General features: G+C 37.9%; 3 protein-coding genes across 4 annotated transcripts in view; 2 read left to right on the forward strand and 1 right to left on the reverse strand.

The window, feature by feature from the left end:
• Nucleotides 1-6,163: 6,163 nt before the first annotated feature.
• Nucleotides 6,164-66,055, reverse strand: adamts18 (ADAM metallopeptidase with thrombospondin type 1 motif, 18). Of its 2 annotated transcripts, XM_058782025.1 has the most exons (23): nucleotides 65,843-66,055; nucleotides 65,672-65,744; nucleotides 64,491-64,810; nucleotides 47,917-48,172; nucleotides 47,354-47,553; nucleotides 47,135-47,218; nucleotides 44,218-44,377; nucleotides 43,505-43,610; nucleotides 42,655-42,792; nucleotides 42,194-42,347; nucleotides 41,044-41,139; nucleotides 39,954-40,102; nucleotides 30,969-31,141; nucleotides 28,575-28,705; nucleotides 28,305-28,428; nucleotides 27,356-27,603; nucleotides 22,185-22,305; nucleotides 21,412-21,538; nucleotides 15,272-15,476; nucleotides 13,439-13,633; nucleotides 11,774-12,022; nucleotides 11,500-11,677; nucleotides 6,164-7,534 (listed from the first exon to the last, which is right to left on the reverse strand). In XM_058782025.1, exons 1-23 carry the CDS (start codon nucleotides 65,954-65,956, stop codon nucleotides 7,416-7,418), a joined length of 3,720 nt encoding a protein of 1,239 aa, XP_058638008.1. In that variant the 5' UTR covers nucleotides 65,957-66,055; the 3' UTR covers nucleotides 6,164-7,415. The 2 variants fall into 2 exon arrangements, with proteins under 2 accessions (XP_058638008.1, XP_058638009.1); XM_058782026.1 differs by lacking the exons at nucleotides 65,672-65,744; nucleotides 65,843-66,055 and having other exon boundaries at nucleotides 47,913-48,172; nucleotides 64,491-64,613.
• Nucleotides 66,056-132,492: 66,437 nt separating this feature from the next.
• LOC131543843 (leukotriene B4 receptor 1-like) lies at nucleotides 132,493-133,377 on the forward strand. Its single transcript, XM_058781658.1, has one exon. It carries the CDS (start codon nucleotides 132,493-132,495, stop codon nucleotides 133,375-133,377), a length of 885 nt encoding a protein of 294 aa, XP_058637641.1.
• Nucleotides 133,378-143,230: 9,853 nt separating this feature from the next.
• Nucleotides 143,231-144,179, forward strand: part of LOC131544331 (leukotriene B4 receptor 1-like) — a 2,246-nt gene continuing 1,297 nt past the window's right edge. Inside the window, exon 1 of the mRNA XM_058782472.1 lies at nucleotides 143,231-144,179. This exon is cut by the window's right edge and continues 1,297 nt beyond it. Coding sequence (XP_058638455.1) covers nucleotides 143,254-144,179 — 926 coding nt within the window. The 5' untranslated portion in view covers nucleotides 143,231-143,253.

The raw sequence follows: 144,179 nt of genomic DNA on the forward strand, positions 1-144,179 counted from the left end.
ATCGCTCTTGCAGCGACAAACGGGGCCACGGAGACTGCCATCTTTACATTACTGAGAAAAGGCCAATGCCGACTGACAGCTACAAATGAGCCCCGCTCCTGAGCCTAGACGCAATCACAGCCATCTAAACCCACACTGACGTTTTAATCCTCCCGAAATAACCTACGCTGAAATTCTCCCACAGAGGCAATGAGAAAGGGTGTGTGTGTGTACGCATGTGTAAAAAAGCAAGAAATGGGAAGAGAAGTGCAGACGTGGAGTAGGAGGTAACACTTTAGATTACAACCCGCAAAGACCTACGTAAGTATACTGAATTTACAGTGTACGTTTCTGTAATTATAGTGTACCTATAAAGAACGTATAAGGGAACAATATGTTACGTTTGGTTTATAAGGGGGTAACAACCAGATATGCAACCTGCAAAGAACTGCATAAGTAAACTGAAGCTGCTGCGTAACGTTTTTGTAATTATAGTGTAGGTATGGGGGAATAATATGCAACGTTTGGGGAATAACGGGGTAACAACCTGTAAAATTACAAATCATTTATACTGTAAGTATTTTGAAACTAACTAATCTTATGTTTAGGAGTGATTTAGAAAGACAATATTCTTTGTATAATTGTATACTGGTATTTTATTATAGGCCTGGGTATTTTTAACCATTCTATTATTAAAGGAAACATGATGATTACTGAACAACAAAATTGGACATCTATTGAAATGAGTTAATGAGTTTCTGCTATGATTTATAATTCACAAGTCAGCTTACCTTATGAGAGCTTATTCGTCGATCTCAGCTGAGTGACACCAGCAACTTCACAACACCACTATCACTAAATAACTTTGCATGATATACCATCAAGGTTCAATGCAGCTTAAAACAAGCTTACCTCTTTCCAGCTGTTCGCAGAAAAAATGCATGATACAACATTTGTATTTCAGTGGATGTATACTGTGATGTTTTTATAGCAAAAAAAAAAAAAGAAAGGATTTAGTTTGGCCATAAAACAATTAAATTAAAACTAGTGCAATATTTGGTAACACTTTATTTTAGGGTCTCTTAACTAGTTGCTTAATAGCATGCATATTACTAGAATATTAGCCACTTATTAGTAGTAATTAAGCACATATTAATGCCTTATTCTACATGACCTTATTCTACATCCCTAATCCTACCCAATACCTAAACTTAACAACTACCGCACTAACTATTAATAAGCAGCAAATTAAGAATTTATTGAGGGAAAAGTCGTAGTTAATAGTGAATAAGCGTTCCCTATTCTAAAGTGTTACCCAATATTTTTCTCTGTAATTACTGTGCAAATATACACTTGTTCTGTGTTTAAGCCCAACTTGTTCCTCCCTTATTCCATGTAGTTACAGTGTAAATACGTTTGAGGGCTGTAAATTAAAGTGGTGCTCTGTTACCTCCTTGTTCCATGTAGTTACAGGGTGAATACAACATTTGCGGGCTGTAATCCACGTAGTTACAGGGTAAATACAACAGTTGCGGGCTGTAATCCACGTAGTTACAGGGTAAATACAACAGTTGCGGGCTGTAAATTAAAGTGGTGCTTGTTCCCCTCTTATTCCATGTAGTTACAGGGTAAGTAGCCACTACAAATTGCTCTAAAACGATTGTTTATACAGTAAGTCATACATTATATATCAGGTAATATATCAATAAACATGGTGACTGTTTTATTTAATTCAAATATTATTTGAAATTTGGGTTTTTAAATGAAAATCAAACACAATATGACAACAACACAGGCAACAGATAATAAAAGATAAAAAATGATTACATCAGTTCAGAAAAAGCAAAGCAACTCCATACTTATACAGCTTATACAGTTAAACCAAATTCTTTTGAAAAGTTTGTTTAAGAACAAAATTAAGATATTGTTCAATTTGTTCATGCTTTTCACCTACTGACGAAGTTAAACTATTATGGCCAAACCATCACGTCAATAAACACACAGTAATAAACACTGAAAGTCAATATTAAACTATGTATTATAGCGAACTGACAGGATTTTACCGTCTTTGATTCTACCGTTGTGATCCCCGTCCTCAAGCACCATTTTGACTACTTCAGTTCCCGGCTTTACTGCTCAATGTTGTGAGAACATACTCGGACAAAACTCCAGTTTTAAAAGAACACATTCCAGTCAGTTTCAAAAATCTCTCTCCTCTTCGCTTCGATTAGTTTTCTTGTATTTTCGACACATATTTGCCAACCGTCCCATACTAGCCGGGACATCCCGTATTTTGGGCCTAATTGATTTGTCCCGTACGTGACTTCCCTTGTCCCGTTTTTTTGACTGCTAAAGCTGATCTAACCACTGACTGATACAACAGTAGCAGTGCTGATCAGGACACTTGAGAATGATCACCGACACGACACAGTAAAAAATTCCCCAGGAAAACCGCGGACTTGGCAACACTGTAACCCAGGACCGTCGGGTTACTTTTATTACTGATATCAACACAAATTGGGTCAAATCAGCTTCCTAACGCAACAGTCTCAATCGAGCGTTTGGATTGAAACAATAACCCAGTGTGTTTAAAAAGTAGGCCTACACAGTGTACGTTTTTGCTAAATCGCTTGCAAATATAAGATTGTTGTATAGCCTACATACCAGGTAATATTAGAATGGGTTCCACTTCGTTTCAAAATACTTACAATAGAAATAATTTGTAATTTTACAGGTTATTACCCCTTTATTCCCCAAACTACACATATTATTCCTTATACTTACACGGAGGTACTGAATAGGTACACTATAGCCTACTTTAATTACAAAAAAGTTACACTGTAAATTCTGTTTACTTACGCAGTATGTTGCGGGTTGTAATCTAAAGCGTTACCGAGTAGGATGCTTGTGTGAATAAGGTTTCTGTATGAATGCAACTGTGATTAGATCAGTTTACACTTAGCAAGGAAGTCCAATATGTTAAATATTACTATGAAATGAGTAATTTTATTTCATAACAATGACATGCATCACAATATATAGGCCTATACATATATGTGTGTGTGTGTGTGTGTGTGTGTGTGTGTGTGTGTGCGTGTGTGTGTGTAAATACCAGAACAGGAATTTTGACCTTTTTTTTTTTTTCTTTTATGTATTTGACCATTCATCTGCAAAAGCTGTGAAAGATAACTCAGTTTCCTACTTGCAAACATTAAGCCACATGTCAAACAGCACGTTAAGCCCTGCACCCCTAATACATTACCAAAACTATTTATAGTACAAAAGTAAACACAAATGTCCATAAAATCAAATCAAAAACTGATTATATGTAAAGTACCAGGCAGGGACCTCAAGGGACGCAACAAAGGTAAACACGTGCACAACTCAACGTGATTAATCACAAACAGAAAATCAAAATTGCACATGAACTAGTTCTCACTATTTCCACTCGATTTTGCTCTTCCAACGGCAAATAAAGTGTAAAACACATAAAGTTTCATGACTTCCATGATGCTTCTTTTTTTTCTACAAAAAACTTTCCAAACTTTCACAACCTGTCTCTCAAATTCCTGTCCATATTTGATTATTAATATGCATGAATAGTGATCCAATGAGATTTCCGTATAGGCGGGGCAACCTGACGCAACGACATAGAATTTTAATTTAATTTAATTTTTAATTTGTAATTTTTTTTTAATTATTTTTTGACAAAAAGTGAGATATATTTATGCGATGACACAGCAAACAACAAAAAATTATGAGAAGTGAAACATTTTAAAAGTTTACATTTTGTTTGTTTCCTTAACAATACACAATTATATGGATAGTTGCAGTTTATCATTTGTGTTAAGTATTTTCTCTGCTGTCCTATGATCAGAACTGACCTGTGACCCACCTGTTGTGAATGACTGTTCTATAGGATCCCTCACATGTGCATTCACCCTTTGAGTGATCTATTGTCCGCAGGGGCACAGAGTGAATGCTGGATGATATCCTTTAGCTGATGATTGGAGATATGTCTGGAAGAGCTGACAGCTCGCACTTCATCTGAGAGCTGGAAAAGAGTGAAAGAGAGAGTGCTCATGGCCAGTGTCCTGTTAAGATGTGATTAGAAAGCCTGTCAGAAGTGAGGGGTACTCTAAAGAAGCATCATACTGCCAGAGCTGAAGTGACAGTGAATTCTAGAGAGTGAAGAGACTGTGTGTGTGTTTGTGTGAGCAGGCAAGGAGAGAGAGAAACAAAGAGAGTTTGCACCATGCACAAGAGGATATAGAAATGCCACAGACGTGCTTGGTATTCAGTCTTCATAATCAGTGTCTGTGCATCCAGTGACACGGATGAGGAATTGCTCCTTTCTTTTACGAGTCTCTCGATGCTGTCAGAAATTATCACAAATAATTGTACACACAGGAAATTAAGAAATATGACACAAATGACAAATGCGTGTATATTATGAGGAGGAAAGATATTCAAGAGTGTCGAGGGAGGACTTAAGCAAACTCAGTGTGATTTACTAGCGCATTTAGTACATGCAGGAACATTTTGCCTGGAACACAAAGAGGAAACTGAGGAATATGAATGTTTGGGGTATTTGATGTTACGATTGGTTGGGAAACATTGCTATTTGTATCAGAGGAGTTTTTTTTTTTTTTTCATTCATGTGTTTATAGCTTATTATATTATTATGTCTGGCCCTTAGTGGCACATTTTAAATAATGTTTTATATTTGCACAGAGAACAAGTCTGTTTTCCTTGTCGATAATATGCTAGGGAGTATTTTGTCTAAAATCCACTTTGCTTCTGGCTTGATGTTCATAGTAATTTGTTGTGATGACAGCATATCATTTTTCATTCCTTAAATATTGCAGCATTTTCATCATTCAAAGGCTTCCTGTACTCATCTCAATCTCTCCGAGCACTAGTGGAAAAAGTGTCACTAGAGGAATACAGTAAATCAAATACTTTTTATTATAAAACTTTCAGTGAAAATATTAAATATCACACTTACAGTGTGCTATTATACAGAAAGCTCCTCTCCAGACAACACTGTAGCCCAGGAACTATTTGACATATAATAAATTACACACTTTTTCAGTTCAGACAGTGAAGAAAGACATTTGTACAACATACGTAACATCACAACAAGGCTAAACAATGTATTTTTCCATTTGTTCGTGATTAGGAACACTTTTAAAGTCAAGTAATGAGCAAATGAAACATACTGTAAGAGACAGAGTTCACTAATGGAGATCCAGAAGTTATAGAACTAATAAACGAAAGTACTCTTTTAAATGGTTCAGGAAAAAAGGACAGAGCACCCTGCAGTGCAACATCTACTTTTAAAAGTGACCTTTTGCACTTATTAGTGTATGCAAATGTCCCTGTAAGGGGTTGGGGACTGTTAATTAAGTGTTTGGAATGGAATGAGGACAGAATGAGTGCTTCTGCTACAACTCATGTGCCATCTGCTCCAATGTTTATTGTCAGAGCAGGACCGTCATACCTGAACCCTGGGAAAGGATTACTAAGGTGAGACTCCACTCTTCAGTTAAGCACAACACAGTGGCCCAACAACTGCAGCACTCAGACAGATAGAAACAGAAAGAGATGAAGAGCACTAACAAAGTAAACTGAGATGAGGTCCCAAGTCCTGAGAGGCTTGGGTTTGTTAGCTTCTCCTGAACATGACACTCACTCCTGCACACTAATTGGTCCCTACAAAGTGACTGAGAGCAACCTACTCAACTCTCTCTGACACACATCTGGGACGAGCTCAGCCCTCTCGTACACCATGTGGGAGACAGTGCTGCATGAACCGCAGACAAATTTCACACACATACTGGCAGTCATACACAAACTTAGTTCATCCGCCAATGGAAGCCACTGTATATTTCAACAGAAGCACTGATCTTCATTAATGATAAATCTATCTTGTCTGCTTTAGTCTTCTGTGGCGATCAGATGGGATTGTGACTCAACCTTACAGGTCACACCAGTTTCACGGAGAAAACTGATGCATGTTAATGTATATTAAAATCAGAAGCCTGCATGGTGGAGATGTGGATGCTCTCTTGACAGGAGGAAAAGTTGAAGTTAGTTCATATATATACACAAGAACAGAGTGTTTTTATAGTGAAGTAAGCACATGAACTAATAAAATATATAAGTTTAATTATTTTGTGAGAAAAAAAAAAAGATGATGGAATGAGAATGTGCGCTGCACTTCTTATTGCACCAAAACACTGATTCAACAGATTCACTGATTAAAACTAAAGCAGGCGGTATTAAGGTGTGGTCACATTTACCGTTTCAATTCCAGAAATTCCAGTCATTTCAATAGGAATCCATGCGATCAAGACTTTTGCATGAGGAAGAAAGATTTCCCCATGCAGATTTTGTAACAGGTTCAAGTTGTGAAACATAGATTTGTTGCGTTGACCAACAAATAAAGTTGTTTGGTTTGAAAGTGACTTCTGTGTGAGCTGTGCTTCATACATAACTACACTGCTAACATTAGACAAGGGACCATTTTGATGCAAAATTTCACAAATATTTCACTAATGTGACCACACCTTTAGACTAAATGATTACAGGCTGAGGAGTTGTTCACTGTGAAATATACTGTTTTTAAAATTAAGATAACAATAAAATCACAGTGGCTATAGCTAAACTCTTCCTCCAACAAATGAACAGTTGTTACTGATGTTTGTCCTGTCCCTGGTTTCCTCTGATTGGTCCACTGTTTTGAAACTGACATTTATGGTCTGTGCTGTGTCAAACGTTCAACTTCTCTTTACTCGACACTTGTCTTAAAAAAAAAAAAAAGCACTCAGAGGTTAAAAAAGCAGCAAGACACGAAGCAACGGACAACCATCGAGAACATGTATACATAGATGAAACCATTAAAAAGCAGTGTACTGGAACCCTGTGTGAATCATCCCTCAGTTCTGTACAGATCTGCTGGTAAACATTCTGTTTCATGGGTTCGTCTGGAGCTCAAAGACTTGACAGAAATTCTACAGTACTTCAGATGTGCACAGTCACACCAATGTTCATCTGGTGGTCTTCAATGTAGCATACAAATGAACTGATGATGGAAGTCTCTTAATGGCTTTAAACTCTGGTCACATCTCCAATCATAAAAGAACAAGCAGAGATATGTACAATATAAATGGTCTACAGATTGGTTATTGAAGAACCACAATTCTAGTTATGATACACCACTAATGAAGCCAGAACCAGGCGCAGTTTTCCAATGTACAGAGTTTCTTGAGTTCCTCGGATACCAGGCTCTCATTATCTCTCAAGACATGGTCCACTGGAATACCTCTTTACCACATCTTGCAAATATCAACTTTGTCCATAGTGGTTATCTGTATGACAATGATTTACAGATCTCAGAGTCAGTGAGGAGGCTTATGGGAAGATCTTCTGCTTTACTGTCTTTTGGCGGAGCAGGACTTGCAGCATTGTTGACCATAGAATTTGTGATTGCAAACACCATGCTGAGGCACCAGATGACACCAGCTGAAGAAGTCGATGCAAGGCTGGTCTTCTGTTAATGGAAAGACACATAATGACTATTATTTATTTTAACCCTTAAAACAACAGTGCTAACACAAAAACTCAGTGTTTTGTAAGTGCTGTTTACTCTGAATAAAAAACGCTGGGTTATTTTTTAACCCAAAATGCTGGGTTGAGTCTCTTGGGTCATTTTGTTGGGTCATTTGATCACATTTTAAACACTGTTGGGTAGTTTCAGGTGTTGAGTTAAACCTGCTGGGTTGCAACGCTGGGTTTTAAGGTAAGTATAATTTGTCCATTAATAATTATTTTAAATTGGCAGAATTATAACTTTTTTCGCGGCAACAATATTGTTAAACTTCTACAGGCCAACATTAGTTATGTTAAATTTAATTTATGACGAACAGTTTACCTCAGACGGCAATTCTACATGTACTTGCATGTTACCTGAGACGACAGATTAATACAGTTTTATTAAGTATCAGACAGTGACGTCCTATTGATTACACAGTTTGAAAGCACACCTTTCAGCCAATCAGTATAGCATATTCAGCTTCTGTAGAGCTACTCATATGTGAATTTAACTCATAATCATGATTAACTCAATTTCATGATGAACATCACACAGTTAATTGAACTGAATCATTGCTATTAAAACAATCTGTATATTGTTTACTTTATTTTATAGGTTGGAACAAACATGGTGGAATTCCTTAACCGGGCAGAGTCCACAAAACCCTATCCATTTGTCATGGAGATTTGAAATTTTCAAAAGGAATTGCAAATTGTATTTTCAATTGCATTTTTCCACATGTGGACACATAAATTGTGACAGTCCAAACGTAATTGAAAATCTTGCATTACCGTTTGCGTTTTCGCTTTCGTGAACTCACAGTGACTGCCACATTTCAAATGGAAAAGCAACTGTAACTGTATTTCTCTTGTCTTAAAAGTAATGAGCCTGTCATATTTAAATAGCAATATTAATTACCACGTCTGCTTTTTCACTCTCTCTTCGTTGTGCATGTAATATGCCAAAACTCAAATGGAACCGCAATTTCTTAAGCATTTGAATTTCCGATGCCTTGCACGGAAACCTGTCAATCCGTGTCAGGGGTGGGACTATACTATGGGGCGTATATACTATAGCAGGGGATAGTCGATGCATTTGGTGTAAAAATGTACCTCCATTGTTCAAAGCATTTGGCACAATCGTCTGTGAGTGACGTCACCTCCCAATATAAACACGCCCCATAGTATGGTCCCACCCCTGACATGGATTGACAGGTTTCCATGTGAGGCATCGGAAATTCAAATGCTTAAGAAATTGCAATTCCATTTTCAGTTTTGGCAGGTTACATGTGCGACAGTGAAAAAGCAGACGTGGTAATTAATAACACCCTATGTACTTTTTCTTATGATGCATCTAATCTAACATTAATCTGTTTCATTCTTATTCCGAGGTCACCGAAGCCACCCGGATCCAGTCCGTATCCAGATCAGATGGTCACTGCAGTCACCCGGATCTAGTCTGTATCCAGATCAGATGGTGGATCAGCACCTACAGATGACCTCGACAGCTCTGAATGTCAGCGAAGACCACGTCTCCTCAACAGCCATTGGCACAAGGTCACGGGAACCAGATGAGTCCTCTACACAATCTGACTCTGCTGCAGTTGGAATTGAACTGCTGGTTCGTCTGGCCAATCGTCTGAAATTTGGCAGTCACTGTGCATTCGTGAAAACGCAAACAGTAATGCAAGATTTGCAATTGTTTGGATTATGTCAAAATTTGTCACATGTGGAAAACACAATTGAAAATATAATTTGCAATTCCTTTTGAAAATTGCCTGGAATATCCTTTCATAGACAGGCTCTATAGTAGAGCACACTGCTCTCAGCTGTAGATCTTTGCTTCAAAGCTTTCTAAGTGTTTGACAATAGTTTACCCAAAAATTAAAATTCTGTCATTAATTACTCACCCTGGTCTGAAAGCTCTCGGATTTCATTTAAAATATCTTAACTTGTGTTCTGAAGATGAACGAAGGTCTTACGGGTTTGTAACGTCATGAGGGTGAGTAATTAATGACAGAATTTTCATATTTGGGTGAACTATACCTTTAACTACCCTAAGCAGTGCGCATCTACCTAGGAGTCTTTATATACTTGATATAAATTTTAGGACATCTTTAAATGATTTTGCATTCTCTTTCTTTTAAAGTAAAAGAAAAGTAAAAAGTCTTTTTAAAGTAACCCAGCATGTGTTCTGTCCAATATTTACCCAGCGCTGGGTTGACAATTGGGTTATTTTTAACCCAGCCATTTTTAGAGAGACATTGTGGGGATGTTGCAAAGCACTTGGAAATACTGCACCGGCATACCAATAAGGACCTGACCTGTGCTCTGAAGGCCCTCACACTCAGTTCTCCCATGAGAATAAACAATTATACACACTTCTGTTCTCTGTGGAGGAGAGATCTTTATGTTTTCATTAGCATTATAATTAATCTGTGTACAGTACATGACGATTATGATTTGTTCATTTAAATAATATTGTTTAAATCACACAATGTATTTCAGTTTCTTATTTAAATCATGGAAGACAGTCATTTGACCTACCAATGTGGTTTCAAATCAACAAGTAAAAAGTGCATTGTTTTTCCCACTACATAATGCATAAGTGTAAACACCACTGATGTTTATCAAGCTTGATAATTGCATATGATACATATGTAAACAAAGCAACAACAACAATTAACATTGTTGCTGTGGAAAATATACATGCATTATGCAACTGGCAGATGCTTTATCTAAAGCAATATATTTTATCAGTATATGTTTCCTGAGAATCCAACCCATGACATTACTAACTTCATGCTCCACCAGCTGAGCTACAGAACAAGATATGAGAGTTCATAACAAATAAACATTCAGCAGAATGTCATAACCAATGAACATTCAGTGGTAAGCCTATTCAAGCATTACAGGTACTGTTGAGTGAGATAAGAGTTGAGGTAAAAGTTGGAGTGGAGTAGTGTTCAAAACTCAGGGATTGCAACCAAAGGTTGCAGGTTTGATCCATGAGCCAACAGTCAATTTCCTGGTTGTGTTCTATAACTGCAAGGAAGGGAGGGATCTAACAATGAGTGTAGATTAGCTACATTTCACTTCTTATTGTGAAGACAGTCTGGTCATGCAGATTTATGTACAACTTGAAGAAGATCAGACCATTCATACTTGAATCTGCAGCACAACTCCTTATCTAAACTCTTTTGACCTCTAGAATATAAAGCTTTACTAGCCGACTGGCCCACATGCCCAACAAAACCTCTGCAAATAATTCAGAATACAACTCACACTTCACTTCTCTTTGTCTCGTTTCACTGGCAGCCCATTTCAGCTCAAGACACTGATAACTACACAAAAAATCATCTCAATTTCACTTTCTTCTCAGTTCTATTACGAACAAATCTTCTAAGTTTGTATTGAAGCACATCTCATGTTAATACCTCTTTAGGATAAATTGCTATGTAATATTGCCTACAACACCAGAGTCTTGGGTTTGATTCTCAGGAACACACAAACAGATAACACACTAACTGTGATAAAATATATACACTAAAGTCCAAATGTTTAGGGGTCAGAATAATTCAGAAATCCTTCAAATATGCTGATTTGGTGCTTAAGAAACATTTCTTGCTAGTATCACAGCTGTGGTGCTTACTGTTTCTGTGAACACTAAGACACATTTTTAGGATTCTTTAATAAAAAGAAACTTTAAAAGAGCATTTTTTGAAACAACAATGTTATGTAATATTATACTGTAACTTATAATGTCTTTACTGTCACTTTTGAGCATTCGAGGTAAAAAATAAATAAATAAAATCTTATTTTCTTAAAGTCTCACCGACCTCAAACATTTGAACGGTAGTGTACATTGGATTTAAGCGTCTTCTAAATCAATAAATGAACATTTAAAGGTAAACCAGCTCGTACCTTTAAGAGTAGGTGAGGGAGGTGGGACAGGGACTGGGACTGGACCAGGACAGAAATGTGTATTGCAGGCCCGTGAGCTTATGGGTCTCTGATGAGGTAAACAGCTCACTGATGGACGCCCTTGTCTCAGACACTGAACGCTACGTGTCTGCACCCCACCACCACAGGACACCGTGCACTGAAAAACACACAGGCAGGACAGGAGGATTAGATGTCTAGCAGAATAGAAACAGAACAGAACCCTGATTGGTTGTGATGAGCTAGTTGCGCATACCTGCAGCCAAGGAGAGGAGTACCAGCCCATAGTCACGGAAGCACCCCCCCTGTCTGGGCCAGGCTGGAGAAGCTGGGGAGGTGGGGGCTCTGGGCAGGGGCCATTATTACAAGCTTGCTCAAGGTCTGCTTGGGGCTTGCGGAGGTACCTGCACCTCCTTGCAGGGAACTCTGTATAGCCTCCTTGGGAGTCTTTCTCCCCACATTGCAGCTCTCTTCTCTTTACTCCTGCTCCACAGGAGGCTGAACACTGCATTAAACAACCGGACAATCAGATAATAAGGTACATAAAAAAAATATATATTCACACATAAATATTCCTAACCCCTCGCTACAAGATCAATTTGTTCCTCCATAGCAACTGGTTAACAATGCTGCTAGTTTGGAGGGGAGAAGGATACTGAAGTATGACTGCAGAACGGAAAGTGCCACTTAGCTGTCTGGAATCAGATGCTTGTTTTTGAATAAACATCGTAAGGCTGGGATACACTAAACTACTTTTTAAATCTAAAGAGATCTAGGAATCAAACACATGCTGACTTTGTAAATGGCTGCAGAGGAAAAACTGCTCATCATACAACTGAGGATCACACACTTTCAGACTTTCAAGTCAATTCAATCACAACAAACTCATGCAGAAAACTAAAATCGATTCACAACATCAAATTATAGTCTGAAGCTAACAAATCTGAGCCCATCACACGCTATGTGATTTTCAGTGAAATCTGTCAACTTGAATATGCAGACTGGCTCTGACTTTTGGCAACTATAGAGTTAAGCCCTCTAGACTGTAAATCAGGCTAAAAATCTGGGCAAAAGTTCTGTAGAAAATTCTAGCAATGTGTCCTGTCATACAGTCATACAAATACACTTGAAGCAAAATTGAAGAACCAACTGGTTTGATGTCATTTTGAACAAAATCAGGCCAAAATGAAGTTTGTTTGGAATTTGTTTTTGGGGATTCATGACAGCTTGTAGTAAACACTTTGAAACTGCTAGTAAACAACTTCAAACTATAATTGGTCCGATAGCGATTATACAATAGGCAGCTGTGCTCTCGGGCTCTGAGATTTTCCAGGCCATTTCTTCTGATTAGTTCGTCAAGGTCAGACACAAGTAAAAACATGAACGCACTAGAAAGCTGCTTTCTGAAATGTAAGTAGTATTTCTAATTGAAAGCAACATTGATGTTTTTTTCATTTTTAATACGGTAAGGCTGCTAAAACTATTCTGAAAGCACTTATATTAATGTGACGTGACTTGACTGGAATTGCATAGCTTGTGCTAACATATCCACATCACTGTGATCAGATGTTTTCTTAACTGCTGTTTTCTCACCGCTGTCATTTTTGTTGTATGTTGATGAAAGCATGTAGCACATACTGTTAATGTTCATTAACAGTATATCACTGTAAAAGTGATTCAAACTTTGTTTACCCTTAAAGTGAATAACAAAAAAGAACTTTTCCATGGCCTCAATGGCTTGTATGCTGTCTGCATATGGATATAAATTAGCATTGTGAGATTTCCATGAAAATGTCTCTTTAACATGCACATTAATGTTTCTTCATTAGGGCTAAATGGGTGAATATATGTGCATGCTACATATGTACTGTTTGTGTGAGTGCTTCTACATAACCTTTGATATTCCTATGAGGGGTCTTACCTCTCCCCAGGCGGTAGTTATCCATTGAAGACGCTCATTCTTCGGGCAGCGGCTCAGCACACAGGTCTCCTGGGCTTTGGGCTTCAGGTGTAATTTACACATGCTGTCAGGCACCACCACAGCCCTGGCACCTGGATCGGTGCTCCTGCAGAAAACACTGCGCTTCTTCAACCCTCGCCCACAGGTCTTAGAGCACTAGAGAGAAGGAAGGAAAGAAAGACAAACACGGAGAGAGAGAGAGTTACCCTCAAGTGGTCTTTGAGTGATGTTAGTTTAAACATTGTAAAGGTCACAGTGGCATGCAGTTCACCTCAAACAACAGTTGATATGAACTCTGGAGACAGGCGGTGCGAACTCAACCTGACCTTTAGGAGGAATTCAGTCAATATCAACTACTACTGCAAAATCTTCTCAAAGATTTATGATTTAACATATTACAAAAGATTAGACTGAAAAAAAAAAAAAAGGTTAAAGAATTCAGCATTGCTGCTAATGATGAAATTAACTCTGGCAATGTGTTTCAACATTCTCTGGCTTCTGTGTGTGTACTTGGAAACAAGTATAGACCTACACATGTAGCAACAGCAAAAGTTATTACAAAATATTAGATTAAACCATGTGTGAAGTAGTCCTTTACCTAAAGTTACACTTTCCAACATCACTAAAGTTTCAGAGAGGACACTTTTAGAAGTCCAATACAAGCAGAATAGATTCTTAATCAAAGCAATGCAACAATAAGACATATGGAGCACAATGTGTTACATGTGCAATAACAGCAGGGGGCAGTAGTGTTTCAGCACTGATGTGACATACAGAACGGTTTCCATTATGTTGTTCTGGGCATCTCAAACCTTCACCTCATATTTAGTTTTCTTTTCAAAATTTAATACGCCTGTGTTGTAATTTAGGGCAGGATTTCTATAAAAGGGTATAGCAGAATTTCAGAAATATGTTCTGGTCAAGCTCAGACAACTAAACTTTATTCATTATAACTTGATTATTTACACAATGGCAAGAAAATGAACAGGGACAAAATAAAGAGCAAAAATGGCCTTTTTTGGCCTCATGGATGGAAGGAGAGTTAGCTTACATTAGGTTTATTGTACATGAGGCTGACTTGAAGTTAATTTAAAAAATTTTAAAAACATCTTTTACATTTTTGATACTTATTTCTGTAACTTTATCAAACAGGATGGAACATTTTAAAGGGAGACAAACCAATTAATACAACAAAAAAAGACAAAATGCACTGCTAGTGCTCTTAAGGACCTGGCTTTTGTTAATGTAGGATTTTACAAAAGAATATCAGCATCTGCATGAAATATTTTGTTTCATGTTTCATACATGACTTCAGTATAAATTTTATTTTTTAAAGAAATATCTTATGCTCACAAAGGCCGCATTTTGTCCAAAACTACAGTAAAAAGAGTAATATTGTGAAATATTATTACAACTTAAAAAAAACCTCTATTTGAATATATTTCAAATTTAAATTTATTCCTGTGATGGCAAAGCTGAATTGTCAGCAGACATTATTCCAGTCCTCAGTGTCACATGATCCTTTAGAAATCATTCAAATATCCTGATTTGCTAATCATAATTTCTTATTAAAACCATGAGTTTCAATTTGACTGGTTGAGCTGCTTAATATTTTTGTGGATATGTGACTTTTGAGGATTCTTTGATTCATTTATTTGAAATAGTAAAGACATAATTATAATGTTGCAAAAGATTTTGACTTCTATTGACTTTAGTCGCACACCTGATGATGACATCTTTAATTAATTCCAGTGGAGGTAATGTTATGTAGGTTTCATGTTCATGTAAACATACCTGTGACCAGGAGCCAGTGCTCCACTCCGGAGGACATGCCTGTGTGTTGCAGGGCTGTAGTTGGGCCGGAGCCATTACTGGACATAAGGAGTGAGCTGCCACCTCTTCCCGCTGGTACGTCACCTTCCTCATGCAGCGGATGTTTCGCGTCTGCTGCCCACCGCCACATGTTCTACTGCACACTCCCCATTTACCTGTCGTCCAACTGTCAAGACAAACAATTTGACCTTCAGACATGAACCTCATGTTTGAACGTTTCAGCCCATTTTAACATTTTACACCCATATGGCACAGACATGTGAAACACATACACACAGAGAGCCGTCTTCAAACAAATCTACATAATGTGATGTTTATTAGATTATGAACAATATGATTTCTCTGTAAACCACATGATGGAAAGGCTAATGAAGAAACCACATACATTTGTCTGCACCCACCCCACCCTCTCCTGTGGGCTACTATGGGCATATATAAACATGCACGTTGATGTTTCCGGCCTAAGAATTGAAATGTTAGAGACGCAACATGCGCATTACAAAATACCATTCCAAGTTTCTGTAATAGATTAATCAGTTTCACTATAGCAATATGATTAACAACAGTTGGCATGCATCAATGTCTTCCTTCTGAATACTCATAAAATATGAGTGCTTCCACACAATATTTGTGAAATTGCAACAGTGCCCCCCTATGGCCAATCATTCAGTTTTAAAAAATCAAAGAATGTTGAATCTGTGACAGCCTTGATCTTCTCAGTGAAATCACTGACAAACATACGTTAAAGAAGGCTTTTTTGATTATCAGTGAAAACGAAGACATGACGAACTCACCTAAACGCATTCTGCGGACAATGAATAACTAAAGCATAAAGAATATACAGAATATGTTATTCATCACAGTTATTCAAGAACAGTATTTACATATTTTGTTAATTGTTGGTATGTTTAATTAAACTAATAAATATACTACCATTCAAAAGTCTTAGGTCATTCCTTTTATTATTTATTTATTTATTTATTTTATGTTTTTAACTTTTGGCTCACCAAGGCTACATTTATTTAATCAAAAATACAGTAAAAACAGTAATATTGTGAAACGTTACTACAATAAAAAAAATAAAAAAAACTCAAATATGCTGATTTACCGCTTAAGAGAGATTTCATATTATTATCAATATTGAAAACAGTTATGCTCCTTTTTTCAGCATTTCTATGATGAATAAAAAGTTGAAACTGCATTTATTTAAAATAGATATGTTTTGTAACAATTTTTTAATCTCACTTTTGCTAAATTTAATGCATCCTTGCTGAGTAAAAATGTATTTCTTTCAAAGATTAAACCTACTGAATCCTACTGAACCCAAACTTTTACCGACCCTTAACACTCGGGTAAAATATGTGTCTTCCATCAAATAAGATGTTGTTTTTGTGGACTAAAAATAATGGTGATATTGTTAACTTTAGATAATGGATATGACATGATAAAATACTTTAGAGTGTATTTATGTCTAAAAGACAAAAATGTAAAAAAAAAAAAAAAACTGTAAAACTCAACATTAGTTGCCAGAGAAGGCTGGTTCCAGTGCTCAGATTGAAACTCTGTCCTTGCTTCTCTTGGCTGTGGATGAAAAGAGGCTTTAAAATAGAGCTGGGCAGTCTGGGGAGAGATTAGAGCAAATGACAGCTATGACGAGAACCGTGGCCGCAACACCGGACAGACGCCCCGGGTCGACTTCTTAGAAGACCCAGTTCCACCCAACCACTCACACAGACCTGAGCCACCGAGCTGAGAAAAATCCTTTAATTTTCTCTCCAGCCATCTGACAAATTGGAGGGAGATGGTTAAACTGCTATTTTAATTGAGGGAAGAAACGCGATCCACAGCACAATATGCCTTTTCACTCCCCCTCGTCCTCTCCTCGCCACATAAATGACAATGTGTCATTGGTCAAAGAGCTGACTTGCCGTGCCTCACTGCAAACCACTGCTGGCACTTGTTTTAATTTTGTATTTCTGGAATCTTTCAATAACTCGCATATTTCAAGCCATACAATTAAATAAGACATATCTTTGGGGACAATACTGCAGACTGTTTCACAATTCCGGATACGGTCTGATTTCACTGGCATTTTCTCCATGTCTACTCAGAATGATGCACCCATAATAGATACTCATTCCAAATCACTCAATGAAATTTAAGCTACCATTGGCCGTACCGCGAGACAAAGGCTGAATTTTTAGCGCTCTCTGGGGAATGGTTTGGGTTTGGAAGCATTTGTAAGTTTAAGAGCACTAAGAGAACCATGTATTTTCCTAAACCCACGCAACATTTTGCATTTTTGCTAAAAATATTACTTTAAACAGACCAAAGCATGTGCTCTAACCACTTTAGCTATGTTTGGTTGTATGATATTGGAAATTTCTTTTATTGGTATTCATTACAATAGTCTTTGTTCTTTTGGGTGATCATGTACATGACAGTTTAAAAGTTCAGGGTGAGTAAGATTTGTTAATGTTTTTGAAAGTTTCTAATGCTCACCAAGACTATATTTGTATTTTTATTAAAAATACAGTAAAACCATTACTACAATTTTAAATAATTTTATTTTTTAAAACCTGTGATGGCAAAGCTTTTTAATTTCCTTCAAAGATCATTCTAATATGCTGATACGGTGCACAAGAAATATTTCTTACTATTATCAATGTTGAAAACAGCTGTTGCTTCTTTTAATTATTGATGCATATTTATGCAATTATTAATGCAATAATGCATCCTTGCTAAATAAAAAAATAATTTCTTTACAAAGAGTTGGTCAATTCTACAAGAGTCTGGTAAGAAATTCCTAAATCCATCTGCGCCTGAGGAATGGTGGTTGAACAGAAAAGCAAACATGCAATCATGCAACACAACAAAGAAACCAAAAGAAATGGAGGAATATTCAGAGGGCACTGCAAAAGTCTTTAAGGCATGTGCATTTATCTTTTCATGACATTTTAGGGAACAAATCAAGCTGGCCGCTTCTGGGCCCAGCCCGTGTTTGAAGTCACCGCGCTCCACGCTTCACAGAAGCAGCAGGGCAGCGTTTGCAGCCGGGAGCACGTCGTCAGACTGAATCCTGTAGGCCATAGTCCGGAGATTAGCGCTCGATTCCTGGCCAGCTAGACGCGCTCAATTCCCACAGGGATGAGGCCTCACTTGCTCCATAATAAAACATGGGCAGACCTGTCAACACTGAAGATATTTGCTGGAAAGATAAGCAGAAGCTTCTGTCTTGCTCTCCTGTTTTGAATGCATGCCCATACTTTTTTCTGGAAGTGTTTCCAAAGGTCTATTTATTTTCCCTTTCCTGCACCCTTTTTTTAGTTTTCCTCTTTTCAGCAGTCATAAATCAAAGCACATAATGCCTCAAACAAATAATGTTCCGGTATCTGTATCTGTAGTCGATATCGTAAGGCCATGATGTCATTCAGTATGGGGGGGAACAGACTCGGCTCTGCATACAGTGGGGGAGGTCATTAGTAACTGTGGGATTTAGGACCTGTCTGTCTGAACTGAACAATAAACACACTTACTGTATGACCTACACTGAGAGAAGAAAATCCATTTTGAATGGTGGGAATCTCATGAAGAGAGAAGAAAAAGCACAAGGCCATTTAAGATGTAACATAATACCTACATTTGAGAAGCACTTAAAGGGATGAAAATGAAAACTCTGTCATCATTTCTCACCTTCATGTCGTTCCAAACCTGTATGACTTTCTTTCTTCTGCATAAGACAAACAAAATATTATGAAGATATTTTTGTTAAGAAAGACTGAAACACTGACTTTTCAAAATATGTTCTTTTGTATTCTGCAGAAGTCATACAGGTTTTAAAAGATGACATAAGGGAGAGTAAATGGTGACTGAAGTTTCATTTTTTGGAGGAACTATCCCTTTAATAGCTTTTCCAATGTAGGTACGATGGGTAACTAACTCATTGTGTGACCCACAGGATGGTGATGTCATTGAGTTGCGACGCCAACAGAAGGAGTCTGGGATCACTAGTAATCTCTACTGGTAATCAAAGCCTCTCACCAGGTTACACTGTCTTAGGGTTACAGGCAGACACTGGTGGTGAGTGATGGGAACTTGTGCAGTCTGTCTCAACATATCCAGCACCACCGCAGACACGCTGCTCTCCCGTCAACCCTGCCGTTGTTTTCAATTACACTGTTATTGGACTATTTGTCAGGCTTTGAATGGGACAAGCCAAATCGGTTAGAGCTTGTTGCTGTAAGGAAACAATCATATGGTCTTGATTTCCCCTTTTAGCATCGCCTCGCCATAGCCCGCACATTATAATCGGTCGCAGCCAACATTTCACACGATGCAAGGCCAGAGAGAAAGAGAGAGCGAGAAGAACGGAGGGAGGAAAGCCAGAAGGGGTGATTTGTTATCTGAGTTCCAGAATGGTGTGTCAATGCCTTTCACCCTGGCAAGTGAGGGATGCTGGGTATGTAGATGCCTCTGTAAGGCAAGAGATCAGTAAATCAAGTCGAGCTGAGTGTTGCTCTTGTAAGAATGGCAGCAGGACTTTCAAAAGGAAGATGGACCGGCAGATTGACTTCAGCTTTGAGACAGCCAGAGAAAGGCGGTTTTGAGCAGTTCCTTTTATAGTCTCCAGAGCCCAGAGGTTTCTGACACCTAGACTGAGAATGTTTTTCCCAGGGTCCCTAGAGGGACGGTCTCTGCTTTTCGTTCTCTTTTTTCCATGCTAAAGGATCATTAAGCATGTTTTTCGCACAGTACAATGCCTCTATCCAATTCATTCATCAACTTCTGTAAGGTGCCTTTTTTCCATTTATCTTCCTCAATCCAAATAGAACACTTATCCTTTTCACTCATAACTCTCACTGTAAACATAGTGGGAGTCTTTAATAAATATGGCTTCAGTTCTTGGAATATTTGAGTAGTAATTCACTGTAGTCAACAAAAAGACAACACAGAATGAAACTAGTATTTGTGTGTGTATATGTGCCTTATTGTGAAAGCTGGTGTGTTTATGTTTGTATGTGGGTTTGAGTTTGTATAATTTAAGAGGTGCGTGTGTGGCAGGCTGTGGCTTGGAGCTGCAGTTTGGGCAGTAAGGGTGCAGTCAGTCCCTGTCTGGAGGCTATGTTAATCCTGTTTTCTTTAAGGAATGAAACAGAGAAAAGAACCCAAGGAAGAACGTGACTTCTCAGAGCTTTAGGCTGGGTTCTGCTCATGCTGAAGCCACCACAGCTGATTTCACACAGACATACCAGGGCACCGTGCCCACAAATAGTGCTGGAAAGCAGGGTTGTACACCATTTTCATTAAAATTTTTGAATTTGAATGGAAGTAGCAAGCTGGTTTGAAATCAAGGAAGTTGAATTAAAATAAAATGCAATTTATATAGATTCTTACCTAGAAAAGGAAGGTTCGTAAAGAAAAAAATTTGAATTAAAAAACGTATTTGAGATCAGCATGAAATCAAAATCCACGATTTGTTTTCTAAATGCATGTTATTGTTCTTACTGTACGTGATTCATTCATATGTTTACTTTTTTTGACGTTGTGATTTTTAATGTCAACGTCAAAACTTGATCTTACAGTGAAAATAACTTACAGAAGTAGATTTTTTTCCCATATTGTGGCATCCTGAAAGTAGTGACATATGACCGACTTCTCCAATCACTGAATCCACTTAAACCCGTCCCTTTTTTTACAATCAACTGCAAGCTTGCATTCAGATCTGCCTCCATCCAATCACCAACTAACTGACAAAACCAAGTACCCACCCTACATTTCATTTTCTGTTTCACAAGGATGTACTGTATGTCACAATCTGGAAAAAAAAGAACAATCTGTTGCTACTTCCATTATATCACAACTTTAAAGAAGTTTAAAAGGTCTTGTGTGCAGGATTGATATATTATTTCTTTCCAATTTAACTTCCAATTCTACTACCCGTGTTGGGTGTGAGCAATTCAAATTCAAACTCAAGAACTAAAACGGAGCTAAAACTCAGTTGTACCCAACTTTGCTGGAAAGAAGCAAGCATGAGACAAGGAAGTCAGACAGAATAGCACACCCACAAACACACTCACACTCACACGCACACAGACTCTTACTAGGCAGGGCAGGGCTGTGTGTTGCACAGGTGAGAGCCCACCACAGGTCTGGTCTCAGGGTTGCAGAGTGAAGAGTTGACCTGCGTGTTCTGATCCTGCAAACAAATGGCTTTCGTCGAGACCCGACCTGAGTGAGAGTTAGAAAGAGGTACAGAGAGATAGTGAGCATAAACACAACTACTCTCTTTGGATATTTTGCCGAGATCCATCTCTCTAACCCGGCCTAACATACATCTTTATCATGTGATAAACTAATGCATCCTCTAAGCAATCTTTTGAAAAGGAAAGCTTGGAGCACACTGTCCGTGAATAGTCTTTCTGGGGATTATGGGAGCTCAGGATGAATGGCAGTACTGTAGCGTGGCTTCTGTTGTGGCAAACAAAGCCGGGCCTCTGTCAGTGTGAGAGGCCAGGAGGGGCGGCCCAGAGGTCTGTTCTAAAGAAAAGCATGAATGAAACTGTGTGAGAGCGCAGATAGAGATCTGTACTCTGGGCATGTCATAGTGCTGTCTGTCTGCCACCAACACTCAGACAACTGACTGTGAATGGAGGAGCCACTACCACAGAGATGAGCCAATGTGATTCGGAGGTCTGGAGGAAGGAGGGGCGCACTTTTGTTTTTTTTTTACTCTGCTCACAAAGGTGCATTTGATGGACCTGGACAAATGCACACATACACTTCCTTTCTCGCTGACACACAACCACAGGAACTCTGCTCTCTATCACTTGAGTCAACCAAGTAAACATTTACCATACATACAGCATCCACTCACCCCCAGCACAAGGCGCAGAGCAGTCAGAGCGCACCACGGACCAGGTGTAGTTGTGCTTCTTCTCCGGATGGGGTAGAGTGTATTCCCATGATATACCAGGATTTTTACCCTGAAGAAGAATCTGTGGAGGAGAAGAGATGGTCATGGGTTAGTGAAATCAATCAAGCAACAGGTTTCTGGTTATCCAAATATACACTACTGTTCAAAAGTTTGGAGAAACTGATAGAAATTTAATATTTGGATTCTGCAAGAATGCATTAAATTCATGAAAAATTTAAGTCGTTTATAATTTTGCAAAAGATTTCTATTTCAAATAAAGGCCATTCTTCAAACATAAAAGAATCCTTAAAAACACAAACACAGTCCATGATGTATTACCATTTTTAACTGTTTTCAACATTGTTAATAATAACACATAAGAAATATTTTTGAGCACCAAATCAGCATATTAGAACAATTTCTAAAGGATCATGTGACACTGAAGACTGGAATAATGATGCTGAAAATTCATCTTTGCTATCACAGGAATAACTTCTATTAAAATAGCTATATTAAAATATAAAACGGATACTTTAAATCGTAATAATATTTCACAGTATTACTATTTTTCCTTTTATTTTTGATCAAATAAAAGCAACCACGGTGAACATAAGAAACTTATTTTCAAAAACATAAAAAAATTACTAACTCCATACTTTTGAACACCTCTGTGTTTCAGAGAGCACAATAATGAGGCAACTTGTAGTCCGGTTAAGATACATACATGCTGGAGAAAGTCAAACTACAATCACATTATCTAGCGCTATTAGTCTGAATATGCAAAAACCGGACTGGTATGATTTCAGTTGTTTAAAACTCAAATTACTGCTTTAGTTTGACTGAAATTGAACTGTTAAAGTGCATGTAGTCGTGCTGACTGTCTTGTTAATGTTCTCATATTCCAGCAAGGCAGAAGGTGCCAGAGTGTCTGCTGTTGTTTTGTGGCTGTAGCTCCATTGGGACTGAGCAATGACACCACAGTGCTCCTAGTGACCCTGATTTAAAGAGATGCTTGAATTAGACTGTCTATGTGTTTGAACTGAAGCTTGTCAGCTTGGAAAACGGCACAAGTGGACCAAACTGTGGGTTGGGTGAATCTGAATATTTTCATATAGTGGTAAACTGTGAGACTTTATTTCCCAGCAAGTTTTACATTGATGTTTATGTTTCAGTAGATCTGTATGCTATAGTTTTGGAGGCTGTTCCTGGAGAAGATCTTGTAGTCATTCATGTGAGACTAGACCACAGAGGAAGTTCAGCCAGTTCCTCACTAAATCCTTGCCCAAGGCCATTGAGGACAACCTGAGGATAATTCTAATGGAGTGGAAATGTTGTCCGACAAGAAGAGGACCTTTGTTTTTACTCAGACTTTGCCACATGGGGTTTTCCTTAGACTATTTGTAATATAAATGCAATGACACCAAATTCACTGGAACTGGTAAACCACCAAACTATATGTAGAAAGTAAAAACAAAGCAGCTAAACAAGTATCGAATCTTAAGGGTCACGGAAGAATTGCAGCAATGTTTACACGAGCCAACAGTAATTGCAAGGCAGCCCAAATTTCTCTTAAGTAAGAGTGTGAACTTAAGCAGTGGATTAGGCATATGCCACCCATCCTCTAATTACTATGGATTCACCCTCAGTTAATGTTTTGAACAGGAAGTGTGCGGCAGGCTGCTGCTGATGTGGGAAGATTATCCTTAAATCACAATAAAGACAATAAACCAGTCTCAATGCTCTGTCAGATTATTGGGTTATCTAAAACCATCCAAAATCTTTACTAGCCAAACTTGGGTTCAGTTTAGTGTCATGGCTATGTTTGACATTACAGATGAAGAGGTATGGATTCATGTGAATTCATGTTTCATGTTCAATGAGATGCAGGTGAATGTTGAGACTGAACCACTAACTGAACGTAACTCAAGTAAGTCCAGACCTGTAGAGGAGGAAAGAATCTATCAACAGAACAGCAGAAGATATTGTGTGAATCAAACAAAGGCAGTATTTGAAGGATGGAGGATTTCCAGGGGAAGTAAAACAAGTATATTGAAACACAGTGGCAAGTTAGCAAACTTTTTAACATACTGTATCTTGGCTCACTCTCCCTCTGAGCGTCCAGGCTGAATCTATTGCCCTGGAAGCGGTCCATGAGACCCTGCACGCTAGCCTGTTCAAAGCTGGTCCAGATTTACAGTTGGCACTCAACACAGAGCAGCTATTCCAGAATCAGGCTCAGGAGGAGGTCTCTGATCCATCTGTGATCCGACTAGCCATCTGACTATGGATACAACACATGGGGAAACTCTACCTCTTCTGATCCAGTGTCAAGACCCGCAAGAGTCCACTGCACCATGTCTGTGTTCTGATATAGGAGGTCTAGAGTTTCACTCTTAACATATGTAACAAGAATCACAATTTCGAACATCGTTTCAACATGCAAAACATCCTTCCCCATCCAAATACTGTAAAAGCAAGTTTTCTGATGTGTCTTGCTCTAGACGCACCCTCTCTATCTTTCACTCTAGTCATTCTGAATAATGACAGAAAATCTGGGGTAATTATTAAACTGTTGAACAGGACTACTAGGATCATTATCAAGCACTCTCAGTATAGGGTTACTACACAAAAATCCATCTGTGCTCTGGCTAGAAGTGTAGCAGTTCCTACGGTCAAGAAGAAACGTGTGAATGAAAGATTGATGAATGCGAGCACAGATACACATCTAAATGAATCACTCTGGACTGGTATGACCCTCTTAAGACATGCCACAAGAATGTCAATACTTAAATAAATCCTAAAAAATGTTTAAATCAGAAGCACATCAAGTTTGAAGGGAAATGCACTGTTATGTCTCGTCTAGTGCCTCTCAAGCCACATTGCTGAGCCGATTACAAGCTCTGTAACCAAGTCAACGTTTACGTTCACATTTTTCGAAATGCATTTCCCTAAGCATTCAGTAAGGGTCTCGAAGCTGATACTTATCCATTTTCCATAGCAGGTTAAACTGAGAGATCCAGCCAAGCATAATTGAACAGCTGCTTCCCTCGAATCGTGACCCCAAACCTCTCTGATCTATTGAGTTAAATTGCAGAAATCTTAATCTTTTAATCTCTCTCTACCCTCCTCTTCTTTTTGAAATTACAGAGCATACTTAGAGAGATTAATGCCAACTCATCTGCAAATCAGACCTCTGCTGCCACCGCCCACCCTGGTGAAAACGTAATGAAGAGAGGGCATGTGGGCTGAAGGGCAATGCTGCATACACGTAAAGCACAGGTTGAGTGCGGTGCAGATCAAAGGCCAGTAAATAAGATCAAAATGAAATAGTATTAAATGAAGCATGCCTAACTTTTATACATCTTACACAATACCTGCAATAATATCAAGGCCAAATGGATTAACAGCTTGAGGTGTTGGTAACAAAAGAAAATTGGAAGTATGATATAATGCATTTCTTTTAACTGGTAAGTGAAATCATTCAAATATGCAATCATTTTAATCTTTCTTGGAGCTCAAATTATTCATTCAAACTTTACAATGACGTTGATTGGTTGAAATAAAGATTTTGGCAGCATAAATATTGAATTGTTTGGTGCTACAGCATTATTCTTAATTTTAATTTAAAGGGGTCCTATTAGCCTATGCTTTTTCACTCTTTGAATTTTAGTCAGTGTGTAGTGTGTATGTTTGGGCATAAAAAGATCTACAAAGTTACAAATCTCAAAGTCCACTCCAAAGGGAGATATTTTGTTTTTAAAAAATCTCTTTTCAAGAACTAAGTTACAACGAACGGCTCGTTTGGACTACAGCGTTGTTTTCCGGTGTTTGTGAAATCACAAAGGTCCATTAGAATATAATTAAAATAAATCCTGCCTACGGAAATTCGAATGGTTGGCGGGTGGGGAGAAGCTTGGCTGAGCACTGGTGCCGGTGTTTTTATATCACTGTATTTCTGAAGGAAACAGAGCTGTTTTCAGAAAAAAAAAAAAAATGTTTGTCATTTTCATTTAATCTTGCATGTAATGTCTGATAAAGCAGCGTTTGTAAGCAGAGCTCTGCTTTGTGTACAGCGTTACAGGGGAAACTTCGCTCTCTCCCACTCAAACAGCGCCTCCCGCTGGCAGAGAATTAATTTGCATAATATGCCGCCACAAATAGTGCAACCCTGGGACTATGGTAATAAATTCAACTGTATAACAGTTTCACTGCAATTCATGTTATAATGTTAGAATTAAAGAACAATAAACATAATATATTACCGTTGAACTTATCTGTACATAGTAAATGCAGTTATTTTTAAGCTGTTGTTGACATCCTATCTAAAACGTGATTTAGCAAAAAAAAAAACAATAAAAAAACAACATACATGGGTCCACAACATACAACATACTGACTATGAGACACTTTGCAAGTATATATGTCAACTTATTCTACTAAGCCTAAACATACCCTAACAATCTACTCTGAGATGAATGAGAATTAGTTGATGTAGTTACAAAGTTACTTCTAGTTATTAGAATGTCTAAAGTGGACTATCAAATAAAGTGTAACCAATTTTCTTTCCAAGAGTGCACGAAACATTACATATCAGCCCACAGAACTACTACAGTAGAGCACAATGTCGATATAAGGTTGAAATGATTCTTCTGAAATCGAATGATCTCTCTTATCCCCACTTCAGATTCGTGCTGATATATGAAGTGCCCTTACTATGACTTAACCTCAAAGGTCATCTGAGCCCATACCCACCATCCTTCATGTAAGCGGTGCCCTGTGCTGCCCATTAGCAAGAGCACACAGTGAGTTCAAAGCTTAGTGCCATTCACATTGTCGCACTGTTTGATCTTGAATCTCTACATACTGAAGATGAAAGTCACAATGACCACGTTGGCTCTGGCCTGCAATTAATCCCAAACAGAGGCGTTAGTCTGCCCGTTCAACTCATTTGTGTGCCTTCTCTTCTGTCTCTCTCTCTATCTTTCTATCATTTGTTTCTCATCTCTCTCACTCACCCACTGTCCCTCAGCCTTGTTTTCATCTGACCGAATGGCCACAGCACTCTTGCCAAGACCCTGTCATGGCTAATTCGCTAACAGGTGTCAGGCCGGACGGGGACGGGGGTGACTCACTTCAAAGAGCAGGGTCTCATTAGTGGGGCCTGCGGCGTACAAGATCTCAGGCCGGTTGAAAGAGCGTTGATAGTTGAACGTAGTGCCTGCGAACTGGAACCTGCCAGGCCAGTCCACCGTCCAATCACCTGTCAGGTAGTAGGTGCCGCGTTTCAGACTGCGGACGGCCAGGTAGCTGGTGGAGATCTCCATCTCCTGCACCCTGATGCTCCTCGCTCCAGCGGGAACCATCACAACGGGGTAATATTCTGAAGAGATGGAAAAAAAGTGGAAATAGGTTTGCCATGTCTGCTCACTTTTGCAGTTTCTGCATTTTTAAAGGCCAGAGGGAACAGGCATCTTTGAGCTGATGCATTATCACCTCCTTCAGTCGGAGGAGAGCGATGAGGTGCCAGACTTGCAAGAGCTCCTGCTGTGTAAGTGCTCTAAAAAATACATTGCAGTTTTCTGTTAAGTCTGAGGAGAGGAGCTCTAAAGTGACAGACGTGCCAATTTTTGGTTCTTTTAGTCTCTATGATCTCTTATTATATTTTATTAAAGGGCACTAGTTCTTAAACTGTTTTGATCAAATCAGAAGAATCAAATACACCTATATACAGTACCGATTTGTGAAAGATTCAAAACTTTGGGGCCAGTAAGATTTTATTAATAATTCTTAATTGAGAAAGGATCAAAAGTGACCTTTAAGGCATTTATGTTACAAGATTTATTTGATCAAAGAAAAATGTGCCAAGGTTTTCATTAAAATTTGAAGCAGCACAACTGTTTTCAACACTGATAAAAATAAGAACCACCCCAGGTGAGAACCACTGCTTTAGGCATTTTTCTATTATTTTATAATGATTTACTCCTTGTTTCTTTCTCTTAAAGCCTGTTATTCTCTTCAAAATATTGATTTATCAGAGAAGATCAGAAGGTATGAAAGAAACATGCTCTACAAGAGCCTTACCATTGGCTCTGTGCTGGAGGGTGTACTGGCCACTGTAGAACTTGCAGGTGGAGTTGTCTCCTTTACACACTCCACAGGCATCCAAAGTGGCCTTTGATCCCAACACCTGGTCACAGCCCACCAGCTACACATGAAAAGTTATTAAAACAAAATTTTTTAACTGACACACACAGTTTATCCCACTGGGTCTGATGAATATAACAAAATGTTTGTGTCAATCAATTGATGCCTGAAATATGACCATCTCAGAATCATCACCTCCTCACGTACCTCGCATATCCCATCAATGCACACGCCTCCTTTGTAGTCAGAGCAAGACGTCCCATCTTTGACTTTGCTGGACATAGCGAAGAAAAAATCAAAGTCCTCAGCAATGCAGTACAGCTTACAGATGTCCTCTTCTAGATAGGAGATGAATGGGGTCATTAGATCTTATAGCTTCAGAGTGATTTTATGTTAGATCTTCTGAGGCTGTGTACTGGTACCCTCAGCATGCTGCTATGAAGTCTCACGCATGAGGACATATGGAGCGATAATCCTCTGAACATTTTTCAGACAAAAAGCAGGTGGACTTTTATGTAAAATGGAAACCAATTCTTTGAAAAGCATGCACAAACCCAGACTATCAATGATTCCCATACATTTCAGTTTGAGCTTGAGAATGAGATTGCTCTATCGACAAATCGCTGTACAAAAAAAATAATAAATTAAATTAAATTAAATTAGAAACATTTTTATTAAATGAAATTAAATTAAATTAAATGTGACTTTATTTTAACCTTTTGTCTGAGAGTCATCAATACACAAAACACAGAACTTTGCTGTCCATCATGCATCATTTATTTTTAGCAGACACAATGCAGATGTGTACTACTGTCTAGTGCTAATTACTGGGCATGTTTAAGCTGTGTGTGGTTGGCTGTGAAGCAACTGGAAGGCTCACCATGCTGTAGAGAACATAGCCACAGAACACATGTTACACTAAAATTTTAAACTCTGTTACAAATGGGCCCATAAAGCTGGAATGCAAGAGAGGCGGCTCTTTCCAACTCTCCAACCGAGAGAAAAATATGGACCTATCAGAGATGCATCTGCATCCACACACAAATCCAGGCTCATTCAATACAACAGCTCAGTATGAACAGATAGATTTCTTTCTCTTTTTTTTTTTTTTAGGAACATATTAGATCATAATTATTGTGCTTTTACTTCAAAGGAAAACAAATTATGTTGTTACAGACTTACAGGTCTAGCTGAATAGAAAACGAAACAACAGTAAACCTAACAATAAAAGTTGAATAATGCCCTTAAAAGTAAAGAGGAGGTCAAGCGAAACTTAACTACGGGACACGTCAGTGGTTAATCCAGTTTGATCTAACTCCAAAATCCCAGTCAAACTGCTTCCTAATGTAATGGAGGCCAGCTAGTAAGAGCTGTGCAGGTAAAACTGTGCAGTTTTTATCGTCTTTGTTAGCGCAGCCACCTCCCATACCAGAATCGCCGGGTCAAATCCCACTCGGGGCAAGTGCGGGGAATAGAACCAGTGGGCTTACACTAACACCTGTACTAGCCTCTGAAACACATGACCTACTAATTAGAGCATGGAGCTCCATTCACCTCACTGGTCTTTCTCTTTAGTTTTAAAAAATCTGACAGGATATTACCCAATTGTTGCTATTCTTCCCTTTTCACTCCCAGTCTGCTAACACATGAGAAAGCCCAATTATACAAACAGGGTCCTATTCAGGTCCAAACCTGCCTACAGGGTTGATCAGTGCACTGCACTCACATAACGAGTGGATACATGTTTCCAGTCCAAATCCATGCACAGCTTAGACAACACACATTAGGGGAGATAAATTGCTTGGGTAGAATATATTTGTCCTATGTAACAATCTCAATACATATTGTCAGAAACTAATGAGAATGATTACTATTTAAAAACACAGCTGTTCTTGCTGACTCAGATAACAGAGGGTATTAAAAACTAAGCAGGTAATGTTTGAGATGAATGTGTTTTAGAGGTTTGTTGTTAGTTATGTCAGACAAGATTACACATAGGCAACCGTTTAAAATTTTGAGGGTCAGTAAGTTTATTTATTTATTTTTTATTTTTTATTATTATTTTTTCAACAATGATGCATTAAATTGAAAAAGTGATGATACAGGTTTTACACTGTTAAAACTATTTCAAATAAATGCTGTTCTATTCATAAAGGAATCGTGAACAAATGTGTCACCGTTTCTACAGAAATAGCAGCGCAACTGTTTTCAACATGGATGATAATAATACGAAATGTTTCTTGATCACCAAATCAGCATATTAGAATGATTTCTGAAGAATCATGTGACACGTAAGACTGGAGTAATAGCTGCTATTTTAAATATAATATTTAACAATATTACTGTTTTACTGTATTTTTGCTTAAATAAATGCAAAAGGGACTTTTTTCAGAAACTTTTAAAAAATCTTATAAAAGCTGACCGAACTCATACATTTATAATACATTCCTTTTTTGAGTGTGAGTCTCGCTCGTCCAGTAAATGAAGACGCATGGGGATTTTGAACCCACAGCAGAGGTTTACTGTGCTCTCTTCCAGCTGTTAATGAGACATTTGCTTTTGTTCGTAATGAATGCATTGAGGCCCAAATATCTCCCATACCTTCCACTTTGGTGTATGGCTTCCATTTGTAGTACCATCCCCTGAAGGGTTTGCTGTTGTACTCAGCGCACTGCTGAGCTCTGAAGTCCACTCCATTGGGCTGGCATGGCTTGGTGTTACACAGCTGGTGCAGTCGACCGGGGCCTTGGCAGAACTTGCCGTTGTGCTGTGGGCTTGGGTGAAACAACCAGCAATTAGCACAAGCGAACATGGAAGCAAGGAGAGAGAGCAAGAAGAAGAGAAGAAACAGATGTGCCTCAGCAAGCATTCAACACGCGAGAGGAATGACAGCCATTCTGTATTTTTTGGAAGAGGGGCTGGTGAGATGCATTTCATATGATGAGCATTAGCATCTGCACTAAGGGAATGTCTTTGTGCGTTATCGGTGATGTGTCTGACTGAATCACATTCCAACTGACAGCTGTAAAAGATATAAAGTGTTTGGGATACAATTCCATTCATGACTTGGACTCGCCTGTGTTTTCAACAGCTATGATTTTTGAATAATAAACTTCAACAAGAACAAGACAACATGCAGCTGTGCTGATGTACTTTACACATTGTGTTATCTTGCAGCTAAATAGGAAAAATGGTTGAAAAATGGTTTGTTTTGGATGGCCCCTTATTACGTTCCGTGTTTATTCATATAGTAGGGTACAACGGGGCTAAAGGCGCCCCGGGGTAAAAGGTGCCTTTGATATTATTTTCAACTAAACCACTAGATGGCACAAAAATGTGGCGTAGCACTTTCCAAAACATTCGCTTTACAAGATGCACATGTTTATTTGTCTGATCTTAGACGCGATCGCGCGCAGCAGCGCAAAGTTGATTCTGTGCTTACTTGATCTAATATTTTATGTTTTTTAAAATGTTGCAGATTTAAGTAGCAAATGAGAATCGCTAAAATTAATGCATATATTTTGAGACAAAGGTCTACCTTATGATTTTCATAAGATAATTAAAGCAACAGTTTTTAAATAACGAAAGAATATGTAAAATTATGGTATTTGGGGTAAAAAGCACCTCTGCTGTTGGGGCTAAAGGCTCACAGTAATTAACATGATAATTAATAGATGGCTGACTTTTCCATTTGTTGACATGACATGGTTAGATTCAGATGGTAAATATCATATATTATGTTGTTATAAATATCACATATTATGTATGTCTCCATATTAGAGATAATCACCATGTTTAGAATGAAACCATCATATTTAAAAACATGATATTAATCATATCATATAATAAAATACCATTTGTTGTTGCTACTGTAAATATATTTTCAATTATTATTGGATCTCATTCTATACTTTCAGAATATTTACTAATTAAAATGAGTTTGTTTCTGTATTTTAAAATATATTTTTATATTAACATATTTTAATGACAGTATATTTATTGAACAATATATATGTATATATATATATATATATATATATATTTTTTTTTTTTTTTTTTAATTAAGCAGAAAACAGTACAAACTTTGCTAAAGTGATTGTTTTGAACAAGTATTAACTTAGACATTATTAAACAAAACATTATTTTAGCTGAATTATTTGTATCGATACCGTGTGCCTTTTACCCCATGCTGGTGGGCCTTTTACCTTTTAGTGTGTGGGGTAAAAGGCCCCCCTTGCCACCTCATACATTTATAAGATTTTTAAACAAAATAAACAACTTGAATGATTTATTTTCACACAAAATCTGTTGCTCCATTAATGTTCAATACAACGTATATATGTTTTTCTGCAATTATACATTTTAGGCGCAGTGAATAGCACATTTTTTCATAAGGTGGGCCTTTAGCCCCGTTGTACCCTACTTGGATGCTACGTACTGCTGTGCTATCTTTCTCTCTCTTTCTGTGTCTTTCCATGTGTCACTGCTGCTCAGCCAGGTGCGGAGGAGAGCAAGGTGATCGCTCGCACCTGCCACTCGTTACTGTCCAGAGTGCTGTACCTCTCGCCTGCCTTGTGTTGTAGTGGTTTTGTCAGAGATTGATACTGAGTAAAACTTACTCAAGTCATGGCTTATTGTAGCCTTCTAAATAAGTAATTAGCGTTGTTGTTGCGCTATGCGTCTCTGTGTTGGAAGCTGTAGGGAGGTGGAAGCCATTTTATTTCTGTGAATCTTTTTCTCTTGTTTTTGCTTAGTTAGGGAGTTAGTGTACATTTCTGTTGTTAACTTTATTTTGTTTTGTCAGTTTAGACAGTTTTACTCCCTAACTAGTCAGATGGTCCTTTTTGTTTGTTGTTTTCCCTTTCCCCCTCCTGAAGTATATTTTGTTTCCTATTTTACTTTGACATTTGGAAATTCTGTAAATAAAACACTTGACTTTTTTTTAATTTAACATGTCTGTTGTGCTTGGCAGGGGACTGGTACTCACTCACCCAAACCAGTTTTCTTTTCTTTTCTCTGTTACTCCCTTACCCTAGACCCTTACATCTGGGACGTAACACCCCTACCATGTTTTCGTAACTAGTCCACCAACAAGCTGACCATAATAAACAGTGATTTGGCTGATATAGCAAAAAAACAACCACCAAACTAACATAAACCTGCTTGGAACAACTTGGAAACTCATTCATTCATCTTTACTTCTCTGTAATGGCCAACTCTTGCAAGCAAGGCTAGATATCATAAAAGGTCAGCCCTGAGGCTCTGGACAATGTTTTCAAACCGTCACCCTGTCTTGCTGAGGCAGCAGGAGAAGAGCGGTAGCCTCCTCCCAATGCCACAGGAATGCCTCCAAGTGCCACACGCAGCAGACAGTCACCATCTTTCCTGAGGGAAAAGCGTTCCAGCAGCTCCTGTAACTGAGGCTGTAAGAGCGGAGGCATGCTTGCGGCATGGCTGCATGTTTTAAAGTGGAAGACTCTTGGGTACCCTCTTGTAGCCTAACCTCAAAGCAAAGGACTGCGCCATGGGCCTGTCAGTGTGTGTGTGTGTGTGTTTGCCTGTGCATGTTCCTTTAGTCTCTGGCCTTTAGCTTTTTATTGCATGTTCACACTTGAGGTTAGGAAACCGCTCACAGAGAGGACAGATGAGCCTTGCATGCACTTCTAAAAATCACTCATCGTCTTTATTCATGTACAGTGATCAAACAGAGAAAGCATGGGGAAAACACACACAGTGAGATAAATGAATGACTTTTCTTCTGAAAACTGACAATATAGTAGCTTTGTCTAGAACAGGCGTTTTCAAACTGTGGGTCTTGACCTTGCAAAGTGGGAATAAGTGGGTCACTAGAATGGTGGTGCATTCAGATGAACGCAAACATACAGTGCGACCAATTGAACAAATGACTCTAAGAGCTGATTATTTTAATGAATTGTTTACAAAAAACTACATTTTTAATCAATTTGATGAACTGATTCTATTGATTTAACTCATCAAATCCATTAGAGCACCTTCTGAATCGACATATGACTCACTCACTGAACAGTAAATTCCAGCATTGTTGAACTGTTTCCATCAATGTCCCCTCTAAGCTGCGCATGCGCGCAGCCGCGCAGAGAAATAATGTGCCACGCACATGCAAAAATTAGTTATGAAAGCCATTTGATTGTATTCTAGTAAAAAACGAAATAATTGCAATGCTCGGGTAAACCGCTATAGAGTTAGAACCGGTGAATGCGGTTTACAGGTTTCATAGAAAGAGAACGATGTGCGCCAAATTACGTGCTGGAAATAGCGGATGATGGGCACAGATCGGTAACAAAACTCCGAGACCTTTACAGTCACGCAGGTGTATTGTGCAAACTGTACTTTAGGGATGTTTAGATAGCTATATAAGAACTCAGATGTAAAGGTTTTGTTTTTTTTTTTTTTTTTTTTATATTTAACTTACAGATCTCAGTTTAAATGCTTCAGTTTGTTTTCTATTCTCTTCTATCAGTTTAAATGCTACATTGTTTTGATATTGTATTATATTATGTTAGGCCTATATTATAAACCTAATAAATAATTGGCCTTGTTTTTTAATGGAGTCACTTATGCTCATCAAAGCTGTATTCATTTGATCAAAATACAGAAAAAAAAAAAAAACTGTAATATTGTGAATTCTTAGGCTATTGCAATTTCTAATATTGGTTTTCTTTTTTAATATATTTTAAAATATAGTGTATTCCTGTGAAGAAAAACTGAATTTTCAGCATCATTACTCCAGTCTTCAGTGTCACATGATCCTTCAGAAATCATTCTAATATTCTGATTTATTTTCAGTGTTGAAATTGTTGTGCTGCTTAATATTTGTGGAACCTTTCTCTTTGATTCTTTGATTAGGCTAATAAAAAGTTAAAAAGAACAGCATTAATTAAAAATATAAATATTTTCTAACAATATAAGTCTTTACTATCACTTTTTATCCATTTAACACATCCTTGCTGAATAAAAGTATTAATTAAAAAAAAAAAACTTTTGAATAGTAGTGTATATTGCAACACAAAATTTCTATTTTGAATAAACATTGTTCTTTTTTAACTTTTTATTTCTCAAAGAATCCTGAAAAATATCACAGGTCCCAACTTTTTCCAACATTAATTATAAATTAGCATATTGGAATGATTTCTGAAGGATCATGTGACACTGAAAATTCAGCTTTGCTTCCCAGGAATAAATTATATTTTAAATTATATTCAAATAGAAAACCTTTTATTTTAAATTGCAATAATATTTCACAATATTATTAATATTTTATCAAATAGATGAAGCCTTGATGAGCCTAAGAAACTTCTTTAAAAAATGTACTGATCCCAAACATTTGAACGGCAGTGTATCGTACTGTAAAAATGTTTTCTCAGGTAACCTAAAATGTACATCATTTAGTTACATCAAGGGTCAAATCAAATATAAATAGCACATTAAAGTTAAAAGTTACACACTTTTTTTGTGTGCGTGCTGTACAGGTATGGTAAGAATGTTTTTGCTCAGATGGCCGAAATTAGAAGAAAAAAAATTGGAGGGAACATTGGTTTCCATCCTGTCAAAGTCTGACAGGTTAAATGTTTGAAATAAGGTCAGTGGTTAACACAAGTTCTGCACATTTTTACATTTTATTTTACAACATAAAATACATCAGTCAGTAATACCCCACTCGTTGTTTAAGCTTTTATGTGTCTTGATATAAGGTTGTAGTTAACAAGTGGCTAAATAGGACTACAGAGGTTGTCACGCAGAACAGGTAAACTCATCTACTCACTAGTGTGCTTTTACAGCCTCATTGTGTTTATACTCGGCTCCTTGCAGACTATGCTAACTAAAACATTCCAGCTTGTAAATTTTAAGTAAAGATCAAAAGATCTTGCGGGTGACTTTGAAGTTGTGTAACAGTGGAGTAGTTTGTTTATAGCCTATTTTAGTTCATAAAAGCTGTGTTAATTTGTGAAGATTATCTTCACCAAAACATAAGAATCATAAACTTTTGTAGGTCACAAAACTTATTTTTTGCAATAATCCAAAGGCCAATGGCAAATCCTATTGGTTTTTGTTGAGGGAAGCAGAGTGATGTTAATTTCCAGGTTGCCCTAAAAAAATATGTAGGCAAATACTATATATTCAATTACTTTAAAGGGGTAATATGATGCGATTTCAAGTTTTCCTTTCTCTTTGGAGTGTTACAAGCTGTTTGCGCATAGATAAGATCCCTGAAGTTGCAAAGACTAAAGTCTCAAAACCAAAGAGATATTCTTTATAAAAGTTAAGACTCAACCACGCCTACCTAAAACGGCTCATTCAAACACGCCCCCACATGTCTACGTCACGGTGTGGGGAGATTTGCGAAACACCGCCCAAATGTATACGCACTGACTATTCAAACGCGAGTTTTGAGCTGTGTAGAGTAGTGCTTGTTGTTTGTCATTTCTCCGATCACAAATACAGACATGGTAATGAAACCCTGACAAAGACAGTATAGGTCATTATAATCAGTAATTTTGCCCCCACTGGATGCAACAAATCCCTCGTTTATAATGGGTTTTATTGTTTTTGTGTCGTCACGCCGGGACACGGCATCACAATATGGTAAGGGGCGTAACATTTCCGTCTCATGCTTGAGGTATTCGGCCAATAACAACGCACTAGATAGCTGGCCAATCAGAGCACACCTCGCTTCTCAGAACGATGAGCTTTGTAAAGATCGGAAAGGCAGGGCATAGAGGAGCAACAGTAATGTACAGTATGTGGAAAATAAGTTTTTTTTAACCTTAAACCGCATAAACACATTGCATTACACCAAATACACAAAATAATGTTCTTTTTAGCAACGTCATATGACCCCTTTAATAAAAACTTTTTATGGTGGTGGGGGCGTGATCATGCCTCACTTTTCAGGAGAAGCCAGTGAGATCAATGATAGTCTAAAAGTGCTTTTAGACGGCTGTTTGTGCATGTCTGCTTTAGTTTTTGGAGCAGGTTTTCAGGCTGATCCTATTAGAGCTTTAGGCGCTCGACAGTGCACTATGGGCCCATATGGTAGAGCAGTTACAAAAACACACAGAGAGAGATTGAAAGAGGAGAGGTGGGGGGAAGGAGCCAAGTGCATGTTTTCTGATTAGACGTTGAAATAACTGTGCCCAAATCAATTTTGTGCTACATGCTAAACTTCACACAAGAGTTGTTGAAAAAAGGGAACATTGTTCTCTTTTTCTCTTTGTCTACAAGACTTTGTAGCATCATTTTCCAACTGGGGAATGTTAAATCTCAGAACAGCAAAATAAGTGCAAACTTCAGAGGAAATAGGGTCACCCTGTCTGTCTGCTTGCCTGAATCTCTCCAAAATTCCCCACATAGACCCACATCCTTCTCTACCCCACTCTCTCAATACATCTCCCAAGACCTCCTTTTTTAATCAAACCCTCATTATGCCCACACTGTTAGCCATTAGATATCAACTTTAAAGTCAAGTCATTAAAACAGAGTCCTCTACATATAAATAAACAATACCAAACAATGATGCAATGAAATTTAATCTTTGTTTGTTAGGGGATTTCTGAAGTCCTGAGGGTGATTGTACAAGCATCCTACTCTTTTTTTCTACTTTACCCTCTGGTAATGGTGCATTAATGCTACCCATACTTTGTTAATTAACACTGTATCCTGTATGGTAAACAAACTTCAAGAAGACAATCCCATCAACAAGCATCTCCACTACGATGTTGCCAAGAGATGTATTTCTCAAACACTCATATCAAAGACACATGAACCTGTAAATCTGGCAGCTGAGTATGGATAAAGTCAAGGGAGCACATTTATTAGATCATATTTATTGATAAATGTTGTTTGCGTGAGATGACATCTCATGCCTCTGGCTTCAACAGCTGTCTCCTGAGGACCTATACTGAAGTGATGAGTATGGGAATTCCCCTTAAACCTCACCGCCACAAACAGAAGACATACCAACACCTATTCCGCTGCAGGTGCTGTCTGAGAGCCATAAGGGAAGATTTTCCATCAAAATGCCTCTTTTGAGTGAAATTATATAGATAAAATGCTGCTTTTCATGCAGAATGGAGGCAGATGTTCATGCTTTGCACCCCAGCTTCTCAGTGAGAAGAGAAGTCAGTTACACTGATCACAGCACACTTGACTACAGTGTGAAAAGCAGCGATATTGCCTTATTTTTACTAAACCATTAGGGGGGTGACACTGATAGAGAAAATGGGGGCTAATACCTCCCCAAAAATCAGATTACAGTGCCTTAAAAGCAAGCCCAGCTAAGCCTCTCTCAGTGGATCAGCTGCCATTGAAGTAATATAGACCAACAAAATCAGGACAAAAAGGATAACATTAAAGCACTCACACTGAAAACACTTTATTGTCTTACAATAGAGTAGGAAACGCCTGCTCTTTTCTAGCAACATGCTTCCAAAAAAGCAATCATTTTGCAGCATCTGTCCAAATGTTGTGCATAAAGGATCTTTAAATCTACCTAAATACTTTGTATGAGATCACAATGGATCATATAGATCATATGTGCCCAGTTTAATGTTTCATATAAACCCAATTTAACAAACACACGATTTTTGGGCTGGGTATTTCCAGGGCATTAATGAAATTCTCCACTTCAATTCACATCACTTTGAATAGTTTCTTTCTTGCTTTCTTGCTTTCTTTACTGGAACTGTTCACGTTAGACATGTTGGTCTGGCTGTCTAAGGCATTATAAGTATTTCCTATTCCAACAGAAATATGTTAAGATGCTCTAGACAGCCAAATGTTGATGAAGCACAATTCCATGTTCCATCAGCTTGACCAAACCACATATAGAGCCACCTGTGGTCTATAGAAACCCAATCTCAAATAAACCTGCCACCACATACAGAGAGGAAGCACCTGAACCTAAACACACAAAAACTCCATCTACTATTTGACAGACACTGAAATTTTGAACAATCCCGTTTTATATAATATATACCTTAAATACAATGTAAATCACTCTTGATACAAGCATCTGGCAAATGCATTCATGTAAAAATGTATTTATTGTTTATTTGTTTGAATTAATTAATTAATTAATAACTGTCTATTTATTCTTTCTAGTTCAGGAATGATTATGAACTGCAATTATCTAGGTACTCCATAGATAGTCTCTGAAACAGTGAACCCTGACATACCAGGGCAAATTTTATCCAAGATTGCTCAGTGTGTCAAAGTTCAGGGGTAATCTAGGAGTTGCAGTAGGTCAGTTGGTCAGGAAACACATGTGCTTCTACCATTCACAGCTAATCTGCCATTAATGGCAGCCTTGCAATGAAAAAGTACTTTTTACTGTAGTGATAGTTTTAAATAGCATAAACAACTAACCAGAGCACAATATTTAAATGAGGCCATTTTGCAACTAGATGCCATATTTATCTGTATTTCCTTTCTCACACAAACAGAATTTAATCCTATTCTTCAAATGCATAATAGATAGTTCATTCAAAAAATATAATAATGTGTCAGTAACTTAACATGAATGGGTTTCATCTCTGAGTTTTTGGTTACCTGGGGCTGTTGCAGGATCGTTCTCGGTACATGACCCCTCCACCACAGGTGCGTGAACAGTCAGACCACTCAGACCAGCCCGACCACTGGCCATGCACTGCTCTAGGACCATGATCACCAAATTTGACACACTGTCCTCTCCGGCACCACTGCATTATGGAAAAGATATGTAAAGAATCTTGAACACTGATCAGCAATGTATGAAGGCCTGTTTCTGCATTAGATTTCTTTTCTTTATGTCTCATACTGTGACTTTCTTATACCTCACAATGTTATATTATATCTCACATTCTTGCGATTATGATTATTTCTCAATAATTTATATTACTAATAACTAATTTATATCTAATCCAATTTTATATATGTGGCTTGGCTCATATGTCATAATTATCTTTTTTCCTCTTTTTTTTTTTTTTTTTATTCACACAGAAATGTGTTTACTTTTAAAACAGCCACCCAAATGTGTGTTTGCATGGTAGATGAGGAGAACAAAGTTGAAAAAAAAACAGCATATCCTGGTTAGGTATGTTTGGAAGCAAAGCAGCTGGTTTGTGCTGGTCCTTAGTTGGTCATGAGCTGGTTTAAGCTGGTCCTGAGCTGGTTATGAGCTGGTCCTGAGCAGGCGCTATAGTTGCTTATGACCAGCTTAAACCTGCTCAAACCAGCTCAAACCAACTGCCGTTTCAAAACACTACCAAACCAGCATATGCTGTGGTTTTTTTCAACAGACTACTATCAGACAAACTGATTTTTTCCATGTCAAAGAGAAAACACAGTATGAGAGGGAAAGTGAGGAAAAGGAGAAAGTGTTTCTGTGAAGATCTTGAGCCTGCTGGTTTGGGATGGGGCCCAGAGTTACACCTGAACAGCAGGAATCGTCCTAGCCAAGCCACACAGTCCCATGCATCAGCACCTCTCATCCCCATCAACCAGTGGAAAGGACCAACTGTCCATATGGAACATTTACACAAAGCAGAGAACAATACCACAGGTGTGCATGAAGAAAGATGGCGAGAGAGACTGGTCAGTTCGTGTTCCTCCTTAACGGTGGTTCATTGAGTTCAGGGTGAACAGACAAGCACTCACTCACCATGTCTGGTCCGCAGATGGTGCCCTCGGCAGCAGGCATGAACTTGGTCTCACACCGGTGTCCTGTTCTGTGGCACCACAATGATTTACAGATGTCCTGGTAGGCATGAACACACAGAGAGCACAGTCAAAAACGAGCCTACACCCGCTGGGAACCCTTCAACCTCCCTGGCTTGCACCTCACCACGCCGACCTCTTGTTTCTACAGCAACGGCCAATCAACTTTCCCAACAAATGAAAAAGCCTGTCAAAATCAATCACTGTGCTGCCCAAAAGAAACATGCTATTATCGTTGCATTTTGTTTCTTCCCACAATACGACGATAATAATGGGTGATGAGGGGTTGGGAGACCGGCCACTGTTGGCCGACGGCCCGATTGCATCTGGCAGACAGTGAGAGAGAGACATGGTTCACAAAAGCTAGCAACACTGTTCTCTGGATCATTGGCTAGCTAACGCTGCTAGCTCCCACGGCTAATTACATCTCAACGACTTTGCGACAAGGACAGGATGGCTTGAGGGGGATAGAAAACAAAAACATTGGGTTTTATCTCCACAATCATTCTTAATTAAGATGTACAGCTGCCTTCCATCAAGGTCGACGTTCAAGACTCTTTTCAGCGCAAGTACAAGGTCTCCGAAGCGCACAAAGGCAACAGGGATCTCTCAAAGAGGAAGTCCATAACATGAGAGCTAATCCCACAGATAGACTCTCGCAATGTTCATTTCCCAAGCATAACTATTTGCATATCAATGTGTGTGTTAGATGCTAAAGGCGAATGCCAAAGGGGGCCCTGTCCATCTTTGTTGAACCTGTGAATGAAGACTTAGGGTAGATTTTTAGGCAATGGGTTTCCTCTCAGAAGATTGATTTCTTTCCAAAGCTCAGATGTGTGTTTTGTGTTGATCATGATGTCTCCACACACAAACATAACAGGTTGAAGCACATTTAAATATCTGAGACTCTAAATGAACTCAATCTCTGTGAATTCTATTGTGGCATTGTATTTTGTCAAACGGATTGATTGAAGCTAAATTGTTTAACAAGAGTTATTTGACGTTTCCAACTTCCAAATTCAGCATAAAGATCCACTGAACCGCTCCAACTATGAAGAGAAGCCTAATAGCATATTTTATACACTATGGGTTACCTTTACAAAGTCAAGGCTGCACAGTTTAGCTTTCGAGCCAAACTGCCATTTGCACTGAATATCAGCATCATACAGCTGACCTGGAAGCTGCTCAGGGTACTTGTACTGGCCTATCTGCTTGGGCTCATCCACTAGACACGAAGCCTGAGCTGTACTGTGAACACAAACGCATGCAAAGAAAGATGAGCACAGAAACAGGCATAAAAACCATACAATATTATACATATCTCAAATGGGACAACATATTGCATATTTGTAAAACATATGTATATATTATATAACCAAACCATATATATATATATATATATATATATATATATATATATATATATATACACACATTCATAGGAATATATAATATATAGTAAATTAAATATTACAATAAAAATGTAAAAATATCTACATTTCTAAAATGTATTTATATACTACTTTTTTTGATGATAAGTGAAGTGAAAGTTTACCCCAAAAATCGGTTCAAGTATTGCCGACTACAGGCAGACCATGAGAAAACACCATTATTCCCAGCCAATGTGGGAGACATTATGTTCCCTTCAGTCTTCCGGCAGGGATTCCCCTCTCCGTCATGGATCATTCCAAAACTGGGGCAAAACAAAAGGAGGGAGCAAAAGAGGGAGAGATTGAGATTGTGAGTTTTACCCAGTGAGACTATTAATGTACAACCTCAGGACAAAAACCACTCCCGGAGTCAGGTGGGACATTACCTCTATAACCGAAAGCTCTTTCATCCAACAAACCCCATCAATGATTTCTGTACTCTAATGAATAAGGATTCACAGGATTCACACTCACACATTTAGATGTTTACTTTTATTAGCCCTGTAAGAATCAAACTAACTGGTGCATCAAGATAAACATATGCACTATAGTCACGAAATTCAGATTTGAGCAGTGTTGGCAAGATGTGCCATGTGTTTCTAAATGACCACTCCTCAGTAAATGAGTGATTAACGACTGTTGGCCAGTGAAGATTTTGCCCTAAACACTGTGCACATTGGAGGCACGTGTCCATTTCATTTGACCAGAATGTTTGAACTACTGAGAATAACAAATCCCACAACATGTTATCAGCCTGATGGTTCTCCAGGATAGATTTTGTTCCAGTTTATGTTGAGAATGTGCCAAAGGACCGAAGGACTCGAAATACATCTGTCATAAAAACAAAATCTCAAACATAAACTTCCCCTTATCACAATGGCAACCAGCAAACACAAACAAAATGCTTGCCTGTTGCACAGCATATGGTTTTCCAAATTGAAATAGTGTGGGACCAGAAAGCATGAGTTAACGTACTTATGTCCTGACTCGTGGGCAATGGTGAAAGCGAGGCCCAGCCCCGTGTCTTCGTTAATCGTGCAGCTACGATACTTGCTACACATCCCACTTATTGGAGCGAAACCTGCAGACGGGAAGTCAGAAAGGACAGAGAGATCAAAACATGGGTGGAAGGAGAAGATATGTGAGTGACACTGATGCAAATTTCTTACAGAAACTTTAAATCCAGCATCTCTTGATGAAAACAGTAATACATTATTTAAGTATCACTAAACACACCACAATGTTTTCAAACCTATAGAATTTGAAATGGGATGCCATTACGCATAAACACACTTTTAGGCTATGCTTCTGACTGTATGGTCTCAGCTTTGGTTTGAGTTTCACATCATAGAGAGGCAATTTAAAAGCAGTGCTTTCCCCTTTGCCATACATTCAAAGAAGTGCATACTTGTGGTTTGGAGCTTAAGAGCTGAATTCATTACATTTGGCTGACGCCTCTGTAGCAAAAACTGAAGAAGCTGCCAACTGACTGCAAAGTGGATTTGAGATTTCTTGGATTCATTCAGGTGAAGTTCTCTGCCTGAGGGTAGACTAGGACACACATCACCAACCACAAGCTCTTTCAAACCTTGGCATTGTGTAATTCACCCTCTGCAACTCGATTAGCCACTGACATCACAACACATGACCCACTTCTGCTATTGGAAGGTGAATGTCAAGGGCCTTACCCAAGGTGTCACACGGTTCATTCTTCCAGGAGCAGATGTCCAGCCCCGTCAATAGTATGGCATGGTCGTGCCGCTTGCCGTTTTTACCTATCAGGCCTGATTGCCACTGGCAGAAGCTGTTGAGTGACTGGTCTGCGTGGTGGTTGATAGACAGACCCAGCTGACAGCAGTGAAGCCGAGAGAGATTAAGTGTTCAGAGGGGTGGTGAGAGAGAGAAGACAGAGTAGTTTATTGAATGATCAGGCATCTTTCAAGTATGAAAGAAATGAAAAAAAAAAAATGTCTGGAAAACTTCGAAAATCAGATATGACATTCAAATTATTTTTAATGAGAATAAACTAGCTATGCAACCAGTGTTTCATGCACTGTTTAGTGCTAAAGCAAAATGAATCATATTTTGGAGTCTTTGTTGAAAGTGATGCAATAAACTGTAAATTAATGCCAAGAAATGTCAACATACAGCTTATTTATCAGTGTTAATCTGATTTATGAATCAATAGCTCTTGTGAGTCTGTATAGTTTGATTCCCAAACAAATTCATTTTAAATTAATCAAAGATTTACAGCAACCAGTTGACTCTTATAAAGTCAGTTCTTTTAGTGAATCAAAAACTTACAGCACAACCAGTATAGTCTGATTCCTGAATGAATATTTCTTAAGAGTCAATTCCTTGCAGTGAATCATAAAAAAGCATGCAGTGACTGGTATATTCTGATTCACAAACAAATGACTCTTATTAGGGATGCACCGATACCACTTTTTCCAGTACTTGCCCGATACCGATACTTTTATTTTTAGTACTTGTCGATACCGAGTACCGATACCGGTATTTTCATTGCATTTGTACATTTTTTAAATATTGGGTACAGAAACCAACAGAGTATGTATAATGTTAGTTGGTTAACTTAATTGATCAAATAGATACAGTCAAACCAAAATTTATTCAGACACCTTCAACATTTCTCACATTATCACAGTTTATTCGCTATAGTTTATGGTAGTAAAATATGACAAGAACTTTAGTTAAACTGAGAGTTAGAGAGTTAAACTGTGTCAGAACAAATTCAGCTCGATAATATCAGATAACTTTGATAGAAAGGTATGTGATGGATTACAATCAACCAAAATTATTCAGACAGCTGTTAGTATGACAATATTTACACAACTATCAATACTTTGTCAGGCAACCCTTAGCCTTAATGACAGCCTGTAGTCTCCTGGTCATGCTGTCAACCAGGTTCATGCAAATCTGAACTTCAGTTTTTTTCCCAGACTCGGTCTGAATAATTTTTGGTCCCAAATTTGAATCAATTTTATTGGTAGTCCACTGTATGAAGAATTTTTGGATATAATATTTCACAGTTTACTTTATTTTGCTATCCTCACTTACATAAATGAACTATAGTGTCCTGCACCCACTAGTAAAAAATATCAAAAATTATATTTGGTCTCTGAATAATTTTTGGTTTGACTGTATATCCTTCGGTTATTTTCACACTTAGTTATGCACATTAAAATGTATTTTACAAGTTTTTGTTACTCTCACTGTTCAATTTTTTTTTTTTTTTTTTCTCTATGGTACATCATCTTTAATTCAGTTGCATTAGAGCTGCTAAAATCATGTGTTTTGCTGTAATAATGCAGGGAACCACTCGTTATAAATCTCCTAACTGTGATATTTTCAGAAATAGAAGTCGCGTTTTTCTTTGCTTTTCTTCCTAATGCAGAAACACTCATGAAGCAAGCAAAACATGCACAACGCGTGTACGAATTTGTACTGGTGCAGAATGAGAGGGACAGTACAGCCTAGCGCATTTCACACAGGCTGCTAGTTTCACTTTCGCCAGAAAGTCGTGTATGCTTAAGGTTGAAAATAAATTATTTATTTTATATGCCCCTATAAATTGTCTTATATTTACGATTCAGTTTTAATCCAAGTGATGCATGCTATGTGAGCGAACATCAACAAAGATCACAGAAGTGCGCGCGCGCCCGCTCTATCTCTCTCTCCCTCCCTCCCTCCCGTTAAGTAACTTGTGCATTGTTTTGCTTACTTGTTTTTGACATATCCGACCGAACTACAAACGTTCCAGTGATGTCTGTGAGAAAAGTATATTCAATCGACAAGCTCGCGCATTTGCGCCGCCGCGCGCTCAATCCACTCAGCGCTAATTGCTTTTCAGTTCGCGCACATCATCTATAAAGGCGTTAATACTGAATGTTTAACATTATTCATTGCATACATCTGCTTCTTAGACATCCTTAATCTCTAATAACTCCTGTTTCTTTGTCTGAATATGACACTTATCACATGCTGTGAGGTATCGGCGCTTGGTATAGGGGCATTTTAACGAGTACGAGTATGAGTACAGGAGCTCAGTATCGGCCCGATACCCGATACCAGTATCGGTATCGGTGCATCCCTAACTCTTATGAGTCATTTTTATTGGATGAAAAACATACAATGTGATCAGTATAGTCTTATTCCCAAACAAATTTTGTGCTTGTAAATCAAAAACATACAGCGTGACCAATTTATTCACAAAAAAAAAAAATGACACATATGAGTTGGTTGATTTCAGTTAATTAAAAAACAACCAGCACTAGTATAGACCGATTCAAAAACAAATGACTGAGCCATTTCTTTTCAGTGAAGAGTTCAAAAAGATGAGTTACTGGTTTGAATCAGCAGAGCGATTACCGAATCAAATGAAGTCTGAATTGTTTAAGTTTTGTGTCAGTTTCATGGCCCTTTAGATATACAGACACATAGAGACAGAGATTCTCACACTAGTCAAACGAACCGTGTTTTGGGGATCAAACGCACTCGGGTACGGTTTAAACGCCTAGTCTAAAATACACCCTTAGATATACATATATGAAAGAATGTGTGTATTTTTGTATGTATGTATCTTACCGGATCTTTCTCAAGTAGGAGGAGGCTAACCACAACAATGTTGATATCATTTCCAATAGTTCCATCTTTGAATAGACTGGAGACCTGTTTAGCAAAAAAAACACTTTGCACATCACTATAGGTAGAAGCAAAGGTACTTTAAAAGGTACTAGAAGTAAACAGTCATATGCTGCAACAAGGTGTATTCTCCACAACAATGCTGCTGATAGCTCTGCTCACCATGTTCATGACAGTAAGGACATAGGTAGTGACATTGTCTCTGCCATGTTTCTCCAGCATCTTCCTGTCTGCCACCACCAGAGTTTCCACATTCAGGCCGCCCTCTTTGCTTGATGTAATCTCTGAGCGCTTCACCCGGCTTTGCTGCTCAAACTCATCAGGCATGACAAAATGATCCTCGGTAGGAGGCTTGGGAGTATCTGTAGTTAGGATGAGGTGGAGAGATAAAAGTGCGGAAACTCATGAAAAAGGGTGAGAGAAACTGGAAATTGCCTCAAATAACTGCTTTTCCTTTTTCCAAGCTAACTCCCTGATATAAGCGCCAGAGAGGCGATGACAGACCAGGAAATACACAGTCATTAACTTCACATGCTGTTTCCAAGCTTTCATTCAATTTCTTTCAGTACAACAGATAATAATGACACAGTAGTTTTGCTTTTGGAATCAGTATAAATATCTCAGAGGGCTTTACTGTTGTTTACACACTGGCATATTTTACAAATATGTAATGTGTAATGAACTTTCCATCTAGAAATAGCTAAAAAGGAAATTTCCTTACATACATTGCTTGCGGCGTCCGCAGAAGTGTTGTCTCTGGAGCTTTCCGTGCTGGTGACGGTGGTGGTTCTCGTAGGGGTTGTTTGATTTAACACTGCTGGACGAGTCAGTCTTATCAGCGTACACTCTGCGCTCAGCTGATCGCTTGTAGATGACATGTGGGTGATGTCCAGAGGGGGCGCTGTAGTTGTGTTGTAAAGCCAAATGCTGCGGTAGCGGAGTGATGAGAAGTTCCTCGCCAGAGAACCGAATCAGACCTGACTGCAGAGTACAAAGGAAGAGGAAGCTATAAGTAGGTAACCAAAAACAAACACTGAGGTAGGATACATATTACTGTTTAAAGGTTTGGGTCAGTAAGATTTTTTTTATGTTTTTGAAAGAGGTCTCTTATGTTCACCAAGGCTGCATTTATTTGATCAAAAATACAGTTAAATTAAATTAATTAAAAATAATTTAAAATTATATATATATATATATATATATATATATATATTTTTTTAATTCAACTTTAAAATGTAATTTATTCCTGTAATGGCAAAGCTGATTTTCAGAAGCTCCAGTGTTAAAGTTCAGAAATCATTCTAATATTCTGATTTGATGCTTAAGAAACATTTCTTATTATTATTAACATTGAAAAAATAAATTATTTTTTTTCTGCCACTTCTGAACAATTTAATCTATTATTGCTGAATAAATGTATTAAGTAAAAAAAATTGTATTCAATGTGTTATTAAAATTCTGCATAATTCTACATGATTTAATCTAAAAAATAATAATATAATAAAATAATACAATCAAATGTTTTAAATGCTATATGAATCTAGGCATAACAACATTATAATGTACATTATGAAAAATAGATTTATTTTGATATTTAAAAATAGAGGAAATGAGTGTGTAAAATAAAGTATCCGAAATAAGCCTGTATATACCATATTTACAATATTGTTCTCTAATATCAGCAGATATCCAATACATCTCTAACTGCCCCTAGAATAGCAGGTTAAGAGAATATTTCAGCTTAAATACAAGTTGAGCTCTATTGACAGCATCTGCTGCACACTATACAATGATTGCCCAAAAGATTTCCATTGTAAGCACATGTTGACACAACTGCCAGCATGTTTATTGTTTTATTTTTACAAAATGGGGGTTGATTTGAACTTGTTCTCAGTGGTAATAAACAGCACGGAACAGATGCTGTCGACAGAGGTCAACTTCTAGTTAACCAGAAGTATTCCTAAAGGGACACGTTAGCCTTGAGATAACCTTCCAGACCAAGTTAAAATCAGAGCGCACAGATGTGGGACTGAAAATATATCAAATCAAAGACGTGAAGGTATTTAGGTGAGTTTGATGTCATGGAAGAAAAGCCCTCCAGGAGACCATCGAATTTACATTCCTGGTTGTGGGGGATTCTTGATCCCTCCAGCTGAAACTTTGGTGGTTAAAAAAACAGCTGTTGCAGAGTCACAAAAATGGGCATCGCCATAGTTACAGCTGTCAGTACACAATAAACAAACGATGACATGGTGGGATGTAGAGCAGCCTGGGGCATCTAAAGGCATCTTAAAGAGCTGCCCATTTATCAAATGTTTCAGTACAGTGAGCAGAGGAAAGTTCATATGCAGAATAACCTTTCAGCAGCTTGTTTTACAGTGACGATTAGCATGGCCAAAAGCCAGCCATGACAGATATAATAGACTATCATATCTACATCCTCTCTCAACAACACTCAGCCCTTGAAACTCTCTAAATAACTTGTTTTCTCAGTGGAAAAGGAAACCTTAGAGGTAAAAGTGAAGAAACCTACTGTACAGTACGTTCACAGCTGCATTTATTTGATCAAAATATACTGTGAATTATTAACTGGTATTGCAAAATAAAATAACTGTTCAATGGGAGAGTTTAATGCATCTTTTAGCGCTGAATTAGATGGCATGTTTGAGAGGTTGGTGGAGAAGGTCAGATATTAACGAGCAGTTGATTAATGAGGTGTGGGGTCAAAGGCGAGCCCAAAGCTTATTGTCTGCTATGATAGTGACACGCATTGGTGCCCTGGGACACATCTGCGGCAAGCCAACACATGCGCACATGGAGCCATTACTAATAAAACATGCCAGAGCTTAATTACTTCATTATAAGTCATATACATGTGTCTCCAGATTTATTTGGTTTGGGTCAGCGTTTCTACGATGTCTTTTCCAGCAAAATGTAGCAATATTTCAGTGTGAACCATTTTTCACTGTAGTGCCAATGGGAAAAGCAATATATGTCAGCTTCATTAAGCAAACTTGCACAAGGCATTCAGACTTTGACCTTTATCTTTAGGTTTACATGATGAATCTTTGCAGGGTATTTAGTAGGGCAGAATCACAGAATCCATAAATATGGAATAACACAAAATGTCACAGAATTTGGGAAACTTGGAGGAATAAATCGAAAGGAGGGTCGTACACTTAATTAAGCTGCGATATGAACTAGTGTCTGAGAATAATAAACTGCAAAAAGTGCTAAATATGAAGTCTGCATGTTCTGCATGACTCATGAATGAGCATGCACAGTTTCATCTACACATATTAAAGCATGTTAAAGAAATGACATTTCTTCAACCAACCTTTTAGTTTTATCAACTGCTAATTCAAAATACTTTTTGACTATTAAAATTGAATTAAACCATTAAAATGGAATTCAGAAAACTGTCAGTGACTGGTTACATTGTTCTGACAGTAGATTTGTGACAAATTATTCTTTTTGAGTGAGCCATTGAATCATTCATTCAATTGATTTGTTCCAAAACGTTACAACATAAAAGGCAATACTGGATTTGAAATGTAAGTTACTCAATATTAACTTTTTTGTTGCTGTTATTTGTATAAAAACAATATAACATGCATGCAATCATGCTGTTGTTCTGAATATATAACACAATTTTCAGCACAACAATCACTCCTGCTATTTGAAAAAAAAAAAACTAATGCTTAAATATTTTGGATTAGATTGGATTTACATTAGTTTCTTTAGGTTACAGGGAGTTTTGTATAAAGTTGGGTTCTTTAGGTTTACACACTGTGCATAAAGCATATAATACATGTGTTTATTGATGTGGGGGAAATCAATGAGTGCTTTACTGCTCTTGCAGACAAGCTAGAGTGGAATAAATGATAAAACAGGTGTATCTCTATTGCTTTATTGACTTTTGTCTCTTTCCTGTTCAATATTTGCAAACAAACTTTGTATGGTCATATAAAATATGACCACCAACCTACCATTAATTCAGCAACAATGACTATACTCAGCACCTCCTGACAGTCCTGGCTTTACTAAGTGGGAAGTGCTGCAGTTGTAAAATAAGTCATATAACGCCAGTCATCGGTGCCTGGACCATATTCAGTCTGGCAGAGCCATTAGTGTCAGAGACAAACTTCTGAGAGGGCAACCGACTCCCTCTAGGTTACTGTGAACTAAATGAAGGGGATATTTTACCTTCGTAACCACGAAGATATAATAAACATACTGTGCTAAAGATGAGCCACTCTGTCCTGTCAGATTGGCTTGGGCATGAAATAAATATTGAATATTTTCTTAAATGCTGGCTACAAGACACAAATTCAAACATAATATTTGGAGACCTGTGGTGTTGTAAAGAAGCCATTGGTCATGGGACGGTGCATCTTCCTGAATGGCTTGAGCTACTCTCATCACTGAACTGAAGTCATCTTCCCTCTTTAAGACTAGAATTTTAACCTCTGTCTCCCAGACTGCTGAACCTCACACATTCCGTCTGGCTTTGGAATTCTACCTAATCCCACCCTCCACGAACAAGCAAATCCTTGCAGAATAGCTGTGCATTCAGTCAGTGATTTAACCCCCTTCTTTTCTTCATGCCCCCGTGTGTTTGATCCCGCGTACCCCGACCCCTCCCATCTCGCAGGTGGCAAAGTAAACACAGGGCACTCCCAGGGATGAGGCGGTGCCCACAAAAGCACATGCTGTGAAAACAGCGGTAGACCGTGGCAGGCTGCTGCAATGATCTGGAGCATCTGCTCCCACCATTAAACACAGGGCAACAGGGTCACTCGTCTCTCTCCAGCCACGCTGACCTCTCCTCTTATGGCTAATGGCTTTCTTACACTAACTCAAGGCAATAAAACTGAGACAACTTATGTGAGATAGAAACTGCCAAAATCTATAAAAGTGATCACAGCAAATACAGAGAACTTGAGTATTTCAGTTAATTCCAACAACATTTGCAATACATTTCATTTTGAACATGGAAAAATGTATGTGTATTTTTACTCACATTAAAGGGATAGTTCACCCAAAAATATGTGTGCTTTCCTGCATGTAAATAACACATGTATGTTGATGCTGCTGACATAGAACACACATGCTCTGTGCCTTGTTTACATGCAGAGGAAAGCATACGTATGTGTCATGACTCTCTCTATAATGGCAGAAGAAGCTAACTTGTGGCAGAAGAATTGTTGAATAAAGATTTTATTTTTGTTTTTTGCGCACAGAAAGTATTCTCGTAGTGTCATAAAATTATGGTTGAACCACTGATGTCACATGGACTATTTTAACAATGTCCTTACTACATTTCTGTGCCTTGACCATGGTAGTACCCTTGCTGTCTAAGGAGGGACAGAGACCTATAGGATTTCATCAAAAATATCTTCATCTGTGTTCCAAAGATGAACGAAGGTCTTACGGGTTTGGAATGACACGAGGATGAGTAATTAATGACAGAATTTTCATTTTTGGGTGAACTAACCTTTTAAGTTTTCTTTATATTTTTTCCTTTGCTATGGAAAAACAAAACATTTGTTTCTTACTTTTTTTTTTACAGACAGTTTCTTAAATGCAAAAACATTACTGATTTCAACTTTTGATATACTGATCCCAGTAGTGCACAACAAAACAAAATCTCCACAACACAATGGAAACAAGCCGCAACACAACAAAATTAGCACAACACAACAGAAACAAGCCGCTACATGACGGAATTAGCACATCACAACAGAAACAAGCCGCAAAACACAAAGGAAATAAGCTGCAACACAATGGAAACAAGCCACAACACAATGAAATTAGCACAACACAATGGAAACAAGCAGCAACACAATGAAATCAGCACAATACAACGGAAACAGGTCACAACACAACGAAATTAGCACAGCACAACAGAAACAAGCCACAACACAATGAAATTAGCACAACACAATGGAAACAAGCAGCAACACAATGAAATCAGCACAATACAACGGAAACAGGTCACAACACAACGAAATTAGCACAGCACAACAGAAATAAGCAGCAACACAATTAAATCAGCACAATACAATGGAAACAGGCCACAACATAATGAAAACAAGCCGCAAACCAACGGAAACAAGCCACAACTCAATAAAGTTAAGACACCACAAAAAAATTAGCACAACACAACAGAAACAAGCCACAACACAGTGTAATTAGCACAACACAACAAAATTAGTCATATGTGTTATGTTGTGGAGATTTTGTTGTGCGCACTACTGGGCCACCATACAAAACTACTACTTACACCACATGTGCACATGTATCCACACAACCTGATCTCACAGAATTCCGTGTAATGACCAAGGACTCTTAACCCCCGAATCTGTGGTGGCATCACGGAATCGCCAAAAATTTTGTGATGGGCCCACAGAAGTGATACCAATGTAAGTCAGTGACAGGCATCAGCCGTGAACCACGCACAGATACACTGGTTCAACACTTTAAATAGGAAACCCTTAGCATCAATATGCCAACGCGATACTGGGAATTGTATTGTCATAACAATATTGCCATTATACTGCTTGTTTATGGACAGTTTTTGCAATAAATACCTGTGACTGCACTTATATTTGCCGGTGTGTGTTTTATATTGTTCAGAAGTGGGTAGGTTTAGGGTAGGGGTGGGGTCAGGTACTAAATATATATTGTGTATAAATTTATATACAAAATATAACTGCATCGGAGTCAGTCTTTTTACGTGGTCCAATGTAGCGCTGGTGTTGAACCAGTGAATCCGTGCATGGACCACGGCAGATGCCTGTCATTGACTTACATTGGTATCACTTCTGTGAGCCCATCACGGAATTTTCGGCGATTCCATGATGCCACCACAGATTCGGGGGTTAAGAGTCCGTGGTCATTACACAGAATTTTGTGAGACCAGGCTGATCCACATGTATCTTGGTGGAAATTCAGCAAAATTTGCAACAGCATGTAGATTACATCACAGATATCCAAACATTCAAACTGCATGGCATAAAAATGGAAGTACAAAATCAATTGATGTAAAATTTTCAGTAGCAATGCAGCTTTGGTCTGAAAGTGACAGTTCTGTCATTTAGACTGAAAATATCTGACAGTGGCCCTGGGCCAGCAGGGCATCCTTACTGTTGAGCCCACTGAATATAAAAATTATTAAAACATGGATACTTGGATTCGGTTTATCAAGAAGCTCTCATACCACTACTTCTAAAAATGCAATGCATACTGTGGAGCATAAGCATTCTGAATGCAAAAATGCATTCCATTGCCTCAGGACTTCTCTTCTCATTCACAGGCCCTGTCCCAAATGGCACCCTAAACCCTCGCGGTCTTCCTCTGAGTTCACACTTTCGTGATGTAATGCCGCATTGACCATCAGGTAGAAGTCTGCTGCGGAGCTCGCCCCAGTGCGGGTTCGGCAGAAGTGTGGATCGAGGGCGCATAATGGCCGTAAAGGGGGCACTCGCGAGCATCCTTCTGAACGGTCCTTCTGAAAGTCTCATGGACTTAACGGACACGCGCACGCGGCGGCCATGTTGTGGTGTCTTAATTTAACTCTGTAAGACCGTGCACATGTCAAGTGCACATGAAGTGTTCCATTTGGGACAGGGCCATACTGTCTGTGTTTGTGGGTCTCATTTCATTCATGTCAGAGTCATGGTGTGTGCCACCGTAAAACTGAAATTTTCATTCAAGCGTTGAGAACATCAAATACAACGTCTGCCACATACAAATCAACCAAAGAAGACCAGTATGTAATTTACTTTCTTTAAATAACAGGGTTAACATTCTTTTTTGATGATAATAGTGCAGAATCACCCTATTATTAGTGTATTGGAATTACAGTGTAGTATTGCATTAAAACTTTACTCACAACCAGAAAACCAAAGCCATTGATCCATGTTATGCACAAATGATGAAACACTACTTTCAAAAATAACTGGACAACTCCCGACGCTATGATGTGGGTTTGCACACATCTTTACATTTGGAACCACACTGGTAGAAAAAAATAACACTTTGTCTTCATTCATTTCCACTCTTTTTAAGATAAATAATTAAGGAAATAAACCCAAAGCATTGTCAGAGTGGGGATGGGAGATGACTTTTGGGACATTTTATGAAAAGCTGCAAGATTTCAATGCTGCCTTTTTCTCAATAAAGCATGTTAGCACATTACTCAAGATGAGTTTCCTGCAGTGAAGCTCTCCTTGTACAGGGCACCCCGCAAGCATGTATTTAACCAACATCCTGGAGGACCTCTGCAAGTGCCCTGCAGTCCACCTCACACAATTATCACACATGTATTCCATTTGTTTTAGAGACATAACAAACTTTACTGTCAAATATCTAACTTAGTCCAGCAGTTAGCAGATGGAGGTGCTTTGCTTCAATAATGGGGGTAAATGGATTCCATCTGGGGCCAAAATTTTTTTTAGCTTTTTGGCCATTATGTCTGATGGGATGCAGAAAGAAAGGAGCTGGCTGAAGACACAAGAGAGGAAATAACTGAAGAACTGCAGGGATCCTATTATCACAACATCAAAGGTTTTTTTTTTTTTTTTGTGACACCGGCAGTAAGGATCACCACTTTTTTATTTAATTAAAAAAAGTAATTTAATTAAAAAAAAAAATTTTTAAGTAAATGTCAGGGAACTGTGACTGTGCAAATGTATTGTTAAATACAATCATTTAAAAAATTTTAAAAATTCTCTTAAAACAGGGGTAGCAACGTGTGTGGATGTGTCGATGTCCTGCAGAGATTAGCTCCAACCCTGAAAAAAATCCTCACCTGCCTGTAGTCCTAGTAATTCTGAAGACCTTGATTAGCTTGTTCAGATGTGTTTGATTAGGGTTGGAGCTAAACTCCACAGGACAGCGGCACTCCAGGACCGACGTTGCCTACCCCTGTCTTAGGCAATCTCAGGGGGTGTTCAAGTAAATATTTTAAGTTAAATTGGTTCAGCTGGCAAAAAGTTTGGGAGTCTTTCCTATAGAATATATTAATGGCACTGCAATGTTTTTAATGTAATAATGTGTGACAGGTGATCACATAATTACACAAGTGCCTAACTACAGCCTTCTACAAAAACCACCTGACTACTTAAAGCCTATTACACTCGAGGGAACGAAGGGAAGCACTCAACCACAGTCTCTTCTTCGGGTTTCACATTCATGTGCCAGACTTCTAGTTATCTCCTTCAAGAAAGACTTGTAAGAGATGTAGATTAGAGGGCCAATGTCTACTGCCAGATAAACACGTTTCATTTTCACAGCGAACACAGAAACCATGAGAGCTCTTTTAACTCTCACTCCACTCATTGAGTCAGAGTCTTCACATATTCAAAGGAATATCAGACGTTGGGAATTAACTAATAAAGCACGGTCCTCGAAGCACTACTCTATGAACGACTTAACCGCAGGGAACGTCTGTTTTATGTGGTTTCATGAGAACTGTCTTTGACTATATCACTAGTGAGTCTTCAGTGCAAGTATGGGAAATAATTTATTGCCTGTCTCTGTGATTTGATGAAACGTAATTAGCATCTCTTTGTGTAAACTGTGAGTGTTTTTAAAGCTTTCAACCGTGGTATTATGATCTAGATGAGTAAGTGCTTACATGCTGTTAAAGGCTGGAAGGGAGCAGTGAGAAACCCAAAGCTGCTTATTACCCAGCTTTAAAACACATCTGCATTCCACCGCTGGGTTACATCTGACCAGAGCATCAACTCTTCTGGATTCGGTGGGAAGAGAGTGTGTGTTTGTGTGCACAGACAAATAATGAACACTTCAGGGGCATTTGGATATATGAGATCTATACAAACTAAATATACTTTTAAATATACTTTTAACCCTGGGTCATGAAACACTGGGATTTTTGCAGTGCTAAAATTATTAGGTCTGAAATGATAGGTCAGTGCTAGAATGTTGTGTATGCAATAGACAACCAATTAAAAACTAAAGAGTGCCTTTCTCATTAAATACTCCTTTGCAATCAAAGAAAATTTTATGTGGTGAGTAAAAGGCCAATATCATGTCAATTTCATGTATACAATGATTAAATTACAAAATTCAGATCTATATCACTTTTTCTGGGGCCATGTTTTGGTGGATGACGATTCAAAACAGGAAGTCCACTATTTATAACACAGTCACACCATAATACCCAGACATAAAACATAAGAGAAATGGGTAGTAAAAATCTAAGGGGGAGAGAGGAAAAGTGATCTTGCCTCAAAAAAGAGGACAAAAAGAGATTTACTGCTATTCTTTAGCAATGCTAAAGATTTGGGAGGCTCTGTGGTGTTAGCACATAATTCAGCACTCTTGGTTGTAAGAAACAGACTTGCAGACTTTACAATGATAATCTTCAAAACACAACTTTCAAAACTGTTTTATGGAGCTTTTTTGGAAAGATATTCTGTCAATTGAACAACTGGAATGTTTTTAAACTACAGTACAATCAATTGTTAGCACCCTCACGGCCTTGTTTTCATTCCTCTCAAAAATTATCCTCAATATGGCACAACACCAACTAAAGTCTTTTAAACCAGTTGAAGCAAAACCACAATGAAAGCTGGTCTAGTGGGTAAGCCAGTAAACCTAAATAAACAAGAGAATAAACAAGAGATGTGACTAAAAAGAAGAAGCTGCTGGCCAAGCCTCAGATATTGCAAAGCTAGGTTGTCAATGACAAAAGGGTGTCCTTTCATAACTCTATTACTCTAAGAAAGATGCATGAGCTTGACTAATATAATTAAACCTCAGTGGAGAAATGAGAATTTTAAAATGCCCGTCACAAATGGTCCAAGGCACGAGATATGGGATTCCTTATAATATTTATGGCTTCTCAGAGCTGGTGCGACAGCCACTTCACCACTGCCCATTAGTTTTAGGTCTTCAAGTGAGTGAGAACAAGAGCTATTACAGGACCAGCCTGCCTTTCCTCTTCCTCACAGCCTCTCTCTCTCTCTGGCATCCCTAAGCAGCCTCTACATCACTGTCACCACACGGACCACCAGGGAATAGCCCCTGGCAACTCCTATAGTGCTAACATGGCATAACACCCCGTGAATTATGAAAGGGGGAGTGGGGAACATTTGTAACTACAAAGGAGCCCTGCATATATTCACTCTGGTTTCAATTTGTCTGTCTGCCCTCCCAAAACTTAGACAAGTATAAATGTCCACCACATCACCTGAGCATTGTCTCCCATGGTGCAGCGCATTTGAGTCTCAGCTAGCAGACTCAGAGTGGTTATTCCAAGGGACTGACTCTAATAGTGGCAGGAAGAATCACAGACATGCCCCTGTAGCTGCAGGGTATCACTAAATTGTGATATGATACATCATTACATATATTTTCAGTAAATTACATTTGCATAACGGTATTGCTATGGTAAACAAACTATTGTAAACTGATCAAGCAAGAGAGACTGAAGCTGTGTGCAATACCAGTCTGAGAGTTTCCAAACATTTGATGTAAAGGATACATAATATGATGATATCGTTTGAGAAGGACTCCGTTCCTAAAATATGAAGGCATCTACATAATTTAAGACCAAGTTAAGATGCAGTCACATTTGTGATAAGGAATTTTGCATGAGGGCAAAATTTACAGCGGGTTTAAGTTGGGTGCGCTTGGACCAACAGAAGGCTGGTTGGTCTGAAAGTAACTTCTGTGTGAGCTGTGCTTTGTACATCGCTACACTACATGGACCTTTTTTTTACCCACAAAATTTCGCTAATATGGCCACACTTTTATACTATGTGAGAAAAACAGTAAATGTGAAGGTATAAAAACAACATTTAAATAATTCTTGATTCCCATTTATGTTTTTATTGTTCTACAGCCATAAGAAATTAAAACATTATCCAGAAAATATTATCTTTACATTTGTTGAAACTATATACACATTGAAAGAAAGTATGAACTTAAATAAAAATAGGCACATATATATATATATATATATATATATATATATATATATATATATATATATATATATATATATATATATATATATATATATAGGCCCAACTATCTTGAGTTATTTATGCAAAATCATGATAAAAAGAATCATAGTGTCTTGATATTAAATTATAATGGCACTACCCAATGCCCCAAAGCATTTATACTTAATTTATGATGCCAGGAAAAAAGTCTCAGGTGGCGAAAATTTCAACAGAATCTAAGTACCAATCATGACAGCAAACATGTCTGATGGAAACCTCAAAGCATTTTTTTTCACAATTTCCTGAGTCAGACAAGCACTACAGATCTGCCCTCGAAGTCTGTATATGGTAATTCCCAGCCTCTCTCGTCCATTGATGTTTGAATGGCCCGGTGCTGTACTCTCCGCTGCAGTGTATCCACACAAGCTTTGAGCACACTGACAGCTTTCCTCCTTTCCAGTCAGAGTGAATTAGCATCACAACTGGCCCTAAGTGCAATCCCACACGTTAGCGCATCAGCTTGAACCAGCAGGTCTGGTACTGAATAAACACAGCTGAAGTGCTTCAGCAGCAATTCACACACATACACACCTCACACATTCACAGACAGTCTAGCACCCACAAGGCTGGTCTATGGGCCAGGCTGTCCATAAAAGATAAAAGAACACTTTGCCATCCAAAAAGACTTCATGAAGCATCCCCACCCCACAAAGACCCAAGAGAGAGAGAGAATCTGTGGGAAACCTGTTTAGCAAAAGTGACCTTGTAACTACATAATTGATTAATTTTCTGTTCAGTCTATTCCCTCGACTTAAAAAACTAATTACTAAATTCATATGGAATAATAGACGACCTAGACTTAGACTATCTCTCTTATATCTGCCTTATGATAGAGGTAGGCTTCAATGCCCAAATTTCCAATGGTATTATTGGGCAGCGCAATTGAGATTTATTATGGGTTTTTTTTTTCCTTCTCAAGACCCACCTATATGGTTAGAACTGAAAAAAAGCTCAATTAAATCTCTGGAAACATACCTATATGACCCAGATATTAAAGTATTAAGGAAAATGAACGAAAATGTTTCGAATCCAATAGTTTTAAACATGGTAAGGCTGTGGCATGAAACACAGAGATATTTGAGTATCTCGTATACAAATTTGTTATCCCGTTACTGCCCTGTATGGGGAAATCCTAAATTTATTCCCGGGCGAATGGATGTGGGCTTCAAATTATGGGCAGAGAGAGGTATTAGAAATATAAAGGATTTGTATTTGGAAGATAGACTAATGTCCTTTCATGAATTAATTACTAAATTCGACATACCTAGAAACCATTTTTATAGGTATTTGCAAATAAGGAGTTTTATTATGTCATTCCAGAAATATACCAGCTTCTTCTTTTTAGTCACATCTCTTGTTTATTCTCTTGTTTATTTAGGTTTACTGGCTTACCCACTAGACCAGCTTTCATTGTGGTTTTGCTTTAACCAGTTTGGAAAAGGAAGTCACCAAAAACTGTTATAATGAAGGGTATTTGTGTTTTTATGGGTACTTGTGTATATATATATATTTTTTTTGTTTTGTTTTTTTTGTAACCTGTTGACTGTTGCATGTGAATGTATAAGAGCATTTATGTTGAAAGTTTGTGTTTTTGTTACTTTTTGTTATGTAGAGTTAAAAGCGATAAAGTTATTTGTTTTTACTTGTTAGCACAATTTACGCAAAGGATAAGATTTGCATTAATTCACACATTGAATATCACACAATCACCTCAATCAGTACAATTATGAAGGCTTAACGTTATTTCAGTTAATTTAATATGAGTATCAGATCCTTTTTTAAAAGGTGGGCTTGAATAAACTACTCATATAGGAACTTATTTCCCATGTCCTGTCATGTAAACTTTAACTAGGCAAAAGAAATGATAGTCTGACTGTGAACAGAAGAGACAATGAGGGGCTTGGGAAAGGTCATGTCTGAGTTCAGCATGATTGGACATGTTTGGAAAGAACTGAAATTCAGTGAAGGGCAAATCTAGTGAATCCCCTGCCCTACAAAGCCCTGCTTGCAAACCATTCAAAAGACCAGGAGGATAATTAACTATACTCAGTTTGTCTGCCTGGTGGACTCTCATTCACATTTCTGTCCTAATCATGAAATGCTGGGTGTATCTGTATAGGAGAGCTAGAGAGAACATGTAGTAGAAAATACACTACCATTCAAAAGTTTGGGGTCGGTATAATTTTTAAACATTTTTGAAAGAAGTTACCAAGGCTCACCAAGGCTGCATTTCTTTGATCAAAAATACAGTATAATATTTTGAAATACTATTCCAATTTAAAATAAAAGTTTTTATAAAATTTTTATATATTTTAAAATGTAACTTACAGCTTTGGTAGTATACACTGAATAGTAACAAAGACAAACAATCAACAAAGCTGAGGATTTCCTTAATTTAGAACACAAAACAGCCAGTAAATTTTTTTACTAAAATATCAGGAAATAGCATCTCTATTCAGTTGGACATCATGATAAAGGCAGTGGGAAGTTTTCCAGCCATGCGTGTTGACTGAGATAATTAATTGATTCACAATGTCAACATTTCAAAAGCTAAGGCTATTTAGTCAACCAATTGTTAACCTACCCAGAAGAGTTTGCTAACATGCTAATTGTTAGCAAACAATGGCATCAGTTAACATAAACTGATAAGGAACGTCAAGTCTACTGTCTCATTACCTGCTCCAAAAAGGTAAGCTGACAGGGCAGTGAATGTGTTAAAGTTACCGAATGAGTGGCTATGTGTCGAAAGAATCATAACGCCTAAATATAGCAACACTACCAGAATAGATCATACATCAATAATCCATGTTGAACAGTATAATGAAAGATCTCTAAGCCTTTCATTGTGGTACTAGAGCCAATTCTGGACAGCATGGTGGCTCAGCCAGTCAAAACACGTCTAGAAAGCAGGATCAGCCATTTCAAAGGGGGATGGGCTTGAACCTGTCACCAGCCATATGGAACCGTGACCCAGAGAAGGCCCGAGGATGTGGATTTGTCTATGCCTAGGCTGGAAAAGCAACTCTGAACTTGCACAACCATGCGACACCGCAACTTGATCCGGTGGAAGTTCTGACCTCTGAACAAGAAGTAGCAGAGCAGCACTTCAGAAGCTCCACCTGCTAATCAGCTTTTACAAACTGAAGCAGCTTTGGGACTGGCATTCATATGCCTTCCTGAATGTAGCCCATCTAGAAGATTTTGAACTAATCCACAAATCAACCAGCATTTCATTACTACGATGATGTGTTTTGTTTTAGGTTTGGATGGAAGACGTTTGATCATGCCGCTAAATCTGAGGCCAGACAGTCCATTCGAGGCAAGTGATAACAGCAATTGAAGGGCGCTCAGTAATTAAAAACTTTAAATGAAGCAGGATTTAGCGAGTAAATCCCTCTGTTCCTGATTTAAAGGCCCAGACCGCCTGTTCTTCATTTAACAACTGAATCCCTGTCCATCTGCTATGTTATGCACTGTTTAACAGAGAGCAAGAGAACTAGTACAAGCAAATCAGACTTTCATCAACTCACTAACCTAATGGACGGCATTACCTCTTAATGTACCGACTGTGGGGGTTCTCATCCACATTGATTTTACTTTTGGACTGGCGTTCTTGCAACACAAAACCTCTCTCTCTCTAAGCAACTGCCTCCTTGGCCTTTCACGGCACAAGGGGTTGCTGCGGATCAGCAGAGGGATGAATGGGTTCTCATTTGTACTTAATCCAAAGCTTCTCATCAAGCGGCGATGACATGGAAGGGTTAAAGTCCTCGGTGACTCGTTCTTTTTCACTCCAACAAAGAAAGGGAGAGTGAAAGAGGCAGAGTGACAGAGTGAGAGACCCCTTTTTTCTCAGACATTTCCTTTTGCTTCTGTACATTTAAGCACAAAATCTAAAGGGACACCCAGGTCTCGTTTGGCATCCTGTATATCTGAAATTGGGGCACCTTTAAGACCGCCGAGAGAATCACCTAGAGCTTGGGCCATCGTTCAGAAAAAAAGAGCTTCAAAAGAAGGGGGAGTAGATCAAAGAGTCCCTGCAGTCTATTCAGATGCAATTGCTCCCAAATCACATTGTGTTGTCACACAGTTTAAAAGAATGGGTCACTGCTGTTTTATTGTGGAGAAGCTACCGCTAATGAAAAGGACAATGCAAAGATTAGCGCTGCCAGCCAAGCGCCTGAAACCTCACTCTGTCTTTAATTGTGGAGAACAAGGGAGACAGGAAAGCAGGGCAAACACTAAACAAAAGAGCAGGGAGTGGAGGCAGAGAACATCAGCAGAACTCTGGGTTTGATTTTACAGCAGCCCACCATCCAAGGTGAGATGTGATCCTCTCTGAAGGAAAACATAAAGACCATGTCAATTATAGCTCAGTGCTCCACTATGTCTGCACTTCAGTGCTCCAGTTGACCTGTTTTAATAAGCTTTTCTTGCACACTACTATATATGTTCCGAGGCACACTTAGCTCCTTATATACCTAAGGCACAATGTATACTTTACTAAATGTAACTAAATGTAACTTGCATACTAGCAACATTGGTAACCACTTGAAATTTTCCATGTAATTTTCAATGATTAAAAAACAATGGACAGCACATATAACCTTTGTTCCAAAATCTAATAAGCTGACTCCACAGGCCAGGGGGCAAAACATGTGAAAACATTGGTGCGGCATACAGAAGCTGGAAAGATTTAATGACAGAGATTGCATACCTAAGTTGCTTCTCTTCTCTCTTTTTTTTTTTTTTTTTGGACAGGCAAGGTAAATTATTATTGTGTAAATCGCTATCTAAAACTCACTATTATTCATGTAATTTACATAAAACTCAGAGATAATCACACTGATCAATGTTAATATGTAGCAGTGCAAAGTCTAAGTGCACTTAAGACACAAAGCCTTTTCCAAAATGTTAACAACTTAATTACACTACCTCTTAAAATATGTTTTGGTCAAATTCAAAGGCAACATCACAAGGCAATCCCAGAATACTCTGTAACAAGATCAGCGAAAAAAATCCAAGATGATAGTTGATTACTGAAATAATTACAAACTTCCAAACCATTTGTTGAATGAAATGCTTTCATATGATGCATGATTCAAAAGATGCTGCCTATATAGACCATTTAAAATCAGTCACTTATGAAGTTCCAATTCATTTAGGATCCCTTCTTAAAAAGCAGTTGCCTATGTAAGACATTAATGTAACTCATTTTGGAGTCAGTGGATCTTTGAGTGAGTGTAAAAGGAGCCACTTACCAGACCTGTGCAGGTGGATATAGCCACAGAGGATTCAGAATGGTTTCGGATGGAACCCTGATAGAGACAGTTATGAATAGAATGGTCAAGGGTGGCTGTATTGATGCCCTCTGCACCCAGTGTCTGTACGGTAAACCCCTCTGCCAGCACATGGGACGGCTGAAGGTCTAAGTGTAATTCCTTGCCAAATGCAGAGACATGATAGTGCACTGGACCACCAGCTTCTGACAGGGATCTCCTGCTCCTTCCATGTCTTGACACATCGTGGGAAATGTAGCCTCCAAGTGAGTCCACTTCCACTGGTGTGGCAAAATCGTAATCTATGAGGGGAACCAACACAGTTTAAATCACCTGACTCAATACCAGTCCATCACCAGTTATATTGATAACTCATCCTGCACTACAAAGGTTTTTGACCAATCAAACATTCTCAAATGAAGAAAGGAAAACTGCACTGTCAAACCATTTCATGGGGTCTTGTCAATACTTGTTGACTTATTTACTTCCCCTATATTTGGTCTAACTCACCCATAAAAATAAATAAATAAATAAATAAGTAAATAATTTACCTCGTGACTTTAAATCGGTATATCACTGTTTAAACTTTATTTAATATTGCTATACACATGTGTCTGTATGCAAACTGTCTGTACTGTCTCATGTCCTTGAATGAGATTTCAAACATTTCAGTGCCCAGTGTAGCCTGTGCAGCCTGTGGAAATGACGAATAAATTAACTTATATTCCTTGTAGCCACTATCTATCTATAAACCTAATGTCAAGCATTTCACCAAAAGCTCAACATGAACATACATTTAGTCAAGCGTTCCCAAACTTTTGACTGGTATTGTAAATATTAATTAAAAAGGAACAACTCTGTGACTTACTCAGTAGGCTAAGCGACAGATAAGAGAGGAGGGAATCCTTCTAATGCGCCCATACGCGTGCTGGCGCATGACCACCGGCACGGAAACTCATATTTGGGAGTATATTTATGCTGTAAATCTCTTATTTCACCGGATCCGTGTGGCATGCTTAAGAGTATTTATATCTTTGTGTGTACAGGTATATCCAGGTAGGGATCTTTGGTTCAACTAGAGCGCGAGAGCATGCATCGGCATCCATCACTGGCTTGTCATCAATCAGAATAGAAATACAGTTGCAGTGCGTAAAGACACAAACCTTGATAGAGGACGCCGGGGTCGCCGGTAAATGAGAGCGATGTTACAGAGTGGAAGCAACAGAACTGCAGAGCCTGCAAAAGTGCAAATAACTCACCACAATTAACTTGATAAGAACAATGAGTATAAAATATATGTATAATAAATAATTAATTCTCAGCGTGTCACCTGCCTTTATAAAGTTCCCAAACGACACACTCGCCAATAACCTCACTGAAGTGCTGCTTACCAGAGGGACTTGTAAACTCCAGAGCAAAAGGAAAAGGCAATCCATGTTGTCATGCATGCACCTTTACTGTTACCTCTTCAAAAACGGGGAAAGGAACAATCCGTAAATCCATGCAATGCAATATAGAGACATTGCTAATTGTTTAAACTGCCCTGTTTCTGTTGTTCCTCAAGTAAAATCCACCGGGTTCATTAGGGTAACGCGCACCGCTTCTGTTTGCAAAGCGCAGGTACACACAGAACTGCTGACTGCTGAGCAATGACAGTCGGCGTGTGTGTGTGTGTGTATGTGTGTGTGTGTAAGTGTGTGTGTGTGTAAACTATACTGAGATAGTGGCACCGGCTGATGGGCAAAAGGTGGGGGTCTAAATTTCCACCAATCAGCGACGACCATCTGCGGGTGATTCAGTGTAATAGCGCTCCTCACTGTCCGACCGTCCATAAACAGATCACAGAGTTCATTGAAATGGGATACATGTTCGTAGTACTCCCTCTAAATGAACGGTCCGAGCAAGTAAACACACGCTGTCGAAAGAGTTTATGTGTTCAATGTGAATGTGAAGAGTTCTGAATGGGCTGCCGGATGATTTATGATACTGTACGCTGTTTAATGAAGCGCTTTCACGTCAGGTCTTGTTCTTAAAACTCTACTGTCATGAATATCTGTTCGGCAAGCGCTCAGCTGATATTTAACGCTTAGTCTACACTGAATACAGCAGTTTGTTTAACTGGTTATTTTTGGGTGTTCTTGGTCTAAAATGGGACAGCTCATACTGCATCTATTCAGCCTTTTCAACGTTGTGCAAAACAAGATCTCCAGACAACCTGATTCTGGTTGTAGCTTATAAAGTCTTATTACCAGGCAACTTTTAAGCAGAAATATTTTAGAGATTTTTCTGTTATGCCAAATTAGGGGATCATTTGATTTCAACAGAACAGATATAAATCAGAAATAAATTTAGCATGCTACAGTTATTTTTTATATGTGTTTACACAAATAAAAAACTAATTTATGTCCCAAACCTTAAGTAAACCAGATCATTACATGTCATACTTTTTCTTTTCTTTCTTTTTTTTTTTATTCTTTTGATTCCCAAAAACTAGGCTCATTAGAGTTATTTTTTGGGAATTGGGCTACACTAGTCACACGGATTTCATTCAGTGAAGCTCACAATAGTCATTCACTCAGGAATCAGAGTTTAGTTGGTTGCATTTGTATGTTTTGCATTAACTAAAACAAACTTGCAAGAGTTGTTCGTTCAGGAACCGGATAACACTGGTTGCACTTTGTTTTTAATTCTTTAAAAAGATCTGACTGATATGAGTCGTTTGTTGGTTAATTGCACTTCACTCAAAGCGCATTACATTCACTGGCTTGCTCATTAAGCAATTTTTTGCGGTATCGGTCTACACTGATTGCTGATGATGTAAATTTCACGCTGTGGATTCAATACTGCGGCAGCGCTGAATAGTAGCAAACACTGTCAAAATATTTTAGCACAGTGTTATAAGAATGAGTCTGCACTTAGTGAGAAAATCCCATATTTTTAATAAGAGATTTAACCTGGTCTGAATATTAACTGCTTCTAGGTTCCCAACCCTATGATAACCAAAGAGAGGACTGTTATGACACACTGACTCCAAAGTCTTATTAAGACGAAAGCTCTGTCTACATTTGGGTGAATTTGAGCACTCGCATTTGTTTTCCCTGTTCACCGGTTTCTTAAAGGAGCTCATAAAACTACCTGATTTGTATATTAAAATGTTTATGAATCACATAAAAGTTAAAGTCGAGGTTCAGCCAAAGAATAAAAGATCAAATCAAGACGTCATAAGAAGTGGCTTTAAAGTAGTTAGATATTTATTTTGTTTGTTTTTCGCAAGGGTTTCAGATTTTGTCTCTAATGAACAGAGGAGGCCAAGATTACCGTGCTCTACACAATATCAACCATATGACAAGTAGCACAAAGAAAGTCTCCATGTGAAAAGAATCATCCAATGAGTTTAACTGTGCTTTACAATCCATTAGTTTCTAGCCTAATTTTGAAAAGTCCTCAGAAAGAGTGTTGTCAGATGTTTTAGTGAATGTTGGCTGGGGGCTCAGCTTGTCAAAGCCAAATACATCAAACCCCCAAAGGAAGATGGTTTTGCTTTGACTACAGTGTTGTTATTTACCCAAGTTTCTGTGCCAATACTTCTTTCTCTGGTTTTAAAACTGTGCCCAAACTCCACTGAATGGAGTAGGCACAGATAGCTAAACATGCAACACCATACCATAAGCCATGGCTGACATATGGGTTTATGTATACAGTACGTTAAATGGAGTGTCAAAAATAGTCAAAATGTTCACTCATAGATGTCTGTCCAACAATCAGTCAGACTATGCACAAAACAAGCCAATGAGCAGTTTAAGCCTCGAAGGGGGCACAAATATAATTCAGGACTTGCCAATACAAACTTCTGGAATAAATGAAATGACTCTTAAACGTGCATCTTCATCAATTCAGATTTGCTTCATGCAAAAGATTGGCACATATGATCGTTTAAAGCAACTTTTGCAATTCAACGTAATGTAATAGGCAGTGAGGTCATAACTCAGCCTCTGACCTCATATTTGCTAACATTTGTTCCCCCTCTCTTTACATGGCTGTACACCATTTGTTTTATATTTGTTTGCATGTTGTGGAGAAATGGCTTTTCCAGCAGCGGCTCCAGCTGGGGAGAACTATGCCAGGTCAGGGTTGCCCGTATCTGCTCCTAATTTACCCCGTACTGAGTTTGAAGAACAGAGTGCAACACTGGAACCGTAATGTCTGATGGTCAGTCGAAGCACATCTCCAAAAAACGATGATCTGTGGGTTTCAATTTATTTATGCAGAAATACACAGCGCAGCTCATCTACATGTAGGCCTATTTGATAACATCAGTTTTTTGTTTTTTATTTTGCTGAAGACGACAAACCTATAAATCATACAAATTGTAGAATTAAACACATTTGATTATATAAAAACATACACACAACCTGCTTGTAAGGACCAATTTCCATTCCGCTCAACAAAATTGTTTATCCATAATAGAGCCTATGTGGGCTGTATCTTTGGAAGCAAATGTGGTATCCAGACTAGGGTGTGGAATGGAGAGGTCATAAATCTTAAACCATGACATGAATCTATACACCTTTGAGTGGCGGTTGCACCCACTATTTATTTGGCTGTGTCACTGAAACCCCAAACAGTCTAGGAAATAACTAGGAAACAACTGCCTTTCAAGCCTGACCTCTTGACTTCAGCTCATACCCTGGAGAACATCCCTGATATTTGTTATCTTATGACTTGAAGGCCTGAGGAAACTTGCAACTTGAATTATCTCAGACATCATGACAAATATAGCAGCATATGCATTCATTAAAATTCTGAAAGCTACCAACATTTGTACTTTAAAGGATTATCAGTGTTTTGAGTGCTTGTGTCCACATGTGTGTTATTGGTCAAACAATAGTTAAATTGGTGCTGATGTGGCTGTTTACTCTCTGTTTAATGTTGTTTACTGTCTGTTTACTATTCCCTGCTGTTGTGTACCTGGCCTGAGAATATAGACTTCAAAACAGTGTGAGCACTCTATAAATGATCAAGCATGTTTCATAACGTTAGCACTGAGAAGCAGCCCAGTTTAAGAAAAACAGCTTGACATTGCCAATGAAACTCCTTGAAGTTCAGGGGAATAAAAAATAAATAAGTCCAATACTATCAACATGACATGACTCAAGACAAGAGTAAAATGCTCATCTAAATACATTTATGTAAATACAAATACACAGAAGAGTGGTTTGTATATGTGTAGCTCTGTTTTGTAATATCTATTTGCCTAGCTTTTGTGTTTCGAGTGTATTGGCATGCACGCACATAGTATGTGTAAGTCTGTGTGGGGGGTAAGAGGAAAAGACTCAGATATGTATTAAACAATGCCTCAACATCTGATAAGACTGTAGCTAATGACTACTTAATCTGGAATGAAGCCCCTCCTCCATTCCCTCTTAAAAGCCATCAGTGTTGACCCATAAAACCACTGTCTCATTTCCATAATGGACTTTTTTGAATACATCCTGTACAGCAGAAAAATATTTTATTTACCTTTATTGTGCAGGTTAGTGAAGAGCAAACATAAAGTAAGCAAGAAAATATGTAGGATGGGACAGGCAGATGCGATTTTCACAAAAGTAATGAACAGTAGGTGTTGGTTAATATTATACAATAGCATGCATGGCCTCAGTGATGGCACCAAAAAAGGAAAGTCATTTTAGAGGAAGAGCAAGTTATTGCCTGGATTAAATATTAAGAAGACAAACAATTTTTCTTCAGATATTAGCATACACAGATGAATGATTCACAATAAGACCAGAAACATACATTAAATAAGTAAACAGAGGCTAATTTGATTTCAACAGAATAACAATATAAACATTATAATATATAAATACAACAATATAAACAATATAAAACTGTTTGATACCAAAATACACAGCTCTGCATGTTCTCTTCCAATCCACAAAAAAAAAAAAAAGTATCTGTGTAAGGTATCACTACAGGTGGGCTTTACCCTGCAGGCTTTAGGTAAGAGGAAGATCATTTGTGGGAGACGAGGCACCTGGGAGTCTGCCGATTCCTCTTTAAAGGCTTCTGACTCTGATCTATCAAATACACACTGGGACAGACCTACTGAGCTTATCTGCATGCTCTAGTTTCATTTGTTCCTGTACTCACGCCTTTAAATGTCAATGTTTATTTATTGTTGTACATGAAAGCTCACAAAACTACTCAAGCACTACTCCACATCCTATTAGCATCTGATTTATGCTTGTTGAAGAGAATTAGCGTAAACCTCACAACCATTGTGATCTTGTTTGCAGTGAGCAAACAGACCAGACTCAGTGTATTTTTAGGTTAGCGGTCTGTGCACGAAGAATCTTCTGAGTGGCGTGTTTGACCATGAGAAACCATCATCCTTCATTTGCTTTCAGACATAGAATTTTACTCTCCCGTAATTGCAGCCTAAATATTGTTGTTTTGGTTATTTTTTCCCCCCATGTGTGGAAATATAAAAATTGCAGGAGTGGAGAGGTTGGAGGAACAGGCAGAAGTTTGTTCTGAAGCCACTTTTTTGACTTACCACAATAACCAGAGAGAGCCGGGGGATAAGGAGTGGCACCAAGGACACTCCAAATACAATAATCAAGATAAAGATACAGAGCATATGACTAATTTTACTCAAACAATTGGACATGTCAAATAGATATACTATATAGCATAGTATGGAACTTATTTATTTTACAGCCTGGTGAGATTTGAGAAAGTAATGCATCAAACAATCATGGCTTGGCATCTTTATAAAAATATGATCTATAAAAAAATCTCATCAGCATTTCTTCATTTAAAAAAAAAAAGTGTCTAGGTAAGGAATAATAGAACACCCTATTTTTCATCCATAATTTTTTCTGTAGGGGTTTAAAAAATCAAGAACAAAAAATGTTAAAGAGTTCTAAACAATGATGCATCAAAACTGATGCAACCAGCTCTGAGAGAATGACAACAGGACTAACTTTTAATCTGAAGCCAATATGGATCTGAGTGAAAATAAATGGGATTTTATTGTGGAACCCAACTGCTGTGCCGTATTTATGACCTAACATTGAATTTTTATAAATGAATGCACTTGATAAAGTAATGTGATGTGAAGAGGAATGACAGTTACATTTTTTTTTTTTGCTTTTTTTTTTTGCATTAATTTTCAATAATAATTCTCCAATTTACACCACTCTCAAATAATTTTTTTCAGATGTGTAGAGCTAATTATGCTACAGTTTATACATTTTCCTTAAAAAGCCACACACTACTGGTACTCTTTTAATACAATTCAGTAAGAACATGACAAATTACTTCAACAAGCCTGGAACACTTTCATAGCCTTGAAAAAATCTAATCAGAATCAAAATATAAGATACATGATTTATACTGTAATTGTCATATATAATCATGATTTACATATTCTGTCACTTTGACATTGAGTTTCTGAGCGTTCAAAGTGTCTTTATACATTCTTTATATAGATTTCTAAAAGCCAAGAGCTTCTCATTGTTTTGTATCACTGAGCTCTGATTTCAAGGCACCACATGCACAGTTTAGATAAGTCGCCAATGAACTGAATGTCTGAGTCGTGGTGGTCCGTGAAAGCAGAGGATGTGATATCGTCCCTAGTCACCTCATACATCATAGCCTATCTGCTGACCTGGGCTTGCTACTCTTAAGGATTTATCTCCTATGTGGTTACATGTACATCTGACCCTTTGACCACCCATAAAGTGAATGGCACTGTAACCTACACCCCTCTAGAGGATAAAGCTTGTCTTTGATCACACCAGGAGGCAGGGCCCATCTCAGCCCCGAGCAGGCTGCTGAGGGAGCCATTCTGGAGGTTAAGATTAAGAGAGGTGAGCAGAGCTGAACATTAAAATTACTGGACAAATAAACAGTGGGGAAGAGAGTTATTCACTACAGAAGCATCTTTGTAGTTTGGAACGAATTCTGTTGGCAGGCCCTCTGATTTTTTGTTTTAGCTTAACAGGTTGGAATCAAAGTATGGGTTATTTTCTAAATAAACTGGTCATACTTACATTCATACATACTATTGCCTACAGCATAGGATAGCACAGCTTAATATTTACTAGCATTTAGTTACTAGCATTTAAAGCTGCACTGAGTGTTGAGGAATACTAAAAAAATTGAATAGAATAGAATAGAATAGAATAGAATAGAATAGAATAGAATAGAATAGAATAGAATAGAATAGAACAGAACAGAACATTCAAAAGTTAAAGGTGCACAAAACAAAATAAGCCATTGTGTTAGTATAATGTCAGTAAATCTGAACGGATAAAAAAGTATTTATAAAATGAGTGAGACTGACTTGCTTTCTGATTGGCTAAAAAATGCTATTTTATTTTATTTTAATTTAATTATGTTTTGCTGTTTATCAGAAAGAGCTAGCTAGCTAATGTATACATGCATTCTGAAAAATATATAGTTAATTAAGGGGTAGTTGTGGCCTAATGGTTAGGGAGTTGGGCTTGTGACCTGAAGGTTGCCGGTTTGATTCTCGCGCCACCAGGAATTGAAGGTGGGGATTGTGAATGAACAGCACTGTCTCCATCTTCGATACCATGACCTTGAAAGAGCAAGGCAACAAACCCCTAATTGCGCTGCTGAGCAAGGCAACAAACCCCTAATTGCGCTGCTGAGCAAGGCAACAAACCCCTAATTGCGCTGCTGAGCAAGGCAACAAACCCCTAATTGCGCCGCTGGAGCAATGGCTGCCCACTGCTCTGGGTGTGTGTTCACTGTGTGTGTGCATTTGTTCACTACTCACTGCTGTATGTGTGCACTTGGATGGGTAAAATGCAGGGCACCAATTTTGAGTATGGGTCACGGCTTAACTTAATAATATAGAAATAATGTCTAATCTATGAAATAGACTTGGTTATATTGTGAAACAAGTACGGGTTTTGTGCTATTTTATATGTTTCATCAGAAAGAACACATTATTTCACAATCATCATGAATCACAAGTTCAATAGCAAAAATTAATACCTGATGTTTCATAAGCAGGCAGTGGACACAATCACACCCCACAAATATAGACCGAATAAACTTCTCAGTGGACTCCGCTTTAATGATTGCCCACATCTCTAAAAGCCAAATGTCATATAGTGTGACTGTGAGTGTAATATTCTGCAGAAATCTTTTCTTTTATATTCGGTTTCGGCCAGAAAAGCTTCACTTATGGCTTATTAACAGATTCATGCTAAAGTCTGTCCTCACAAAGCCGGATTTGTGTTACATGTCTTCTGCATGTCTTACCATTTCTCCAGTGTAATGTTCTTTTAAAGCCCATGCATTTCACTTTTGATTTTATTAAGAGGATATTGCAAAATAATGTCCATCTATAAACACAATTTATGACGCATGTCCTGCTGCCAAAAGGTTTGTGGTGTGTGAATTCTGTTATGGACATTGCAGGAGCTGGTTGACGGTCTGTGTACATGGTTAGTTGGAGTTAAAGTGCCCATGTTTGACAGAGAGGTTTAGATTTAGGAACAAATAAGGACATGCACCTATTTCTTTTAATTTGATCAGGCTAAATTGAAGCCACTGATCAGGCCTGCTAGGATTTAAGACTTTACATTTACATAACCCAAGTTGGCAATGTGATTTTATTAACAAAGGAAGGGTCAGTGAGAGTTGGACAGAATGAATGAGAAAAGACCATAAAAGTGAGAAGATCTTTGGTGAACAGAACTGAGGTTAAAGCGATTGGGAAAAGGAGGGGATGTGTTTCAGCATGCTTTGGGAATTCCCAATGTAGCCCCCTGCTGGCCGGCCCGTCAATAGTATGAAAACATACGGACACAGACACATTCTTCTCTTACTTGCTCCTTTCACTTTCTAAGATGATTTGCTTTCACTTTGTCAAATTAGCCCCCCTCTACCTCTGCTTTCTTACATTCACACGAGGTCTTGCAAATAGCCAGAGGCAGCATTAGCTGTGGGCCGAGTGGCAGTCTGGCTTTCTTCTCTTGTAGAGAGGCTAAAGAGACGTCTCCGGGCATCAACAGGAGGCCAATTCTCTCTGACCCATTCACAGTCGTCACTGCCACTGCCTGTCCTCTGTTCAAAGAAACTCTCTGCTCAAACAGCCACTGAGTTTGAACCTTTTTACAGAGGACATTTTTTATTTCATCCTCATAAGATAGTAATTGATAAAACGATATAAAACATAGGCATAGCAGAAGTACGGTTTAGGATGTTTCCAACCTGCAAAATTAGAATTACAGAATGTTGAGGTGAATGTTGAATCTTCAGTAGATCTTTGATGGTGATATAATATACTATATATCCAGCAGCACTCTACTTGTCTGCCTTTCCAGACAGACTATGCACTAGTTTTAATGACTCTAAATCTGCAGGTTACATAGCTACACCAGTAGGTGGCAACAGTGACCTTTTTTTTTTACAAACATTTTTAATGGTTGCAAAGTAATTACTTATTCAGAAGACTACCTTTCTGCCATTATTATGAGTGAGTCATTGAATCATTCATTCATCTGATTTGTTCAACAACATTTATTCACTTAAGAATTAAAAAATTGATGGTTTTAATAGGTAAACTACTGAATCATTCATTTAATTGATTTGATCAAAACATTTACTTAGGAACAAAAAAAGTGTCATTGTTGAGTGAGTCATTGAAACATTCATTCAACTGATTCGATTCGAACGAAACAAGTGACTATAACTGGGCAGAGGTGGGTAGAGTACCCAAAAACTGTACTCAAGTAAAAATAAAAGTACTTGAAGAAATATTTACTCAAGTAAAAGTAAAAGTAATAGTCTGAGTAGTTACTTAAGTAAGAGTAAAAAAGTATCGGATAAAATAAAAACTACTCAAGTAGTTAGTTACTAGTTACTTTGGATCATATACTGAATATAGTATATTTTTATTTAGATATATAGATATTTATATATATATATATATATATATATATATATATGTGTGTCTGTGTGTGTATACAGTGTATATGTATATATATATATATACATATACACTGTATACACACACAGACACACACACACACCGCCGCTCAAAATACTTTTAATGTTTTTTTTTTATGTAATTTTTTCAGTGATGCAAATCAGAATTTTTATCAGCCTGATTTATTATCAATGCTGTTTTTTTTTAGCTTTCTATTCATAAAAGAACCCTGAACAAAATGTCACAGGTTCCAAAAAATATTAAGCAGCAAAACCAGCATATGCTGGTATGGTATGTTTTGAAGCATGGGATGCTGGTTTGAGCTGATTTAAGCTGGTCCTTAGCTGGTTTAAACTGGTCATGTGCTGGTCCTAAACTGGTCCGACCAGCTCAAGACCAGCACATGACCAGCATAAACCAGCATCCCAGCTTCAAAACATGCATAACCAGCATATGCTGTTTTTTTGTTTGAGTTTTTTTCAACAACACTGGTAATAAATCAATACATTTTAATGATTTCTGAAGATCATATGACTCTGAAAACTGGAGTAACAGCTGATACAAATTCTGATTTGCATCACTGAGTTAAATTAAATTATATTTTACAGTTTAATTATGTATTATAAATGTATATAACCTCTGACACGGAGAAGAGTGAAAACTCCTCACATGACCGCTACAGAAAATCTGAACATAACGAAATCTATACCTGTGGAACCGACAGCACATGCGGTGTTCATCTAATAAAGATCTTCATAGCTAGCAAACCATAGCCTTTGCAGATTAGCTTTCAAATGACTGTAGATACAAAGCCACGTCTTCAACGCTCTTGATGTTACAACTCTGAGTGAGAGCCGCTTCAGACGACTCGGCGCATGCGGCAGGGAACTGAACGAATCATTCAAACTGATTCGCGAACCGATTCACTGGTTTGCCAACTGGTTTGATCAAGCCTTCGAACAGAATTGACTCAAAAGAATGGGGCATCGCTCATTGCCCAGGAAAAAAGTAGACGGCGTGTTTGGAATAAATTGAAGGATTTTTAACTTGTATTGCATTAAGATAAAGTAACGAGAGGAGCGTCGCCCACAGTAACGAAGTAAAAGTACCGTTTCTTCACAAAAAATGTACTTGAGTAAGATTAAAAGTACCCATTTTTAAATATACTCTAAAAGTATTAGTTACCCAAAACATTTACTCAAGTAAATGTAACGAAGTAAATGTAACTCGTGAGTCATTACTACCCACCTCTGTAGCTGGGTCTGAAATCTTATACTGTACTGTGCACATACTATATTTAAATAAGACCTTACAACTTGACCATTAAAATTGAAGTTCTATATAGTGTGAATATGTGTCATACATCCTTAGAGTTGTCATTGTCATGTGACTTACACCGTCAGTTGCTTTGCTTCATGGCCATTCACAAATCCTCTCTGTGGCCTCACAGTAAAGTGTCCATTGAATGTGCATTTCAGAATTTCACCAGAAATTCACCTACTGTTTTATGTGTTTATGAATTCGGACATAATACTATTCTGACATACTATTTTTCACCTACTATTTAGTAGAAAAGAATGCATATTTGGATACAGCCCACAGTCTGTATAAAGTCACTGAATCATTTATTCAATCAATCGATTTTTTTCAAAACCACTGCTTCAGGAGCTTCACTACTGTGTTTTAAAGCAGATTCACACAATCTACACTCTCAATGTGAATGCCGTAACCTGTTAATATAAGTACCACAAAGAAATCACACAATGTAAATATTGTTTAAAATATAAGTTACTCAATATCAGCAACATATATATAGGATTCACTGAAGTTCCACGGGAGATTCATCATCCTGCCTTGACACAGAATAACCACCTCAAAGAATGAATGCACAATGCAGACTCTTCCACATTCAAATACAAAGTCAATCAAGCTCTTAAACAATGCAGTTGCTGTAACAGGGACTAGGCAGATAAATATTTAACTTTCATTGACATTTGGAAGCGCAAGACAGGCGTGACGGGACACGTTGTGACATGGTCTCAGTTGTGAATGGGAGACAGCTAGCAGGGCTCCATCAATAGCAAAGCCACCGCTGTTAACCACAATCAGCCATTCAAGTTTATATTTTTGTGTGTAAAGAGAAAAAGTTGGCAAAGACTATGTGAAGAGCTCCAGTTACCCACCCAACAATGAGAGTTTATGACCTATTTTTTCCTCTTCCTTTTTCTTCACATTGAGTGCCTTTATGTCAGTGAATAAAAGGGCATTACTTCATTCTTGTCCTAGGTGGACATGTGAGTGACTCATAGCCCTCAGCGACTATCAGTTAGCAGATTGTCCAGGTTGAGGTTACATATGTAAGTTATGTAACAAAATGCAAATATACTCACAATTCAAAATTCAGGCTTTTACAGGGTCACTAAAGGCTGTTTGAATGGAAGTCAGTACGATGGAGAGTACGATGAAGCACGGATGCCAGGTTTTATTGCAACGCCAATCTGTACAACATTATTTTTCACAATCATTATTAATGAACATGAACATGAACATAAACAGTGATTAGATAACTGTAATTGCTTTTAGCCTTAATATTGATCTATAAAAACCTGAGTACGTGGGTGAGTACGTGATCGTTTGCATACAAGTTATTCCTGTGATAGAGCGGTATTGGAGTAATGCAAAAGAGTCAAACTCTGAAAAAAGAAATGCTTGCTTCAGGCAAAATCATGTAACTCAGCTGTAACGCAGATACTCAGATACTCCCTTCTCTCTCATTTATCTTTATGCCATCTCTTGCAAACTACCTTGAGGTGTTATGAGTGTGAATGTGTGTAGGTTTAGACATCTTGAGATCACTCTTATTATCAAATCTAGGAAAGGAGCAGTCTTAATTTTTAGCTTACTTGCACAAAATGGTCATTTAAATCAAGCAGGACAAAGTTGAAGTTTCTGCTGATTCCTTCCTGCAAGAACCCACGGTGACGCGGGTGTCACAAACACTGGTGATTATCTGGAAAGGTCTTTTTAAAGCATTATCCCTCGCTTTCAACTCAGGAAGTCCCTAAGTGATATATAATGAACACCCAGGTTCAGTCATGTGACAATGTGTGCATTTTTTGTTGCCATGGCAACATTTCCAAAATGGTGTCCTGTCTGGTTAGCACGTTACAGTGTCAGCAATTTTTAAAAATGCTTGTTTTTGTTACAAAAGTTATATTTCAACCCATGCAACAATTCTAATGTTTTAATACCATATCCTAGATTACTTACTAAGTCTTGAACAAATTGATATAAAACAAGTTACAAAGATATTGTGGTGACATGTCACATCGGGCTATTAACCTTATAAAAGTAGGTGGAATTTTGATGTGACGTATTTGTCACATTAAGAAAAATGGTAATGAGCTGCTCAATTAATTTAGCTGATTCAATTATTTTAGTGTTATATATTTTCTGCTGCTCATTTCAAAGCATATTTTAACAAATCTACGTTTAACATGTTGACCTCCACTGTGTCAGAGGCACAACCTGATATTGCCAAGTGCAACGTGTTCCTGGGTCAACATATTTTGTTGACCCTGGAACAACATTTTAATCCAAAAATATAATCTTAACCATATTCCTACACCTAAACCTAACCTTACCCATGAGTAATCCCTAAAATCAGAGGAACTGATAGATGGATTACACTGATGTACAAGCACCAAACACTGATTGTAATCCTAAACTTCACAAAAATTATAAACTGGTTCTTGAAATCTGATTGGTTAATCACAATGTTGTTCCAGGAACACGTTGCACTTGGCAATATCAGGTTTGGCGTGTCAGAGAGTCACAGTCACCGCCATCAACAGCAATCACCAGATCACAATCACCTGAGTTCTAATCACCCGCACCTGCAATCCCTCATCAGCACTCCCATAACTACTCACTCTCTCTAACACTCATTGTCTGGTCTACGGTTCACCATCTGAACAGTAACCTGACTCCTCTTGTACTTACCGGTTGATCCACAGGCCTTCTCCCCATATCCTCCTACGAACCTCCGTGATGGATTTCCCAGACACCTGGTTCCTGCTCGACATTGACCCTGTAATAGAAACTCTGATCAGTTGACAGCTAAGGCTCACTGAACACCTTCAATCACCAAGATACTCACCAGCTACTCTCTCCACAATCTGCTCCCATCCTGTTAATAAACCTTCTTGTCATTTCACTCACCTCTGGTTTCCCTCTCTGTTTGTGACAGAAGACCGGACCAACACCGTTACTCCCATGGATCCCCGGCCTTCATCACCCTCTGAGATCCTGGAGGAGCTGGTCAACACGCTTCGGGCTTTGCTTCTGCCAACACCACCCCCTCAATCTGCCTCTGCCAGTCCCATGGCGTTACCGGCTGCCTATGCAGGTGATTCGGCTAAGTGTAGCGGCTTTCTTCTACAAGTGGCATTATACATTGAGATGCAGCCACAAAAGTTTCCCACCGAGCGCTCCAAGGTAGCCTTTCTAATTTCTCTTCTCACTGGTCGAGCCTTAATATGGGCTAGAGCCATATGGGACACCAATACTGCCATAAATTCCTATGAAGCATTTACTCGCCATTTCAAGGAGGTGTTTGGATCAGCTACCGGAGCACTTCCTCTACCAACGAGTACATGCTGCAATTCTGCACTCTGGCGGCAACTAGCGGTTAGAATGAGGCAGCGCTCATGAGTGCTTTTCTGCATGGATTGGATACTAGGGATGCACCGAATCCAGGATTCGGATTCGGCTGAATATTGGACTTTTTGATGGGGTTCGGTTTCTGCCGATCCTTAAAAAAAAAATCCACCGAACCCTTAGCTTGCATTAAGCGCGCTACACTGGTCAACGTCACGCCGCCGTTGAGTACGGGAAGGTGTTTAAGGTGGACCGTTCGAATGCAGTATATGTGAGAAAGTGAAAATGGAACTCGTGAGCAGAAAGTGTTGTTTGGCAGTACTTTCAGTTGAAAGAAGGCGATTCAAGTCGAGCTACATGTTCAATTTGCAATGCCGATTTGTCTCGTGGTGGCAAGGACCCCAAACAATACACAACATCGCCGCTGTTAAAACATTTGCGTATTAAACATCCGAAAGAATACGAGTTGTGCATGAAGGAATCTACAGACAGCAGCCAAAATGCAGCAACTTCAGGTATGTCAAAGGAAGGGCAGTCACAGCTAAAAACTTGTTAACCAGACGACCATTACCAGCTTTGCTAGCCCTACACCAAACAAACAGTGGGCCTCAGATCACACACGAGCCAAAGCCATTCATGCAGCAATTGGGAAAATGATAGCCATTGACTTGCAGCCCTATAGCATAGTGGAAGATACTGGATTCAACGAGCTACTCCATCTGCTTGAGCCACGTTACAAAATCCCCTCCAGGCGCTTTTTTGCTGATAAAATCATCCCTGAAATGCACGAGTCCATCACTTCCCGCATACAAGCATACGTTGCCGAAGCACATGCTTTTGCATTTACATGCGACATATGGACTTGTGAGTACACTACACAGTCCTACATCAGTGTGACCTCACATTGGATTGATGATGATTTTAAGCGCACACATGCTATTCTTCGATGTGAAGCATTTGATGGAAGGCACACCGCATTAAACATTGCAGATGCACTGCAAGAAATTATCAGAGCGTGGGACATACCTGTTAACAAGTGTCACCTGGTCTTGAGGGACAATGCTGCAAACATGCGGAAAGCCATGTCCGAGGCAGGGGTTCCAAGTGTTGGCTGTTTTGCGCACACACTCCAGTTGTGCATCCACGACAGTCTTTTATCACAGCAAAGTGTTTCTGACATGATCGCACTGGCCAGGAAAACTGTTGGTCACTTTAAGCACTCTTCAAGTGCTAAATCAAGGCTTTCTGCTCTTCAGCAGGAGTTGGGGCTGCCAAATCACTATTTAATCCAGGACGTGTCAACGCGATGGAATTCGACATATCTGATGTTCGATCGTTTAACAGAACAGAAACGTGCCGTAAACCTCTACTTGTCTGAGACCGATGGTATGCAACATTCATGCACAGAGGTGGACTCTAATGGAGGATGTTCTCAAGGTGCTCAGACCCTTTGAGGAGTTGACAAGAGAAATAAGCGCAGAAAATGCGTGTATATCCACTGTTCTGCCAGCTGTGATGATGCTGAAGCGCTATGTCCACAACGAAACAGACGATCATGGAATCAAGCAGATGAAAACTCGCTTGCTGAAATCTCTGCAGGATAGATTTGAGGGAAGCGAGCAGAATAGCCACTTAGTTGTGGCAACAAGTCTGGATCCCAGATACAAGGCGAAATTCTGGGTGAGTGACACAGAACAGTGTCGATCAAAGTTGCTTGTGCAGGAGGCTGTATCCCGTTTATCTGAATCAGATCAAGACGCATCTGCTAGGCCTACTACTACAGCAACTGAACAGGCTGAGGAGGAACAAGGTCCGAAAGTTCGCGCTAAACGACACTGTTCAGGAATCTGGAGCGGCTGGGACGATCTGTACGGCAGCAATACAGAGGCAGTCACTCCGGGTGCTGACGCGGAGATGAGCGTTTTTTTCAGCGAGCCTCTGATTCCTCTTAGAGAGGATCCTCTTCAGTGGTGGAAGACAAACCAGCAGCGATTTCCACTGCTGGCGAAAACGGCAAAAATTTACCTTTGTGCGCCACCAACCTCTGTGCCCAGTGAAAGACTTTTCAGTACTGCTGGGGACATTCGTTCCCACACTCGCAACCGGCTGTCAGCTGTTAATGCCGAGCGTCTTGTTTTCCTGAAAGGAAATTCTCATTTCATGTGAAAGGTTAGATGTTTAATTATATCAGGCCAACAATTTTTCGTAATATTTGGCTACTGTTCTAATAGCAGCCTATACTGTTATAAACGAAACAATCGCCTACTATCCATGTTTGAGTAAATGTTCAATAACGTTAATTTCTGATTTAAAAAAAAAAACAAAAAAAAAAACTTTTCTTTGCAGTGTTGCACTTTTATTGAAAGGTTTTGGTTTTACTTGGGGGTAGCCTACTTTATGGGATTATAAATCTAAAAGGCTAATATTTTGGATATTGATTGGATCCTGGCATAATGTTGCCTATTCTTTTTTTCATTTTTTTTTTTTTCAGTTAAAATAAAATAAAATGAAAAATACACTGCTGTGGACGTTGTTTACTTCATTAATGTGTTTACTGTGTTAATGGTCTGAGGATGGGAGTAGGATTCGGTTTCGGGTTCGGCAGAATCTTAACCAGTGGATTCGGTATTTGGCAGAACCCCAAAAATCTGGATTCGGTGCATCCCTATTGGATACTACTATTCGTGCTCAAATGGCGATTATATGAAGATTCCCTAGGATTGGAAGGCTTTATGCAAAGAGCTAACCGAATCTCCCAACGCCTATCTGCCTGCCACACCACCGAAGCCGCTCACCAGCCTGACTCGCCCGTCACCAGTCCCCCAGTACCAGAACCCATGCAAGTAGACACAGCCCGTCTCTCCAGCCACGAACGTACCCGCCGATTGATAGCTGAACTGTGCCTTTTTACTGTGCTTCTGCAGAACACTTCATCCGATCATGCCCCACCAGACCCCCACGTCCAGCGGTGAGTACTCTCCAAATAGATCCTATAATCTCCAAACTTGCTGTGCAACCATTCACTCCAGCCCAATCCGTTTCAGCCTCTGTCCTGGTCGACTCGGGGCTCCTCGGGCAATTTCATCTCCCAAGACATCTTAAGCCGCCTGTGCCTACCCTGTCAATGGCGTGCCCGGGAGCTCCGAGTCGAGACCAATCAATGGAAAACGGCTAGGACGTGGGCATGTGAAGTTCGAGGCTCCTCCGATGAAGCTCAAGATCGGCAATCTGCATGAGGAGGAGATTAAATTTCTGGTACTGGAGGGATCCACGGTGGACATCATCCTGGGACGCCCCTGGCTCATACTCCATTCTCCTGAAATCAGATGGGAATCCAGTGACGTAATTCGCTGGAGCGAATGGTGTCATCAACACTGTCTCAGGGAAATTCCATGACCACCTCTCAAGTTACCCGCCGCTCGGGTGCGCCGGTCCTTCAAAGACTCAGGCAATTCCATCTGTACCTTAAGCTAGAGAAGTGCGAGTTCCATCGTATCTCGTGGACTGGGAGGGCTACGGACCTGAAGAGTGATCCTGGGTGGCCCGGGACGATATCCTTGATCCTATGTTATTGCAGGAATTCCATCGCAACCATCCTGATTGTCCCGCACCCAGAGGCCGAGGTCGCCGAGGTCGCCCCCGTCGCCGTATGAGGGCGTCAGGAGCTGCCCCTGTAGAGGGGGGTAGTGTCACAGTCACCGCCGTCAACAGCAATCACCAGATCACAATCACCTGAGTTCTAATCACCCGCACCTGCAATCCCTCATCAACACTCCCATAAGTAAATACTCTCTCTGACACTCATCATCCGGTCTACGGTTCACCACCCGAACGGTAACCTGTCTCCTCTCATACTTGCCTGTGGTTATACTTACCTGTTGATCCACAGACCTTCTCCCCATAACCTCCTACGAATCTCCGTGACAGATTTCCCAGACACCTGGTTCCCGCTCGACATCGACCCTGTAATAGAAACTCCGATCAGTTGACTGCTAAGGCTCCCCGAACACCTTCAATCACCAAAATACTCACCAGCTACTCTCTCCACAATCTGCTCCCATCCAGTTAATAAACCTTGTCATTTCACTCACCTCTGGTTTCCGTCTCTGTTTGTGACACAGTGAGGTAGTTATTTTGAGGTAGTTTTATTCAGTTTGCACATTTTCGAGTATCATCTGGTTAAACCATATACCTGAAAAGGTAGAATTTTGATGTTACGAAAGAGTTGTTGTAAAATATAATGGTCACAGTTATGTGGTTTTGAAATATGTTGTGGCAAATAAAATGCAAAAACTATATTACTTCTGAAAAAGGTTTTTGTTTTAACTTCCCGGAAAAGAAATCATTTTCATATGTTTTGGAAAAACAAACAGAAAAAAACTGTTATTTAGCAAAAAAAATATGAAATGTATTTTTTTTTTTTTTTAATTGAGAAATAAACTCCCAATGTAACATGAAAAATGTATCTCAAACACCCAATGTCATATATACGTAACATTACAGATCTTTAACAAGGAGGGGTTGTATTTCAAAAACAACTGCAGAAACATGTTATAAGAGGTACATTTGGTCTGTTTCATATGCCCCATAATTTTCCTATGAGGAGAAATTGGTCTGGGTTCTTATGGGTTAAAATCTCCCAGACTTCCCTTGTTATGGCTCCCCAGCTCTGTGGAAACAGCTCATCACTTAATTGCCTGATTGCTTGGCTGCTATTCTTTAACTTAATATTTGGAGTCATCAATGAAAAAAATTGTCTCTTTAAAAACCTCTTAAATTGTTTTAAGAGACATCAAGAAAATTTTGCAACAGATTAATTTACAACACTACACATTCTTTCATTTTCATTGGTTTCGTCAGTGGTTAGAGACTATCATAAACCTATCCGAACTTCCCGACACTCATGTGGCCTGGCAAAGGCGGCAGACTCTCTAACACAGTTGTGCCACATCAGCACAGACCCAATGGGTAGAGGCAGAGCTGATAGAGCACACGGGATGTAGCTACATTTTTGAATAATGGGAGGGTAGAGCAAATCCAATCGCTCACTGTCAACAGCTCGGCTCCACAGTGCCCTCTGGACCACATCATGATCTGCTACTATATTTACGAAGCCATAAATTACCATCCAGCCGTCCACTTTGTTTTTTTGTTTTATTTCTTCTGATCGTTGGCTGAAATAAATACGGTACGCGTCTCAGAACAAAATATACGCACCCAGAGCAGACAGCCATGCAGATGCCAATGAGAAAACAGGATGAAATAAACAAGCAAGTGACCCTGAGAGTAAATCACGTGCCGGTTCTCACGAGCCACGTAATAGCTTTTATTACAGAGGTCTTAACCCAGTCATCACAGCAGCGTTTCACGGTCCTGCACAACAGTGAGGGAGAACAGGGAAAATTAACAGCACCCCATCAAAGCCCAGCACTCCTACAGAACTATAGGTTTATGGGCTGTAAAGCTTAATAAAGCAAAGAAATCACGCACACTTCGGAGACAGCAGACAGGATCATTTACTTCCCACACGTCTGTTTAAACACAAAGGTTCATGCAGAGAAAGTCTTCTCATTGCAATGGGGAGAAGCATGAGCTCACTCTCACCCATGTGTTTGATTGTGTAAATACATCTGACGTATGGCTTTTTCCTCTTGAGAACGTTTTGTCTATCAGCATGTGTTGGGCACGGGGTCAGATCAAATGCACCGGCTTTCTCTCAGAAATCACCATGGAAGCTCTGATGAACATGAGGTCTGTGGGGAATATTTGCCAGGGATTACTCAAATGAACTTGGATTTATGCCTTAAAGAGGATAAGCGGGGCTTTGTGTTTGTGGGAGCTGCCTGTCACTCATTAGTGCTGTGGGTCTACAGACAGAGCAATGCTTGAGCTCACTGTATCAAATACAGCAGCTTCACCTCCCAGATAGACATGATTAATATGACCACACCCAAATCGGCTTTACCCGATTATACAGTATCATGTGAGTTTGAGCAATAACCACAACGGTCTATGTACCACAGATGCAAACTATCATAATCACAACAATGCAGTTGAGAAATATGTGAATAACAGGATATAAATCTTAAGGTTTATTTTTTACATTTATGCATTTGACAGATGCTTTTTATATCCAAAGCGGCTTACAGTGCATTTGAGGTATACATTTTGTCATCATATGACACTGAAGGCTGCTGAAAATTAAGCTTTGCCATCACAACAATAAATGACATTTTAAAACAGAAAATATGTATTTGAACGTGTAGTTATTATTTTGCAATGACCTTAAATGTTTTGAATGGTAGTGTATATGTATAAAATTGTCACAAATTATTATTTTTAATTAATTACAAAGTTTTTGAAAATTATAAAAGTGGTATGAAATTAATACATTTTTCTTATGAATTTTCAAACTGCATTAAACGTAAAAATCCCACTAGACAACAATAAAACTAGACTGTACTGAAAAGTCAGTGTCATTAAACATACTTAAACGTTAACATTTAGAGCATTAGCTTTGTCAGCCCTAAATTGTTAGTTGCCATCATTTGAATGCAATGTAAAAGTCAAAAACTAAATAAAAATTAAAACGTAAAAAAATGCAACTAGTACTAACAATCACAGAGTGAAGCTAACAAAAACTAAACTAAACAGAAAAGACAGACTGAAAAAAAAAATCGAAACTATAAAATCTCAGTGAGCCGGCTGTGCCACATGGCAGTGCCTCATCTAGGAGGACGTGACAGACCTCAGGGTGCCTAAACTCTTCCACCGCACTGGCAGGACACGCTCCTTCAATCTCTCTCTGGTCAGTGTCTAGGCTCAATATGTCAGCATTTCCAAAGATAGAGGGTAAACATCATGAGGTAGAAAAATTGAGAGGAAAAGTTTTTTTTTTTTTTTTTTTTTTTTTTTGAGGCCATGAGGTATTTTTAGAATCGTTCTATAGGAAAATTTCATCTCTGATTATGATAATTCCTCTACTTTGTGGTGTGCCTTGTCTATGGGTGGAGTGATTACCTTTGATGTTTCTTTAAACATTCTGCTTATTCACCACAAAGCAGAAAAAAACATGTCATTTTGGAGCTGTATTATAATTATTTACTTAAAGCAACATGTGCTTTAAGATTATTATTGAAAAGGGGTTGAGTGTTTTTAGGGCTCACGTACACTGAAGTGAGGATTTGCTTGGCTACAGAACCCTTTAGTCACAATAGAGGCCATATTTAATCTAGCATGAATGAAACTGAATCTGTGATGCAAGACTCGGGATATTTATGGAAAGACAAATTTCAGACATATTTCATTCTGAACAGGTAAATCACATAACCAGAAGCCCGTCTGGATAATTTATCCTACTTTCACCAATTTCAATCCTGCTGCTAATCTTAACATGACTGGAATCAATCATCTATGCAATAAAACAAGAAGAAACTGCTGGCATAGAGCACACAAAAACGTTTCAAAATTTTTTCATTCAAACCCAAAGGCACATAATAATCAATAAGAACATTTCAGAATGTAGAGGATATGTAAGCTACACTAAGCTAATAATTTTTCTGAGTAAAGGAGGGAGTTGTGGGAGTTGAAAGGTCTGTTTGAGCCTAAAGTCCCAGTTATGGATCTTAAAAATCCAATTGCGAGAAACAATTCACCAACAAAGAGGGAATACTACGCACTGGAAAAATTCAATAAGTTGCCTAAAGCCCAAGACACAGAAATCATCAAATGCTCAAGCACAGAACTTTTCATACAGTACTGTTCAAAAGTTCGGGTTTGGAAAGATCTATAATGTTTTTGAAAGAAGTAAAAAGTTTGGGTTTCCTACTGACCACAAACTTGTTAACAGTATTGTATTTCAGTCCCTGCAATAGGACAATGGGAACCCTATAATTCCATAATATATATATATATATATATATATATATATATATATATATTACATTTAATATTAGTATTTAAATATAATATTACATAATAAAAAGTAATACTTAAATATTATATATAATTTAAAAACAATTAAAATATATATTTTATTAATATTTTATTTTGGGTGAATTTAAAGTTTTTTCTGAAAATATAGCTCTCTGAAAATAAAAGTGGGCTTCTGTTATGGGTTGGTGTTCCATACTGAAACTGTGAAATTGTTATCTAAGTTCTACAAGTTAGAAGATGAAGTGTTGCTGACCACAAAGCTCACTGGAGGGAGAGCACTGCACCGACTCGATGATTACTCTAAGAGCCTGAGATTTCAGGTGCAGGCTGTTGAGGTGATAGTGTTTCATAACTCCACAGCACCTGCACACAGCTCTGTCTGAACTGTCAGGTTTTTCTTCTCTTGATTCTTCCTGTTGTTCTTTGCCAACCTTCCCCCAAAAACACACACACAGTGTTTCCCTTTTAAAAACTCAACTAAGCATTGGAAACAAAGGTTGTTTGTTCACTTTTCATATAGGGCTGGGTTTGAGTTTGTCAAAAGTGGTGCGAAGGAGGTCTTCATTTCACCTGAGGTGTGTCATGAACATCCTCTCTGCACTCTTTCAAGAGAACAAAAAGCCCCAGGTCTGACAGAACAATGTAACAATCTGTAATTATCTTGTGGATATGAAACGGAAAGGAAACTCAATAGGAAGATGTCATACTTTGCTTTTTCATGACCAAGGGGTCAAAGTTTGGTAGGTTAGCATGACCCAATTCGCACCTACTGGTAATTTTTGTAACTACATCCTCAAAAAGCAGGACTGAGCGCTCATGAGAAAAGATCTCAGCGTACTTCCAGGGTTCCTGCTCCAGCAGAATGCCATTAAGATAAATGGAAATGCTAATGGATAGCTTTCTCCAGGTATTATGGACCTCTGTGGCTCTTACTGAATAATTCTAGCACATTGTAGGCCTTGTTCTGACAGAAAGCAAAACTCATACCAGGAAAATCATATGAAATATGACTTTTTACCAGATGGATCCAAACAGGTGGTTTGAAATCAGATAAAAATCAGATTTAAATCTAGTAAATCTAAAGTCATATATTAGCACAAATCTGATGAGTACAGTGTTCAGGGTTGTTATTTTGATTGCATCGACACAGTCAGCACTTTTAAAGGGAGCACACACACGTCGCAGCATACATAGAAAACAGGTATATACAACAGCCCAGTTTTGCACAATAGTTGATTCACTTTGCAATCTTTTGATCTACAGGGTGTGTGGCTGCCGAGGCTCACGTAATGAATTAAACAGATCAAAACACTCAGCACTGCACCAGTCAACAGATGATAAACATCAGGAGCAATGTGGCTTTGTCATGTCTAACTTTGTTCTACAGTGTGCACAGTGAGCTCTTTCCTCTTAAGTGATAAATCAAGCACATTTATTTTGCTTCTGCAGTTTTTTCAGCAGCTTTGGGTATAATAGCGTTTCACCTGGCAGGTTTTTGTGTTGTAGTGTTCTGGGTTTTTCTAACGCAATAGCACAAGAGATCAACAATAGATCCATCCCCTCATCGAAGATTACAACTGGTCTCCGGCTCACACACTGTAAATTATTCTGTCATCAGCTTCATTTCTCTCATTGAAAGCCTTTATCCCTCTTGTCTAAACAGAAGTGTTAAACCAGAGCTGATACGTCCTGAAAACTCTCCACCCTCAGAGTATCTCAAACATCACGTCTCGTTTTAACATTTAAATGACTCTGCAGAGCGGTGGAAATACATTTCTGTAAATATAAGAGTCATCAATTAAGAAATCCACAGATGATTTGTTCCTCGTTAAAACACGTTCACTGCGGGAGAGCGAGCACAATGCAGCCGCACGCTCAGACATGTTTGTCTGCAATAATTACTGTAAATACCCATTATCCACTGTCTGTCACAGTGCAAAACCACAGCTGAGCTAATCAAGCATTAGTTTTCTTGACTGTGCACCCTCAATTATTTCTTCTCAAAATACTGGGAAATGATTTATGAGTTTTTTGGAGTTTCTTAGAGTCAAAGTGCTCAGTGAAGACAAGCATAAGCAACTACTTCTTTTTACTGTTAAACTTTAAGTAATATTTTGGGTTCAATACAAGTTAAAGGGTTAGTTCACCCAAAAATGAAAATTCTGTCAATAATTACTCACCCTCATGTCGTTCCAAACCTGTAAGACCTTCTTTGACCTTCGGAACACAAATTAACCCTTGTGCAACCTTTTGGACATCTTTGTCCTCTTTGGGGTTTTTTTTTTGTTGTTGTTGTTTTTTATCATTTTGCCTGTGTTATTGGCAGCTGCATAAATTTTGGCACAGGTGTGTATTTTTATTGGAATTTTACTATTTCACCCCCATTTCCTTTAATAATTCTATTTTGCACTAGGTACAAAAAATAGTTCCTCTCAGGACCTTCTGGACAAAAATGTCCCCATTGAAACCCATTAAAACTGCTATTTTTAATCGCAGTGCCGTTTAACTGTAAAATGATGCAATTTTTGTTAATAGGCTTTCATTCTGTTGACAAGGCTTCAGAATTATTATTTTTTTTTACTATTTTTTTACCAGATGGAGCCATCTTTTCAGGTTTGGCCTATAAAGCAAATACTCACTTTATTCCTGTTTTCTGCTTCTGCATATTATAGAGCCAAATGGATAAATAATGCAGCTATAATTGTGTGGGTGTGTTGGTATGGATGTGGTTTGTATGTGTGTCATAAAAAAAATGTGTGTGTGTGCTTGTAATATTTAAGAGAGGAAAACTCTACCATGAATCACAAATCCAACCACTGTGTGGACCAGCGGAGTTTTGCTGGCATCTGATGGGGAAAATTTGGTACGGTGCCCAAATAAAATCTTACTGAAAGCTCATTTTTTGAGATATCACCCTCAAATTTGGAACACAACTTGTTTAGATTTATGGCTTTGACTTTCTAGCAGGTTTAGAGTTCAACATGTTTCATAAAATATATATTTTATATAAAATATTGTTCATAAATCATTTTAATAAACTTGAACCTTGAACTAGAACTTTTTTTTAGTTTCACTTTTTAAACTTTTTTTACTTCAATAATAATCTGCCATTGGTCTTCTTTAAAATGAGTTCAAACTGAAGTCTGTGCTCCCAAGCTTCAAATTGTTATGATAATTTTTTTGACATGGACATTTTTGTCCACTATGGACCTATGTTTAACTTTTTTTTATTGATGCACAAGGGTTAAGATATTTTTGGTGAAATCCTAGAGCTTTCTGACCCTGCACAGACAGCAATACAACTACCTCGTTTAAGGCCCAGAAAGGTAGTAAGGACATCATTAAAACAGTCCATGTGACATCAGTGGTTCAACCTTAATTTTATGAAGCTACGAGAATACTTTTTGTGTGCAAAGAAAACAAAAATAACGACTTTATTCAACAATTCTTCCCTTTTCCACTGCACATTCACAAGAGTACCACGACGCATCGAATTTTGACACGGAAGAGAAGAAATTGCTGAATAAAGTCGTTATTTTTGTCTCGAATTTCATTAAAAATATCTTAATTTGTCTTCCGAAGGTCTTGTGGGTTTGGAACGACATGAGGGTAAGTAATTAATGACTAGGGATGTAACGATTAACCATGAGCCAGTTGAAAATCGATTAAAACGTGATTCAAATCGGCTGAGATGCTAAACAAATCTCGATTCAATTAGGGTAGGAGTTCATATGAATTTATGTCTGAGGGGAACTTACTGTCTTTCGAAAAGTTTAGACGGTATTTTTTTATTTTCATTTTGTGTCTGTATAAATAATATTAAAGTTCATAAGTGCAGCGCTGCTTTGTTTACAGCGGAAACCAAGGAAACGCTTTAAGTGCCACCTGCTGGCAGAGAGTGAATATGCGTCTTATTCAGCTCGTCTGCTGTTTCTGTTTCATGCTGATATTTTTTATGTATACTTTCACAAATCTGAAGTCAGACCATTCTGTTTTTGCTTCAAATTTCGAAATTTAATCTAATTTAGATTCAAAACTGATCATGTTGCATGTATGCAGCATCTTTGTTTGGATCATGATTAAAATGCAGTGGTTGCCTCCAATTTTAAATGGAAAGAGCACCAGCAAAGCCTTATTTTGTTTATATGAAGAGATTTATTTTATTTGTGTTGCTTATTTGTTTGATTTGGGGCTTGTTTTAAAATTTCAGTTTAGTTTAGTTTTTTACATTTACATTATATTTACATTTTGTTATTTAGCAGACGCTTTTATCCAAAGCAACTTACAAATGAGGACAATAGAAGCAATCAAAACCAACAAAAAAGCAATAATAACTAAAACAACTAAATTTACAACAAAGACGCTGTCTGTAAGGTCTCTGCTTCTCAGCTGCACAATTTAGCCATACCTGACCAAAGGAGGATTAACAATGATAAAGAAAAGTTACAATCACAAAATCTTAGTGCTATTTTATGCAAAAGAACAAAATGAATAGATTTGAATTAAGTTTATCTATAAATGGAGTCACTGGTGTTACTGATCTTCACTGGTGTTACCCTTAAAAGTGATAGTAACACCAGTGACAATTTTCATGAAAAATGCATTTTACAAAATGGCTGCTGCAAATTATCAAACTACATGTTGTAAATCATGGTATACTCACTAAATTAAGTAGTTTAATTTCCATTTGTTTTCCTTTTTTTTTTTTTCACAATTCCCTGACAATAATTAGGTCATACCAGTGACTTCAACTAAAAGCTTCATATGAAATCATGAGAAAAATGAGAAAATTTCTGATAACTGAAAAGAGACAGTGGACTTAATATGGGCCTTTCTTCATAGATCTTCAGGAAATTGGAAGAAGGAAGTCAAGTTATGTCATCAGTGTGATTTTTATTTCAGAATAAATCATTTTTGTTAAATGGTAACACCAGTGACACAACTCCAGGGGATCACTACTTTCATTATATATTTTATAATATTTATTTGGCTTTTTTTTTTTATGTCATTTACATCATGTATTTGATAGTTATGAATACATTATTGCATTTTAAATGGAAGCAAAACCTGTTTTTGACCTCAAAATAAAGAACTTTCCCTCTGTACATGGCTGTGGGGACGAGCAGTTTTGAGGTGCTTGGAATTCTTTATAATTAATTAAAAACAAATATTGCTACATTGATGGTTTTAGAAGGTGTAATTGTTCAAATAACATATTGAGTTATTTTAAAATTTAAAAAAAAAATTGTAGCCCTACAGTATTTTTCAAGTGTAATAATTCTGTAAAGGCTAGGGACAGAAAAGTGGACATTTCCATAGAATGACCCATAAGTTAAATATATTAAGTTTCTACAATATATAAATATATTGTAGAAACTCAATTTCGTGTAAAGCTGCTTTGCAACGATTTGTATCGTAAAAAGCGCTATACAAACAAATTGAATTGAATTGAATTAATATGCTGAATTAAAGTGCTATATTAGTATATATTATAGAGTTATATTTCAATTTCACAAAGAAACGTGCAGCATTTTGTCCAAGCAATAATAATAGGACTTATATAATAATAAAATATTAAGTTATAATTTGTCTTAAATCTCATTTGGTAAAAAAACAACGTGAATTGAATCGAAACGTGAAATCAAAATTGTGAATCGAATCGTGAGTTGAGTGAATCGTTAAATCCCTATTAATGACAAAGTTTTCATTTTTGGGTGAACTATCCCTTTAAGCTCATTTGACAGCATTTTTGGCATAAATTTGATTACCACAAAAAAAGTATTTTGGCTCATCCCTTGCAAAAATCAGGGTTACAATAGTAAAATTGGATAATATTTTATAGAGAAACAGACAGTAAGCTATGTTTATACTCAAATAGTTTTAACGTGCATATTTTTTACATCTTGTCGCTATATTAAAACAGTGAGTATTTTAGAGTATGAAAATGGATTATCGATAAATAAAAAACGTACGGACCAGCAGTCATTCCCATTTTTGTCAGTTCCCTTTGCCATGACAGTCCATCCCTTACACCAGACCTCTCAATGGCATGTTGAAAACAACCATATCCCATCATGCCCCACCCTCTAGCATGGATAATTGCATTTTGATGGGATGACATTCGTTTCCCAATGATCTGTTACAACAGGGATTGTTAGTGTGATCTGAGAGGACACTTTGAAAGGGCTCTTAGGCAAAGGAAACACTATGTGTGGGTTGCTGTGTGTTGGCTTGGCTTTAGAAGTCCACGTAGGGCCCCTTGTCTCCAATTTTCCGCCCTGATTGGTCAGAATGAGCAGCAACTCTGTTTTGATATGGCCGTGTAGTCCTGGAGTTGTACCACGTCTGCTACTCACATTGGAGACAATCAGCATTATGAACAAGGGACCAGAAACATGACATCATCTTACACTCTGTAAATATTTACATGCAGTGTAGGTGGATACCGTACTGCTCGTAGTCAACAGTAAAATGACATTTTGAACGTGTGTTTTATTCTCTCAGATTATTTATTTATTTTTATTATGATGTTCTCAATCACTCATTCAAAACTGCATTTTAAGTCCATTAGATGTAGGCAACAATTTTCAGGTCACTTTTTACAGTGTACTGGTTCAGGTCATAATAAAGATGAATTAATATGACATTACATAAATGATATGGTCTTACTGGTAATTTATTGAAAATTTGCAGATATGAGGTAGTGCTTGTTTGATATGCGATACATTTATCTATTAAAGCATGTACAACACTGTTTTGTGATTTTATTAAATATAGAAATACAATAATCTAACAAACAAATCAATAAATTTACAAGACTGATCATTCCAGGATTTGATCAAAAATCCATCCATTTTCCAAACCGCTTGTCCTGTTCTTGGGCTGTGGAGATGCTGGAGCCTATTAGCATCTTGGTAGCTATTATTATACCTACTATAATAGTAGGCTATTATAGTAAATATCAAAACAGAAGTTCAACATCGACTGATGTTTAAAGTTAAATAAGTGCACAAAGCTTTAGGCCAGTAGTAAAGAAGAAAGACGAGACTGGTTTGTATTAAGTCTCCAAAGGAACAGCTCTTGAGAAAACAAATGAGAGAAAGAATGGAGAACTGAGAGATCGGGGGAAACGCAGAACCATGAACAGACAGAATACATAGAATAGAACTCTGGTTTACACCAGCACCTCCATCCACCCACAGCATACAGTACTGCAACACACCTCACACTGTGAGAGAGAGCACAGGCCAGCTCGCTTTCCACTGTCTCTCAGTCTAACGGATAGAGACGGCCTTTATCCATTTACCACATTAGTGTTTTCAAGTGAGAGTCATTAGTGTCAAAGCCAAATATTGACTTAAATTTCTCAAATAATGGAAACTACTTTCCTAAACGCCTTAATACACATCCCTACTTCACTGAGACTGATCGTGGTTTAAAACTCTGAGCCAGTGAAAGAAATGAGAAGTATCCTGGAGAGTCTGAACAGTGCTTCAGTGTTGCAGGGTTGCTGGCAGCTGCAGACTCCAGCTCTGTGCATCCTGAGGCTCTGTCCCGCAATGTAAAGCTCTTTTCCAGCTTTGGATACCCTGCCCTCTGGTCACTTGCTGAGTCAGGGCTTCGGTTTGGATGGACTAAGCAAAGCCCACGTGGCCAGTCAAACCCAGCCAAACAGCAGATGAAAGGACAGGAGCAGACGTGATCGATTAGAGGCTGCACTGGAGGCTAAGGGTTACCCACATACACCCCCACATACAACAGAAGAGCATCACAGCTTAAGGTTTAAGCAACCAGATGGAAATCATGCCAGAACATATAAATGTTTCCCAATAATCTCAGTAAGATGTTTTCTATTGTAGCTACCCTGCATAGGACAAAACGGTTTATGTTTTCTATTATTTAAAGCGGTGAATTTTGAACTGGGGTCTTATGGGGCCACAAGGGGATGCTAGAGGGTTCACGAAATATTCGATTTTTTTTTTCTCTGTTTTTTTTGGGGGTTTTTTTAGATCTGTTAAGGTTAACTAAGTATAATAAAGATGTTAATATATGGCATATATAGTATGGCCTTATAGTAAAGATATTCATATATGGCATGCATGATTTTTTTACATTACCAAATTAAAACAATTTCATTCTAATGTCTAAAGAGTGGTCAGAAATGATTAGATTTTTTTTTTTTTTTTTTAATCATCAATTTCTATCCATCAAGAATGGATAGAAAATAATAATTAAAAAAAATTACTGACCACCAAATTATGTGACATTAAAGATTCAGCTTTGCCATCAAAGGAGGAAAAAAAGTACAGAACGAATGAGACATCTGATCTATTATATCCTTAAAGAGCTAGTGAAAAATCTTCAATAGGCACATGAGTAAACACTCTTCCTATAGATCTTCTTATCACTGTGAGGATTAAAACATGCTGATTGAGCTCTGTTTATGGAGCAAATCTCAGATCATAAGCATACAAGCCTTGAGGTTGAAAAGCATTCATTAGCTCCTCTAAGGAGTACTTAAACAGTGATTGGCAGAATAGTGGCATGGTCTTTCAAATGACACTATGTTGGGAGGAAATATGAACAAACCTTAAGATATATGAACTACCTTATGAACAAACATCTGGTGTGTCTGGATGGAACAGTATCTGTAAGCGTCACTCAAGTAAGCTCTGGGTTTTTTAAAGATACAGCACAAGTACAGGAAATGACATGTTCCACATTGCTATGCAAAATAATGCATGACATTTGATCTGAATAAGACTCAGAAAAAGCATTATTGGCAAAGTGCACTCACATACACAAGGAATTTGTTTTGGCTTGCAGGAGCTCTAAGCACTTATATTAAATATACAAGAAGGGAATAAGTATAAACAGCTACGCAGAGTAAACAGAACAAAAAACGTACATGAAAGTGTGTGCAAATTGGGTAATAGTGTATCGCAAAAGTATAAATAAATATTTAAATTATTTACACTTACTGAAGCATCATGTAGTCTGGTGTAGTAGCTTTTCACAGTTCACCAGATGCTCCAGTATCACACTTCATCACACATTCACTGTTCCAAAACAGCTGTCAACTGCCGTTAAAGGCATAGTTCTTTCAAAAATTTAAAAACTTCTGTAATCATTTACTCACTCTCATATTGTGTCAAATCTGTGGAACATTAAAAAAAAAAAAAAAGATATTTTGAGAAATAGAAATGATCCCAAGTCTGTTCCCAAGATTCTTCAAACAGGTTTGGAACGACGTAAGGATAAGTAAATTATGACAGAATTTAAATTTATTTTGGGATGGACTATTCCTTTAAGTTGCATTAAAACATATGTGACCCTGGACCACAAAACCAGTCTTAAGTGTCAATTTTTCGAAAGTTGAATAAATAAGCTTTCCATTGATGTATGGTTTGTTAGGATCGGACAATAGTTGACCGAGATACAACTATTTGAAAATCTGGAATCTGAGGGTGCAAAAAAATCGAAATATTGAGAAAATTGGCTTTAAAGTTGTCCAAATTAATTCTTAGCAATGCATATTACTAGTCAAAAACTATGTTTTGATATATTTACAGTAGTATCTTCATGGAACATGATCTTTACTTAATATACTAATGATTTTTGGCATAAAAGAAAAATCTATAATTTTGACCCATACAGTGTATTTTGGGCTATTGCTACAAATATACCCCAGCGACTTAAGACTGGTTTTGTGGTCCAGGGTCACATATGGATAACTTTTTCTAGTAAATGTACCTCATCTGCTGTTTATATAGCAGAAACGACAGCTCAACTTTCATACAGAGTTTATTAATTATTTATTTTGCATTTTTGCCAAGCCACACGGAAGAAGATTGTGGGATATCATAAGCAGTGAAGAATGTATATATCCTGCCTTAAAAAAAAAAAAAAAAAAAGGACTTATCTTAGTAGACAGGATATGTAAACGCTAAAATCAGATGTGCCTTGATCCTCTGCTCTTTACATAGTCCATAAAGCATTTTTTTCAGGTTTCAGACCATTATTTGGTCTATTATACAGGTGAGCCTCTGGCAGCAGCACATGTACAAGCATCGACGTTTCCTTCCTCCATCAGACAACTAAGGACACACAGACATTCACACATGTGTTATACAATAATGAGGATTTGATGTCACCGGAAAGGAAGATTAAAGTAAGGGAGCGCCCCAGTTGTCGTTTCATCTAAAGACATTATTAAAAAACAAGAGTGATCCCTCTAAGCCTGCCGTCAGTGATCAGATGAAAAGTGGGCAGATTTTGGTGCTTGGTGTTCTTGGGGAAAAAAGTAGATGAGGACACGACCTCTCCTCATTGTCAGATGGGCCAAGCTTTTTCTTTAACCCCTCAGACCCTGCGCTAATATGCAGATATATCACTTTCCCCTTTATCCCCTTTATTTCCGCTTATATTGTGTGTCTCCTTACAGCCAACACACTCTCATGGCAAATTATTTTTTTATGTTTGGACAAACAAATTCATATAATATCTCATTCATACAATTTCATGTGCAACGTTCTTTTACGCCCCACTAGCAGTTAGGTTTAAAGCTTGCCTTTTTTGCTTTTTTTCTGAAAATCATACGTTCCTGCACGAATCACATAGTACAAATCCATATGAAATCTACACAGAGAAACAACATCTTAAGTTATGTGACACTAAATAAAGGCAAAGTCAATATAATGGGTTTATGGGATGATTGTTAGAAGTTTATCAAATACATAATTTGGTAACACTTTCTATGAAGCCCATATTTATAATACATTATAAGGGTATTTTTAAGGCATTATAATGAATGCATAATGCATTATAAAAAACCTTGTAATATGTTCTATAATCTTATGAATATTCATAAGAACAGATTTAATGTATTATAATATTTACTTATTAGTGGTTATAGCTTTTAAGAGTATGGTGATTTATAACACAGTGAACATGTTGCATCCACTTAAGTTACAATGGATTATATTTCTCATAGTTATAATGTATTATAAGTCTCATATCTTGCCACCTTTTTTATGCTACTTTACTTAAAGCCATCAATCACCACTTATAAGTACAGTAATAATAATAGTAATCATTTTTTTCTCTCAAACAGCCATAAGATCAGATATCAGATCAGATGAATGTGTAATATGACACATTTGCTTTGAACTATTTTTATTTTAATATCAGTTTGATTATTTTGATGGTACCCTTTAGACAGCTGTTGATAAGTAACTCTGCAACTACATGTTAACTAGCAGTCATTGGAGTATTAGTAGTATGTCTGCTAAATATATGCTAACACTTTATTTTGATGGTTCCCCAACAGACAAACTGACTATAAGTAACTTTGCAAGTTCATCAACATTTTACCTACACTAACCTTACCCTAAGCCTACTGATACTCTAATGAGTTAGTTGGCATGTAGTTGCAAAGTTGCTTATAGTCAATAGACTAAGGGGGCCATCAAAATAAAATGTAACCTAACATATAAACATTGCTTTTTGTTTTTTCAGTTGAAATTATTAACTAGCTCACATCAAAATTAATATTAGCCTCAAAATTAATATTTGCCTCACAGGGAACACTCAAATAACACTCCACACCTAACCACTTACGAGATGTACTGTAGTAAGATACTATGCAGATCTTAAATAATGTCCATTATGATATATGATATATAGTCCATTATCAATGTAAAAGTAGATTTAATATGGTGTTCATTGTGTTATAAATAATCATAATCTTAAAGTTATAACCACAAATGCGTAAGCATTATAATGTATTATAATTGTTGTTATGATTATTTATAAGACGATATAACATATTATAAGGTTTTTTATAATGCATTATGCATTCATTGTAATACCTTATAATGTATCATAAATATGGGCTTCATAGAAAGTGTTACCCATAATTTTAGTTAGGCCTTTAGTTTAGGCTTTCAAACAATGTTGTGGTACTAGTAATTACTCATTTTCTCCTCAGGAAATGGTAAAAAGATAAATAAGGTAAACAAATGTTACTTTGAATGTTGTCACGCTGAATATATTTCTTCAGCAGTTTACCATCTTCATCACCTCTTTTTGCTCACCACCTCCCCCCAGTGGCAATGTGTTATAAGTTGAGTATTGGTGTGATGATACCATTCTTAAAACATTTCATGATTCAGCAGGTTGAAGGAGCCCCACTCAGACATGAAGTCTGTCGGACTGCGAGAGCATGCAACTCCAAGCTTGAGAGGCCTGAGAGGATGTGTATACAACAGACAAGAGGGGCCTCTTTCCGTTCTTTGCTCGTGATTTTATCTACATTGCTTCTCATCACAGACTGTCCAGGGCTGTTGCCAGCAACCAGGATCTCATTCCGATAGGGAATACCCCTCTCTCGTGACTCCCTCAGGCACTCTGTTGCCATAAATTATGCAGCCCAGTGCAGAAAAGTGTGTCTACACCTGTGTTATTGGTAGACTCCCTCTAGGATGGTAAGAATGTGCTTCAAAGAAGACAACATCTGCAGTATGGGAAGGTCATGCCTGACCAACATTTGGCAGTGAGCGAAGCTCTCTCTTATTTCTCATTCTCTATCTTTCAATCTCCATTTGTGGTTTTCACCCTGTCACCCCAAGTTTTCACCCTATTTATACTCTTCTGGCTGTTAAAATTATGTTCACTGCTGTCTCAAGTTTTTCAGTCTCTCATTTATAATAATTACTTAAAGCAGTAACCTTCCAGTTCCAGAGACTACGGTGGAGCCCGTATTTTGGACGTGGAGCAAATTAATCAGTTTGAGCATGTCTGCACTCGAACAGCTTATTCAAGGAGTCAAGGTGGAAGGCTCTGGAAGCTGAAACTGCATGTTTGTGTGTTTGTGGGTTAATTTAGCTCCATATTTTGTTTCCTGCTCCCCTTAATCCCACATCCTGTCTGGTTCCAAGCAAAATATAGGGTTTACTCTGTTTTTTTTTACATTTTTTCCTTATTCTCCTGCCTCCCCTGCTAAGAAGCGTCCTCAGACCCCTGCTGCTTAAGAACTCAAACACCACAACATCCACCTCCACCCCTGCACATGTGTAGAAAGCATTATGGTTAAGATCCACCTCGTGGGGGCATCGAAGCAAGGTCAGGGTTAAGGTTTCCTCAAGCAGGTAGCATTACATTGAGCCAAGCCAAAAAGGACTGGGGGGAGATTTTAACAGCGATCATGTTTGATTGTGCTTGGTCCAGTAAGATCTCCCTGTGCAAGCGCTTGGAAGTGTGAACGCAAGTATCTGTTAAAGCCGTCATTAATCTAGAACGTTCCTGCCATATTATTGCCACTGCTTGCCAATGCTTCTGGCCGTGCGGTGTCTGTAACATTCAGGTCAGATTAATTCTGATTCAAACAGACAGTAGAATACCTGCAGCCACACTCCTAAAACAGCCAGCTAAACTAACATACACACTCAGAAACTGAGAAGGACAATAAAATCCTGGCCAAAAATGTGAGCTGTTGGACAAGGTTTGGGTTTTAGCAGGTTTAAAGTTTATTTATCTTACATCAACAGCAAACATACTCCCGTTAGTCAAACTTTTCTATTCAAATGTCTTATTATACATAATATATATATTAAAAAAAGAAAATTCTCAAGACACGGAATGGGAATCATAAGGATTTGAATAATTCTGATTCCAAATTGGCTCTGCAGTATTTGATTCACTAAAAAGCACTGGATCATAAGAGTCTTTCTCTCAGAAAGCGAATTTTAGAAACAAATTTAAATATAACATTTGTCACATTAACGTTTTGGTATAGTATGAGGAACACAAGTTGTAGTTACCATCTTTTTCACAATAAAACACCCCTCTGGCTGCCTGCATGGCCTTATCTCTATCCAAAAAGTGGTGACATCATACTTTCAGTGGATAATGGGCTCCATCAGTTCACAGTTGACATGGTAATAATCACTGTCAAATTAAACCACTCACTGGTGACTTATCACAAAGGCACACAACATACTGTCAGAGGGGATTGAGGGGCCTCATTTTTTTCATTCTCTCATTTTTAACATTTCACTTTTCTACTCACTATGTGCCTCAGACACTCCCTGCATTTGTCCATTTGAAACTGTTTGTTCTGTAAAATGAAACACCGGAGAGATGAAGCAAGCAAGTAACATTTGCTGATGGCTAATGATTTACACAGATGGGGTGTAAGCCCATCTGCTGAGTGGTTCACCGCTGGCTATTCACTAAATAAAAATATATGCACATGCTGAAATCTTGATTCAATTTCAGATTCAATTTGTTATTTGACCTGTCTATTAATGTCACTCCTCCTCCAGGAAAAAAAAATGTCCATTACAATGTACAAAACAGTCTAGCAACAAGATGAACGTTGCAACAATATTATAGCAATTATTAGTAGCAACATCCTGTGCGGTAATTTTCACTACAAATAGATTTGTAAGATGCAAGATGGCATCAGTTGTGTTTGTATGAATCAAAAAGAGCAAATCCACGTTATAATACAAAGGACGTAAAAGTAGTAGCCTATATATACTAACTTTATATAATATTAAAATAGCAGTGCTTCATGGGAGTGGACGGGTGCTAAAGTGCTCTTTTGGCACAATGTTTCTATTATTTTCCCTGCAATTTGCTTGTTTCAAAGACCGAATCAGTGGAGATTTCTCTGTGGAATCATGGGCAATAGACCTTCACCACAAGTTCCACTGTTAAACATTATTATTTCAAAAAATAAGTTGAAATAATGCAGGCTGATGGCTTCAACAAAAGCATATACCATACTGTATATTAACAACCCCATAGCTCAGAGTAGGTCTGGCTGTAAAGATTAATGTTATCATTAAAATCAACAGTCCAACGGAGAAAATGAACAGGATTTGTTCTTCCGGAAACTCTATGCACTCTATAAAGTAACATATTGCAGGGAATCATTTTGCAATCGAAGCACAGATTGAACATTAGATTGACCAACAAATGATACGCAAACAGCATTGAAAAAAGCCATAGCTGAGATATTGTTTGAGGCAGTACGGTAAATGGTATTTCAGATAATATAACATCATGACATCTTAGCCCTCTTTGAACTTTAAATCAGCAGTGATAACTATGATAATAGCTATAAATCAGCTATGATGTATTTCATACCTACATCAAGCTGACATTCACAAAATGATGTATTCATCTTACAAACATCAAACTTGCAACTTTAATCACATTAGCAACCTCTAGTATTTATATGCCATGTTGCTACAACAGTCATGTGGACCTCAACACCAATATAGCAATACGCCAAGCACAATACCATGCCAGAGGTTCAAACCTGACTAATTGATAAAAATTAAACCATTGTTTTCTTTGTGTTTGCTTTTATATAGGGTAATTGCAGTTGTCACTCATACCATTTCAAACCTGATAGTAATTTGTACCCTGAGTGTTGATTTCCTGAATTGTTTCTCTCTCAACATGTCAGAACGAATGCAATAAAGCAATTTGAATGTCACTCTAAACTACAGTTGCAAGTAAGTCTAAGAATCTGGATCACGAACAGCCGCAGACTGTCACTGTATGATTTGTGCATTTCACGCAACTTTATTGTTCTTTTCCACGGATTGGAGTGCTCCCAAAATTTCAGAAGGTTTGTTTGGTGAGATAATCTCTACAAAAGAGCACATGTTGATGGGAGCACGTCACTCCCCTTGTTCCTGTGCCGACTGTGAAGTGTGTGGAGACTAGCAGGCATTACATTGTCAATGATGGGTTGTAATTTTATTCTTTCATGTGTTGGCTTCCTGTATATCTTAGAGGGAGCCAAATATTGTCAGGATTGCCTGAGGATACAGAATATAAGTGTGTGTGTGTGTGTGAGAGAGAGAGAGAGAGAGAGAGAGAGAGAATACATTAAACAGAATACATTTTTAAATTCAAGTTTGAACAATTTTCTAAGCCCTGATTTTAAATGGTAATAAAAGCATAAACTGTTCTGGAGAGGTAGTGCAGGGGCATACGACTCAGACGGCACAACATATTGGACAGGATAACTACCTTGTAACCAGTGATGGGAATTGGCGTTATAAATAAACGGCGTTACTAACGGCGTTATTTGTTTCAGTAAAGAGTAATCAAACGAATTACTGTTTCCCCCGTTACAACGCCGTTACCGTTACTGACAATAAAATGTGGCGTTACTATATTATATTATTAGAATTTAATTTTTCAGTTCATCTGAATGGACGCGCAGTGTAGCTGTATTTGACGTACCATAAACTCTTGTGTGAAGGCACACGACTCGCCGTCGCTTTCTCTCACATACACGCACGCAAACAAAGATACAGAGCAAGAGAGTCTTTCATAACATGCAGAATTGACGCGCTACATGTAAACGATATTCTTTGTTGTATTTTCCTGTCAAAATAACAAAGTTCCTTTGGAATTCTTCAGCTTTTAAGAACTGCCGGTTTCTCTGGTAGTGGGCGGAACTAATGCGCAAACGACAATCTCATTGGCTGGCGCTCACCTATTATCGTCCCTGTTTTGATTTCAGCAAATCAATTCGAGCGAACGCAGACAACGTGATTAATATTCATGAACCCAGCAGCTCATTAATCCTTAGTGCGTTTTATATTGATGACAAATATGCATTCATACTTGGTTATTCTAATTACTAAAGCTCTATCATCATATAATATTAAATTATCATAATATTATATTATAATGCTTGACTGACTGATACTAAGTGTCAGTAGATAAATAGTGTAGATTAATGTACAATGTTTTATAATAATAATTTATTCTTTTTAGTGTCCATTTCATTAATTTAACATATTTAATATTGGGGGCATCCAAAGTTATTTGACATTTGAACATTTTTTAAAAAGTAACGCAATAGTTACTTTCCCTGGTAATTAGTTACTTTTATAATGATGTAACTCAGTTACTAACTCAATTACTATTTGTGAGAAGTAACTAGTAACTATAACTAATTACTTTTTTAAAGTAACGTGCCCAACACTGCTTGTAACAGAATGGTTACAAGCACAACAAGGGGTCTAGACAGTAAAGGCCAATGCAGGTTACATTAAACCAATGTCATCTGGTCATATCAATGATATTAATCAAAGGTTTAATGCAATTAAATAATAATAATAATAATAATAACATTATAAATTAGAATGGTTTCATTTTGTTGTGTGTAATTTTTCGTGCCGGATTCAATGGATTTCATATTTCAATTTATACCCAAGCCTGAACTTTAAATATTTAAAGTTATTTAAAGTTGACATATTTATCAAGCCAACAACAAGGTGTCTGTTGACGAGAGTCCGAAGCAAGGACTGGTGCACCACTTACAGACAATGGGGAAGGAGAATTGTAGAATGAAGGCCTATTGCAGTTATTCAGCTTGTTCTGTGCATCACACGCGATATTGACAAAAGATATCTCAATATTTTCTGGGATTTTTTCGATAATGATAATTAGACGATATTTCGCAGAGTGTGTTATTGTGCTGATATACCGTGGACAGCTGCAGTTTTTGATATTCTTCATATTCTGTGTGGCCACTTCACATCAGTGATAGAAATGAATCTTTCCCTATGAGTTTAAATTGAACTTTTTACCTTTTATAAAGCCATTTTTCTAAAAGTATGCATCGTCAAATTCTTACATTTAATCAACCAATTAATCTTTGCAGAAATTGCATGTGAAGTGGCATTTAGATGTATTTACACACTGTTTAATGCAGCTCAGTGGGACATGGAGTGCTTTAACCTGCAGTTACAAATGTCTAATGTTTTGATATTTTAAACATAAAACATTGAATACTGATATTTAAAATTATTTAAAAAATGAAAATATACTTCAAATGTGAAATTAAAAACCGCCAGTAGGTGGCAGCAATCACTGTTAATAATTGAATCATTGCGACTGAACCGAATCATTTAAACGGTTGATTCATTCAGGAACTAAACACCGTCATGTTGCTCAGAGACGCAAAACAGTGCTGTGGATGTGTTTGGATTCATTTTTTTGTTGGCGAAATGGAGCAAAAACAGGCAATATGGTGTCTAAAACGTAAGTCTTTGAATGTTAACTAATTGTTTATTGACGTGTTGTATAAAATCAATACATTTGTAATCATGCTTTTTTTTCTTTCTTTTTTTGAAAATGCAATTTCTACCCTGCACATCCCTCAATCACATGCACACACCCCATTTGATTTATGCTTTGTGTGATATTGACTATATGAAATTATACAAATATATACATTTTCTGACCCCATATCTTGAATTTTGGGATCAGTCTTAATGCTTTTTAATAGACTGAATCGTGCAGTGAAAGAACACTCTAAATGAGCACTAGCTGTTTAACCAACGTCCTTTAGTCTTTGGTTTAACCCACTAACGTTCATCTAATGAATGCGAGCACTCCGTGTTTTGTTTGGTTTTTGCTATATACTCGATAATGTCAAATCGCACATCGTTAAAACAGTCAAGTGTTTACATGTCCTGTGAAATAGATTAGAAAAGGTTTCAACTACCCCTTACAATCCCAATGAATTTAAATCAGATTTGGCCAATACATTCCAACTGACGTGGTTTGTTTCATGTGACTTTTTTATTTCTGACAGTGCTACTAGGCCGATTACAAAGGGATTATTAGTGTCCATGTAAACAGAGCTATTGTCTTGCTGCTTAAGCCAGTTGTGCTTGAGCTTCAATTTACAGACTGAAGACCAGACATTCTCCTTTGGGATTTTCTGGTAAAGAGCACAATTCATTTTCCCCTCAATTACTGAAAATGCCCAGGCCCTGAAGCTGTGAAGCATCCCCACACCAGCCCACTGCCACCACCATGCTTGTGTTCTAAATATGGCTGCAAAATTCTGTGCATTAATGGAAATAAACTGGGAATTTGCCAAATTGCAGGTTAGCCTGTAACAGGGAATGTAGTTGGAAAAATAAAAAATAAAAATAAAAAATCCTGCTGCATAATCTTGGTTAAAATAACCAGATTTAATGCAATTTCTACCCTGCACATCCCTCAATCACATGCACACCCCCCCCATTTGATTTATGCTATTAAAGTTTAACTAGCAAATACCAAAATGTTTATACTGTAGCTAGCTAGACAGTAAATCAAATATGCTAAATGTAAGCTAGTTAGCACCATTTCAATGAAAATTTGTGAGGCTAGGTGTTGAGAAGTTTTTTGTCTCCCTAAGCTGCACCTTCAAAGCAGTGCCACACCCCTCTTAGCCTGTTCAGTTCCCTGTTAGTCCCAAGCTCCACCCACCCAATCTCAAGCCAATTAGAGCTATCTCACAGACTTTATTAGCTGCACCTGTGTCCGCAGCTTGCCCTTTTTGTTGCATGTGTTGACACCGTGCAGAGGACTGAGTTTTACTCCTTTCTGTGTTTTTCCTGCATGTGCGTAATTGACCATGTAAGTGCCTTTTGTTTGATGCTTAAATATTTTGTATAACTTAAGTTTGGTTTAAATGTTTATTTTCATGCTTGCTCTAGTTTTTGTTTAGGCATGTGCTTTATTTATTTAACCCTTTAACGCGTACGATCACACCGGTGTGATCAGTCTTGGCTGGTCCCTGAAGCATATGATCACACCGGTGTGATTCGAACGTTCAGTGCATCACGTCATCAGTTGCTGAATTCAAATCTGCTTTCTGGCGCGGAGCCAGATCAGACGCGCGAGCGCTTATCATATTATCACTTATTCAGTGTTTTCAACCATATAATGCTTATTTTAGATTTCAGACATTTAAATACATAAGTACTAGCAAAACCATACACTTATAGTTTGTAAAATATGCACTGATGTCTATGGAAGCAGCAATAATGATCCTTACAAATATAATCTGACGACATGTTTTATTGATATCGTATACAGATTGTGTAGATAACTTTAAAGTTTACTCTGCTCGTCTCCCAGTTTACTGGAGACTTACTTTAACGTGTTTCGGGAGGAGAGGATGAATTTACGTGTTGTAAATTCCACAGCTCTGATTCAGCGCGAACAAACATGGCGGCACCCATCACCCGGTATAGATCAACTAACACTATATTATAAAAGTGTTTAAACAACCAAATACATTTACTTGCTATATTATGAAATATCTGATATTCCGATTCTGAAATATGTGCGAGTATGTTTGTGAATATTAATATTAAAAAAAGGAAAAACTAAATAAAAGCAATCCATGTGTCCTACAGCGCTATTAGGGCTGTGGTGTGTCACATGACAAGCATGACGCGTCGCCATGGAAACAATAAGGCAATAAATTCTAAAATAACGGTCGCCTAAAAAAACGGTGCCAAAACTGCCTCTCAGGTGACCTCCGCTAAAGCTCGAGTTAAAGCACTTAAGGTTAGCCAGCCTCTCCCCAATGCCTCATCTGAAAGCTGTCCAGTGTGTGCCTATTGCAACTCTACCGAACATGTCAGTAAATGTGGTGATTTCCTCCAGCTCACCAAAGACCAGAGAACTAACTGGATCCAGGAAGAGAGACGTTGGCGACGTGCAGGAGATCACTTTGCAGCTCAATGTGACCTGAAGGGACGCTGCAGTCAATGCAACGGGAAACACCTACACATCCTATGCACCATTAACCAGAGGCAAGTGCAGAATTTATATCTCGACCATCCTAGTGATTGCAATAAAGTACTACTAAAGGTAGTTGAAGTGACCCTGCAAAATGGAGACAAGTCCTTAGACACTTATTCCTTACTGGATGATGGGTCTGAAAGAACAATCCTCCTGCACTCGGCTGCCCAAACACTTCAGTTAAGAGGAAAATCTGAGAGCCTAAAGCTGAGAACTGTGAGACAGGATGTTCAGACTCTTAATGGAGCTATGGTGTCCTTCACCCTCATTCCTAAAGCGCATCAAGCTTTCACTGCTGACCAGTTATCCTTGTCCGAACATTCTCACCCTGTGAAATCTCTCCAGTGATGCTACCCCGTGAAGCTACTCCGTTAGCTTCCTCTCAACCAACTTAAAGTTAAACCCCTACTCCTCTTAGGGGCCGATCAAACACACCTGATTACCCCAACACAACCAGTGAAATTGGGCTCTCCGGGAGCCCCTGTTGGAATTAAAACCCGACTCAGCTGGACACTGCAGGGTCCTGCAAGGGATCTCCCCAACTTTTCCTCCACTCATTTTCACTACATTTCCTTTAAATGCCCACCTGATGACGTTCAGAATCTGTGGCAGCTGGATGCACTTCCTCAGAGAAACATGAAAGCAGTGGTTCGATCTAAACGGGATCAAGAGGCAATGCACCAGCTAGAGACCCAAACCATCAGAACACCTGTTGATGGCATCCTACGATATGCTGTACCTCTCCTTCGTGTAGAACCCTGGCCTCCTCTGAAGGCCCCAAAGGAGGCAGTTATGTCCCGTCTTCGCAGCTGTGAAAGGCGACTCTTTCAAAACCCACAACAAGCGGAGATCTATAACAGAGAGATCCAGAAACTAATTGATGCTGGATATGTCAAGAAGTTGTCCTCATCTGAAGTAAAGGATGTCTCTGAAGCCTGGTATATTCCCCACCACATTGTGCATCACAACAGTAAGGACCACATTGTGTTTGATTGTTCCTTCTCCTACCGAAATCAATGTCTGAATTCACAGTTGCTTCCTGAACCAATCCTTGGGCCTTCCCTCCTTGGAGTTCTGCTCCGTTTTAGGCAGCACAGAACTGCAATCAGTGGAGACGTTAAATCAATGTTTCACCAGGTGCGTCTGTTACCTCAGGATAAACCTCTCCTGCGATTCCTCTGGCGTGACCTGGACTGCAAAGTGCCTCCAACTGTGTATGAATGGCAAGTTCTCCCCTTTGGCACGACCTCAAGCCCTTGCTGTGCTATTTACATCCTCCAAAGGATCATCACGGACGCACAGGCAGATGAGCACATTACCCATTCCATACACAATTGCTTCTACGTGGATAACTGTTTACAAAGTCTACCTACCCCAGAGGAAGCCAAAGACCTCCTTCACAGTCTGCGCACTACCCTCTCCTCTGGTGGCTTTGAAATCAGACAATGGGCCAGTAATGATCCTCAAGTCATCTGTGACCTACCTCCTGAAGCCAGGTCTGAACAAACAGTGCTCTGGTTATCACACCATCCTTCTCTTGATCCCTCAGAGTCTACACTAGGCCTCCTCTGGAACTGCCTTACAGACAACCTCCGATACAGGCACAGAGCCATTGAACCTACCACCCCAACTATGTGTCATCTTTACAGAGTTCTTGCTAGCCAGTACGATCCTCTCGGCTATATCCTTCCTTACACAACAAGAGCCAAAATTATTGTCCAGAATTTATGGGGTAAGACACGAGACTGGGATGATCCAAATCTCCCTCATAACCTCCTAGAAGCCTGGCTTTCATGGGAAAGCGAACTCCCTGCTCTCCCCACCATCACTTTGCCTCGCTGCTTCACACCTCCGTCAGTAAACCCCTCTTCAGCCACCCATGACCTCCACATTTTCTGTGACGCGTCAGAGCAGTCCTATGGAGCAGTTGCTTATATGCGCACAGAAGATCATCAACAGGTGAATGTGTCCTTTCTCATGGCAAGATCCCGCGTTGCTCCCAAAAACAGCTATCCATTCCACGACTTAAATTATGTGCAGCTCTCATAGGAGCTCAGCTATCTAGTCTCCGGCAAACAGAGCTCACTCTATGACTGTTCTCTATTGGCTTCTCTCTGATTCTTGCCGCTACAAGGTCTTTGTCAGAACCAGGGTAGCTGAGATTCAGGAACTCACTAAAGGCCAGGAATGGCATTGTGGAGTCACAGAACAACCCAGCGGATGACTTAACCAGAGAAAAGCTGCTGTCTGATCTTGGCAGACCCTGCAGGTGGAACCAAGGACCTGCCTTCCTGCTTGAACCCCTTGAACTGTGGCCCAGTAACCCAAACCTAGATCATTCTGATGACCCTGTAGAGCTGCGCAAGCCCAATTTCTGTGGTACTGTATCCCTCAATCCACACCCCTCCATCCCTGACCCCAGTCAATTTGCCACCTTCAAAGACCTCCTTGAATGCATGGCTACCTCCCTTCATGGGGCGGCAAATCCTCCACACGCACCCCACTTCGGTGGAACCTGGGAGCGTGAAATACGCTCCATCAAAACTGCCCTGGAGACCACCCTTGGTGCTCAAACTGTCAGCGAAGAGGTACTACGCACAGTCATGATTGAAATCGAAGGCATTCTAAATTCCAAGCCCTTAGGCTATGTGTCATCTGACATTGCTGATGCTGATCCTGACCCTGTTACCCCTAACTTGCTGCTGATGGGGCGGCATGATGCTTCCCTTCCTCTCGTAACGCATCCAGACTCTGAGCTGTACAGTCGCCGCCAATGGCGTCATAGTCAAATCCTGTCTGATAATTTCTGGGCTCATTTCTCAAATGTATATCTATTCCCTTTATAGAAACCACACGCACACATGCACATCTAGATGCACAAAACCTCCTTGGATGTACAATAAACTTTCCTATACCTGGTTTGACTAGACTGAACCTGTTTTTACCAACAGCCCCACTGGCTTCAAGCTAGCTACCTAAGCACCTGCTACCTTCTTTTCACTAGGTATCATGTGCTAGCTACCTCAAACTGTTGATGCTCTTTCTTCTTCCTTCTGCTCACTAGTTTTCTCTAGAAGTACAGTACTCGTCAAAAGTTTGAACACATTATTTTTAATGCTTTTGAAAGAAATCTTATGTTTGAGCCTGTATTTATTTGATAAAATATAGAATAAAACTGTAAGACTGAAATATTATTACAATTTAAAATAACAGTTCTGTTTTAATTTTTTTTTTTTTTTTTAAATATGTATTTCTTTGATTGTAAGGCAGAATTTTCATCAGCGATTACTCCAGTCTTCAGTGTCACATGATCATTCAGAAATCATCCTAATATGGTAATTTATCAATTTTGGAAACCGTTGTGCTGCTTAATTTTTTCAGAACCTGTGATACTTTTTTTTCAGGATTCTTTGATAAATAAAAAGTTGTAAAAAGTAAATTAAAAAAATAAAATAAAAAAAGAACAACATTTATTTAAATTAGAAATCTTACAACAATACACGACCGTTCAAAACTTTGGGGTCAGTAGTTTTTTCCTTTGTCTTTTTTTATCAAATAAACGCAAGCTTGAATGATGAGCATAAGAGACTTTTCAAAAACATTAAAAATAGTATTTGTCCAAACCTTTGACAGGTACTGTACTAGGTTGTAGTTTGTTTTAGCAAGCATGCTGATTGAGGAGTATTTATTCATCTAGCCCATAGACTGTAAAAAAAATAAAAATGGATGTAGTGTCCGTGACGTCACTCGTAGGTTTCTGAAGAGCATTTTTGAAGCCTAAAGTGGGCGGAGCGAACCGCCTCCATTTTGGCAGCGTGTCACTCCCGGATAATTGAAAATAGGCAAAAAGGCGGGACGTAGGTCAAGCTGAGCTGAAACCATGCCCATCTATAGTGACATCACAGCAGTGCTGCCATGCAAAGACAAAACACCATAACTTCGTTTTTTGGTCGAAAATGAGTTATTGATCATTTTGGGACATTAATAACCTCCTTTATCATGTGTTTAAGTATCATGGAGAAAAGCCCCAGAGAAACCAAGGCAGAACACCATAACATCAGTTACAGCTCTTTGATTTTGTTTTTGAACGCTCAAATTAAGTTACGGTGCTCTGCATTTGTTTGCATTCGTTCGTCAATACTGTGCCAGCCTGGAGTTAGACAGTATCCTGCCTTTTGTTTTACTTTCCATTAAAGTCTGCCACGTTTAAATTACGGTGTAACTTGTGTACTTTTATACATCTGTCAGCACATCGTTAGACAAACAAATTAGATAGATCGCGATAAATTGCTCCATATAACAAAGCACTGTAAGCAACAACGACTAGATAACTTGGCCACAATAATTAATCGTAAATAATCTTTAAAGTGTTTTTTTTTTTTTATAATGCAGATTATTCACTCCGTGCCAGGGGCTGCGCACTTCTGTATTTGAGGACTCAAATCCCGTGACTGCATATCACACACAAAATCAATAACTGTTTGCAATTAAATGCTTTTCCTTCCTTTTTCTTGTAAGTCAATAAAATCCATTGCAATGAACGCCATCGGAGATGTTTAATTCACAATCATTCGGAGCATTATCCCTGCTGGCGTTCACATCAATCCACAAGTCGTTCTTAAGCTATTTTAATTCAGTTAGATGTAAAAACAATAGGCTAAGCATGTTTTGCATCCTTTAAGGGGAGACACTGCAGGCAAAAACACTGTTTTTTCATGCACCTTTCAATTTTGAGATTTTGGGCTCTTTGGTTTTTCATAGTGTTTTTTCAGACTAGTAGAACGAAAACATCCAAAAGACACTGTTAAGTGTTTCTTTTATAGCACTTTATCTATTTGTGTCAATAGATTTCAATTACAATACATATTTTTAAAGGCCGTTTTCTCAAAATGAGTTTTTTTTCTCCTGCACTGAGCCATAAATCTCCACTTCAGTAGCACTTACACACACCAAACTTTACATTTTTATTCCTGTCTATATAGGGATTTGTTCATATATAATTTGCTTGATTATATACAACATTTTAATCCCCCCAAAATTGTCAAAATATAGTGTTTTCTGTGTGTTCTAAGTATTTTCTGAATTATGGAGTGACAAAATGAGATACCCAAAATTCCCTCTGTAAAAACTTTTGACTAATATGTCAAAAAAAGTAAACAAGAATTTTGAAACCGACTTCATCCAGTGTTTAGATTTTTGTACTAGAAATGTATGCAAATTAGTGCATATTTCATTAAATAATGCCTCATTTGCCTATTTAAACCTAACATTTTAGAAAACTTGTAATACAAAAAATGTTTGCAATTATCAATGTAATCAATCAACTAGGTAAGTAAGGCGATAACTATTAGTGAAAAATTTTACCCTATTCACTTGCAGTGTCTCGCCTTAATGTTAGCGAACATTGCAAATAAATTGGATGCAAAAAGGTATCTACTCACGATTAAATTTTTGTCTGGTTGTCTGAAAAAAAAAAAGAATCGCATTACTAGATGTTATAGCCTAGCCAATGATCACTAGATTTTATGGTAACACTTTACAATAAGGTGTCACTTATTAACATTCGTTAATGTATTAACTAACATGAACCAACAATGCACTTATTACACTATTTATTAATCTTTGTTAATGTTAATGAAAATACAGTTGTTTATTCATGTTAGTTCACAGTGCATTAACTAATGTTAACAAACACAGCTTGTGATTTTAATAATGCATTAGTAAATGCTGAAATTAACATTAACTAAGATTAATAAATGCTGTAGAAGTATTGTTCATTCTTAGTTCATGTTTACTAATGTTGTTAACTAATGTTAACTAATGAACCTTATTGTAAAGTGTTACCAATTTTATACAGATGTTACTATAATGATTCTGTAAATGGTGATCAGCACCCTATATAATGTGGAAGTTACTGCCTTTTGCCTTGGCGTGACATTTCACTTTTTGCAGACAGTGCAAAAGCAGAGTACAATATCAATATAGTGGTAAAAATCAAGTTTGAGATCATTTTCATTAAAACATCTAATTGCCAGATTTCCAGTGTCCTACCTATAATTTTTTTTCTTTACAAATAAAAATCTTTAAAGCCAGTTTTCTAAGTTTCACACTCTAGCGCAGGGGTGTCAAACTCAGTTCCTGGAGGGCAGCAGCCCTGCAGAGTTTTGTTCCAACCCTGCTCCAACACACACCATGTTGTTTTCAAATAAGCCTGAAGGACTTGATTAGCTGAATCAGGTGTGTTTAATTAGGGTTGGAGCTAAACTCTGCAGGGCTCCGGCCCTCCAGGAACTGAGTTGACACCCCTGCTCTAGCGAGTTTCACACACTGGAGCAGAGCGGCAGTCCACCTGTCACTCAAGTGGCCACGCCCTTAATTATGTAGAACTTTAAAGCTTAATATAATTTAAACAGATGAGTTATAAAAAAATTCACCCCCTCACAGTTATCACGAAGGGCAAAATTAGCTATATAGACCAAAACCACGTTTTGTACCAGGCTGTAAACATATTTTTTTCTGCTGTAAAGTTGGGCATTTTAACATGTCGATGAATTGAATTGTCACTTCTGTGTTGGTTTCAAGAGCGGGAGGTTGCCGCTTGATCTAGCCCAGCGGTTCTTAATCCTGGTCCTCGCAACCCCCCGCTCTGCATATTTTGCATGTCACTCTTGTTTAACACATCTGATTCAGCTCGTTAGAAGAGAGCTCCATGAATGAACTGTTCCGATTGACATGTTCCCTACATGGTGTTCTCTGTTCTCTATTCCCAGCACACGGGAAATCGGCTGAAGTTTACTTCACTTAAGAACACAGATTTGCATGACACTACTGTCTGCAGCATCTCTACACACAAACAAAACTTACTCCAGAAGTGTGAAGGGTTATTTAAAGGGGTCATTTGATGGGATTTCTTGTTTTCCTTTTCTTTAGTGTGTTATGTAGCTGTTTGTGCATGTATAAGATCTGCAGTTACAAAGCTCAAAGTCTCCCACAAAAGGATTTATTCTATCTAAAAGAGAAGGCTGATCCAGACCGGGCTAAAACGTCTCATTCAAACACGCCCCCACATGTCTACGTCACGATGTGGAAATATTTGCGTAATGCCGCCCACAAAGAAAGAAGGCGTGGTTTCAGTAACCGCAGTAGTGTTGATGCAGCCATGACAGGGAGATGCTGTGTGTTTTTATGCGAAAGCAAAAGCACTTTATTTGGCCTTCCGGAAGTAGATGCAATTAGGAATCATTGGTTAAGATTTGTTTACAACAGAACAGCACAACCCAAATGTTTGAATTTGTGCAACGCATTTTATGGAAGACCGTTTCGTGAACCTAGGAGAGTCAAGGCAAGGCTATTTAAAAAAAAAAAAGAAAAGGTCAATTTCGACTTTGCTATGACAATCTGACACTTCTGAATCAGCGACTGCAAGTATGTTTTGTTATTAGTTTAAGTATTTGCTATTGACTGTTCAAATGCAGAGTTTTGTGCGTAATGTGTCGTATGTGTGTGTGAGGGGAACAGGGTCACATCACAGCGGCGTGTACAGCCCGTCAGAGGCCGTTTCTCAAATGGAAGGCTGCATCCTCCGAAGATCGCATTTGTAGGCTGCATACGTCATCAAGCCGGGTTTATTTCAGTTAACTGAGCATTACATTTGCGAGTCAAAAGCATATTACAACAATTTACACTTAACTAAGAATAATAGTCAAATTTATAACCATTAATATACTATAATAAGATCTTCTTTGTGACGTATGCAGCCTACAAATGCGACCTCCGGAGGATGCAGCCTTCCGTTTGAGAAACGGCCAGAAATCATCTTAACCGCGGCTTGTGTACTGCAAATACATACGAGCATTATCACTGTGTCTGTCATGCGACTCTGTTCCCTTTTCGGGCTTGAACTCATGGTAAAACTAACTTGAAAGCTGAAGCTCTTGATTATGGTAAGGGACGTTACATTTCCTACGCGTGCTTGTGGTGTTCGGCCAATCACTGCACTGGGTCTGTTGGCCAATCAGAGCAGACTGTGCTTGTCGGAAGGAGGGGCTTTGTAGAAAACATGTTTGAGAGAGGCAGGGCGTAGAGGAACTACAATTTGAAAAATGTGTTTTTGGAACATTAAAGCATGTCAACATATTCTGTTACACCAAATACACAAAATAATGATATTTAAAATAGCATCATATGACCCCTTTAACCGTAATCATGAGATTTGCATAGAAGTCACGTCTCGCGCACTTGAATGGCCTTTGAATGCAACACATACGCTTCTTTCGAACTGGAATCATGGCAGAATATCCTGTGTCTACTTCGCAGGGCACTTACGTTTGAATGGAACAAACCCCTGAAGCGGTAAGAGAAACATACAAAATGTGCAGAGGGGGGGGTCACGAGGACCAGGATTAAGAACCGCTGATCTAGCCTATTTCTATTAATTTGCAACAGTTGTAAAATATGTTTACCATTCAAAATTATTCTGAATTGTTTAGCTAATTATTTATGTATCTGTGCATTGCAATGCATAAGTGTTTTTACAAGCTTTTTTCTAATTTTACTCTACAGAGCAATGGCACATACACCATCTCATGTGTGGATACATTTCACCTCAGCCAGTGTGGAAGGAAAGGCTGTTTATAGTTGCAAATACTGTGTAAGACCTATGTTAAGAATGCCACAAAAATGCAGCAGCCTGACCCTACAACCAAGTGCCCAATGTTTTCCCAGGGCTCAAAACAAGCAACCCCAGGCAAGAGTTTATCTGCTTCCATTTGAAGTGAAAATGATTCAGATTCAGACACCCTCTCGTCAGCTTCTGGTCACTCTGGAATCAGAGGACTTTTTGACTGAATGGATGAACATAGCCAGAGAAATGCTGATGATTGTTTTGCTTGTCCAATGTATGCAACTGGCTCGCCTCTGATGCTCACTGCTAATGTCTATTGGAAGAGATTTCTGAATGGTTCTTTGCCTGCATACACACCTCCCACCAGACATGCTTTATCTACTCATTTGCTGGATAGAGAGTTCAAGCAAAGGTCAAGTAAAACACTGAGAAATCAGACTGCATTTCAGTCATCTCGGATGAACAGTCGAATGTCCAGGAGCAAGGAATTATCAACTACATCGTCACCACCCCTTAACCAGTGTTCTATAAGAGCACAGACACTAAGGACAAGAAACACACTGGCCCCTGCATTGCTGATGAGCTAAAAGCAGTCATCAATGACCTTGGACCTGAGAAGGTTTTTGCACTTGTAACTGACAATGCTGCAAACATGAACGTTGGGCACACAATGCTTGGGCAATTGTGGAGGAGACCTACCTTCACATTACATAAACTAGCTGTGCTGCCCATACTCTTAATCTTCTCCTTAAGGATATCATGACACTGAATACAATGATCACACCGTACAAGACAGCGAAACAAGTAGTGAAATATGTGAATGGCAAACAGGTAGCTTCAGCAATCTACCTCTCTAAGCAAAATGAAAAAAAAACAAGAACACCACACTGAAGCTCCCCAGCATCACTCGATGGACCCAAAGTATAAGAAAAGCATATTCTCTGTTGAAGAGATCAACATTACACTGTTATTACTGCCATGTCTTACCAACTGGGTCTTGATGAAGGCAAAGTTCTCGGCAGTCTGGCAAAGTACCATACCAAGCGAGGCCTTTGGGAAGGGGATGGGATATGGCAGTCATGCCTGCATATACAGTGGGTACAGAAAGTATTCAGACCCCCTTAAATTTTTCACTCTGTTATATTGCAGCCATTTTTTCCTCATTAATGTACACACAACACCCCATATTGACAGAAAAACACAGATTTGTTGACATTTTTACAGATTTATTAAAAAAGAAAAACTGAAATATCACATGGTCCGAAGTATTCAGACCCTTTGCTCAGTATTTAGTAGAAGCACCCTTTTGATCTATCTAATACAGCCATGAGTCTTTTTGGGAAAGATGCAAGTTTTTCACACCTGGATTTGGGGATCCTCTGCCATTCCTCCTTGCAGATCCTCTCCAGTTCTGTCAGGTTGGATGGTAAATGTTGGTGGACAGCCATTTGTAGGTCTCTCCAGAGATGCTCAATTGGGTTTAAGTCAGGGCTCTGGCTGGGCCATTCAAGAACAGTCACGGAGTTGTTGTGAAGCCACTCCTTCGTTATTTTAGCTGTGTGCTTAGGGTCATTGTCTTGTTGGAAGGTAAACCTTCGGCCCAGTCTGAGGTCCTGAGCACTCTGGAGAAGGTTTTCATCCAGGATATCCCTGTACTTGGCTGCATTCATCTTTCCCTCGATTGCAACCAGTCGTCCTGTCCCTGCAGCTGAAAAACACCCCCACAGCATGATGCTGCCACCACCATGCTTCACTGTATTGGACAGGTGATGAGCAGTGCCTGGTTTTCTCCACACATACCGCTTAGAATTAAGGCCAAAAAGTTCTATCTTGGTCTCATCAGACCAGAGAATCTTATTCAGGTGTTTTTTTAGCAAACTCCATGCGGGCTTTCATGTGTCTTGCACTGAGGAGAGGCTTCCGTCAGGCCACTCTGCCATAAAGCCCCAACTGGTGGAGGGCTGCAGTGATGGTTGACTTTCTACAACTTTCTCCCATCTCCCGACTGCATCTCTGGAGCTCAGCCACAGTGATCTTTGGGTTCTTCTTTACCTCTCTCACCAAGGCTCTTCTCCCCCGATAGCTCAGTTTGGCCGGACGGCCAGCTCTAGGAAGGGTTCTGGTCATCCCAAACGTCTTCCATTTATGGGATTATGGAGGCCACTGTGCTCTTAGGAACCTTAAGTGCAGCAGAATTTTTTTTGTAACCTTGGCCAGATCTGTGCCTTGCCACAATTCTGTCTCTGAGCTCTTCAGGCAGTTCCTTTGACCTCATGATTCTCATTTGCTCTGACATGCACTGTGAGCTGTAAGGTCTTATATAGACAGGTGTGTGGCTTTCCTAATCCAGTCCAATCAGTATAATCAAACACAGCTGGACTCAAATGAAGGTGTAGAACCATCTCAAGGATGATCAGAAGAAATGGACAGCACCTGAGTTAAATATATGAGTGTCACAGCAAAGGGTCTGAATACTTCAGACCATGTGATATTTCAGTTTTTCTTTTTTAATAAATCTGCAAAAATGTCAACAATTGTGTTTTTCTGTCAATATGGGGTGTTGTGTGTACATTGAGGAAAAAAAATGAACTTAAATGATTTTAGCAAATGGCTGCAATATAACAAAGAGTGAAAAATTTAAGGGGTCTGAATACTTTCCGTACCCTCTGTATCTAACTGGTGGAAAGGACTTTATGGATCTGAGGCCCTTGGACCTTTTTTAATGGTAAGGGTGGGTAGGTTTTCATTTTACAGCAATCAACGGGAAATGAAATCTGTTTATTACATTCAACAATTACGCTTTTGTGTTGCTTAATGAAAGTGTAGCGACCTTTTCTTGATGTTAGTCACTTCTTGGGTCTGCTGGGTAAATTTTAGACACCTCTTTGTTTGCTCCTTCATATCCATTAAAGTCCAGGAAAATGATGTAGATCACAGATTATTTATGTCTTTAATATTGCAAAACTAAACTAATACAACTTAACATTGAAAGTAAATACGGAGTAATTAACTGTAAACTATCAAAACACCGGAGAACATTAATCGGGAGAAAGAAGGTCTAAAGACCGTCTGCTTCCAGCAAACCACGCATCTCATTAGACACCTGTGGCTTTATCTTATGGTTTGTCCTGTAGAAGGCGCCCACAGACTCCAGAATGGTTCATCCTGTAGGGAGTGCACACAAACTCCATAAAACATACAAAAAGGAAAACATGAAACAATATAGCAAAACCTATAAAATGGCTCCTACAAAACTGGCCCCTAATTGTATTTGATTTATCACAAACAATTATCAACATTTATCAAAAGGAGCCTTAATATAGCTAAAGAAAATCAATATAATTAAATTAATATTATTAGTGAAATTAACTTAGTACTTATCTTTTTTGTTATTGATACTGGAGGAACGAGGGCATCATTCTGCATTCTCCAATAATAAACATCTTAATTACAGGCCTCTCTAGGATACTGGTTTGGGTCTTCACTTTGACAGTTTGGACCAATCCATTATAATCACGAATAACTTCTGCGATTCATCCTAAGATCCAAGATCCGCGTGGGGTGGTAGGATCTACCACCAACACTACATCACCAACCGCAAAGTTCCTCCTCCTTTTGTTCCATTTTTGCCTCTCTTGCATAATGGGTAAGTATTCATGGACCCAACACTTCCAAAAAATGTCAGCAAGGTACTGCACTTGCCTCCAACGTCGTCTTACATACATATCGGTTTTATTGAATAACCCAGGTGGTGTGATGGGCTGCAATTTCAATAAGATGTGGTTTGGGGTGAGTGGCTTCAGGTCTTGATGGTCATTAGAGACTGTAGTTAAAGGAAGACTGTTCAAAATAGCTTCTACCTCACATAATAGCGTATGTATTCCTTCCTCAGTTAACTCTTGTTGCTTTAAAACGGAGAGAAGTACTTGTTTAGTGGATTTAATCAGCCGCTCCCACACTCCTCCATGGTGAAATGCTCCTGAAGGATTAAAACTCCATTCTACCCCACGACGACACAAAGACCTTTGAATATGATCTTGATTGAGGGCAGATAGAGCCTTTCTCAATTCTCTTTCTGCACCCACAATATTTGTCCCATTATCAGACCTCATATGTTTCACTTGACCTCTTCTACATGTAAAGCGTCTGATGGCTTGAATACAAGAGTCAGTATCAAGTGAATGCGCAACTTCCAGATGTACAGCTCTGGAAGTCATACATGTGAACAATACTCCATAGCGTTTCAATGCAGTTCGTCCTCTTTTAATTTCAATAGGCCCAAAATAGTCAATGCCCACGTTAGTAAAAGGGGGTAGATCAGGAACCAACCTTTCTGGTGGTAGATCGGCCATCTTTTGTTCTCCTACTTTGGGTCTGTTTCGCCTGCATACTACACATTGAGTTATAACTTTGCGTGCAGCAGAATTAGCATTAATGATCCAGAACCTTTTACGGAGTTCAGAAAGAATGTGATTTCTTCCTATATGTCCCAAAGTTTCATGTATGTGTCTAAGGATGAGTGTTGACACATGAGAATGTTTGGGAAGTATAGCAGGAAACTTGACTTCTTCAGGTAAGGCTGCTTTAGACAGACGTCCTCCTACCCTAAGAACTCCATACTTCAACACTGGATCAAGTCGGTATAAAGTACTTGACGACTTAATGTTGGTATGTACACTTGAGATCTCTTCTGAATAATGGCTTGCTTGAACATACTGAATGATGGACAGTTCAGCCATCTTCAAATCCGAAACACTTACCTTCTGTCCACCCAGTAAAGCCTTGCTACGTTCCACATTTTGCTTGAAAGCCTTTTCCATATTCTGAGTTACTAAGTTGGTGTTGATTTTTGAACTTAGTCCTTTTCTGTTAAGTACCAAACACTTCAAGGTTTCTTTAAGCTTCAGATACCAGGCCACTGAGACTTTGAGCTTAATCCAGCTTGAAAAATATAACATGAGCTTGTCTGTAGGCTTGGTACCACCTTGGATGATCACATTCATGGTTGAGCTTCTTTTAACCTCTGGATCATCCTCAGAAAGTGAATGGGCTTTTATGTGGATTAATGGCCAGTCAAGATTTGTTCTCCATAGGAAATCTGGACCATGGATCCATCTTGTGTTCTGAAGAAACCTTTTAGTCCTCTGTCCTCTTGAGGCTTCATCAGCAGGATTTAATTTGGTGTCTACAAATTTCCATTGTGTAGGTTCTGTTGTTTCTCTTATAAACGACACTCTGTTTGCCACAAAGGTATGGAACCTAGTATGTTTATTGGATATATATATTTCAGTACTGATTCACTATCGGTCCAAAATATTGATGTTTCCAAATCCAGCTGTAATTCTGACCTGAGAACTTTGTCCGCCTTAGTGGCTAGAACTGCAGCAGCTAACTCCAATCTTGGAATTGTGATTTTCTTTAAGGGGGCCACCCTAGACTTTCCCATCAGAAAGCTGACGTGTACAGCATTCCTCTCATTTACGAGTCTCAGATAGCTTACAGAACCATAGGCTAACTCACTAGCGTCAGCAAAGTGATGAAGTTGTGCCTGTGCATAGTTGTTAAAACGCTTGGGTTTTATACATCTGCTGACTTGGAAGTTTGTTATTTGTTTAAGCTCCTCTTTCCATACAATCCATTTATCACTTGAAGACTGAGGTATCTCTTCATCCCATCCGACGTTCCTTCTGCACAGGTCTTGTAATAATAGTTTGACAGGTAAGATGAAAGGAGCAAGGAACCCCAAAGGGTCATAGATAGAACTCACAGCAGACAGTATACCTCTGCTGGTATGTGGCTGTGGCTTGTTAGTAACATCAAAGGTGAAATTATCATCTTCCACACACCACTGAACTCCTAGTGCTCTTTCTGTTGGAAGTTTGTCTCTGTCCAAATCTAACTTGCCAACCTCTTTTGCTCGGTCAGACTCTGGGATGCTAGATAACGTCAAACGACTGTCGGTTATCCATTTAGCTAGGTGAAAACCTCCTCTTTCACAAGCAGCTGTTACTTCCTGGATAAGCAAAATTGCTGCTTCTTCTGTGGATACAGACATCAGACGGTCATCAACATAAAAGTTAGTCAAAATTGTGTCAATTACTTTAGACCTAAAATGTTGTCTACTGTCCTCAGCAGTTCTTCTGAGAGCATAGCTTGCACAACTGGAAGAAGATACAGCTCCAAAAATGTGAACGGTCATGCGAAAATTAAGAGAATTAAGAGTACCTCTGAATGATGCTCCACAGTCAAAAACTACTCTTAACTTTTTTCTTCTTTAAGTAGTATACTCCATGATGGGGTATATACCAAATGTTACCTTCTTTTCCTTGCAATTGTTCTCCAGGCACCCTTTCAGCAAATCATTTATTAAGAACTTCAGAAAGAAAGTTATTATATTCCTCATGAAAAACAGGATCTCTTTTAAATTTTCTTTTTAGACTTTATAGGCGCTGTTCCGCAATTTGTCGATTGTTGGGCAATGAAACATCCTGATTTTTAAAGGGAAGTTTGAGGCTATAATGTCCATCCACTATTTTGGCAGACTCATCAACAATTTTCATGAATTGCTTATCTTCCCTAGACATCTCCCTTTTCTCATCGTATGTTTTCTCATTGAACTCATTATACTGGGCTATCATTAGGTCATGCAAATTGACCAGCGATATACGGTTGACATTGACTGTGGTGCATCTATTGTCTCCTCCTCTTAATGGGCCGTTAACCACCCAACCAAGCAAGGTCCTCACAGCATATGGCCCATCTCCCTGGCTGTTGATTATTTCCCAGGGTTCTAATAATTTAGAGGCATTAGTGCCAATTAACAAGCCAATATCTGCTTCTATGGTGGGAAGTAAAACTCCTTTTAAGTAAAGCCATTTGGATACTTCATTCTGAGTAGGGATGTTGTGCTTATTAACAGGCATGGAGTTTTGTGTGTATACATCTGGAAGGGCAATGAAATTGTTCTCATGTAGTGCACTCACCTCCAAACCAGACACCACATTACTGACCACTCTTGATTCATCATTCGCAACAGAATGTTGGTCCTTTTTCCAGTCATATCAAGTTGATTCATGAGGTCTGTAGTGCAAAATGTGGCAGAACAGCCAGGGTCCAGAAATGCATATGTCTGCACTATTTTATTTCCATTGTTCCCCTTGATCTTCACTGGCACAATTGATAGAACACTTTCTTCCTCACCGGCACTGGCAATGTGGCCACAAGCATGGGAAGAAATTGATGGTTTCTCGTGATTAGGATGAGATACTCCAATAGCTGTCAGATTTTCCACTTTTCCTATATGTAGTACTGTTGGGTGTTTTTTACTGCAAACTTTACAGATTTGACGCTTATTACAGGCTTTACTCATGTGTCCTTGGACAAGACATCCAAAGCATATTCCCTTTTCCTTTATAAACTGGATTTTATCTTTGTGCATCCCTTTTTTCAAACCGAGGACAAACATCTAGCAAATGTTCCTTTGCACAGAAAAGGCAAATGGCTAGCATATTTGGAGTTTGTGATCTTTCCATGGACACACTAGTGGCAAAACTGCTGCTAGAAGATTTTGGCTTGCCGGTTTTAACAACAGATTTAGTCTTAACTGCATTTCGAGTAGTTTGATCAATTATATCTCCAAATATAGGGTCAGTTAGTATGTTAACTTGCTTCTCAATAAACTTAACTAGATCACAGAATCTCACCTTGCTGTGTCCCCTTTCATTCAGTTTGTTTCCGTAAAATACTATACAAAGCAGTGTCTGCTGAAGACGTTGGATTCACTTGAGGTGCTGGCTGAGATATTGAACTGGATGTCTGGATGCTTGGGTGGCTAGGCGCTAGGGGATGCACCAACTAATCGACTAGTCAACTAGTCGACTTTAATGCTCTGCCATGACGCTTTAAGCTTGACGTCGACTAGTCGCTGGCCCTATAGAGGGCGCAACAACATAAGAAATCTCTGAAGGGCTTCCACATTTAAGCTCCGTTTCCAAACAGTTAAAATGACAAATAAATGCATACTCTGAAAGCGCTCCACAAGACATGTGTGATTATATTACTGGATGCTCGAAACTGAGCGGGAGAATGCACGTTTTAAACCGCTTATAGTACAGGTCAGTTAATCGCCATTCTAATATAATGCGCTGCTGCTCTGTAACGCGCACACACATAGGCTTCAGACAGTAGCCACACTTTACATACCGCATGCCTTTTCCGCAATCATCAGCTGATTCCTTGTTGCACTCAAATAATCCAAATCCATATAATTTCCAGCCAGGTCTTTAGACTTGTGTAGCGACCTTTTCTTGATGATAGTCACTTCTTGGGTCTGCTGGGTAAATTTTAGACACCTCTTTGTTTGCTCCTTCATATCCATTAAAGTCCAGGAAAACGTAGATCACAAATTATTTATTTGTCTTTAATGTTGCAAAACTAAACTAATACAATTTAACATTGAAAGTAAATACGGAGTAATTAACTGTAAACTATCAAAACACCGGAGAACATTAATCGGGAGAAAGAAGGTCTAAAGACCATCTGCTTCCAGCAAACCACGCATCTCATTAGACACCTGTGGCTTTATCTTATGGTTTATCCTGTAGGGAGCGCGCACAAACTCCATAAGACATACAAAATGGAAAACATGAAACAATATAGCAAAACCTATAAAATGGCTCCTACAGAAAGAATTAATTAAAGATCAACTTTCAATCAAATCGAAGTCAAAAATGTCACTTTTATAAAAAATTGTATTAGTTTGCATGTCAGCTTATGACTAAACTAAATATTTTTTTATTTACGGAGTGTCTATTTACATTGTGTAAATAGCCCGCCTTGTTGGCAGAAGCTATTTACACTAACTCTGCCCACCAACGTGTGATTGGACTGGTCAACATTACAAAAGACTGTTGACTGTCGTCAGCTGTAGTGGCGCTGATGGTAAATGGCATTTTGACCCGATTGATCGGGGTTCGAATCCGCCTTTTGGTTAACTTTTTTTTTTTTTTTCCTTTTCAAATTTCAAATCACATCAGAAAAGCATTTATTTTCAATAAAAATGAAGGAAATAATCAAAATGTTTAAAATAAAGTATCGGGAAGGTGTAGGGAGGGAGGCATCCATTTAATAATTTGAATTAAATTTAAATTTACACTCAAGTTATTGCATACTGTTTTATAATGTACTACAATACTGAGGTGCAAATAACTGCCACTATTTGCAATTAGTATAAATAGCAGAAAATCCTACTATTTTGACATAGTGTAAATAGAATCTATAGCTAATTGCACTGTGTAAATAGCATATCACTAAAAAATGCTGCTATTTTCACTTCCATTACTATTTACACTTAGTGCAAATAGCTGCTGCCTTATATTTATGTTTGTGTATGATACAGTTTAAATAAATGTCCCAACATTTTAAGGTTTGAACTTGTTCAGATGACGATATCTGTTTAAAATTCTTATTTGGGTCATACTTTCGAGACGTAGAATCTGTGATTCCTAAGTACAAAGAATATCCACACCAGTGCAGTGACTAACAGCCACACATACTCCTCAAAATATTAGATTCATCCATGCTGGAGCTGTGCCAGTGCACAACCCACGCAAAGATGATAATTGCAGGTTTCAAACAGGGTGACAAAGAGGCAAAACTTACCTGCAGCTTTAAATCAACATTAATCACAGATTTTAAAAGTGCTGAAATAATTTTTTGCTTATGATCTTGCCATTTAATGCATTTAGCTGCTTTTCAAAGTAAGAAAACAAAAAAATTTAACATTTTATTAGAATTTTTTTAAACAACGCTTTACTGAAAGTTAAATAAAAGAAAAGCATACTCAACTACAACTATATAAAACTGGAAAAAGTTGGATCTAAACTGAAACAGCATAAAAACTAACTAATATCAGCTTACTGAAAATTAAATTAAATTTAAAAGCTTATTGTATTACTGTATTAAAAGCAGTCTATTATGTGTAGTAGAGTTTTATGAGAGAGAGATTGACTGAGTGAGTGATTACCTGCATGTGATACAGCTCAGTCTCATATTCACAATAAAACATGTACTGTCCTTTCATTTGTTAAGGGTGGTTTCCACTGACAGCGCTGCTCAGCGCTTTTGGTTGTATCTTGCAAGCTGTTGTTAAAAGTAAAAACTTCAGTTTCAGTCTTTTTTAATTTAAGTCTTTACTGCTAACTTGTAAAAACAGTCTCTTGTCGCCATCTAATGGCGGAACAATGAAACTAAAATCACCATCACGAACACACACACTGTTTCCTAATACTAAATACTACCCTTAGCCTATTTATATTAATCTTGTTCGTATACATTTAGGAATACGTTTAATCATTTTTTCCTTGTCATTTTTTGTAATCAGCATATTTAAAAGCATTTAATTAGTCACAATTCTTATTCATCCTCTCGTCAGGGGCGTAAATTTCATCTAACAGTAGGGGGGGACAATAAACACAATTTCTCAAGAGCAATTTTTGAAGGGGACACAAATAATACAGTTTTAAATTTTACTTTTAAGGATAGCTATGCATACACAGCATGTGTACATAGCATGGACCGTGTTTAAATATGAGTTCGGTTCGTGGTTCACCAAGCGGTCATATTATAATTATTATTTTGCGTCATCCATAGTATTTTAGATTTCGTCTGAAACAGAGTACGTCTCTTTAGATATGCAACCGCATTAAGCCCACTGATCTGCCACTTAACATCATATTGAGCAAAACCCAACACATAGGTAGGTCTACAATATTAGCCTAATATCAGTTCACACACAGGCTTATCGTCGTGTTAGTTGTAGTGGGTGACAAGCTACAATATTAAGCTTGTTAATCTTATAATCACTCATAGAAAAAACATCTGACATCATGACTAATTTATTAATGATCCAGCATCATCTGTATTAAAGAGAGAGAATCATTTCACCCGATGTTTAAAGAGAATAAAATAGCCGTGACAGCCTAAGTTACTTACACATAACTAACTGTTACTGAGGAACTTTCTCTCTCACCGAATCGTGCGTGTGTCGGTAAAAGAGGAAAGCAGGCAGTGGACCAAACCACTGTGAGGCAAGGGAGGGGGGAATCAAAACATTTCTGAACTTAAACGGTTTTTTGCGTTTATTTTGTTTTACTACTCATGCAATTATTTTAAGTATATGTCAATTATATTATTTTTAATACACAGAGTCGCTTGTAATTATATTTTTAGGGGGGACAACCCTCAGATAGGGGGGGTCCTGTCCCCCCGTCCCCCCCGGGATTTACGCCTATGCCTCTCGTCTCTATCACTGACGAAATTCAAAAAGCCTTCAACAAACATTTTTGCCAGTAGATTTGTTAGTGAAAATACTATTTCCTGACAGCAAATGAGTCTGTTTAATTAAAGTAAAATTTACAGCCTTCACAATAGGCTACAAGCGCGCGCGCACACTTGGTTCCAGAAGAATTTTTCCCTGAGTGAATTTTTACAAAGTATTCTGTGATGAGTTGAACCAAACCATGAACCGAACAACCACATTTTAAATCAATAAAAAAAGTATTTGAAACTCTGACAAAAAGACAAATGTACAAGACTGTGTATTTAACTGCTTTTAGTAATGGAAAGAACTACAATCCCACGAAGCCCTGCGAATGATAGTGTCTTCATTTAAAATGAAAGAGGCCAATTATACTGCATTCAGTATGTTTGATAAGTTGATATACCATATGTTGTTCTCTCATGACAGAGTGTGTGTTTCTGACCTCTGAGGGGTGGAGTTCACTCTAGTCCCACATTCACAGTTCATTTGTCTGCAAATTCATACATCACCCAGAATTCCCCTGGTCCTCAGCACGGCAGCACTGCAGTCTGTCAACCCAATCCAGATTAAATAGAGACTGCTGTCAGCTCCCATACACAGCCACATTATATTATTCCCTGCAAGTGTATCCTGTGGGGAACATTTTGTGTTTAATATCACAGTTCAGCCTTTTAATTTTAGTGGGGAAGACTTAATTAAATACAAGGCGGGTGTAATGAGCCCTGTTTCCATTAGTTTCCAGACAAATCTCCTAGAACTTGAAGGAGAAAAACTACTATCATATCTTGATCTCATTTCACACTCTACAAACACCTTAATCACTATATTCAGAAGTTTAAACACTGTTTAAATCTGTGAATAAAGTCAGAGCTAACTTTATAAGCATAAATATGTCATCCAAATCCACAGAGCTGAGAGTCATCGTATAAAAACTAATTAAAAAATGTAATTAGATATCGTCTTATTGTTAGATATAATCTGAACAAATGAGACTGTTCTATTAAACATTTCCATGAATGAATATGTAAAAAGTAACCCATTATACTATAAGTAAATCGGCTATGTGTTATGTTCTACATAATTAAAATGTTTTTTTCTCCATATTAATGTGAAATTTACCATCCAGAACATTATTACACTAAGTAGAATTTATAGAGCTTCAGCACCAGTCATAATCTGTACAGTAGGCTTGTCAGGACAAACTCTAGGCTTATGTGCTGCTTTTCAAGGGAAGTTTATGAATATATAAGGAAAACGTCTGATTCTGGATTGTGGCTTTCCTGCTGTCAGAAAAGGTGAGATGGGCAGAAGCCCTGCCAACACTGTGACATGTCACATTCAAATATGAAAACAGCCCAAATCCCCAAACAAAAATATGACGCCTGTAATCCTCTGATGAAGTCTATCTGATTAAGATCACAATCACTCTAAAGAGAAGTGAGGGGAAAGAGCTGCACTACAGATCTAGAGTAAACAGACTGTATAGCATTAACTAATTTCTTCAAACAGCTTTGGTTTTAGCCCAGTAAAAAGAATAGCCTATATCTCATTGAAATCTTTTATCCTGCCATCTGCTGGACATCTAGAGTTACAGTTATTTATTTTTTATTTTATTTTTTTCCAATTATGAATTTATCTTTTCTTACCTTTTATCACTAATGTAGCCTACATTCAAAAATAAATGCTGGATAATCTGATCCTTTCAAATCTATACGTTTTAGATGTAGTTGCTATAGATTTGTGTAATTTGGCCACTTACTGTTTATTTTAACATCAAAGTAGCCTAGTTAAATTCCCCTGCCCCTTCATGCTGTAATTTAAAATTCCCCTGAAATGATTCATGCTGTAATTTTAAGTGAAATAGTGTAATGTTAAAATCACATGACTTTGATTAGGGAGATTTTAAATAAATAAATAAATAAATAACCTTTTAACTCTGATATTTAAATATAGTTATTTCGTTTTCATTATTTAATGTAGAAATTAACCACATGAACAACATTCCATTATCAATTAGTAAAATGCTTTGAATTCTTAAAAAAAAAAAAATTCAAAGTTGAACCCAATTTTAAAATGATGGAGCTCTAAGTGGGGCAGGAACTGTAGGGTCATGTTGGAAGCAGTTATGTTTTTGAGTCAAGCTCAAAAATTTCCATGCAGTGGTTTAAATAAACAACAACAGTGACATTGCATGTATTATACTAGTTATTTAGTTGATTTACTGTTCACTCTTTAGGGGACAGTAATGACTTTAATTGAAGAATGTATGAATAAGTGTTTCTGTTCAAAGTACCCTCTTTTGTGTTCCATGGAAAAATAGGTTTGTTAGGACATGAGGGTATGTAAATGATGACAGAATTTACATCTTTGTATGACCTATTGCTTTGAACAGTTAAGTCCAACAAAAAGTTTACTTCCTCAAAACAGATCCTCTTTTGCTTTAAAGTAAACACAGGTTGTAGCAGACACATCATATGATTTTCTGTCATAAGAGAGTGTAAGGGACTTTCAGTTAAAAGTCAAATATTTCTGAATTACTGACATATAAATGATTCATAAACGGTAAGGGTTTATACAGTGATTCATAAATTGTAAGTGTCTATACAACGGTTCATAAATGGTAAGTGACTATGCATTTAATCAGCGTCACCACTCTGACCTTATATTATATCATTATGAGAAAGTGAAGAGTTCTTTCTGTTAGAAATACATTTATTTAGAATTATATTCACAAACAGACAGCGATACATGCATGAACAGAATTCAGTGTATGTTGTGGCTCAATCACTCAAGATGACGTGAAAAGAAAAAAAAAACATATCCTCCTGCAAATGCCCTTTTGAAGCCCACGTAGTAGCAGTATATAACGCCTTTAAAATAATATTTTTTAGCTAATGTAAATACAGCCCCAATTAATCAATTTCAGCATTTGATTTTAAGGACATTCTTGTTTAATTCTGTATATAATAAACAATTCAGGTAATGACCTGAGTGGCCACTTTTAAATCTGGGTCTTGAAGGAAAACCAGATGAAAAGCACTGATCTATATTATGTAAGTGACATGAGCTGCTGTCCATATCCAAAGAAACTTACAGAGATAGTCAAGCTGTATTGAAATGCCTTGCTTATGGGCACAATGAGTTTGTGTTTAAATGGGTCCTATTATGTCAAAAACACACAAAGTTCACATTATCAGAGTCGGTTATGTCTGTGAATGTAAACAGCATTAGTTTCAGTTGTATTACCCAGGTGAAAAACAAGTACACTTCCATAATTTACTTACAGTAAAGTGCTCTATTTTCGCGCACTCTTTGTATTTAAAAAATGTATTTAGTTACCAGTTAAATACATTTTTTAAATACAAAGAGTGCGCGAAAATAGAGCACTTGAAGTACATTATGGAAGTGCACTTGTTTTTCACCTTCTGTGAAACGTCACTTGGACACGGTGACAACACTACTAACGCAACTCAGCCAGACCTCACCCCTCAATTGTTTTTTGCTTATGCCTAGGGTGGGATTTAATTTAAATGTGGGATAATTTTTTTTTTTTTACTGATATAGAGAATAACTCCCTTTGGAGTGGACTTTGTGCATTGTAACTTTCCTGATCTTTTTTCATGCACAAACAGCAACATTATACACAATAAATGAAAAACAACAAAAACAAGCATAATAGGAGCCCTTTAATTACTAAGAGACAGTACATCAACTACATACAGGATGGAAAAGATTTCATCACACCCTGTGTGGGTGTGGGTGAAGTCAGCAAGTGAAATAAGTTATAAATGCAGTGATCCGTAAGAAGTTTGTCTTAACACAGCACATCGTCCACTAGTGTGTCCATGCCATGCAGAACCACAGCGACTCCAGTTTAAACTCCACCAGCTGGACTACAGCTAACCTGGTCAGCAGTGGCCTGATGGGTCTTTGCTTCATGATTGGAGTTCCTGGTAATATTGCAGTAATTGTTTTCATAGTTCGGCATTTCAAAAAGGACAATTTCACCGTTCATCTGATGCTGAACCTGGCAGCTGCAGACATTTTATGTTTGATAACCCTGCCTGTGTGGATCTACAACCAACTCTACAGCTGGAGTATCAGTCAGTCGTCCTGCAAGTTCTTCACAGTACTCGTCTACTGCAGCGCATACTCAAGTGTGATAACAGTAACTATGCTGAGTTTGTATCGTTGTTTACAAATTCGGCATCCACAGTGGTCCAGAATGAGCAAGAGACGAGAGAGAGCGCTGCTGATCAGCGGCTGGGTTCTGGCGCTGCTTTTCTCTGGTCCTGGTGTACTTACACAAGAGATCGTTCAAGGTGAATCCAAGAAATCTTGTGGCAGGATCTTGTATTCAGAAAGGTACAGGCTTACTGTTGCCATACTGGAGATGCTGCTGGCTTTTTTTCTTCCTTTCATGGTCATATTGACTTCATATTGCTGCCTGCATCAGAAGGTGACACAGGGAGTGTTCAGCCACAGGCAAAGATTGACCAAACTGGTGACCCGGATTGTGGTAACTTTCTTCATTTTTTATGCTCCACACCAAATTATTAATTTGTTTCAAATTTTTGAAATAGTTTTCAAATCATCACTACCAGTTTTTTCAGCTAAACTCCATGAGATTAGAAGTTCCACGGGTGACATTGCAGGAAGTCTTACGTTCATCAACAGCTGTGTGAATCCCTTCCTCTATGCTGTGGCTTCAAAGACTTTACGTCAACAAAAATGAACAGCTTTTCAGTACAACTGAAGGGACATGCTGTTTACAGAGGAGTCATTCTCATCTGTGAACATAGCAGATATTTTTACCCCTTACAAACTGTAATGGAAATATTAAGCAAACAATCTGGATTCTGGATGAAAAGTTGTAGTTACATTTGACTGATGCTTTATCCAAAGCAACTTATATTGTACCAAAGGTTTACATTTTATCAATTCATACATTCCCTGGGAATCAAACCAACCCATGACTTTGGTGTTCTACTGTTTGAGCTACAGGACGTTTAAAGGTGAAGTTGGGCAATTATTGAAACAACTGTTAAATATTTAATGTTTTAATGTTTAAAAATATTTATTAGCTTACTTTAATAGCACTATATTAATCTTTAAATGATTGATCTTTATAGTACAAAGAAAGCAATGTCTCAATGTCTCACCCTCATGTTGTTCCAAACCTGTATGATTTTCTTTCTACTGTGGAACAGAAAAGATATTCTGAAGAATGCTGGCGTTCAAACAACATATAGACAATGTTTTGTGTTGTGCTGTGAGTAATTTATATGTGTGACTGTGTTTGATGTGTCTGATTATGTAACCAAAATAAACAAAAATTAGTACAAATCAGCACAAAATGGTGCAATATCCCACAGCAGATATATTCCATTTATTACTTTAAAACATGGTTTGGATTATTTCATTTGGGTTAGTTATATCACAGAACACTTTGTTTTTACAGCTACAATAAAATAATAAATCATGGTTGTTTTGTAACATTTTCAATGTGACATCTGATACTGATCCTCTGAGGAAAGCAGCAGCAGCTCACTGTTGCTATAGCAACCTTCTCAGGTGAATACAACTTATTTGAAGTAATCTGTTTGGTGCCAGAAAATAATTTGCACTGTTGTTACATAATATAAGCCAAACATTTCCGTAAGATATGTGGAATCTTTCATTTATAATCTCTTGAATGGTCTAACTGAATATGATAGTATAGGACTGCAATGAGCACACAGCAATGTGATACAGAATTCTACTTATTATAATAACTATATAGCTGACCTCTATAATAAAGTATTTTAGATGTTCTTCTGCCTCTAATAGTAGCTTTTAAGTCATTTTCAATGGCTGATGCAACAATGATCTTGGACTTCATATTTGACACCTACAAATTGCAGCCTCAGGCAAAACAAAATGTTTATTGTTACCAATGTCATTGTACAAAGACTTTATTTATAGGCATATTATTTGTTTATTTTGCAACTAAAAGATTGTCAAAGACTTACCACCTGGATAAATTAAGATGGTTTGATCATAATGATATCAACATATAGGATAAAACTTTTTTTACTCGGTCATTGATATAGAAAGTAGCCCTCATCTCATGTAGTTGTACATTATTTTAAACATTTAGGCCTTGTTTCACAGACAGGGCTTAGAATAAACCAGGATTCATAGTTCAATTTGGACATTTAAGTAATTTTTTATAAATGTGCCTTAGAAAAACATTACTGGTGTGCATCTAGAGACAAAACAAAGGCACTGATATATTATAAGATCAGTCAGTGCAAGTTTCTTTCAGTTAAAACAGCTCAGACTTACATTTTAGTCTAGGACTAGTCTTAAACCTTGTCTGTGAAACCGAGGGGTTAAAGTGGAAATAATACAGTACTTTTTGGACCTTAGTCTGCTCAAATAGCTAATGTGGTTAGCATCCACTAGATGGCAGCAAAGACATGCTACATTTTCGTAGCCGTCTCTATGCAGGTAACAATGCGCAATGCAGAACGGCAACAAAACTTCTCTTATACAAACGCAATACAACATATCTTATAAACAATAGATTTCCACAATGGATTTCCACTATGTAAAGTAGCCAATGTCACAAAAAAAAAAAATAATAATAATTACAAAAACATATTTTCTCACAGCCACTGCTGTTATACGTGGAAATCAGCTTTTTCCTGAGTCTCTGTAGTAAGCATATCTAAATGAACTGTTTTGAGGAAATACAAGACAAAAATAAACTTGTCATCATTTTAATGAAGTTATATCTCTGTCTCTCTTATCTTCCCATTTCTGCCAAAGAGATCTTTCTTCATAAATTAGATAACGTTAATCTTCCTTTGAGTAGATCAGTTAAAACAACTTAAAAAAAAAAAAAAAAAGATCCTGTCAAGATGCAGCAAACTATTAAAAAAAAAAATAGTTGCAGACAGGTTAAATGTTGCCTCTACAGTATTTATCAGATGTTCTTAACCAAAGTAATTTAGACTGCTGGGTAGTAAATGATTAGCCTACATATATTCTGGATTACATAATCAGTTTCCAAAAATTAAGTACTTAAGTATAAATAGAGTATATTGCATTTTAAAATACTCATAATCAGATTACAGTTACTTTAGAGGAGTAACGGAGTAACGAAATACATGTGATGGCATTACGTATTTAAAATACAAAATATGAGTAACTTCTACCAGGATACAACGTCTAATCTGAAAAAGCATCTCGAGGGAAGTTGTTCTTGATCTTTGAAATTCTTTATCCAGTGACTCGTTTTTCTATTTTCTCATATTTTGAGTGTTGAATCATTACGTTTAATATTTCTAAGAATTTAATTGAAAAATGACACCGAATTCTCCTAGATTTCACACTTTGAATTCAGTTAACAGATCCATACGAATCATGCATGAAATAAAAGTTTATTAAGTCAAACGATAGCTTTGTGTGTCTTTATTCATTAGAAATGTTCTAGAATAGATCGTCTTTGGCGCGGTAATGCGAGTTCGTGATTCGATTCGTGCACAGAGTCAATCTTTTAAATGAATCATTTCTTTGGTTTAACGAAACCAGTGTGAATGGTTCACATTAAACTGGATAGAGCTGGGGCCTGTACCATGATGGTAGATGAACAAATTTAGAGTTACAGGATTAGTTTCGAGTTGACAAAACCAAACCTCTCCGATCCGGCTTTGTTGGTACCATGATGCTGATCATCAACTTTCTTTGTTAACTCAGGCTTTGATCCTGAGTTTGTGGAGCACGTGCACATGAATGTGTGACATCAGTGCCTTGGTTAAAAGTTAAAGATTTTGCTAAAGGTTAAAAGATTGAAAAATATGATTCATTTAAATGCATTTACAATGAAAAAGTACTTGTTCATGAAAGAGGACAAATAAAATAAATTATCTTGCTTTATCAATGCAGTCACAAGTGAAACTTAAGTTAGTTTATATTGTTGGAAATATACAGCGATAGAGACTCGAACATGTAAGGTCAGTCATTTTTAAAGCATTATCTATTGATTCTACAACTTATTTATATTATATACAATCTGTATCTATTAACATTCATTTAAAATAAATTATTTATAATAACTGTTAAACTAAAATAGCTTGTGTGTAATGGATTAATAATAATATGAATCATATAATTAAATAAATAATATAAAATAATGTAATTATCATTAAGGCCAGACCAACTTTTTTTTTTTTGTACTAGTGACCTTTAATTTGGAGCAAGATAAACTGGGAGAGTGACTTTTTTTGTGTCAGACATGTGTCAGTTAGCTCACATCTGATTGGTCCAATTTCAGTTTGAGATCTCTAACTCAGAACATAACCTGCCCCGGAGCAGGTTAGCTGTGGAGTGTAAGTTACTATGGCAATGAACGCAGCTAAAAGCCAAGCTACATTCATGGTACCTAAAACCCAGAGTTGGCGCAAGCTAAACTGAAACTTACCTGGCTAGCCAGCTAATCCAGCTTCATGGTACAGGCCCCAGGGGTATGTTTCCCAAAAGTATCGTTAGCGAACTGTGGTTGTTAAATTACATTGAACTAACGACATCACTTGCGACCGTAGTTGCTTTGAGAAACGAGCCCTGTCCATTTTGACTCAGCGATCGCTTCTCCATAGAGAGGATTATGAAGTAACCATTTAAAGTTAGGTCCATTCATTAGACAAATCTATTGTATAACTTGGAGAACTGTGCCAGTTGTTTTGGCTACTTTTATGATATGTTTGGTGTGGTTGGATTCGTTTTGAAGCTTGCAATGCAGCATGAAACACCACGGAATCCCATTCATTGTATTCAAATTGAATTTATATTGATTGGTGGATTTAAATGACATAAAATGTATGGTTGTTGTTGCTGTTGTTCATAGGAATGCTGTGGAAAACTGATGTTGTTAAAAAATGCAAACAGAAAACATAAAAACAAGACATTAAGTTAATATGTTCCTTTGTGTTATAGGCCTATAGCTTAAGTAGCTATTTCAAAGTATTCTAAAGTATTTAGATTAAGTTGCTAAACCTGAGTAATCTAACTAAATACATTACTGATTACTTTTTAAAGCATGTATTTTGTAATCTGTAGTGAAATACATTTTAAGCCTGCATATTTATATTACATATTATTCACACAATTCTTCTTTTTTTCTCTTTTAAAATTTCCTTTAAAAATCCTACTGTGTGTCATACTGTGTGTCACTTAGCTTAACTATATTCCCAAAGATCATGTAAATAAATGAGCAAAAATGCTTCTCGATTGTCATCATCATATCCAGTGACCATCAGTACCCGTAGTAAGGGAAGTCTGGACAAATGTGGAAAGGCTTTGGTCGTATAATGTCATTGCTTTTTTTGTTGTTGTTGTTTGTTTATTTTTTTTATTTTTTTTTTATATATTTATTACTTTTTGGGGCTCTCGTGCTTGTCAAATGAATTACAGTACAAAGGAACATTAATTGAATATTTGAATGTTTTAAAATATATTTACATTCAGAAATCTAATATATTTACATATACAGAAATATAATATATTAACAAATATTAGAAATTAATATATGGACATATATTGCAAATTAATATATTTACATAGTCTGATATCTAAATGTATTTACATATAAAGGAAATAAATATATGTAAATAGTTATGATAAAAATATATTTACATATGCTTAATATATGCGAAAAATATTAAAAAGCAGTTAACGCAGGTAAAGCAGGTTACTGTTCTTTTTGTTTTTTACACAGCAGATTAAATATTTCATTCGAAATATACTCTTGTATAATAACAACACAACATTGAAAAATTATATTAATCACATGATATAAACTGTAAAAACAGGATAAAATAGGTCTAAAATGGGGGAGATATCTTGGAAAAAATCCCCCTGGTTCTATAAAATGATTTCTATGCTCCAGGTGTAGGCTAAACCACACCATGGAATTAGATTTACTTGTATTCACGTGCATTGTAAAACATTATTGCTGCAATTAGTCATCACAACTTAAAATTCAACAGTAGAATAAGTAATAATGTGTTGTTTCAACTTAAGTGTTCGTGCTTGACTTATATTTAACTTTAGTTTAGTTTAGTTAAAGGTAGGGTAGTAGATTTCGGAAAGCCTAGCAATAGCAAGTTAGCTTTAACAGCATAAGATACCACCCTCCCTGCAAATCACTCTCCAAAGCCACGCCTCCTCTAAAACACATGAACACGCACAGCGACACGATAAGAGATGGCATTGGTGGAAGGTTGAATGCAACAATGTCACATTACCTCATCTCATTCACTGGTGAGAAAACATTACAGTACAAAGCGCATAAAATTACAATAATAGCGGCCTTTATTCTCGCTAAGTCTGCGCTAATGACATATCATGTCTGTGCGAACAGGGTTGGCAGGCAGGTGGGACCCCAGCTAACAAAAAAAGGTCCCCAGGACGTCCCCTAAACGGCCTCTGCGAACGTCCCCCGGACGTCAGCGTGTAGGGTCCCCTTGACGTCGAGCGGACGTTCGTGAAGAGGTCCTCCGGACGTTCACGAGGACGTTCACAGGACGTGCAGCGGCCATTCGGGACGTTTAGGGGACTTTCGCTTTAAGTACTCTGAATGTCATTTTATTTTACTTTTAGGCTAATCAAAGACAACAGACACGTTATATGGAGCAAAATACGTTTATTTTAATTGAACAATTGTAAAGTTGCGGTGCTCTTTCCGTGTGTGTGTGTGTGTGTGTGTGTGTGTGTGTGTGTGTCTGCGTCTCTGGTTGTCAGCTGTGGGTTTAGTCCGATGGCAATTCTTCCCGTTGTTTTATAACCTAAAACAACAAAATAAACACATTCATTAGTGTTATGATTGATTTAATATGTCTAGGACTACCATTTATCCATTGAAAAAAGATTTGCAACATTGTTGTTGACAATTTGGATTTAGACCAAGCGGTCCGAAATTTAGTGCACATATGAAGATAGGCTGTCCCAAATGGGCTTTTTTGCTCATATAAGCGTCTCAGTGTGTATTTTTACCATATGAAGATTCAATATTTAAGTTCAATATCTGTCAATATTACATAAGTTTACATGCTAATGTTAGCTTCGAAAGTGTTCACAGCCTAACGAGCAGCCGTACATGACAGACAACTTCAGCAAACGTTTAAAAAGGTAAACGTTTCATAAAATGTAAGCATTACGAGATACACATTGGTTACAGTAGCTAATGACCACAAACATAAAAGTATAAATACCTTTTCGATCGATGAAAGCTAAAACTCAAGGCCGTGTCTGAGGAAATCACCGGGAGAACCGTTAACGATCAGCTGAGCGTTGCCATGGATACATGCTGCGCGTGCCCTAAAGTGACGTCATTCGATCATGTGCTCATTTGATCGACACTTGCGTCTATATTACACAATTTGTTTTTCTTTTTCTTTTTTCTTTTTTTGAGCTGCACGTGGTATAGCAGTCTTAAATGCAATAACTAAAATAATAATTTTCCTAAATAACTTTTCTTGTCGGCTTACCAACAGTTTAATATATAAATGGAAAGAATTAATTAATTTGTCTTACCTGTGTTATTTTCCTCTTTCTTTTCTTCATGTTTTCCTTGGCTGCATTCATCACTCTATAACATTCTTTAGAGCTCATGCAACCTTATTTTCTTCATGCATGGGGAATGCATAAACCTAATTGTAGCCTATATGTTCAATTACATTATTGAAGGGTATCATGATTTTGATGTTTAAATGTTTAAATGCTGAAAACAGACTCCTGATTTGATGACATTTTTATTTACAGAAGTTACTCCTATTTTCTTTTTCAAGAAATGAAAATTATTAATTTAACATTAACTTCATTTTACAATGAATTCAAATAATACTATAGTAAATAATAATAATAATAATAATAATATCAATCTGCAAAACAAAATTTTTTTTTTTGCATTCTATTATCACAGTTGAAAATATTTTTTAAAGGAATAGGGTGAAGTCAGCTGAAATGGGCCTCGTTTTGGTAAATGACTTATAATACCATCAAATAAGCAATGCATAAGAACTAATGATATTTTTATAAATTAGCATGGGTAATTGTTCTCTTAAATATGTATATATTTTTAAAATGTCAAAAAGTATAATTGTTTTAAAATTAAGAGAGTTAGAGTATCAGCAGGTACCTTCTTGGCACAACATTAAGTTAAAATGGGCCAATATAAAAAGAGAACAACACAGTGTCAATTTACTATTAAAAATAAAATGATTTCAGCCGAAATTACCTATGGTCTTTAGTGTGCCATAGCAACAGCACCATATGCATTTCATTAAATAGAAAGTTGAATGAATATTTCATTAAACAATGCAATTAAAAATGAACTGATCATGTTGTATAGGTGTGTGTTTCTGTGCAGTGGTGCCTTTTGTGTGCATGTACACTACCAGTCAAAAGTTTTTGAACAGTAAAGAAGTCTCTTCTGCTCACCAAGCCTGCATTTATTTGATTCAAAGTACAGCAAAAACAGTAATATTTTGAAATATTTTCACTATTTACTACCGACTCCAAGCTTTTGAATGGTATATTGTATAATGTTACAAAAGCTTTTTATTTCAGATAAATGCTGATCTTTGGATCTTTCTATTCATCAAAGAATCCTGAAAAAAAATACTCAACTGAATAAAAAAAGTTTCTTGAACAGCAAATTAGAATATGTGACCCTGGACCACAAAACCAGTCTTAAGTTGCTGGGGTATATTTGTAGAAATAGCCAAAAATACATTGTATGGGTCAAAATTATTTTTTATTTTATTTTTTTTTTTTTATGCCAAAAATCATTAGGACATTAAGTAAAGATCATGTTCCATGAATATATTTTGTAAATGTCCTATTGTAAATATGTCAAAACTTAATTTGAGTATATGCATTGCTAAGGACTTCATTTGGACAACTTTAAAAGCGATTTTCTCAATATTTTGATTTTTTTTGCACCCTCAGATTCCAGATTTTCAAACAGTTGTATCTCAGCCAAATATTGTCCGATCCTAACAAATGGAAAGCTTATTAATTGAGATTTATACATAATCTGAAAGCTGAATATTGAAAAATTGACACTTATGACTGGTTTTGTGGTCCAGGGTCACATATTAGAATGATTTCTGAAGGATCATGTGACTAGAGTAACGATGCTGAAAATTTAGCTTTGATCACAGGAATAAATTACATTTTAAAATATATTCAAATAGAAAACAGTTATTTTAAATAGCAAAAATATTTTAAAATTTTACTGTTTTTGCTGTACTTTGGATCAAATAAATGCAGGTTTGGTGAACAGAAGAGACTTCTTTAAAAACATTAAAAATCTCACTGTTCAAAAACTTTTGACTGGTAGTTTATGTGTATGTATTTTTTTAAGACTAGATTTTGTGTGCCTACATGTCTAGGCCTATAAACCTATTTTAAGGTTCCTGCGGTGCGAAAGGGCCTATGGTAACATTCTTCACAGTCATGACAGAAAATCAAAATACTGCCCTAAACTCAATAGCAGAAAGACAGCGCGATCCTCCCAGATAAACAAAGATAAAGTATGGCAGATAAACAAAGCAGTTTCCCAGAACTCAGAGCGGCGTGACGTCAGCTTCTCATTCATATGACATGTTGTCATGACTAAATTGCAGCAACATTTTTTTTACAGTGGAAAACAGGAACAGAAAATGTCTATAAACAGTACTATTTTACTTTCCAGGACCTTCCAAGGAGATGGAAAGGTTGTGACTAATTGTTTATTGCCTTCTTTTGCTTAGACTGATCACATTTCAATGTGTAACATGAGGCACTGCTACATTGGAAGCCACCCATGTTGCAACCCAAATAGTAATTCACATGAACATTTTGCAAGAACTAACAAGAGTTGTTACCATCTTATAACGTTGTATTGTGCAATAAGCATTGGACAGTCTGGGAACTTACCGCCTGCCTGCCATCTCACATCATAGATGAGGCAATATTTATGAGAAGACATGAATCTAACGGTACACAAATCCACAGCTCAAACATGCCAGCAGTTCTAAGACTTTACGTGGGTAATGGGGAGTTTTGTACAGATTCTGTTTCTTGTTGATATTCTAGTCTCCAGATATGACTTGAGACACTACTATAATGCAAGTGATTTTTATTATTAGGCAGGTAACATGGTTTGATGTATGTCCAGCACGCAACCTAATAGTCATCTCATTATCACAACGAGTAACTGTTTAAAAATAAGAGGAAAAATTAAAAAAGATCCTTTACCATACCTAATGAATGTCTTAAACAGTTAACCTGAGTGACATCTGAGACTTTGTATATGTAGGTAAGCAGTGCGTGCTTATGTGGATCAAATTCATAATTATATGGTAATATTTTATTTACCACCCTGTGGTTTATATATATTTCGCATTAATAGAGGCTTAACATCCTGTACTAGATCTATGAGATTATGAAAGAAAAAAATTAATCCGAACTCTGTGGGTGTGTATGTCAGGAAGTTATGAAATAGGTTATAAATAAGTGTGTAAATGTGAAAGTGGTGATGTTTGTAGAAGTCGTCTTAACGCGATACTAGTGTGTCCGTGCCATGCAGAACCACAGCGACTCCAGTTTAAACTCCACCAGCTGGACTACAGCTAACCTGGTCAGCAGTGGCCTGATGGGTCTTTGCTTCATGATTGGAGTTCCTGGTAATATTGCAGTAATTTTTTTCATACTTCGTCGTTTCAAAAAGGACAATTTCACCGTTCATCTAATGCTGAATCTGGCAGCTGCGGACATCTTGTGTTTGATAACCCTGCCTGTGTGGATCTACAGTGACCTAAAGAGCACTGACCAAGTAACCTGCAAGTTCTTCACAGCACTCGTATACTGCAGCGCATACTCAAGTGTGATAACAGTAACTATGCTGAGTGTGTATCGCTGTTTACGGATTCGACATCCACAGTTGTGGTCCAGAATGAGCAAGAGACGAGAGAGAGCGCTGCTGATCAGCGGCTGGGTTCTGGCGCTGCTTTTCTCTTGTCCTGGTGTACTTACACAAGAGATCGTTCAAGGTGAATCCAAAATGGTGTGTGAAAGAAACCTGAAATCAGAAGCCAGACTTATTGTTGCTCTACTGGAGTCACTGCTTGGATTTTTTCTTCCTTTCACAATCATGTTGACTTCATATTACTGCTTATACAAAACAGCCACGCAGGGAGCGTTCAGACACAGACACAGACCGACTAAACTTGTCACACGGATTGTCATAGTTTTCTTCATTTTTTGGGCTCCACACCAAATAATAAAATTAGAGGAAATTTGTGCAGCATTTTCAGGATCAGAGCCAGTTCTATCTTTCATTGGTGACATTGCTGGAAGTCTTACATTTATCAACAGTTGTGTGAATCCATTCCTGTATGCGTTTTCCTCGAAGAGTTTACATAAACGCACACAGCCAGTGGAACCTGGAGTAACTAACGGCTCACTGCATTTTCAGAGGGATCATTCCATTGCTGTGAGCAGCTCACT

The sequence above is a fragment of the Onychostoma macrolepis genome, chromosome 07 (assembly GCF_012432095.1).
Source record: "Onychostoma macrolepis isolate SWU-2019 chromosome 07, ASM1243209v1, whole genome shotgun sequence".
NCBI lineage: Eukaryota > Metazoa > Chordata > Actinopteri > Cypriniformes > Cyprinidae > Onychostoma > Onychostoma macrolepis.

Bases quoted from the DNA above. Each gene is read 5' to 3' on its own strand.
- adamts18 (XM_058782025.1), bottom strand. From the start codon at position 65,956: ATGCATGACAACATGGATTGCCTTTTCCTTTTGCTCTGGAGTTTACAA. The intron at 28,706-30,968 runs GTATGGGAGATA...TCTCCTATCTAG, and splicing joins GCCATACACCAAAGTGGAAG to AAGAGGACATCTGTAAGCTG. The intron at 28,429-28,574 runs GTACGTGAGGAG...TTTCATGTGTAG, and splicing joins GCATTGATGGGATATGCGAG to CTGGTGGGCTGTGACCAGGT.
- LOC131543843 (XM_058781658.1), top strand. From the start codon at position 132,493: ATGCAGAACCACAGCGACTCCAGTTTAAACTCCACCAGCTGGACTACA.